Source organism: Cervus canadensis, chromosome 26 (genome assembly GCF_019320065.1).
Source record: "Cervus canadensis isolate Bull #8, Minnesota chromosome 26, ASM1932006v1, whole genome shotgun sequence".
Classification (NCBI taxonomy): domain Eukaryota; kingdom Metazoa; phylum Chordata; class Mammalia; order Artiodactyla; family Cervidae; genus Cervus; species Cervus canadensis.
Window position 1 is genome coordinate 46788338 of NC_057411.1, and position 144179 is coordinate 46932516.

Below are 144179 nucleotides of genomic sequence, written 5' to 3' on the forward strand. Positions count from 1 at the left end.
CCCTGGAGAAGGGCTCGGCAACCCGCTCCAGTATTCTTGCCTGGAGAATCTCCGTGGACAGAGGAGCCTGGCGGGCTACAGTCCACGGGGTCACAAAGAGTCGGACAGGACTGAGCGCCTAAGCACAGCACAGAGCTAATCATAGCCAAGAAAAGTAAGGCTCTGCCTCTACCGCCCCAGCTTCAGCCAACTTTGCTTTTGTTGTTGTTCAGTCGCTAAGTCACGTCCGACTCTTTGCAATCGCAGGGACTGCAGCCCACCAGGGGCCTGGGGAGCAGATGTGTCAGGGTCCCCACAGGCTACTATGCCAGGGCCCGTCCGTAAACCCGGAGGATGCGGTGATTCCAGCTCTCTGAGGCTAAGGGCGGTGCTGAGGGAGGCAGCTCTGCCCACAGTCTGCCCTGGGGGCTCTGGCTTAAGACACGGCTCCTGGTGGTACCCCAGCTTGAAACACAGCTCCCGGCCTGCTTGTGGGCTCTTGTGGAGATCCAGTGCCTTAGAGAGGATGGCCAGATATCATAGCACCCAAGAGTCCTCACCCTGCCCCGGTCCCATCCTAGGTTAAAGGTAGACTTGGGAGAATTCCCTGGCTTTCAGTGGGGAGGACTCTGCCCTTTCACTGGTTGGGCCTGGGTTCAATCCCTGGTTGGGGAACTAAGACCCCGCAAGACGGGCGCTATGGCCAAAAAAAGACAGAGAGTTGGAAAGACAAATAGATTTCTAGCTTTAAAAAAGAGGAAATGGAATATTACAGAGCATCAAGCCTGGTCCCGCAGATGAGTGCTCTTCACACAAGAAGGCTGAGGTCCCATGCTTGGGGATCCACTGTGTCTGCCTTGGTTAGCCCACGGCCAGCCTTTGACTGCCTGGACCCGGCTCCCTGGAAGCCCTGACGGCACCTGGGTGTGGTTTAGGGCGGGCTCATGGCAACTAAAAACTGATGGCATCCTGTGGATGACAGCAGCCACCAAGTGCCACGGCAGCCCTGGAAAGCCCGCGTCTGTGTGCCAGGGGAACGGAACGGCCGTCGGGATGTGGGACCTGCCTGGAGATCATCCGTCTTTCTCAGTGTGAACCACGACCCTTACAGCTCAAAGGGGAGCCTTGCCAGATCCTGGCAGATACACGGCCTCTGCCCTCTGCTGCCATCTGGTGGTGGCTTGTGGCCTCTAAGGCCTTTGATACTTGACCCCGTAACTGGAAATGCCTTCTGTGAGAGCGGTGGGTTTGGGCCAAAACACAGTAGCACGCGAGTCCGAGATGGGCCACCTTTCTGCACATCTGGATCACTTACGGCCATAGGTGCCGCGGCCCTCTCAGCAGGGGGCCCTGACGGTGGGTTGGTGACCCTGACACTCCTACAGCGGTTTCAGTTCCTTCCCCTGCTCAGCTGGTGTCATCAGAGGCAGAAGGGACTTTGAGCGCTGGGGCTGGAAAAGGCGGCTGGAGACAGTGCTGTCAGCACTGCGGCCTCCCTTGGAACCGGACCAGGTGGGCATCAGTGCAGGCGGTCCTCAGAGCGAGTGCATCCGGGGCCGCTCGCTCCAGCGCCCGCACCTCTGGGACTGGAAGCAGCGGGCAGGGGTCAGAAGGCAGACCTCCCAAATCTGCAGGACGGGGGCCTTAGTGCCCGTCTTGGCACCCAGTGTCCGTGGGCAAGCTACTCAGGGAGCATGCGCACTGCTGACTGGCTGCCTTCAGACCGGGGTGGGGAAAGGACAGTGGTGCAGAGCTTAGAGCTGAAATTAACCAAGATTAACCTTCCCTGGAGGCTCAGCTGGTAAAGAGTCTGCCTGCAATGCGGGAGACCTGGGTTTAGTCCCTGGGTTGAGAAGATCCCCTGGAGAAGGGAATGACAACCCATTCCACTATACTTGCCTGGAGAATTCCAAGGACAGAGCAGCCTGGTGGGCTACAGTCCATGGGGTCACAAAGAGTCTGACACGACTGAGTGACTAACACTGCTTCTACTACTAACCACAATGTACCAAGACTTCCCCTGGAATTTGCCAGCCTTCAGTAGACTCCATGCATGCCTGTGTGCTAAGTCGCTTCAGTCATGTCCGGCTCTTTGTGACCCTGTGGGCCGCAGACTTCCAGGCTCCTCTGTCCATGGGGTTCTCCAGGCAAGAATACTGGAGTGGGATGCCATTTCCTCCTCCAGAGATCTTCCCGACCCAGGGATCGAACCAGCGGCTCTTACATCTCTTGCAGCAGGAGGCAGGCTCTTTACCACTAACGCCACCTGGGAAGCCCTCAATAGGCTCCAGGGTTCTAAAATATTGGATACCACAGGAAAGCCCCAATGGGTCAGCTCTGAGTACTCTCTCGGGACTGGTTCCACCTTCTCCCTGTTCTCTTTCCACCCTTGTTGTTCAGTCGCTCAGTCGTGTTCACTCTTTGCGACCCCAGCGACTGCAGCACGCCAGGCTCCTCTGTCCTCCACTATCTCCTGGAGTTTGCTCAGATTCATGTCTGTTGAGTTAGTGATGCCTTCCAGCCATCTCATTCTACTACCTGGGCACCCACCAACAGTCTGCAGTTTGCACTGAGACTTCACCACATTTCTTGGACCAAAAACTATTTTTAAATCTGGGTTCCCAACCCTGGGCCAGGGACTGGCACCAGTCCAAGCCCTGTTAGGCACCAAGCCACACAGCAGGTGAGGGGGCAGGTGAAACCCTAACCATCCCCCACCCCCGTCCATGGAAAAATTGTTTTCCACAGAACTGGTCCCTGACGCCCAAAAGTTTGGGGACCGCTGTTCTAACTGAAGCAGGATATTCATCAGGGTGATTCGAAGCACTGTTTGGGCCAACTTTATGTAGTTTGGACTAATCTGGAAAGCCTGTTAAAATACACATTCCTGGACCTCATCCTTGGAGACTCTGATTGAGTGTATCTGAAGTGCGGGAAGAATGAGCCTCTTTGGGATTCCCATGTAGCTCAGCAGTAAAGAATTCACCTGCTGATGCGGGAGACAGTGGTTCCATCCCTAATCCAGGAAGATCAAACATGCCTTGGAGCAACTAAGCCCCTGGACAACCATTGAACCCGTTCGAGAGCCTGGGGGCCAGAAACACCGAGCCCACCTGCTTCAACTACTGAAGCCCAATTGCCTAGAGCCCATGCTCTGCAACAAGAAAAAACACGGCAGTGAGAGGCCATGACTGCAACATGTAGCCCTCCCTCTCTGCAAGTAGAGGAAGGCCCACGCAGCAGTGAAGACCCAGCGCGGCCAAAACGAAATTAAATTAAAGAGCTAACCTTTTGTGAGCTCCGCGGGTGATCCTTCTGTTTCTTGGGCCACACTTTGGGTAGGACTGATTTATACTGTGTTTCATCACTAGAGAACACGGGACAGCTAGCTGGTGGCTTTCATTTAAAATGCTGCGAGTATGTGGTCTGTGCCAAAACCCAGCCTAGCTTGAGACTTTATTGCTGAGTCCGATTTGTACTGCTCTCTGTAGGACAGAAAAATAAATCAAGAGACGAGTTGTGGGGGTAAGGAAAAACAACTTTATTTGGAAATCCCTTAAGACAGAGAAGATGGTGGACTCCTGTCCCAAAGAATCATTTTAACTGAGTTATAATTCAGACTCCTTTTATACTAAAAGGGGGGTGGGTGTGGCTGGTTTCTGCAGCCATTTGCTTTTCCACTTCTTTAAAACATTATTTTTATTTAAATATTAAATTTTTTTTTTTACAATGTTGTGCTGGTTTCTGCCAAAGATGCTGGGGTCCCTTATTCTTGCAGCAGTCCATGTAGGTCTGGTCATATAGGTGTTCCTATAACCCTCCCAGCAAGAAAAAGTTATCCTCTGTTTATCACTATATGAATGGCAGAGTGTACACCTCTTAAGGTCAGAGCCTTGAGAATGGGATGTCTTGGGTATTTCAGGCTATAGGCGACATTCTTTTACAAAATGAGCAGAGTCAGCATGACTAAGCGGAGGCAACAGAGCAGGAAGATCAGAGCTGAAGGGAGGATTCCATGAGCAGTCAGGTTTGTTCTTTGTAAGAATGTGCCTGTGCTGAGAGCCAGGAGCTGCGGAATCCGGGAGACCTGGGTCCTATGGGCTGGGCCATACTGGACAATCGCTCTGTAAGCTTCAGGCCACTGAGTTTATAATTAGAACTAAAACTGCTGACCTCACAGGGATGCAGTGAGGATTATGGAAGGGACAAGTGAAGGGTCCAGAGCCTTCATTGGAAACGGACTTGTTAAGTGTGAGGTAGATTTTTAATGTATATATTTTTTTAGAAATTTAACTGCAAGAAACCTCTCCTGACCCCCAATACCCTTGACTCCCACCCCAGCCTTCTGTGTCTCATATACTCATCAAGTGGGTCATCTTGGTTTCCACCGCTGAGACGGAGCTCCTAGGAGGCTCGACCTAGTCTGTCAGTTCACTCCTACCCCACCCAGGGTCTTGTACAGTGCTTGGGACGTGCAGATGGTCAACACATATATATAGTCTGCTAGCGCCAGCCTCCAAGAAGCTCAGTGTCAGAAGTGGAAACCAAGACGACCCATTTGATGAGTGTGTGTATATATATATATGTGTGTGTATAAATTGGGCTTCCCAGGTAACACTGGTGCTAAAGAATCCACCTGCCAATGCAGCAGATGCAAGAGATGCATGTTCCACCCCTGTGTCGGGAAGATCCTCTGGAAAAGGAAATGGCAACCCACTCCAGTATTCTTGCCTGGAAAATCTCATGGACAGAGAAGCCTTCAGGGCAACAGTTCATGGGGTCACAGTCAGACATGACTGAGCACACGCACCCGCGCGCACACACACACACACGTATATAAATCAGATGGAATGCATGTAGAAACTGTATTAATAACTCTCAGCCCAGGTTACACTTGAGAATTCCCTGGGATACATCTCAGAAATTCCGATTCAGTTAATCAGAGGCTGTGTACCCCAACCTTGGCCTTCCACCAGAATCACCAAAGTTTTAAACCCACATGCTGAAGCCTCACCTGTCGGCATCTCTTGGGGGAGGACCCAAGGACCAGCAGTTTTAAAAAGCTCTTTCCTCAGAGGAACCCAGTCAGTCAGAGGGGGGCTAGGCGTCACTGGGTCAGACGCAGAGGCAATTGATTGACACAAGCAGTGGGTTAGTCACGTGCTCTTAGGTACAGACTTTACTAACATTTTTCACTTCCTGCCATTCTCGATGTTGGTGATGCGCCTTAATTTGTGTGTGTCCGGTACAGCTGGCTTTTGTGTTCACATCTCTCTCTCTTTGGCCATTTGTTACTGATGTTGGGTGACCGTGCAAGTTGAATAATATCCTCTCCTCCCCACCTTTTAAAAATACTTTTGTTGATTTACTTTTTCGGCCGTGCTGGGTCTTCACTGCTGCCTAGACTTCTCTCTAGCTGGGGCGAGCGGGGGCTGCTCTCTAGGTGTGGTGCCCAGGTCTCTCACTGCAGAGGCTTCTCTTGCTGCGGAGCATGGGCTCTAGGGCGAGCGATCTTCAGTAGTTTCAGCACACGCATTCAGCAGTTGCAGCTCCCAGGCTCGAGAGCGCAGGCTCAGCAGTAGTTTACTCAGGGGATTAGCTGCTCGATGGCATGGGGAGGAATCTACCCAGACCACGGATCCCACCCGGGTCTCCAGCATTGGCGGATGGATCCCTCACAACCGAGCGACTGGGCAGCCCCTCCCGCCCTCCCCCCCCCCACCCCCCAACTTATGTCCACTGGTCTCAGCGAATGCTTGAAAATAGGCTGTTTGCAGATGTGGGCAAACGAAGATGAAGTTGTTCTTGCCTAGGAAGGGCCCTGATCCGACGACCAACGTCCTTAGGAGGTGAGACACACCAAGGGAAGCTCCAGCAGAAGACAGAGGCCGGGGCAAGCTCTTCCTCGGGCTTCCTGGGAGGAGCCAGCTCTGCTGACGTGTGGGTTTCAGACTTCCGGCCTCCGCTAAAGTGGAGAACGCGTTGCTCTAAGTCAACCGGTTTGTGTGATGTGTTACAGCGCCCTAAGAGAATAATAGAGACTTCATTGACATCTGTTGTTTGGGTCTATTTTTCAATGAAACGATTAGAGTCATAATTGTGAAATCATTCTTTTATTGTTCACACACACATCTGCTATTGATACTCATTGAACTTTCTCTAACAAGGGGTCCAAGCTCCCATTCGATGAAATGTACCAAAATTCCTGTATTGTTCCAAAGGATTAGTGGGAATTAATGAATGTGCTGCATATTTAAACTTTCATGGAAGGCTCAGATGATAAAAGCACAATTTGTAAAAAAAAAAAAGACACCCGTTCTTTCCTCTCTTTGGCCACTGGGCACACATTCCCTGTGATCTCACTGGACTCTGTGAACGCCTGGAGGGAGGTTACTTTCCCAACATTTGGAATCGCTGCAGGTCAAGAACTGGTCAAGTTGGATCTGTTTACAAACTCTGCTCAAATTGTCTGAGTGCCTTGTTCTACACGAGAACGGGTATTAGCATGTCTCATACTGTAACAAAAAAAAAATACACCAAAAACAGCATGTTATCATTAAGAGGAATTTACATTATGGATTACAAAGACAACTTACTGGTTCTAAAAGTTATAGAACAATTTGTTACAGCTACAAAGAAAGTTAAAAGGTATATTTACATTTCCTTCCCATTAAAAAAAACCCAGAGAAATAAACCAGTTTTATCTATTAATAAATTTAACATAGACAATTTTCATTCATTCCACAAGGATTTCTTCAGTATTCACCCTGTGCCAGCTCCTATTTTAAGAGGCAACACCCTTTATATTTATTTGGGCATATCTGTTGCAGTTATGTAATTTTAATATTATTAATTCAGTTTTAAAAGTTCATCCTCTAATAATAAAGCCCTTCCCAGTCTCATCTTGGGAAATATGGTTTAAAAAAAAGGCTTACGTTTTCATGGGTACAGTTTGAACCATGGGTACAGTTTGAACCCTGGGTATAGTTTGAACCCTGGGTTTACTTTGAACCCTATCAAATACAAAAAAAGGGAGACAATTACAATTACAGCTGGACAGTTGCACCCCCCCGACACACACATGTTTTTACTTTAATACAAATGCTGCCAAGCAAGTTCAGGAGAAACAGGTGTTGAGAAGGAGGCGAGCAGAGTCAGAAGGAACACAGTTTGCTACAAGTTCACCAGGCGGAGAGTGAAGGGGGAGCACGGGTCAGAATGAGAAGCAGTGACAACAGTTACAAAGTAAAGTGCCAAGTCCCCGAGACAGAGGAACTGCAAAGAAGAAATAAGAAGGCTGATTAAGACAGCTGAGACGAGTAAGCAGGAGGAAAGACAGTGAAAATAAGTGTAAGAAAATCTTTACAAAGGAAACATCTGATTAGGGGTGATCCCGCCACTTTAAAAAGCAATCGAGTTCAACCTCATCAGAGCCCTTTTTTAACAAGTGCTTGGAGGGTGGCGCCGCAGCCTCTTACTTGCGCACCGGCTCATCCTCATACACGTCTTCAGAATACATTCGACGGAGGTACTTAGCCAGCTTCACGGCAAAAATGAGAGCAGGAAGTAAAAGCACGGTCGCTTTTCCTATGCCAAACCAAAACAGATTCTGGGGCGGTGGGAGAGAAAAAGGAAATCACGAGGATTAGATGCTTGAAGATGGGAAATGGAAAACAACACTGATTTGGGGCAGGGGGGGTGGATTTAATTTCGCATTTTTTTTAATGAATTCTAATTTCATGAACTTCAGATAAGCCAACTACCGGCTGAAGGGCTAATCTGTTATTCTAGTTCATTCCGTCTTTCTGAAAACATGGAATTGATCCTCTTCTATTTATTTTTACAAATGAGGCACAGAGGCAGAAAGTGGTGAAGCGCGATTAAGCACCTAGGGCCCCAAAACAACTGGGAAGGGCCCTCCTCGATGGCTCCCCCTTGCGGCCAGCCACAGAGGCACGGACAGTGTGCAGACCGGAGCCCCAGTCCGGGTCCGAGCTGTTCTGATGCGATGGTGGCTCCTGAAACTTTCTGACTTTGCATCTGAACAGTGCGATGATAGATAGCATCTCTCCCCCAAGACATTATTGTGTGAGGAAAACAGATACGATGATTTTGTGCACAGGAGGCTCCCAACAAACGTTCAGTGATGAATTGAACTGATCTTTAACAACGGTCACAGGCTGGATTCAATCCTGTTCTAAGAAGCAACATTAGAGTAGTTTTTAAAAGATAGCTGCTGAGACTTCCCTGGTGGGACTCAGGCTCTGGGCTCCCAGTGCAGGAGGCGCAGGTTCGGTGCCTGATCCGGGGCCTAGATCCCACTAGATGCCTCAGTTAACAGCTGCAACTAAAGATCTCGCATGCTGTGAAGAAGACCCAGCACAGCTAAAGAAATAAATATTTAAAAAGAAAAAAAGCAACTTATGGCTCTGCAAAAAAAAAAAGATAGCTGCTGATATTCCTAAGTCACATGTCCAGTAGTTAAGAATCTGCCTTCCACTGCAGGGGGCCTGGGTTTCATCCCTGGTCAGGGAACCAAGATTCCACATGATGCATGGTGCGGCCAAAAAAAAACCGTTTTCTTCATGGGGGTCGCCTGACTTCTGTAAATAAAGTTCTACCAAGGAATGAAGATAGGCAGTGAGGACGTTGAATTTTCCAGCCTATTAGTATCACAACAAATTCATCTTCAATTTATAGATCCTAGGTCTTGAATTCTACCACTGTAACAGACCCAAGCAGAAGCCTATTATTCTCCTTTTAAAAAATTTTTATTTTTTAATTTTTCTTTACTATTACCATTATTTGGCTGCCTAGCATGCAGGATCTTAGGTCCACGGCCAGGCATTGAAACCGTGGCCATTGCATCAGGAACAGAGTCTCTTTCTATTGGACCTCCTGGAGATCCAGAAACCTGTTTTCTGTTATAGTATGAACTATCATCTGGAGAACGCAAAAGATGGTGAGTTCATTGTGTCTTCCTTCGAAAGATGAAACTCTTACCAGAGGGTCGACGATGTAGCTGCACAGAAAGACGTTAACAGCCGAGTCCAGTGCAGTGGCCGCCGGTTTGCAGGCCGCAATTTGCTGGGTGATCTATGGACGTGAGAGACACAGGCAAACTTTGATGGGGCCACACCCACACAATCCCATACAACGTTCAGCTCTGGGTCTCCAGGCCCCCTGGATAAGGAACTGAGAGCTGATTCTATGGATGAATTCTACAACACATGAAAGCATGTACTCGAAAACAAGACCCCAAGTCTCTCTGAGCCTCAGTTTTCAGCTCCCTCATCTGTTATTTGCTTATTCCCCAAGTCGTGTCTGACTCTTTGAGACGCCGTGGACTATGGACCACCAGGCTCCTCTGTCCATGAGAATTCCCAGGGAAGAATACTGGTGTGGGTTGCCACTTCCTCCTCCAGGGGATGTTTCTGACCCAGGGATCGAACCCGTGTCTCCTGCATTGGCAGGTGGATTCTTTACCACTGAGCCACCAAGGAATCCTCCAGGAAAAAAGGAGAAAGGGGCGGCAGAGGATGAGATGGTTAAATAGCATCACCAACTCAAGGGAAAATGAATTTGAGCAAACTCCAGGAGACAGTGAAGGACAGAGGAGTCTGGTGTGCTGCAGTCCTTGGGGTCCCAAAGAGTCAGACACAACTGAGCAGCTGAAACACAACGCTTGTCATTCGGAACAGTCAGACCCAGCCGGGTAGCCTCTGGAGAGAATTAACGTACGTACACGTGGCCAGCACAATGACTCAGTCTGAATTTCTTACCTGACCCCTTGGTAATCTGACAAAGTATGTGGGAAGAAAATGGAAAGTTAAGTAATGAATACATGTACATTTTACAACAAGGGTTGGCCAACTTTTTCTACAAAGGGCCGGAATGTAAATATTTTAGGCTTTGCAGGCTAGGCTGAGACATATCTGTTGCTCCACTCTGCCATGGTGGGGTGAAAACCACCACAGATGAACAAATGGGTGTGGCGGTGTGCCAAGAAAACTTGATTTACAAAACGGGCAGGACCTGTGGACCCAGTCTGAGAAGACAGAAAATAAGGTACTCATTACTGAGGTTAGAGCAAACACGTTTAATGAACCACAGACAGATGCCCCAAACCCATCAAGTTAAGGCGACTATATTCATTCACTCAAAAACTCTGGAGGAAGCACAGGAAGCTATTACACAGCTCCTCAGGGCAGGGGCGTGTCTTATTTCCTTTGCTTTACTGGTTGACTCACCTCCCCCTTATCGTCCACCTTCACATGACAAGGCAACTCAGGTCATTAATAACCTTATGTTTCTCCTAGCTCAAACAAATCTATATACTCTCTTTATAGGCTTTTTCAAAGTGAGTTTTATAAAAACTGGGGGAAGGGTGCACATGGGCTAGTGGAACAACATAGAAAGTCCAGAAGTAATCCCACCCACTTAAGGGTGAATGAGTCTATGACAAAGGAGGCCAGAATACACAATGGAGAAAAGACAAGCCCTTCAACTAGTGGTGCTGAGAAAACTGGACAGCTAGGTCTAAGAGAATGAAAGTAGAACATTCTCTAACAACATATACAGAAGTAAACTCAAAATGGATTAACGACCCAACTGTAAGACTGGATAGTATGAAAATACCTAGAGGAAAACTTAGGCAGAACACTCTGACATAAATCACGGCAATATTTTTTGGATCCATTTCCTTAGACTCTGAGGCTGAGAGTAATGTAAACAAAAGCAAAAATAAACAAATGAGACCTAATTAAACTTAAAAGCTTTTGCACCACAAAGGAAACCATAAACAAAATGAAAAGACAACCTATGGAATAGGAGGAAATACTTGCAAGTGATGTGACCAACAGTGGCTTAACTTCCAAAATAAGTTTGCACTGCTCAATACAAAAACAAACAAACAAACAAAAAAACCAAACAACCCAATCAAAAAATAGGCAGAACACATAAATAGACACTTTCCCCAAAAAGATATACAGATAGACAACAGGCATATGAAAAGACGCTGAACATTTCTCATTAGTAGAGAAAGGCAAATCAAGACTACAAATGTGCTATTAACTCTCACCAGTCAGAATGGCCATTTTCAACAAGTCTACATATAGTAAGTGCTGGAGAGGGTGTGGGGCAAAGGGAACCCTCCCTGGACTGTTGCTGGGAATGGAAATGGCGCAGCCACCATGGAGAACAGTGTGGAGGTCCCTAAAACACTAGAAGTAGAGCTACCATCTGATCCAGCGGCCCCACTCCTGGACATGTATGTGGAAAAGACGGAACCTGGAGTTTGAAAAAACTGCAGCACCCCCATGTTTGCAGGAGCACTGTGGACGCCAGCCACGACGTGGAAACAACTTCGTCCTCGAGGTACTGCGTGCGACCGACATGTGGTCCCTTGTCCAGTGAGGAGACGCACGGAGGCGATGGTGAAGGCAGTGCCGACCCGAGCCCCCCACCTACCCTGGGTGTGCTGGGCGGTCCAGTACCAGAGACCCCAAGGCCTTCAGCTCTGGGGGCGAGGGGTGGGGGGCAGCGGAGAAGCTGGGCTTTGGAGGAGAGGCGGGCACCCGGTCTAGAAGGTGGGGCCCGGGAGAAGAGGAGATGTGACACACCCAGAGCATCGTGTAGAGAGAGAGGTGAACGTTTCCCGGAATCGGATTGAGGCTGGAATGCGGGGTGAGTCAAGAGAGCAGGAGGAGGGCGCTCCGACAGTGAAGGCCTGGGAGCAGAGCCGGAAGAGCTCCTGCCTGCTCAGGGCGGCCTGTCTCCCCGCCTCACTAGACTTCCCGGGGTCCCTCCTGGCCAGCTGCCCCTCCCCCAGGGACTCAGCTCTAAGCCCACCCCCAGTGGAAGAGTCCTTAGTGGGGACCGGCCCAGAGCCCCAGGTGACAAAAGGCACTTGTGAGATGCTGAGTTCTCCACTGGCCGTGTGCTGGGAGCAATGTGCGCCACTGGAAACTTCATTCTGTTCCTCGACATCTCTCTTTCAACCGACTCCTGGAGACCCAGCTTTGTGGACTGACTTTTGCCCCCCACGTGTTCCCAGAGTAAAATCCTAGCTCCCTGTACCTCTGAATGCGACTGTATTTGGAGATGGGGTCTTGAAAGAGGCAATTCAGTTACAGTGAGGTCGCTAAGATGGCCCTGATCCAGCAGGACCGCTCTTCATATTAAATAAAAGAAGAAGAAATTGGGACACAGGCTCATGCAGAGGGGATACTCCATGGAAACACAGGAGAAGCCACGGAGAGGCCTCAGAAGAAACTAACCTGCCCACACTTTGAACCTGGACTTCCAGCCTCCAGAATCTTGAGAAAATAAAACTCCTGTAGTCTAAGCACCGAATCCACAAATAAACCCATGACGTGTTAATCGCAGGTTCAGTGCTGCCCGGGGCGTGGACAAACCACAGCTGCAAATGGCCCCTACAGTAAGGAGCTTGTGGTTCAGCAGGGGAGACACAGTGGAGGAGGCCAGAATTCCTAGAGCAAGCAGCAGAGGGAGCCGGGGTGGGGGCGGGGTAGGACGCGGGGGTCAGCCGTCCGTGACGGCGGACCCGGGAAGACACCCAGGGTGGGCAGCACTTGTGTGACTTCTTATGGTTTCCTCTACCCGTGGGCCCTAGGTGCAAGGTTTACCTATCCCCTGTCTAATTTCTGAATCCTGGTATTACCCTAGAAAATGACATGTCCCCAGACATGGAACCCCGCATTCCAGCCGCAATCCGAATCCGGGAAACGTTCACCCTTAGGTCCATCAAAGACACGCCACTTACGGCCATCTTGACCCACTGCAGGTAACGTTCAAAGTAGCTTATTATCTTACTCCCGAACTGCTTACTTTCCTGGAAAGACATTAAAGAGCAACAAGGCTGTTAAAATGACTCCACCACTCTAGAGAAGCATGGGGCTATGGTTGCACACCCCCCTACTGGTATAACAACTTACTTCAATGACAACTTTGGCCAGCTGGCTGGTGAGAAAGTACTGGGTGGAATTCAAAAAGAAAATGATGTTGGATACTCTGTCCTGCAAAATACAGCAACGGGCGACACGGTGTCAAGAGACACAGGGGTTTCACCAGACAGTTTGTATATCGATGCAAATACAGTTCACGCAGCCCCTGAGCACCATGACTTGCCAGTGAAGACTGTACTGGCAGTTCATGGTTAGTGATCCCCTCCCGGCTTTGGCTTCCCAGGGCAGGGGTATACGGCCCCACTCCGTGATGAACCTGGCTGTGTGAAACTTGTTTTGGCAGATGAAATGCGGTTGGGCTTGCCCCGTGCTGGTTTCCAGTGAGAATGAAAATTTGTGGGCCACAGGCACTATGTTTGGAGGCTGTTTGTGAAGCTGCAGTATCTCTGTAAAAGTGACCCACGGGCCGCCTACACTTGCATTGCACACGTCCACACACGGCTTTCCGTTGACTAGACAACAGTGTGCCAGGATGCAGTCTGCATTTGCAGAAGTCTTTTAGAAAGGGGAGGACAGGGAAACTCAGTCTGGTGTTTAAAATGGGTGGATAACTAAGACTTGATTTTACTTAAAATAACTGCAAAACCCAACACCTCTGAAAGTCTGCATGTACTTTTGTAACAAGACCCCAAGACAGAGAAAGAAAACACATCCTTACCCTCAATCTGCTGGTCCTGTGATGAAGTCCCTTCATTTGCTGGTGCATGATGCTCTGGTGAACAGACACAGGTCATATTTCCCGGTAAGTGAAACTCGAAGATCACATGATCTTTGTGTCCACCCCCCTGCACCCCCACGCCAAGTCAGCCATCAAATCTGACCTTACTCTGTGATAGTTTCATTCAAGAAAAAAACACCAGACACGGGGAATGATATGCACCTCACGTATCTGGGTGTAAGAAAACCTGAAGAAGAAAATCAGAATACATCTTCTGGGCAGTTACTCACGTGTGACAGAGCCACACGACCCTTCTGAGGTGAGTTGTTCAGAGTAAAACCTGCCCCACAACAGTGGCTTCATTTGCCTGGTTTAGACGAGCGGTTGGCAAACTTTATCAGTTCAGGGCCACATAAGAAGTATTTTCGACTTTGGGGACCACACTCTGTCCGAATCTCTCCACTCTGCCCTTGGAGCCGGGAGCAACCACAGAGCATCTCTGAATAGGACCAGCCTGGCTCTGCTCCGGGAGAGCCTTGCTTCTAACAAACAGGAGGCAGGAGGGGCATTCCCTAGAAGTCCCGTGGTTCCGACTCCGCGCTTGCACTGCTGGGGACCTGGCTTCAATCCCTCACTGGGGAAATAAGATCCCAAAAGCCACAGGCCATGGCCAAAATTAATCAATTAATCAAATACAAAACAAGCAGCAGGCTGGGGGGCATCCAGGGGCTACAGTTTGCAAAGCCCTGGTTAAGGTCATGGGTCATATCTATAGAACAACTTGCCTAACTGTAGGTCAGCACAACTCTGCAAAGGCCAAGGAGGCCTGTGTCTACTTGAAGGAAAGCATGTCCAAAGGGACATGTCCAAACCAACTTAAAATGTTAACAAATTTGTGCAGCACATAAAGGATAGCACAAAGAGAACTGTGATGAGCCCAAACACAAATGAAGAAAATTCTAGAGGACTTTGTGAATTAGAAAGTCAAGTGGGAACATGAAGAAAGAGAAGTCTACAAGCAATAAATGCTGGAAAGGGTGTGGAGAAAAGGGAACCCTCTTACACTGTTGGTGGGAATGCAAACTAGTGCAGCCGCTATGGAGAACAGTGTGGCGATTCCTTAAAAAACTGGAACTAGAACTGCCATATGACCCAGCAATCCCACTCCTGGGCATACACACCAAGGAAACCAGATCTGAAAGAGACACGTGTACCCCAATGTTCATCGCAGCACTGTTTATAATAGCCAGGACATGGAAGCAACCTAAATGCCCATCAGCAGACGAATGGATAAGAAAGCTGTGGTACATATACACCATGGAATATTACTCAGCCATTAAAAAGAATTCATTTGAATCAGTTCTAATGAGATGGATGAAACTGGAGCCCATTATACAGAGTGAAGTAAGCCAAAAAGATAAAGACCAATACAGTATACTAATGCATATATATGGAATTTAAAAAGATGGTAATGATAACCCTATATGCAAAACAGAAAAAGAGACACAGATGTACAGAACAGACTTTTGGATTCTGTGGGAGAAGGCGAGGGTAGGATGTTCTGAGAGAATAGCATTGAAACAAGTATACTATCAAGGGTGAAACAGATCACCAGCCTAGGTTGGATGCATAGACAAGTGCTCAGGGCTGGTGCACTGGGAAGACCCAGAGAGATGGGATGGAGAGGGAGGTGGGAGGGGGGATCGGGATGGGGAACACATGTAAATCCATGGCTGATTCATGTCAATGTATGGCAAAAACCACTACAATATTGTAAAGTAATTAGCCTCCAACTAATAAAAATAAATGAAAAATAATAATAATGAAAAAATATATAAATAAAATTAAATCCCACAAAAAAAAAAAAAAACTAGTTCTAGAAGATTCTAAAGTTGGCGTCAAGCCAACAAATAAGCTTCTTCAAAGCTGAGCAGGCTGACTCTGGAAGCTGGTTCCCCTGACAACTGCATACATGACCCCCCGCCCCAAGCACACATCAAGCATAATAATAATGGCTCCTGTTTGCAGAGTCCCTCTGGGGTGTCAGATCCTTCATCTCCAAGAGCCAGGTAACAGTGAGGCAAGGACCCCTCCTCCTGCTTTTAAACAAGAAAAACTAAAGCTACCAGTCTCGGGAGAGACAGAAGCAAGAGTTGAAATCAGGTTGACATGACTCAAGAGCTTATGTTCCTTCTCTGCTTCCTTTCTGGCATTTAAGAAAGAAGCCAGAGGGTAGTGAGAATAAAAAGAAAGGAAGGAATTGAGAGAGAAAGACTGACAGATATACACAACCGTGTGTAAAATAGATGGCCAGTGTGTGAAATAGATAGCTCCCTGCTGCATAGACAGGGAGCTCAGCGCAGTGTTCTGTGATGACCGAGACGGGTGGGATGGAGTGGGTGGGCGGAGCGCTCAAGAGGGAGGGGACATACGTATACAGACGGCTGCCTCACCTTGCTGTAGAGCATAAGCTAACACAATGCTCTAAACCGACTATTGTTGTTGGTGTTTGGTCGCTAAGTCATGTCTGACACTTTTGCAACCCCATGGATTGCAGCCCTCCAGGCTTCTCTGTCCATGGGATTTCAGAGGCAAGAATACTGGAATAGGCTGCCACTTCCTTCTCCTGGAGACCTTCCCAACCCAGGGGTGGGACACACGTCTCCCGTATTGGCAGGCAGATTCTTTACCTCCGAGCCACCAGGGAAGCCCAAAGCAATGATGCCCCAATTTTTAAAAAACTAATTATTCAAAAAAAAAAAAAAAAAAGAAGAGAAAAGTTGAGAAAGTCGGATGGAAGAGAGGAGGGAAGACGTGAGGAACAGGGAGCAGAGCTACGTGCAGACAGAAAGGACATCACATTGCCATCAGGGATGTCACGGCAAGGTGTGAACAGAGAGGCTGATAAAGCAGGTAAGACCGAGTCTAGCACTCTACCACCTGCATGGCTTAGGGGAGCCTTTTAAGGCCATGAAAAATGAGAGCAAAACGGATGGAGGCAACTGCGCATCTAAGCTGCTCATACACAGATAGGAGAAGGTAGAAAAGGAGGCGTGAACACTGAAAACAAGTCCTCTTCAAAGCCCAGCCACTATCGTTTCTTTTAAAAAGAGCTCCGCTTCTTAGCCTGAGGTTAACTGAATTTGACCTGCGTGTGAGACACAAACGTTATCACTGGGCTGGGCGAAACGGACTTTGCACAGGCCACAGTGAAAGAGCAAAAGGTGTAGCTTCTCACCATTGAATTCTGCAAAGGGACTACTTGGTTCTGATGGATATTTCTTAAGGTATCTACGTGATCCTTCAAGCTGGTTTTCAAGTTTCCTGGGGGCTACAAAGAAAAGACAGTAAATAAACATTAGTACCTCCTTCCAGACTCTGGAGCAGTCTCTCTAGTCACCACCAGACACATGGATAAAGCCCTTCTTATATGATGATGGGCTTGGAGGGATGGTCCTGAGATGCCCGTAGTCCATAGCGTGGACAAGAGTCGGACATGACTGGGGCATTGAGCACTGCCTCCCGAGTCCAGGGTCCTGACCGCCATGCTCTGCTGCTTCAGGAAAGAGACCAGTTGCAGCCATTTGTCACCAACCAGCAGAAGAGCTGGTGATGGGGAAGCTTAAAGGGTTTGAGGTGCTCTTTGCCCTTCCATATCCGCTCATCCTTGGAGCCGTAAAGCACCAAGTGGGATCTCGCTCCCACGTCCAAGTTACCATTCCTTACACTGCAAAAACATGCGTGCACTGGTGCTGGGCAGTGGAGGCGCGATGGCATGAAAGCAGACCAGTGCTAAAGCGGTGGAGCTGGGGACGGCCTTGGAACGCCGCTCTGGGAAACTTCACAAGCTCACGGACTGTCGGACCACATGGCAGTGGCCGCTGGTGGCAGCTTCTCAACAGGCACGGAGGCGCATTTTTATACCAGGGACACCTGCGGCGCCAGGAACCTCTTCCTGGATCCTCTAAGAATGCTACTGACCTTCGCCCTCTACAGCAAGGACAGCCTTGAACAGGATCGTCTCTACTCACCAGCTGGTTGGCTTTTCTTTGGAGATTGTCTGCAAATGACATAAGATTTACTCTCGTGGGACTTCCCTCGGTCTACAAAAGAGGTGTAGAAAACTGATATGGAGATGGGATTTTTAAACCTTAACCTGTAACATGCAGAAGGAAATGGCAACCCACTCCATTACTCTTGCCTGGAAAAATCCCAAGGACAGAGAAGCCTGGCGGGCTACAGTCCATGGGGTCACAAAGAGTCAGACACGACTTAATGACTAAACAACAACAACCTGTAACAAGCAACAGAGTGAACGTGGGTCCATAAACACAAGGTAAGGCTAGACACCCCTGCATTGTTCACACATACAAAACAGCATAATTTGCTTTCAACCATACAGAGAAAGAAAGTACCTGCTGTAATGGACATGAATCTCGAAAAACTTAGGCTACATGAAATGGACCAGTGAAGGTCATCAGACAAAAAAAGGGCACCCCGCTCATATGAAATATCCAGAATAGGTAAATTCATAGAAGCCAGGGGCTGGAGTGGGAGACGGGGAACAATTACTTACTGGGAGTGGAGCTTTCTGTTGAAGGTGATGAACACACATTAGAACTAGTTAGAGATGGTAGTCGTGTAACATTGCAATTATACTAAATGCTAGTGAATTATTCAGTTGGTAATAAAAGAATTAATTAATGTTGTGCAAATCTCATCTCAGTTAATGAAAAACAAAAACAAAAAACAAACAAAAAAAAACATGCAAAGGATCACCCAGGAACACGCAGGTCATACCGCGTTTATGTAGGCAGCATAGTCTATTTTGCCTATTCCCGAAGAGCTGATATCCATAAGGGTTTTCCTTCCTGTTTTATCCAGCAGTTCTATATCGTTAATTCTTAAATCCATATTTTCCAAATTACTATTTATGTCTCCAGTATGCTGCAGTTAAAAAAAAAAAAAAAAAGATTAGTAAGTTCACTCGTCTCCAAAAATGTCCCTGATTTAATGCTTTAAAGGAGCAATAAAATTACTCAGGCCAAAAATAAACACACCTGCACCTGACTGACATGTCTTCCTCGTTTTCTTGTCTTCCCTCCCAGCCCTTCCCCAACTCCCAGCCTTCTTCGCTGGGCCCCAGGCCAAGCACCATGTGAGGACCTGGGATGCAAAGCAAAAGCCTGCTACATCCCCACCCTCCAAAGACCTCAAAGTGAAGAGGCGGTACTGTGATAAAGGCACATGAACTGCATCAGGACACGACCCTTGCAAGGCAGGGGGCTGGGGAGGGCTTCCGAGAGGAGGTGGCTTCTGAGAAAGCCTTGACAAACAGAGATGCCAAAAGGGGCCTGGGGGCTGCTTTCCAAGGGAAGGAGGTGGTCTGCCCTGGACTGGCTAGTGAAAACACTCCAGATCACGGGCATGCGGCTGGTGACTGTGGGGTCTTGTGTGTCCAAGGCACCGCTCATCATTGAGAAATGGCATCATGAGTGAGCAGAGGCCATCCCTTTGGGACCTGGCTGCAAAATAGTATTATATTTATGAGTGCATGCAAGATATGTCTAGAGAAGAGAATACAAAATTTGTACACAGCTTTCAAATAAGCCTCTTGACCTCTGAAGACCCTCAGGCCATCTTGACCTCATGGTGCCCCTTTGGTGATGCCTCCGTACAGGAGCAGTGGGGCTTGGGGAACCACCTCTTTTTTGACTTTCCTGATATCTGCTTCTATGTTGGAAGCCCAGAAGGCACCAGCTTCCTTAGCTTCTTTCCTACACAGCAGAGAAAGCCAGCAGGCCTCTAGGCATGAGGGAGTGGGCACCACCTAGCTAAGGACACCAGAGGCCTGGGCCGCCGGAGCCCCCGGCCCCTTCCCCAGCCAGTGCACTCCGCAGGGGCCTCTCCTCGGTGTCTGAAGGTTCCAGACTCGGCTGGGGGCCGGGGTGAAGGAGGAAAAGTAGTCATCCACTCAGTCCCTTTCCATCCCTGCTGCCAAGCTGTGTCTTGCCAAGGGCCCATCTAGGAGCCCTGGGGTCCCCCCACCATTCACACGGAGTAAGGACCCTGTGGGCCACTGTTCTTGTCCCTCATCAGCGATGTGACAGAAAAGGGTGGCTGGTCTGCGAGAGTCAATGCCCTGGGAAGCAAGTAGGGTTTGTGCCTCCAGGGACTCCGACATTCAGCAAGCTAAACTCTTTCCCCATGAAGGGTCTGCGGGGAGAACCCTGGAGATGCTTTTGTTCCATTCAGAGGAGAAACTCATGTCTCAGAAAGTCAGCTGGTCAGGGGTGACACCAAGGTCTTGGAATTAAATAGACGTGAGGGTTGCACAGCCTTGCAAATGTACTAAAATCACTTCAAATCGGCTCATTTTATCTAATGTGGAATCCACCTCAAAAGAGAAAACGGGGACCACTGAATTTGGTAAAGAAATATGTCGATTTCCTGACTGGTCCTAATTACTCACCTCTGTTGGAGAAGGAAATGGCAACCCACTCCAGTACTCTTGCCTGAAAAATCCCACGGATGGAGGAGCCTGGTGGGCTATAGTCCATGAGGTCGCAAAGAGTCAGACACGACTGAGCGACTTCACTTTCTTTCTTACTATAGTTCCTTTTAGAGAAGGAAATGGCAACCCACTCCAGTGCTCTTGCCGGGAGAATCCCATGGACAGAGGGGCCTGGTGGGCTACAGTCTATGGGGTTGCAAAGAGTTGGACACAACTAAGCAACTAACACACACATACACACGCACACACTCACCTTTGTAATGTTGAGCTCTTCACTGACATTGTAGATGTGGTCGAGCTTAAGTGTTGCATAAAGGCCTTTATTTTCTTTGCAGTCACTGAGGGAAGAAACAGAGAAATCAGGATGCAAAAGGGCAGTTGTGGCTACCTCTGTCCGCTTCGAAGGATGGAGAAAAAGGTCAAACGTTCATCTTTGTTTAATCTGTGAATATGAACATGACATGGCAGCTGGGTGTCAATGCAATAAGCTGCCACCAGTGTCCCCAGGAATCCCCCGGGGGGCCCACCATTCCTGACGCCTTTCTCTCTTCTCCTTAATGTCCCACGTTTGGAACAGATACAAGGTGAAAGGTGAAAGTGAAGTCACTCAGTCATGTCTGACTCTGCCACTTCATGGACTATAGCCCACCGGGCTTCTCTGTCCATGGGATTTTCCAGGCAAGAGTACTGGAGTGGGCTGCCATTGCCTTCTCCAGGGGATCTTCCCAACCCAGGGATCAAACCCAGGTCTCCCGCATTGCAGGCAGACGCCTTACTCTCTGAGCGACCAGGGAAGCCCACAAGAGGACAGGTAAATACTACAGCCTAGTGCTCCAAGTGACAACAAAGTTTACAAATTGGGAAGACACAAACTCTAACCCGAAAAGAACAACACACATCAGAGAGATGCGTGTTACCAAGCGTTATCCTTATTAAAAGATTTAATAAATATTTAGTAGAAGATTCTATCGGGCTTCCGTGGTGGCTCAGTGGTAAAGAATCCACCTGCCAATGCAGGAGACATGGGTCCGATCCCTGATCTGGGAGGATTCAACATGCCATGGGCCAACTAAGCCCATGAGCCACAACTATTGAACCTGTGCTCCAGAGCTTGGGAGCCACAGCTACTGAGCCCTCGTGCCCTAGAGCCTGTGTTCTGCAACAAGAGAAGCCACTGCAATGAGACGCTCGTGCAAGGCAGCTAGAGTATACCCCTGCTCACCACAGCTATAGAAAGGCCTGCTCACCAACTAAGAACCAGCACAGCCAAAAGTAAATATATATATATAAAACTTTATCCACTGACTTCCTGGCAGTCCAATGGCTAAGACTCTGCACTCCCAATGCAAGGGTCCTGGGTTTGATCCCTGGTCAGGGAACTAGATATCACATGAAGCAACTAACAGTTTATGTGCTACAATTACAAATCCTGTGGGCTGCAATTAAGGGCCCAGTGAAGCCAAATAAATAAATAAATTTGTTGTTAGTCAGTTGCTAAGTCATGTCCCACTCACTGCCAACCCATGAACTGCAGCCCACCAGGCTCCCCTGTACTTCACTATCTCCTGGGTTTGCTCACATTCATGTCCATTGAGCTGGTGACGCTATGTAAACATCTCATTATCTGTCACCCCCTTCTCCTCCTGCCTTCAATCTTTCCCAGCATCAGGGTCTTTTCCAATGAGTCGGCTCTTTATATCAAGTGGCCAAAGTATTGGAGCTTCAGCTTCAGTGTCAGTTCTTCTAATAAATATTCAGGGTTGATTTCCTTTTGGATTAACTGGTTTGATCTCCCTGCTGTCCAAGGGACTCTCAGGAGTCTTCTCCAGCACCTCAATTCGAAAGCATCATTTCTTTCATGCTTAAACTTATGATCCAACTCTCACATCCATACATGATTATTGGAAAAACCACAGCTTTGGCTAAACAGACATGTCATGTCTCTGCTTTTTAATACGGTATCTAGGTGTGTCATAGAATTCCTTTCAAAGAGTAAGCGTCTTTTAGTATCATGGCTGCAGTCACCATCTGCAGTGATTTTGGAGCCCAAGACAGTAAAACCTGTCACTGCTTCCACTTTTCCCCCATGTACGTGCCATGAAGTGATGGACTGGATGCTATGATCTTAGTTTTTTGAATGCTGAGTCTCAAGCCAGCTTTTTCACTCTCCTCTTTCACCTTCATCAAGAGGCTCCTTAGTTCCTCCTTACTCTCTGCTATTAGAGTGGTATCATCTGCATATCTGAGGTTGTTAAATATTTAAAAAAATACTCTATCAAGCCCCCTCCTGACCATCTCCCTCCACATTTCCAGGGTTGAGCTCTACCTACTAAATCTAAGGTTGGACTAAGGGTAGGAGACAGGGACGGGCTGACAAACATCCACTTTGGCTGTAAACCTAACTTGGCCTCACCTCTCCTAACTTCTCTGAAACGTGGCAAATGCCTTCTCCAGCGAGCTCAGCAGGGTGGCCACACCCTTGCACATCCTTGCCACCCAGATGACCTCGTCCTGGGTGCTGCTTCCTTCTGCAGAGTCCTCGAGGGACGCCTGGGAGAAGAACTTCCCAGAATTCTGGGAGGGGTGACGCTCCTCTGCGGGGAACCCCAGGCAGGCTGGCGTTGGTGATACACTGACCACCAGAGGAAGGAACAGGGAGTTCAGCCGGAGACAGAATCCCAAAGAGCTGGCACATGACGCTGAGAAGCTTGGCTTCCTTCTCTCAAGCCTGGTGAGGGTTTCATTCATTGCATTCATTGGAGGGCACAGAGACTCCAATGGACTGAAAGTGTCTTCCTAAAACACTGTTTGAGAAGGCTCCTATGACCCTCTGGGCAAAGCAGAAGACCACAAGTGACCAGCAAGTCTGCCATGGGGGCCGCGTGCCAGGAGGATGGACCCCTGTGCTATTTACTCTCTGTCTAGTTCCCTGGAAGTGAGGGTAGCTGGTGATACTCAGCTGACTATGATCATCCTACTGAAGCGACAGGAAGTGGACCACGTGGTCACAGAGGCCCTGGGATTGGAGCCGGGCCTGGGGCCCAGGCGGCCTGATTCACAGCCTGGTCCTCAGGCTACACCACTATCAGCCCCTGAGAGACTCGACCTGATAAGAGATGTTTGCATATGGAGGGCTGGGGAAGTCTTTCCGGCTTCTGCAAGACCTAACTCAAAATTTTTTTTTTAAATTAATTAATTTATTTATTTATTTTTGTCATACATCGATATGAATCAGCCATAGATTTACACGTATTCCCCATCCCGATCCCCTCTCCCACCTCCCTCTCCACCCGATTCCTCTGGGTCTTCCCAGTGCACCAGGCCCGAGCACTTGTCTCATGCATCCCACCTGGGCTGGTGATCTGTTTCACCATAGATAATATACATGCTGTTCTTTTCACAACATCCCACCCTCACCTTCTCCCACAGAGTTCAAAAGTCTGTTCTGTACTTCTGTGTCTCTTTTTCTGTTTTGCATATAGGGTTATCGTTACCATCTTTCTAAATTCCATATATATGTGTTAGTATGCTGTAATGTTCTTTCTCTTTCTGGCTTACTTCACTCTGTATGATGGGCTCCAGTTTCATCTATCTCATTAAGAACTGGTTCAAATGAATTTTTTAACGGCTGAGTAATATTCCATGGTGTATATGTACCACAGCTTCCTTATCCATTCATCTGCTGATGGGCATCTAGGTTGCTTCCATGTCTGCTATTATAAACAGTGCTGTGATGAACATTGGGGTGCACGTGTTCTTTCAGATCTGGTTTTCCTCAGTGTGTATGCCCAGAAGTGGGATTGCTGGGTCATATGGCAGTTCTATTTCCAGTTTTTTAAGAAATCTCCACACTGTTTTCCATAGCGGCTGTACTAGTTTGCATTCCCACCAACAGTGTAAGAGGGTTCCCTTTTCTCCACACCCTCTCCAGCATTTATTGCTTGTAGACTTTTGGATAGCAGCCATCCTGACTGGCGTGTAATGGTACCTCATTGTGGTTTTGATTTGCATTTCTCTAACCGTGTTCATGGATTGGAAGAATCAATATTGTCAAAATGGCTATTCTACCTAAAGCAATCTATAGATTCAATGCAATCCCTATCAAGTTACCAACGGTATTTTTCACAGAACTAGACCAAAGAATTTCACAATTTGTATGGAAATACAAAAAACCTCGAATAGCCAAAGTAATCTTGAGAAAGAAGAATGGAACTGGAGGAATCAACCTGCCTGACTTCAGACTCTACTACAAAGCCTAACTCAAATTTTATGCTAACTAAAACAGATTGCTTGTGGCCTGTCAAAGAGACATTTGTAGGTCAGCTTACATACAATGAAATTATGAAAGAAAAGGGTGCACTGACCAGGAGAATGTACCCATCAAAATAAAGATTAAATGTTTCCCTCCCTGGGACATCAATGCTGGTCCTTCCTTGGTGATAAGACTGCCCTTCAGGTGCCAAGGCCATGCTGACTCACCGTATATACACTGAACAGTTTTGTTTTTTGAAATCTTTAATGCATGTACCCCTGACTTTAATGTTACTTGTCCTGACAGGATATAAAACTGTGCCCAAAGACAGTTTTTGGAACAACTCCTCAGAGCTGTCTGAGAGGCTGTCTCCCTGGCTAGAGTCCTCAGTTTGGCTCACATAAAACTCTTTCCTATTCCTATTAAAGACTGCATATTTCTGTTCTTTGCTTTTTTTCTGCTGTCCCACAAGGCTTGTGGGATCTTAGTTCCTGAGCAAAGGATGAACCTGGGCTCTGGCAGTGGAAGGATTAAGTCCTAACCACTGGACCTCCAGGGAAATCCCATGCTTATCATTTCCACTGACAGACTCATCCAGTGAACTCTAAATTGTTATACAGCGTTTACCTGGGGTCAGGGTGGTTCTCAAACAAGAGTTTTCCCAGGGTCCCATGAATGTATTTTAGGGTCACCTCTACCAATGAGAAGGAAATGGCAACCCACTCCAGTGTTCTTGCCTGGAGAATCCTGTGGACGGAGGAGCCTGGTGGGCTGTGCTGTCCATGGGGTCGCAGAGTCGGACACAACTGAAGTGACTTAGCACGCATGCATGCGTTGGAGAAGGCAATGGCAACCCACTCCAGTGTTCTTGCCTGGAGAATCCCAGGGACACAGGAGCATGGTGGGCTGCCGTCTATGGGGTCGCACAGAATCGGACACAACTGAAGCGACTTAGCAGCAGCAGCTACCAATGAGTTTTAGTGATAAAGACAGAGTGACCTGGGATGCACCATCCTAAGTCCTAGAGGGTTTTCCGGGGAAGAATGCCTTTTTGGTCTTACTGCTGAGACCAGAGACTGGCTTACGTCTGAAATTGGAAAGTTGACCATTCAAATGAAAGACATGCTGAGAGCAAAATTCTCACTGTAAAATCACAACATTCTAAGTAGCAAAAAAAATGCATAATGCAATTATTCATACCTGTAAACTTGTTCAAAAGTGAGATTAATATCTGGTTTGTTAAGTACTAAGCCAGAGAGATAGTATTCCCAATCCTCATTTAGTAAATATGGAGTGTCCAAAATCTAGAAGAAATTTAAAGACAGTTTTACACTAACATACATGCATATAATTAAATGAATATTCTGTTAAACATATAATGTTTGGGATATTTTTATTTATATCATGATTTACTTCATGATTTTCAACTTTAAACTAGAAAATAAAAGTGTGATTGGAATAGACAGATCACTGGGTAGAAACCACAGGAATTATTAAAAGTATGTTTTTGAGAGGAACATTTAAGCAAAATAAAGATTAGACATGGCTGAAGAATAATTTGATTCGGAATATCTAACAGAAAGCCATGAAGCAGTAGACTCAGCTCTTCACTCTTTCGCCCTAGACAAATGGAGTTAAATCAGGCACATTCTTCAGCTTCATATTATGTAATTTTAAGATGGGCTAATGAGTACATGGGAGAAGGCAATGGCACCCCACTCCAGTACTCTTGCCTGGAAAATCCCATGGACCGAGGAGCCTGGTAGGCTGCAGTCCATGGGGTCGCTAAGAGTCAGACACGACTGAGCGACTTCACTTTCACTTTTCACTTTCATGCATTGGAGAAGGAAATGGCAACCCACTCCAGTGTTCTTGCCTGGAGAATCCCAGGGACGGAGGAGCCTGGTGGGCTGCCGTCTATGGGGTCGCACAGAGTCGGACACGACTGAAGCGACTTAGCAGCAGCAATGAGTACATGACTGTATACATACTTGAGTGTAAATGGGAAATACCCTCATTTTTCAAAATATTCTCCTCTACTTTTAAAGAATTCCTTTTTAACAACTTAACGTAGAATAAAAGATGATGAAGTTGGGCTTGATGCATTAATTTTTTTATCAAGAGGCCACACGGAGATCGTGTGACAAACTGATGCTCCCAACTGAATTTTCCTGAACCAAGTGAGAAATTAAAAAACCTCCACAACAACTGGTTTATCTTAGGAGTCCCTCACCTGATTTTATAACATATATGAGGTAGACAAATAGGTACAATGAAACAGGAAAGTGGAAACACATTTTTAAAATCAGAATAGGGAGAAAAACACTGGGAAGTCAAAATGAGAAGACAGACCTGTAGATCAAAACGTCTTCGTTAGTTAATGAAGCTAAACTTGGATATGGTGCCCTAAAACCTGAAGTAGTTGGCTGCAGAGGGAGAAAGTGAAGTTCAAATTTAATTCCCAACTACCTCATCAGATTTCCACCAGGGACAACCCTCCACCACGAGGTGCGCCATTCAGCAGTCCCCTTCACGTCAACGTTTTTTGAAGATTTATTTATTGGCTGCATCCGGTCTTATTGCAGCATGTGGACTCTCTAGGCGTGGCTTGCGGGCTCATCACGAAGGCTTAGTTGCCCACGGGCGGTGGGATGTTAGTTCCTCCACCAGGGATCGAACCTGAGTCCCCTGCATTGCCAGGTGGATTCTTAGCCACTGGAACACCAGGGAAGCAGGGAAGTCCCCTCTTTCATTGCAAATTTAGGGCCCTTCCACCATCTGTGTGGACAACTGTTATCTGGGAAGTTCTTTGAAACATCAGAAACCTCTTGAGGTATGGTAGGAACCTGGAAAATTTATCCTCTGATAATCCACATTTGGGAACTACTTCTGAGAAGAACTGTATTCTCCCCGAATATGACAACCAGCGTTGATGAGTAAGCCTTAACTCCTGGGACCGATTTCACTGACATTAAAAAAAGAATACAGTTGACCTTTCAACAAGGGTTTGACCTGCAAGGATTCACTTATACGTGAATTTTTTTCAGCACTAAATAATACAGTGCCACGTGGTCTGAGGTTGGTAGAATCCGAGGAAGGGTATATGGAGCAACCATGTGGAGAGAAGGCTGAATATAAGTTGAATGCCCAGAGGATCGTCACCCCCAATACCCTGGTGTTCAAGGGTCACCTGTACGGCCGTATTTTTTTTTTTTTTTGCTCTGACAGATGGAATCTCAACCTACTGAATACAAATCAGGTGCTCACCTTTTTACTCTTGAAGAAACCCACTAGGTTTGGGGGGAGCATAAAAGCTTTGGCTCAAGCCCTGTGTAATGGACACACAATCCATATTTACCTGGAAGAACTTCTTGTTTCTGTAAGGCTCACAGACCAGATTTTCCAAATTTCCACCAGTGACAAAAGTCAGCACCACGATGGTCATGACTATCCAAGAAAAGAAGAAACTGAATCCAACCCCACTGGAAACACAAACAAACAAACAGGAAAAAAAAAAAAGTTAATTCTACAGGCAGTTATTCACTATTACCAGAACTTACTCATTCTACCTATTCCACGTATAAAATGACCTGGGACGTCAGCTTTCGGCAGGTTAACCCGGGTTCAGCCTACCCAGGGATGCAGACAGGAAGTGCAAGGAACACCTTAAGGGGATACTGGGCCCTGGGCCCCTGGCCTGCCTGCAGCCCAGCACCGCGGCGCAGATGTGGACCTGGGGTCACCTGAGGGAGCCAAGGCTGTCCAGTGAGTAAGGAGGCTGTAAGTTAGTGTCCCTGGAAAATGCTGATAGGACAGCTGATAGGACAGAAATCCTATCAGCAAACAAAGGACGCTGTAGCCATTGGCCGTCCCATTACACCCGCCCCAACGGTGAGCCCTGCGGGGCTCAGCATAGAAACAGGATGCCCACCCCCCCCCCATCTAGCCATCACCCGCTGCAGCCACCCCGAAAGGCCGCCCCCTGAGGAGACTCAGGAGGACAAAGCATAGGACCCGGGCCCCCGGATAGCTGAGGTGCTCGTTGCAGGAATGTCAGTGAGCCCAGACCATGTGGCTTTCTTTTTTTTTTTTTTTAAGAGATGAATCTGTAGACATGCCGCCTGCATTGTAATTTTATTTTTAATCTGTAGAATGTTGTGCTAGTTTCAGATGTACCACAGCAAAGTAAATCAGTTGTACCTATACATAGGTCCACTGTCTTTTTTTTTAGATTCTTCTCCCATATAGGCCATTACAGAAGACTGAGTCGAGTTCCCTGTGCTATACAGCAGGTCTTATTAATTATCTATTTTATATACCCTAGGGTGTGTGTCTATCCCAATCTCCCAGTTTATCCCACCACGCTTTACTCCCTGGTAACCATACGTTTGTTTAGTCCATTCGTGACTCTATTGCTGTTTTACAAATAAAAGTTCATTTGTACCCTGTTTTGTTAGATTCCACATAGGAGCAACATCACATAACATACTGAGTGAAGTAACTCAGACCCAGAGAGACCAATCCCACGTGGTTTTCTTTAATTAGCACTAATCTTCTGAGGCTCTGAGGGCCAGGTCTTTGTCGGAAAAACTCCTCTGTATCCTGGCTCCTCCCTCACTTCTTCAGAGCAGTTCCCTCAGAGCGACTTGAGGCTGTGTCCTGGCCTTCAGTCCTCAGTTTTGTCCACCAACTACAACAGAATTCCCAGCTTTTAGGGGGTACGTTTTTTTTTTTCCCCCTCAGTTGACAGCAGGAAATGTACTCTGGGGTGTCTGAAAGCGGCAGATGTATTCAGATATTCAGAGGGATGCCGACAGAGAAGTGCTGTGAGGGAAAGCCCAAGATGGTGGGCAGGGGCATCCAGCGGGGAAGCCTGGAGGATCCCGGGAGGGAAGGCCAGTGAAGGTCTTTAAGCACGGGAGGAACATGCCCCGACTTCCCTCTGCAAAAACAAGCCCTCTTGGCCGCGTGTGAAGGGTGGATGGACAGGTGCCCACAGTGGAGGCTGTCAGGGAGCTGGCTGTTTCTGGCCCCGGATGGGGACCTGTTGCAGCTGGGAGTGGTGGAGTGGAATCAAGGGTGAAAGAGGGCTGAGCCGGGAGGAAGACACGGGAGGATATGGTGAAGCTCATGCGCTGGCGATGAGGGAAGGGAATAGAAAGGATGCACCAGGGCCCGTCAGCAGCAAGGACAGAGCAGGGGAGAAGATGGACTTTTACAAGGTCCTGTTTTCCGGGAGATGTGGCGGAGGAGATGCTGTGCAGATGCAGTCTGGGGTTTGGAGCACAGAGGCCTGGGGTACAGACCTACTTTAGGGAGTCAGTGGCTTAGAAATGATGACTGATCCTTGGGGCGGCGGGGGAAGGCACAGGCAAGCCTAGGACTGACTGGGCCTGGGGGCACCTCACCATTTGAGCAAGAAGTGGTGGAAAGACAGTCAGCAACGGGGACCAAGGTGGAGGCTCAGGAGGATGGGAAGGAAACCAGGAGGGTGTGAGGTCACTGGGAGTTAAGGAGTGTTTGCAGAAGGAGGGACAGCTGTTCTGTCGCTGCTGTGACATTCGAGGAGGACTCAGAGAAGTCCACTGGGCTGGAGACGCAGAGGTCACTGCTGATCTGACAGTGACAGGCGAGGAATCACGGTGGCTCGGGCTGGGCAGGAGGCGGGACACCAGGAAACGGGCAGCAGACGCAGGTCTTTATTTCAAGACGTCTGTGCAGAGAGGGGCGTTAGAGGGAAGGATGGGGTGTCTGCAGGGGTATTGTTCTCATTTCTAAAGAGGGGAGAGCCCCGTGTTGTGGCCAATAGACGTTCACCACTGTACCCCACTCAGCCCCTACAATGCTCCCCAGAGCCTCCGAAGACACAGGATCACAGAGAAGCCAGGACTCCTCCTTTCAGATCTTTTCACTCGGATCCTCCTGGGAGGCAAGGACTCTTGCTTGGTTGTTAGAGACACCATGCTCTCTACTGGACAGCATCAACCACTTTCAAAGAGCAGGTGGTGTTTTGGTTTGAAGTTGAACTAAACATACTCTTTCTCATTTCTACAAGCAAGTCAGTGATTAGAAGGAAGAAACAGCATTCTAGCTTGATGAGTCCATCCAGTTGTTGACCAGATGTCTCAAAAGATGCAGCATTCTGCCAAGCATAGCAAAGTATGCCATGCTGAGGGGTGGGCTTCGATGGGACAAAAAAAAAATTGCAGAAGCCCTCAGGGTGCAGGCCACCCAGAATGCATCTGACAGCAATTGATAGCTACCAGCCTTTCCCCTACTGCTGAGATGGGTCCTATGGCTCCCAAGTCATAGGTTTACATGTGACTCTAACATTTAGAGATTCCTTAACCTGAGACATGAGTATTACATCCAAACTGAAGTGGCTCTCAGCCTCCCATCAGTTTGCTCATGACTCTGTTTTATTTTAATTTTTTGAAGCTAGATATCACATTTTTTTGCTTTCATTTCCACCAAAAAGTAGAATAGACTTTTATGAAAGCTGGACCTTTTCAGAGCAATTTATTTCCTTCCTTCAATAATTAAAAAAATGTATCAACAACATGTAAATCCACCATGAAAATACTGATAAAATAGCCAAGTGATAGGACTATTAAATTTTGAACATTAAATTAATCTTCTGTCTATAGCTATGGACATTTAAACAAAAGGCCGGGCAAATACATTCTTCCTTGCCAGCTTAATTCCTGAAATTTAGGCATGTGAGCAAGAAGGCTTTTCCATGGGTGGAACTCTGTCCAGCTTTGTCCAATTCTGGCAGACTCCCATGTCATTAGCTTTTAAGGTTATTTTTAAAACTTCACTTAAAAAAAAAAAACAACTCACAAATGAACCTAATGGAAAGACTCACAGATGTAGAGAAAGACTGGAGCTTGCTCGGGGAGGGGGTAGGGCAGGGAGAGTGATGGGCTGGGAGTTTGGGGTCAGCGGATACAAATTATGCCATTTAGGATGGATAAACAACAAGGTCCTACTGTATACACAGGGAACTATTATTTAATATCTTGGTGATGGTTTATAGGAATAAATAAAATAGGAATAAATAAAAAGGAATGTACACATGTGAGTCACTTCACTGTACAGCAGAAATTAACACACATGGTAAATCAACTATGCTTCAGTAAAACAAAAACTCATGTGCCTGTATTCATGTGAATAAAGGCTTGTATTACAGTGAAGCTTGAAGCTTTATGGAAATGGCCTCAACTTTAGAGTCACAGTTCATAAGTAGCCAGATTATTATAGTGACCCAAAGTTTAAAAAAGCAAATTAATGCATGTCACTATAGACACAAGTAAAGAAATGGCTGTGGTTTTGGTTCCCTATGACCCAAAATACTTCTTCTAAATCTTAACCCTCCCCTGGATCCTCATCACCACCACCCCCAACTCATTCCCAGGAGTTTTGGAAAAGAGAATATCACACAGCTTCCTCTCTGGGGAAGCACTCCAAGCTTTTACCCCTGGTCACTGGTTTACATTTCTGGCTCCACCTCCACTTCCATCCAGCACATACCCCCTCTGCTTTGTTATAACCTAGTAAACGGTTTTCTTTACAAAAATAGGAACTTGGATACGAATCTAACTGAAACAGGGATAACTGCTCCAGTCTGCGTCACATTGAACACTTGCTGGTACCTCGTATCTGATCCCATCACTAATACAGGCTACCTGTCTAACTCCCAAGGGTGCTGGCTCCACAATCCCTGTTCTAAATCGAGTCTCTAGAGCTTCAGAGTGAACAGTGTCTGATATCAGGTCAATCTTCAGAAAGTATCGAATAGTATGGGTTGGTAGATAGATTGACAGACAGACAGACAGATAGATGCTGTTGTTTTTTAGTTGCTAAGGCGTGTCTGAGTCTTTTCGACCCCGTGGACTGTAGCCCGACAGGCTCCTCTGCTCATGGAACGTCCCGGGTAAGAATACTGGAGTGGGTTGCCATTTTCTTCTCCAGCGGATCTCCCCAACCCAGGGATCAAACCTGCGTCTCCTGCTTTGGCAGGCGGATTCTTTACCATTGAGCCACCAGGGAAGCTCAGAGAGATAGACAGATACGGGGGAAAATAATGAGAATTAAGAAAGCAAACTTGGAAATAACTTCCTGATAGCTGCTTTAAGGAGGAGCCTACTATACTCACATAGATATACTTATAAACATGCATTTTAAGCTTGTCTCTCAAAGTGTCACTGACCTAGAGTTTCCTTGATTTTTATGCTTAATGGAATTTCCCAAACCAATGAAAGCATAATCACATCAGGTCTCCCCGGTCGGTCACAGGAACCCAGAGTGTTTGGCCCGGAGGCCACCGGGTCCCTGTCATACCATGGTCCCCACCCTGTGTTTCCACCCTTCACAGACCAAGGAAGGGCCGGGACTCACACCATGAGGAGGACGCCCCCGGTGTTCGAGACGCAGCCTCGGTTGGTTGGGGTGGCATTCTGGTCATAGCCCAACGTGCCACACAGCAAGCCCAGGAGGTAAAAAATCAAGATGAGGGTCAGCAAGCAGCAGATGGTCAAGCAAACGAGCCACCTGGTGGAGCAAACACAGAGCAGGCACACGTGAGTGGTGACGTCATCACAACACAGGCGTGCTGGACCCGGGCTGGAGGGGTCCACGTTACCCTTGGCAATCAAACATCAGAGTCCTGCTAATTCCTCAGAGGGAGAGCGTGCTGTGAAAAGACCCCTTTCCAGCCCGAGTCCTCCAACCCAACCAAATCAACATTTATCCTGGTTTCAAAGAGCTCTCAAAGGTCATGGGATTATCGCTTCTTTTCCTTCACTTTAATTCATGGGGCCCAGAAGCAGGGTTGACTCAGCCTCTCCGAGGCAACTGACAACCATGCCCCTTAAGGCTTTTCAGTTCTCTGAAGGTTCCGGATGCTACAAGTGTGGATAATCAGGGTGTTAGAGAAAAGGGTAAGTGATGGTTGGAACGCTGCGTATTCAGATAGTTATTGAGGGTGGACCCAGGACAAGCCAAGCTTAACACTGATTTACTTCCCCCACCAAACACAACCATGCCCCTTAAGGCTTTTCAGTTCTCTCAAGGTTCCCGAGGCTGCAAGTGCTTATTACAAGGAGGATGAGATTCAGACAAATCGTGATAGACAACAGATAAGAAGTTGGGACTGGTTCCCCTGGTCTTTTATCTAAAATGTTTTGTGATTTGAGGAATACGAGGGACGGGGGTGGGGAGTAACCTGTGTTCCTTGCTGAGGCAGGTACCTTCTACTTGACGAGTGCACTGACTCTTTTAGAAATTTTCACATCAAGTGAGAACAGTGCATGCTCAGTCGTATCCAACTCTTTGTGACCCCATGGACTGTAGCCTGCCAGACTCCTCTGCCCATGGGATTCTCCAGGCAAAGATACTGGAGAGGGGTGCCATTTCCTACTCTATGGGATCTTCCTGACCCAGGTATCCAACCCGAGTTTCCTGCATCTCCTACAATGGCAAGCCGATTCTTTACCACTAGCATCACCTGGGAAGCCCTTAGAATTTTAGGCCCATGCCAAATCAAATGCCTGCAGAATGGGGGTCTCAGTGTTATGGGAGGTCTTGTGAGACACTTGAGGATAAGGGATCCTCAGTTAGGTATTGCTGGCATTCCTTGAACGTACAGCAACCCAGGAGCGTTCAAGGGTAGAAATACTTCCCAATCTTTAAAACGCTAAAAAACAGAGTATGTACTCTGTGACCAAAGCTGTCACTGCAGTTTTTCATTCAATTAAGAATAAACTCAATCATTATTAATAATGGGCTTCCTAGGTGGCACTAGCAGTAAAGAACCCGCATGTCAATGCAGGAGACCTAAGAGAAGAGGGTTCAATCTCTGGGTTGGGAAGATCCCCTGGAGGAGGGCATGGCACCCCACTCCAGTGTTCCTGCCTGAAGAATCCCAAGGACAGCCACCTGCACCTACTCTGTGACATTTTGTCCAGATCCTGAGGATACCAATTTAAATAAGCCATGGAACCTGGCCTTAGGGATCTTTTACTGTTAATACATGCCTCATCTGCTTCATTAAAATTTCTTTTTAAAATAAGCTTATCGTCTCAGGGTGCAGGAGGAGGAAGGAAAGGGAGCTGGTATGTAGACAGATCATTGCACCAATCCTCCCATCTGTACCACTCTGACTTCTAATGCGATTTCAGGTCCATTGGGAAAGGGTCTGTCTTATGTTTGTTCAAGAAGGTATTGGTGTCTCAGATGGTAAAGCGTCTGCCTACAATGCGGGAGACCCAGGTTCAATCCCTGGGTTGGGAAGATCCCCTGGAGAAGGAAATGGCAACCCACTCCAGTATTCATGCCTGGAAAATCCCATGGATAGAGGAGCCTGGTGGGCTGTAGCACATGGGGTCGCAAAGAGTCGGACATGACTGAGTGACTTCACTTTCTTTTGTTTGTTCTGACGCCTGCTGGGGTGGCCAAGCCGCATGGTGGGAAAAGGCTGGCTGAGACACAGCGGTGAGTGAGGGCACAGTCAGGTGGGGGTTGAGAGCCTGCCTTTGCCATGCTGTCCTCAGTCTCGAGTAAGTCACTTCACGTCCCCGAGTCTCAACAAAACAGGGTTATAAACGCAACACAACCTGAGGGGTTTCTGTGAGATGCCACATGGACGGCTCGTGGTGGGCACACCTCGACTCTTCCCTGAAGGCTAGCAAGTACTGTTACTGTCTCACTATTTATCCTGTGCTCCTGCATAATAAATAACACAAGTAGGGATGGTGGTCTCTGCAATCTCCTGGGTTTGGACGGCTGGAAGAGTTCAGTAGTGGTCGTGAGGCTGAGCCTTTCAGAGAAGAGATCCCGTCTTCCTTCTCATGTGATCCTGGAGATCCCGTGAGTCTCTCCTGTCCTGTCCTCCCCTGAGCTCTCGTCTAAGATATATGCCCACCAGCATCTCCCAGGACCACAGCCTATCCTTAGTGTTTTTCTAAAGGACAAACAGCAGGGATCCACAGCAGCTTCAGACAATCCACTGGTTTCAAGGATGCTCTTTTCCGTAAGAACCAACCGCTATGGATTTATTTTATATATGCATAAAGAGAAAAATATTATCTGAATGCTCATTCTAATTTCTTTTAAATTGTAAAATCTTGTTACATACTTTAGATAATTATAACCAAGACTCTGGAAGCCATAAAAATTGCAAATAATTGACTATTTGGCTCAAGAGCTTCCAGTCTTCAATTTATATATATATATATATATATACACACACACACATACACACACATACATATATACACACACGTATGTAATGCTTCATGAATTTTCATGTCATCCTTTCACAGTGGCCATGCTAGTTTTCTTAGCAGAGTTTCAATTTTAGTATACGTGCTGCTGAAGTGAACACTTCAAGTTTTTAAATGAACTTAAACTAGGGTGAACACACATCCCCTTATGGCCTCTTTGTACAATTTGCTGTCTTAAGATTACCCCGGTTACATCGTCAGATTTTCACCCCCCTCCCCAGCAAGTTCCACGCTCCTAGTGGCACAGCTCAGAGAGGGCACTGACCTGTATGAATTGCATTTTTCCACAGTGGGTAAATAGTGGAGGATATAATCTTCAGAGTTATTAATGTAACGGACGAAATTCGACAGTGTCTTCTGAATAGGAATCTTTGTGCTTACATTTTTTACATCAGATTGAATGGAATTCAAGGTCTTTTTAAACTCTGAAAACAAAGATGCCTCAGTTATGCATTTTCATAGAGAAGACAAGGCACTTAGTTTTGGAACTCAAGCTTGAACCACTTTTAGTTCTTCCCATGTTATGCAGATGTTTAAAATATGAGAAGATTCTACAACAAGCATGAATGCAGCCAAGTCTACTGAAAAGCAATTGTTTAACAAAAGAGCAAGCTATGAGAACTGACTTAAATGACATGGTGTGAAATCAAGCCAGAGTTTTCTTCTACTTATTTCACTAAAAAAAGAAAAGTAAAATGGACCAAGTGACTAAACTGTACTGTGTGCCTACAATAGACAAGGCATTTTTATAAATGTTAACTCATTTCTCATTCCCACTTCACTAACAGGGATGCTGGACTCATAGGGGTTAAATCACTTGACCATATGTCTGTTTTTCAGAAAGTACTAGAAATGGGATTAAAACCTCAGATTCACCTACCTGTAAAGCTTCTGTTAAGTGATTTTGCAAAAAAAAAAAAAAAAAGCTATTTAATAATATAAGAATCCCTCCATCTACAAAACAGCACTGAGGAACACAGTAATTCTCCAGGAACAATTTTTTGAACACGTGACCTCAGGTGACATTTTTGTTAAAATTGTTCAGTCAAACTGAATCTTGCTGAAGTCTACCTGTGTCTCCTACATGCAAAAAGCAGTACTATTTCCATCGGTCAGTTTCTATTAGCATGTATCCTCATCTCTCAGGGAGGTGATGTTGCAGCTTTCTGGAATGTGTGTGATCATCAGGGCAGGTCCTGGGATCAAAGTCAGCAGGTGGGGACCATCACCACTCACTAAGACCTGAAGGGGGCCTCATCCACAGTGATTCTTGACGCGGGGACATCCCAGAAACATACTCATCGGTCAAGGTCTGCTGATTCTAAAGGGCAGATGATACACGTCTCTGCGGCAGCGGAACCAAGACTGGCGGGTCTCAGGATGCGATCCAGGGCTCCCGGTGAACTTCCGGGAGCTGGGAGCACCGTCCGAAAGGAAATGACGTCACACTGGTGGGGGGTTTTTGTTTTTGTTTTTTTTTGGAAATTGTGCGGTTCACCTCCGTGTGAATCCTCAGGAACTCCGAAGAGTCACAGTGGGTGGACATCTCCTCCACATGACTCATGCCCAGAGACCCAGGACCGTCCACCTGGAGACTCTGTAGGTCTCTTTTTTAAATTAATTAATGTGTTTATTTTTGGTCGTCTTGGGTCTTCGTTGCTTTGCACGGGCTTCCTCCAGTTGAACGGGGGCTACTCTTCACTGAAGTCTGCGGGCTTCTCGTCACGGTGGCGTCTCTTGTTGCAGAGCAATGGCACACAGGCTTCAGTAGCTGCAGCACTGAGGCTCAGTAATTGTGGCTCGCGAGCCCCAGAGCACTCTGGTTTTGGGGCTCTTGCAGGACCAGGACTCGAACCCACGTCCCCGATACTGGCAGGCTGATTGTTATCCACTATGCCGCCAGGGAAGTCCTCCAGGGCTCTTTATTCACCCTGAAATTTCTGGGGGTTGGTACACGTGTCATATAGATACCCTCTCCCCTAAGCGCAGTTTCCTCGTCTCCGAATCGGGCCCCTTCCGCTTCTCCGGCTGTGTTCCTCCCCACATTCCGCAGCCTTGGTGACTGTACGCAGCTGCCGCCCTCTCGGCAAATACCTTCTTCCGGCTTCAGTTCAGAGGTTGCTTCCTGAAGCCTTCCGCTATTCTCTCCGGCCGCTGGATCCCTTGCACTCACCTCACCAGGTTCCCAGAGGGTGATAAAAGCCAGCTGAAGGGTTCATGCCCAGCTGTAGGGTACACGGGGGTCATGTCTCCCTCACCTCCCATCCCCAGAACCCAGCAGCAGCAGGCACATAGCAGGCGCTAAGGGTGATTTGTTTGGGAAGGACATGAAAACCCTTACTTGTCTTCAGCCTGGGGGGCAGGGTCGGGGGCGGGGTGGGGGGACGCTCGCTCAGACTCAAGAAAACTCTGGCTCGTGTTCAGGTGATGGCCGTGTGTATACCCGGCCTCGCGCATGCAAAGTGCACGCCTTGCTTGGCCAGACTTACAAGGGAGGGCGGCACATGTTGGCAGAGGAAGTCCAGGAAGAACAAACAAAGAGAGTAAACACAGAGATTAGTAAGCAAGTGGCTCTCAGATGTACAGCGCAGGTTATCCCTCAGAGGCTGGCACAGGAAAGCCAGAACTGTCTTGAATAGGTCAGTATTTTAAAGCAGAATCTTAAACAGACGGGAAACCACAGAACATCCAAAGCACTATGTAGTAGGAGAAAATTCTTTTTACTCAAAGTCTTAATGGGTTGAAGGAACAGTATTGGGGTGGGGGGCGGAAATCAAATACCTCCAACACAACATTTTAAAACCAGCAACAGGTTTTTCCTGGTGGCTCAGCTGGGAAAGAACCTGCCTGCAATGAGGGAGACCTGGGTTCAATCCCTGGGTTGGGAAGATCCCCTGGAGTAACGGAAAGGCTACCCACTCCAATGTTCTGGCCTGGAGAATTCCCTGGATAGTGTAGTCCACGGGGTTGCAAAGAGTCGGACACAACGGAGCGACTTTCACTTCACCATCAACAGATAAAAAGAAGCAGTAAGAAGATGATTTAAAGAAAAGAGAGGAGATAGCCTTACACAGCTTCAGAGATGTGTCCCCTTAGCAAACAGCCCAGGGGACTCCACACTCTTGCACAAAGAATTGTTTATACTGTGTTCTTTCTCTGTACCTTCACCCTGGGTACGACCACCTGAATTCACTGTGACTTGGTCGCTTGAGATCAGTGGGATTCTCTTGACATCACTTCTGCCTCTCCAAAAGCCTAAGCACCTTAAGACCCTACAGCAGCATGACATCAGCCTCCCTAGAGAAGCATGACGTCAGCCTCAGAAGCAGACCGATGTTTTCCTAAAGAGACAAAATAAGTCCCTAGACAGAGTGTTCCTTTAAAAAATCAATTTTAAGCTCTTTTAGGAGATAAATTTACAGTGAAAACAACCCAAGTGTGACCTTCCAGATCGTAAGCTATGCCTGTTGTTGGTTCTTATCGCACCTGCCAGGTTATCATCACAGTCTGACCCTCAGCCCTGCAGCTTCCAGCCACAGGAGGATGTTAATCTGTGTTTAATAGGAGTATTATTTTTTAATTGATATCATTTGGTGAAGGTAACATTATTGAAATATTCATTATTTAGTTTTGTAGTTTGGGATTTTAGTGAGGAATTTTTTAAAGAGGGAAAAAGAACAATTCTTAATAATGCAGTTCTTTGTGCTAACCAGCCAACTCTTAACAAGGAGACACACAGTTACTTCTAACGGGCAGTCTCACCTGATATGAAGTCCCTGGTTTGATTTTTCACTTCCCCAGGTATGTCAGAAAGAGAGTCATTGGCCTAAAGAAGGTTCAAATAAAATCATTATACAGAGTAAGTAGAAGAGCATTTCATAGTATTCATGTTCAGCTTAGAATGGAACAGAGAAGCAAAACTCAAATGTAACCTTCATCTTAAGGCTGAAATTATCATGACATGGTCATTAAAAGTCTAAAAATAAATATTCCCCTTTAGAGAGGACTTGCTTTAAATTGTATCCATGGAAGATCACATTAAAAGTTTTTAATTTTCAGTTCATGTTAAACGTTTCCATGTATTTAACCCAGTGTTTCTCAGTTAGGAACAACTTTGTTCCCTAGGAGATATCTGGCAATGTCTGGAGATGTTCTGGTTATCACAACTGATAATGTCCTTGCCATTGGCGGGCATCAGCCAGGGATGCTAATAAATACTTGACAGTGTGTAGGACCAGTCAAAGTGCCCCGAGGTTAAGAAACTGATCTATACAATGTTCCACGTGTAGCTATTAAGTGAAACTCTAAAAACAGAATCTTATTTTCCAAAGCAATTGCATGATAACATTGGAGATCTAGTCTCAGGGAGAATAGTAAGGTCCTAAAACACAACTTAGAAAGAATACAAACTATAGTGAGGCTCAAATGAAACTTAAAGCAGCCATGCCAAGCTCTGTCACTCTCGGGCTAAATCCATGAAAGGACAATGTCATTATTTCCAAGCAACTTACCTAAAGAGCCAGATTTCTGTATAGAAGGGGTTTAATTTGTGTTTCTTAACTGTCTGCTGGTGTATTTAGACATCTGTTAGGGAACACTGTAGTGATTACAACCTCTTATGAACTGAATGTCTGTCTCCCTGGAATGTATATGTTGAAATCTTGACCCCCAAAGTGATGGAACTTGGAGATGGGGTCTTTGGGACGTGATTATCTCATGAGGGTGGAGCCTCCATGAACGGGATTAGTGCCCTGTTAAACGGGCATTAGTGCCCAGAGAGCTCCCTCTACTTGGTGAGGATACAATGTGAAAATGCCTGTCTGCAACCTGGAAGAGGTCTCCCTCATCTGAACCCAACCGGGCTGGTAACCTGATCTTTGACTTTCAGCCACAAGAACTGGTCAGAAACACATTTCCACTGTTTATAAACCACCTGGTCTATGATGTTCTCTTATAGAAGTCCAGGCTTCTCAGGTGGCTCAGTAGTAAAGAACCCACCTGCCAATGCAGGAAACATAAGAGACATGGGTTCCATTCCTGGGTCAGGAAGATCCCCAGGAGAAGGAAATGGCAACTCCAGTATTCCTGTCTGGGACATCCCTAGGACAGAGGAGCCTGGCATGCTGCAGTCCATGGGGTGGGAAAAAGTCAGACATGACTTAGTGACTCAACAACAACGATCTAAGTTACAAACTTTATAAGATTTATGGTGACAACAAGTTCCCACTTTAGCTTAGCAACATTGATGTCATAAAAAGGAAGTTCATGACTTGTGTTTCCTCAAAAGCAGCTAAGCCACCCAGCACACTGGTACTTGTAGTGGCTTTGGTACGCCTGACCCCTCTACATTTATCTGTGTTTGGACTTGGGGAGGTCAACCATCACAAGAGGTTTAACGTCTAGAAAAGGATTTACAGATCTTCTGATTCCGTTCCTTCATTTAACAAACAAGATGACGTCAGAGTTCAGAGACCGAGAGTTTCTAACGACTTGTCTAAGGGGACACTTTCTTCGTTAGCACACATGGCTGAGTGTCTGATAGACAGCTGATGACTTCTTTTATGTCCACGCTTAAAAGATGGAGTTGAGAATAAAGCTACAGCTGATGACTTCTTTTATGTCCACGCTTAAAAGATGGAGTTGAGAATAAAGCTATTCTCTCCCTCTTCAGCTCTTGGGGAAATTCCAGTATTCTGGACCAAGGTGGTTGCTGTCTTTTTTTAGGGTTTAAAGTCTTGTGGGACAACAAAGGCAGGAAAGCAATAGTCACTGTGATGAGGAACTTAACAAAGAATATTTGTGATGCTCTGAGAGTGTATTAAAAAGGGTTCTGATCTGGTGAAGATGCCCAGGAAAGGCCTCATTAAGAAGGTGAAATACAAAACTTCAGGTAGCTACTGGTAGCCCAAGAAGCCCAAGAAAAAAAGAGAAAGTGCCAGGCAGAGCACACAGCCTGCACATGAGCAGAAGTGGGGAGAGGCACCGCGTGGCTGACTCCCCGGCAGAGCGGGAGAGCGCCTCGTGTGAGAACCAGCCCAGGGTCCGCCCTGACACCCAGGCGGTCCTGGAGGATGATATCCATCACCCTTCTTGGCAGCTCGGCTCCAGAATGTCTCTGCTTTTTCGCTGTTACCTAGTTCCTTGTGCACTACTCTACTCTTGAAAATAATCTAGAATAAGCTACTGTGTTTGGTTTTGTGTTTTTTTTTTTTTCTCCAAAGACCATACCTTTTGGACCAGGCTGGACAAATCTGTTTGAAGCAGTCCATCAAGCTGAGCAATGTGTCCATCCAAAGATGGGAGCTGAAATTTTATAAAACAAAGTATAAGGCCAGGTGGTTACCCCGCACCCCCAATTCTTTGTCATAATCAAGGGATCTTCTTAAATCCAACTCCTGAGACATCTACATTATAAAGGGTGTGATCTACGTTTCCTCTGAACAGAAGCACATCGTTGGAAGAAAACCATTGGCTCAGAATGGACTCCACAAGTGTTGATTTTACATGTTTGGAGGTCTCCCATAGCAGTCAGCTAAAAGTGAGGGCAAGAAATTTAACACAGATTGAATACGTGTGACGTCACATGTGATTGAATACAGGGACTGAATATTGTTGAATACAGTTGTAGACAGCTTCTTAAAAAATAGCCTTATAAAGAGAATCCCTGGTGGGTTTGTGGTGAAGAATCTACCTGCCAATGCAGGAGATGTGAGCTTGATCCTGGGTCAGGAAGACACCCTGTAGAAGGAAATGGCAACCCACTCCAGTATTCTTGCCTGGGAAATCCCATGGAGAGGAGCCTGGCAGGCTACAGTCAATGGGGTTGCAAGAGGTGGATATGACTTAGCAGTGAAACCACAACAGTCTTCAAAAATGTCTGTGTCACCAAAAAAAGACTGAGAAACTGTTCCAGGTTAAAGGAACTAAAGACAAATGACAACTAAAGACAATGTGTACTCCAGACCAGACCTTGAACTGGGAAAAGAGAAATCAATTTTAAAGCGCATTTTTTTTTTTAGAAAAATCAGCAAATTTTGAATATAAACACTGGATTAGATGGTGGTATTGGATCAGTATTATGTTACCTTAATTTTGGTAGTCATAATCATTAGTAAAATTAGGAAACACATCAAAATATTTAAGGGTAAAAAAGCATTATGTCTACATCTTTCCTATACATGACTGAGAAAAGAACAGAATGCGAAGTATTGTACCCATATAGATGACAGTGTAAACAGATGATAGATACATAGATAAATGGATAAAATGGTAAGATTAAACAAATGGAACAAAGTGTTGACAACTGTTGAGTCTAGGTAAAAAAATGTAGACAGGGAAACTTGTACCATTGTTGCAAATTCTCTGCATGCTTTTTAAAGCACATCACAATTAAAAGTTTCTCCCAAAAGGACTCAATGTCAAAGAATTTAGATGCAAGTATACGTCCTACGTATTGCTGTTTGATGACAACAGAAGTTACTGCAGGAGATCCGACACAGATGTTGAGTGTGAAGTGTCTGAATAAAACTGATTCACGAAATGTGAGAGTGAGAAAAACCTAACTACATGAAAACACTGTTTTACGTAAGTGTGACATGTACACATCACTGGGCTTCCCCAGGGCTCAGTGCTACAGGTCCACCTGTCAACGCAGGAGATGCGTGTTCGATCCCTGGGACAAGACGATCCCCTGGAGGAGGAAATGGCAACCCACTCCAGTGTTCTTGTCTGGAGAATCCCATGGACAGAGGAGCCTGGTGGGCCACAGTCCATGGGGTCACAAAGAGTCAGGCAAGACTTAATGACTGAGCACACACACAGGTACATATCACTATCATGAAACATTAAAAATATAAGTACTCGTGATTATTTTATCTACATCCCAGAACTCCATATTTTCAAGTGGTTCCAAACCCTTTCTTTTTCTAATCTTCTTCTTGGGATTGTGAGATATTACCTTACATTTTGGTATCTGTGGTTAACACACTAGGCCTCTCATTTAAAAGCAAATTTTAATTTTTAAAGGTCTGCAAAAAAGGCATTCAGCTTCCTTTTTCATTTTTAAAGCTGAATTCATCACAAATACATTAGTCCCAATACAGAGAGGGAAGGGGGGAGAGGCAATAGCAGGATTGGGAATGAAGAGGTACAAAGTACTGTGGATAAAATGAGTTAAAGGATTCACTGTACCACACAGGGGATATGCCAATATTTTAAAAAACATACACTGAAATTGTCAAAATAAAATAAACAGAGACAGAAGAATGGTGGGGGAGCCGAATTCATTGTGAGGGTGGCGGTGCGTGCTGTCGTTTCTGGCTCTTGGTGACCCTACAGACTGCAGCCCACCAGGCTCCTCTGTCCACGGGACTCTCCAGGCAGGAACACTGCAGTGGGTTGCCGTGCCCTCCTCCAGGGGGTCTCCCCCACCCCGGGATCGAACCTGCGGCTCTTGGGTCCCCCACATCGGCAGGTGGATTCTTGACCACTGGCGCCACCTTGGCAGCTCGTTCATCCTGATAAGTTTCAAGCAACAAACGGCGGAGAACTCTCAGGGAGCATTTCCCATCCTCCATTCTCTCCAGCTGCAGCCATTCCGACGTGCTGGCCACCTAACCAGGAAGGCCGACCGAGACCCCCCCGACCCCCGGCCACCGGGCCCCTGGCGGCTGAGCCAGGCTGAACCCTCCCGGCCGTCCCACTGACACCGCCCTGGAGCAGGACTGCCCTCTCGTCACCTGATCAAAATTGGCGCTGCCATCCAGGACGTTCAGAGACTGCCTGATGCTGGCGCACGTGGTCGCCGTTACAGGAAAGGAGCACTGGGGATCCGTGAGTGTTTGCTCCATGCTCGTTTTCATGTCTCTCAGGCTGGTGCGAAGATGTGCAGACGACTGCTTCATGTCCGTTAAGACAGTGTTCACTCGGGCAAGGGTAGCTCTATTAGTTTTCATGTCTGTTAGGAATACAGCCTGCTTCAGGATAGAGGACCCGCTGGGCTGACCAGTGGGGGAAAAAAGTCCCTTCCCATCTACAAAAGGACCTTAAAGGAGCTTGAGATCAACTTGCAAAAATGACACTGCAAGGCACCCAGGAGAGCCCGCTGTGATGGGCAGACTGACAGGGGAATCCACGGCTACTGTGGCCCCGTCTGCCTCTGCCAGCGACTCCAGCCAGCTCAGTTCCCCCAGCTGAGGGCTCTTTCAGACACACAGGGGCGAATATCAACCTAGGGATGGGACTGGGACTCATGGGCGCAGCATTAAGTGGCTGGCGTTGGAGCAGCAGCCACAAGAAAAGGTGTCCCCACCCTAGCCTTGCCCAGCCTTGAGGAGTTTAGCCCAGACACCGCCAATCCCGGGTAGTCTTAATCCACAGAAAACCTGATGACACCCAGACAGATCTTAGCGATGGATATTCAAAGAGCTGGAAGTAGACACAGCAAGAGATCACAGATTTGGTCCCTTAAAAGCCGAATCTAAAAAGACACGATACAAATGAACTGGCTGACAAAACAGAAACAGACTCACAGACGTAGAGAATGAATCTATGGCTGCAGAGCGGGGGGACGGAGGAGAAGGAAGTGGCAACCCACTCCAGCATTCTTGCCTAGAGAATCCTGTGGACAGAGGAGCCTGGTGGGCTGCTGTCCATGGGGTCGCGCAGAGTCGGACACGACTGAGGCGACTTAGCAGCAGCAGCAGCAGCAGCAGGGGGGAAGGGTGGAGGAAAGGGACACTCAGGTACATGTAGGTGGGATGGACAGGTACACACTGCGATGTTTAAAACGGATGACTAACAAGGACCTACTGCGTAGCACAGGGAACTCTGCTCAAAGTTACGTGGCAGCGTGGATGGGAGTGGGGTTTGGAGGAGAGCCGATACATGTGTATGTATGGTGGAGTCCCTCTGTGGTGCACCTGAAACTATCACACATTGTTAATGGGCTATATCCCAAGATAAAGTAAAAAGTTTAATTTAAAAATAAATAAATAAATAAAAGGAAAATGTTAAAAAAAAAAAGAGAGAGAGAGAAAAGATTCCAGATTTAGATTCAGACAGTCTACGTACAGATTTCAACACAGATCCTCTCTGTGTAACCTGAAGCAGATACCTGAATATTCTTCAGCAACATCCTCATCTGAAAAATGTTAAGACCACCACAAGGTTTATCACAAAATGTGGGGATCAGAATGATCACATTGAAATCCCTCAAGGGCAGCAAGTCCGCCTCTTTTATTTTAGAAGCCTCCAGAGCCTAGGCCACATTCTTATCCTCGGCAATCCCTATAGATTGTTTGCTCTCTGATTTCTCTGGTGCTCGGGAATCGATATGCATGACTAGGCAGGTAGCAAAATATAACTCTTTTCTCCAGCGACTTAAAGTCACAGCATAAGAGATGTGAAATTTAGAGGACACTGCTTTTTGTCTTCTGGGCTCGCAAAACAGATGGTGGAGTATCAGGTCACGACAGGGTGTTACTAGGAAAAGTGTGATGTGAAAGTTGCTCAGTCGTGTCCGACTGTTTGCGAGCCCATGGACTATACAGTCCACAGAATTCTCCAGGCCAGAATACTGGAGTGGGTAGCCTTTCCCTTCAGGGGATCTTCCCAAACCAGGGATTGAACCCAGGTCTCCCGCATTGCAGGCAGACTCTTTACCAGCTGAGCCACAAGGGAAGCCCAGGAAAAGTGTGAATGCCCTTAAAAGCTGGTTCCCCCAATTGTCTCTGGCAACCACATAAAACTTGGTTCTAAAACCACACACACAAACACACACACTTTAATGCTTTTGTGTTGCGGTCTCATCCCAGTTCTTCTAGCTACCTTCCAGGACTGGATCAAAATTTAAGACAAAAGACTGTCTGAAGCAGACCCCAAGATTTTCTATTCCGATAAGGTGAGATCCCCATTTGGGATGAAGAGGCAGACAATTCAATCCTGAAAGCCTCCCCAGGTCTTAGAGTAAGTCACCAGACCTAGGCTGGGGTGCCACCTTGGATGACATGGGCAATGCCATCTCCAAAGTGTAAACCTGTTGAAGCAACATCTAGAATCAGAGACTCTCCTCGTAACCAAGAGATGACTCAACCAACCTCCTAATTTGCAGATGAGCAAACAAGGTCCCGAGAGGTGAAAGAGTTTGCTGGAGATGCTATAACAAGGTAGTAAAAGAACTACTACCTTAACAGTAATTTGAGATAATAATAGAGACTTCATCAAAGAGTCACTCTGAGCCTCAGACTCTCGTCTTTTCCACCTACCTCCCAGGTTTAGCAGCAAAGCATGGAGCTGGTACCCAGCTCACATTAGAGGCTCAGTAAGTATCTGCCATGGGGGAGCAAGAACACGGTTGCAACTAGAAACACACAAGGGAGTGCAAAAGAACGTCCCCAAACGTGACTCCCACCACACCACACACCTCACATTTTAATGCTCTGTGGTTTTCCTCCCACAGCCCTTTCCACTTTGACTTCAGGATGAGTCATTTTAAGGCAAGAAAGGAACAAAAACGACGACAAAGAATGACGGATGATAAAATGAGTTGAAGGTCCGGAAAACCTGAGTCCATTTAGGGACCATGTGTAGACGTCCTGGCTTATGGGTGGCTATACTGTCATGTCCCAAGAATGACTTAGAAATAAGTCAAAGGCTTCAAAGCATTTCATAAAACATCTACTGGGTTATAACTCTGGGAGTCATTCCAAGCCTACCGAGATCACACATATTATGTATCGGAAGTCAGGGGAAAGATATTTTAGATTCTCAATTTTAACTAATTAACATTTTACCAGCTCATAGCACACTTCCTTTATAGGTTCTGGCCTGCAGCTCAAACATGATTTGCAGAAATCCATTTGCAGGTTTCTGCTTTCTCCAAAGGCCAACAGGTACATGAGGCTGCAAAGAATTTTTAGCAAAAAACTTGGTGAAGCAGTTTCCTAAGTACTGGCAACACCAGAGGCTAACATTTAACCATACAGGCTGGTTTTAAGAAATATATAAAATTACAATAATACAGGAAGCGCTGAAAAGAAAAATAATGTCTGTTTTAATTGATTTCAATCCAGCTAGGATTGTAAGGCAAATGTTAAACACTGGGCAAACCAAGAGGCTGACTCACTGGAAAAGACCCTGAGGCTGGGAAAGATGGAGGGTGGGAGGAGAAGGGGGCAACGGAGGATGAGATAGTTAGCACCACCGACTCAACGGACATGAGTCTGAGCAAGTTTTGGGAGCTGGTGATGGACAGGGAAGCCTGGGGTGCTGCAGTCCATGGAGTCGCAGAGTCAGACACGACTGAGCTAGTGAAAAACAATGACGAGGCAAAAAGTAAAGTATGTGTCAACCACACTGCATCATTCGCACACTTTTGCACAGTGCTTATGTTCACATAACTCTGGAGCTGGAGGAGACCTTGGCAGACCAACACTCCAGTGAACAGGCTCAAGAGGGATCTGGGGCACAGAGGTGCCTGGCATCACCTTGTGGTCACACCAGCTTTTTTTTTTTTCCAATATCTATCTATTTATGTGGCTGTGCCGGGTCTTAGGTGCAGCACACAGCATTCTTAGCTGCAGTCTGTAGGATCCAGATCCTGATCAAGGATCAGTGAACCCACTGGGAAGTGCCACATTTGATGTTATAATGAGCAGGCCCAGAGGATCCGCTGGATGCTGCAGGCAGTGGACAGGGAAGGTTGTTACATGTCTACTGGACACAAGGGAAGAAGTCGCAAGGTGAAGCAGCAAGGAGCCACTGGGCCCCCATCCTTCCTCCTAGTTCTGTTCCTGCCAGCTAAGTAACATATTCTGCTAAGATGTAGGACTGGGCGGGGGAGGGGGTGCTGGGTGGCAGCTACAGAGGGAAACTTCTCTGGGGAAAAGTCTGGGCTTCATTTTCCTTCCTGTGGCCGAGATGCTCAAACAGCAAGCGACCAAGACATCACGGAAAACTTGTTATTCAATTCTATGACAACCCTGGGCTCCTTGTCTCAGATATAACCTGGTTACCTGGACAAACTGAGCTGAAATCGGCGGTTCGTAAACTGTGGTCTGTGCATAGAATTCAAAGGGATTTGTGAGCTTGGAAGAAAAAAAAAAACCATACCAGACCAAACTCCCATCCTATTTCCACTAGTCCCCAGTTACACTTTCAGCCTCTAATTTCTCTCATGAATATAGATGGTGAATCTCCATCAGTGCCTTGACTGTCCCTGAAGAAGGCAGAAATATTTTCATTTCATATTCAGTATTGTAATATCAAGTCTACTCATCACTACTTTAAAGGATGGTATTTATGAGACCCTCTGCTACATACTATTAGTTAATGAGCTTAATCAACAAACACAGGTTACTCCACTGCAAACCCACTTTTTTAACACTCTGATACCCCAGCCTGACACTCTACTTATGGAGGGTGTCACTTGATTGTTGTTGTTCAGTCGCTCCGTTGTGTCTCTTCGTGACCCCATGGACTGCAGCACGCCAGTCTTCCCTGTCCCGCACTATCTCTCAGAGTTTGCTCAAACTCACGTCCATCGAGTCAGTGATGCGATCCAACCATCTCAACCTCTGCCACCCCCTTCTCCTGCCCTCAATCTTTCCCAGCATCAAGGTCTTTTCCATTTTATAACTAATGCCATTTAACTTTCAATAAAAGATGATAACACGCGGTTTTGGGGCCACGTCTTGGCCATGATCACAAAGAGCTCATTCATAAGTGTGATTGCTGGAGGAAAGAGAGGTTACGCTCAGTTGTAAGAACATGTACTAATTAACAGGAATGAGAGGTTACACTCCTTGGACAGTGAGCTCTTTATCTAAAACACTCTGATCTCATTTTTGAGCATTTTTTTCTTTCACTCATCATTTTTTGGCTCCATAGCAGGCCCTCTTACAGTTGTTAAAGATTACCATATTTCCTTGATTCACCGGCTCCTTTTACTTTCTTTTTTACACTTTAATTTTCATGAAATGAGGATGTATGTTTAATCAATAGTGCATTTAATGTGATACTTTCCTCTTTTCCCCCCAAAAAGATATGTATTAATCCAGTGGTCTATACAATATCTGCTGCCTTAAAATAAAGGAGTATTATAGTCTGATAAGGAAGCACAAATAGCACAGAATATATTGACTAGGAAATCAGAAGCTTTTAGTTCTCCTTGCTTATGTGTTGAAGCCTGGAGAGGAAACTAATGGTTGTCCACTGTATTAGTTATCTATTGCTGCAGGCAATATTATTCCAAAAGCCAGCAGTTCAAAGCTACAGAGATTTATTATCTCGCACAGTATGTGAGAGTCAAAAACCTGGGATTGGCTTAGCTGAATGGCTGGGCTCAGGATCTCCTGGGTCTTACAGTCAAGCCGGCAGCTGGGACTGCATCCATCTGAGGACTGACCGGGGCTGGTCCATCAGCTCCCTCAGTCAATGACCTGGTTGGCGGGCGGCCTCAGTTCCTTACTGTCTGGGGAAGGAAGGGGTCATCCTCAATCCATCTCCTTCCCTCACAATTATGGTTCATGGATAGAACCAAGATTAAGCATTAAATGAAGATCTATTTCCACTAGTTTAAGCAGATTCATTGTGAAATGCAGGACAACCCGTATACCCCAACAATACCTCAGGAAGGACAAAAGCAAGAAACCTTTTTTTGTTGTTGTTTTCTTTTTTCCTCCTCCATTCACCTTCCTTTATTCAGATACCACTGAGCCTCTGCTGTGATTGGTGATGATTTAATCATAGGGGTAAGATTCATTCTAACTGATCTAAAGATCAGTTCAGTTCAGTCACTCTGTCATGTCTGACTCTTTGTGACCCCATGGACTGCAGAATGCCAGGCTTCCCTGTCCATCACCAACTCCCGGAGTTTACTCAAACACATGTCCATAGAGTCGGTGATGCCATCCAACCATATCATCCTCTGTCATCCCCTTCTCCTCCTGCCCTCAATCTTTCCCAGCACCATGGTCTTTTCAAATGAGTCAGTTCTTCGCATAAGGTGGCCAAAGTATTGGAGTTTCAGCTTCAGTATCAGACCTTCCAGTGAATATTGAGGACTTATTTCCTTTAGGATGGACTGGTTGGTTCTTCTTTCAGTCCAAGGGACTCTCAAGAGGCTTCTCCAACACCACAGTTCAAAAGCATCACTTCTTCAGTGCTTAGCTTTCTTTAGATATTCTAAAGGTAGGCCTTGCTGTTTTAAACTTCAATCCTTAAAAGGGTTAAATACACAGACTAGGAACCCAGTTGTCTCTGGACAGAGGTAATATAGGGCTTCCCTGGTGGCTCAGATGGTAAAGAATCCGCCTGCAAGGTAGGAGACCTGGGTTCAGTCCCTGGGTTGGGAAGATCCCCTGGAGAAGGGAATGGCAACCCACTCGTTTCTAACCTGGAGAATTCCATGAACAGAGCAGACTGGTGGGCTATAGTCCATAGGGTCACAAAGAGCCAGACACAACTGAGTGACTAAGACACACACAGAGTTTATAGATAGATAGATAGACAGACATTAGACGAAGAACCAAGTGACTAACACACACAGAGTTATGTATGTGTGTTATGTATGTATGTATGCACACATATATATGTATGCATATATATATTAGATGAAGAAGGTTCTGTGGCATTTCGTGCAGATGAATCACATGCAGCACAGGGTCTGGAGGAGAACAACACCTTCAGGGACTCACATCAGAATGAACACTGGGATTCACGGCTGGAATGGAAAGTAGGGTGCTGGCAGAGGAGACTGGAAAGATAGTGGGGCCAGGTGTGGAAGGAAGGGAGGGAGGAAGGGAGGAAGGGAGGGAGGAAGGGAGGAAGGGAGGGAGGGAGGGAGGGAGGGAGGGAGGTTGGGAAGCTGAGTTGTCCCAGTGGAGGCGGGACAGGTGGACGCCGTCTGGGTCCCGGGGCCGCACCGCTTACCTTCTGCCAAGGCCTTGATGTCCTTCAGCACAGGGAGCACTTTGGGTTTGAGACGCTCATAAATGCTGCCTCCCAGCAACAAGTTAATATCTAAATCCCAAGAAGCATAAGGAAGGTTGAGGATGGACTCTTTCTCTCTTTGCCTCTGACCTCTAGGTCCCAGGGCAGGGTCCCGTGGCCTGGTTTAGTCTCTTCCACCACAAAAATCCCACTTTGTACCCCACAGCCCACTTGGGCAGAGACTGTCACGTGGCAATTTCTCTGCACACGTCAACGCGCCCCGCGGAAGACTTAGCAAAGACTTGGTGTTTCTTCGCCCCGGGTCCCTGTGTGCCTTCTCAACTTAATCCCTGGCTGCCCGCATCCCACCCCCATCTCCAGCTGGACCAGGGTCACTGAATCCCGGCTTGAGCGACACTTGGAGCCGGATCCCTTCTTTGACGTTGGCTGCCTTGTAGGACTCATAGCCACATCCCTGGCCTCTACCAATGAATGGGACCCGATCAGGACATCGAAACTGCCTCCAGGCGTTACTGGATGTCTTGAGGGCAAAAGAGCCCCTGGCTGCTAACAGCTGAGCGCTCGGGGAACAGCACTGCCCGCCCCTCTGTTCCAGAAGCCACAGCTCCTCGGGGTCCTGCTCTGGCTTTAGCAGCAGACTTGACAGAGACCCACTTCTCCTCTCACGAGGGGAGTGAAGCAGAAGTGCCGTGGCTGCAGGAAGCAACAGCGTTTTCACAATAAACACGCGGTTTTAGTGTCTGAGTCACCAACGATGCACTGTCAGTAACACCAGGGAATTACAGTTCTGTTTCTCCCATGTGTTGACATAGAAATTGCAGAAACGGCATACTTCGTTTCTTGGTCTGTTTTATGGGAGATGACCACAGCATCTTCGAGCCAAGACAAACAACCAAATTTGAGGCAACGTTCAATGTTACTCACTATCCAGATCGTCAAATGCTTTCTCCTTAGTGCGGGTATACTGCTCCAGTATATAGTCAATTTGCTTTAAAAAGAAAAAAAAAAGGTTACATGAAACTTCCTCTTGAGGTCCCAAGCCACAATAAAAAGAGATTTAACATCTGAAAATTAGGCAGGACTCCCAGGTGGCTCAGTGGTAAAGAATCCACCTGCCAAGGCAAGAGATGAGGGTTCGATCCCTGAGATGGGAAGATCCCCTGGAGAAGGAAATAACAACCCACTCCAGTATCCTTGCCTGGGAAATCCCATGGACAGAGAAGCCTGGCAGGCTACAGTCCATGAGTTCACAAAGAGTCGGACACAACTGAGCAATGAGAACACACACACAAACAAATATTAGCAAATCAGTGTTTATAAAACAGGTTTCATTACCAGAGCAATTTCAAGCAAACAATGTGGAGTCAATTATATTGCCAAGAAGAAAGGACAGTGACACCAGAGATATTGTTTTTTAAAGAAATCATGAGATCTTTAAAATGGTTAAGAACTTCTATAATAAGTATTATGTTATACCTTAATAAAGACAAAAAATAAAGTGAAATGAAATAAGAGCATGCATGCTAAGTCGCTTCAGTCATGTCTGACTCTGTGCAACCCCATAGACGGCAGCCCACTAGGCTCTTCTGTCCACAGGATTCTCCAGGCAAGAATACTGGAGTGGGTTGCCATTTCCTTCTCCAGAAATAAGAGCACTAATTCTGAAATGAGACTTTGTACTCTTGGGGAAAAAAAAAAAAAAAAGATCACTTACTAGCCCTTTATTCCTTTATCTGCAAAATTAAAAGACAACGCCTGGATTTCAGCAGGTTCAAATGTGATTCCAAACATACAAGCAACTCCAAAAGGCCTCAGACACAACGCGTCGGGGGAAATACAGGTTGTGGTCCTTACCCCTGGCACCGCATTCAGGAGAGTTCTCAGGTCGTTGAAGTTACTGTCTGACAATTTCCGAGTCTCTTCCACGTGAGTCCTCATGTACTGATTTGCCGCAAAACCATAGATGATACCGATGCTGCAGGAAAGGGGATGGAGAAGGGGACACATTCACTGTGCGAGCCGTGGCCGGGGGACCAGACACAGAACAGCCCGCAGCCGGGAGGAGGGAGATGGTCTTCCTGAAGAGCCCCGCCCCGTCACAAGCCCCGCCCCTCCCGAGCCCCGCCCCGTCGCAAGCCCCGCCCCTCCACTGCCGCAGCCTCCCTGCCTCCAACCCGTAACCCACCCACCACCACGTGTGGACCCCAGAACAGGACTCGGTCCTCTCAGAGAAGACACATCCAACTCAAGACACATTGTTCTGAATATGAGTCAGTTCCAGTGAGGTGAATGAACCTACAGCCTGTTACACAGGGTGGAGTAAATCAAAAAGAGAAAAACAAATATCATATATTAACATATATATGGAATCTAGAAGAATGATACTGATGAACCTATTTGCAGGGCAGAAATAGAGACTCAGACACAGAGAACAGACTTATGGACACAGCGGGGGAAGGGGAGGGTGGGACGAATTGAGAGAGCAGTGTGGAAACACATACATTACATTATGGAAAACACACAGCTAATGGGAAGTTGCTGTATGATGCAAGGAGCTCAGCCTGGTTCTCCGAGACAATTGAGAGGCAGGATGGGGTGGGAGGTAGGAGGAAAGTTCAAGAGGGAGGGGACATGTGTATCTTATGGCTGATTCATGTTGATTATGGCAGAAACCAACACAATATTGTAAAGCAACTGTCCTCTGAGTAAAAGTAAATACATTTTAAAAGATACATCATTCTGTTAAGGATGACTCTCATAAATGGAACAATGTTGAGAGAACAGAAGTTACACAGGTTATAAGGCAGGGTGTGGAATACAGTCCCACTTCTTTGCAGATGCGAATGTATGTATGCAGACTCTGTGAAGCACATGTGCATGCACATGCACAAACATACACACACATATACACACATGTACCACATACATACCACTGCTTCCCTCAAGAAGACTATCAGGAAAAATACTAAAATCATAAGATTGCTTTGGGCTTTCCCATGCTTTTGACTAATCTAGTTTGTTAGCTACTACATTGTCCAGGTTGAAAATAAACATGAATTACTTTAGCATTAAAATGTTATATGAGAAGCTGCACATAACAGGGTACATCTTATGTCATTCCATTTTATGCGGAGTACAAAATCAAACAAAATGATGAAGCTAAAAGTCAGTAGTTATATTTGGGGGAGGGGTGGATAATGACGTAATCAAGTGTGTTGACTTCATGGGAACTCATACATGTGTGCTTATGATATGAACACTTTTCTCCATGTAAGATGTACTTCAATAGAGTTTCAAAAACACTGCATGAGGGACTTCCCTGGTGGTTCAATGGTTAAGAGTCCATCTTGCAGTGTAGGGGACACGAGTTCGATTCCTGGTCAGGGAACTAAGATCCCACACGCCACACAGCAGCTAAACCCGTCTGCCTCAACTACTGAGCCTGACCATCACAACTGGTGGCAAACAACAAATAAATAATAAGTAAATAAATATTTTTACACACACACTACATGAAAGACATCTGGCATGAAAGCTGCTTTACATGAAAATAAAAACCGTATTTTTTGAGCCACCCGAAAGGTCTACATTTTATTTTATACATACTTATATATGTCTTAAATTTTATATATATGCCTCCCTTTTATGCATTTATCATTCTAAGGTCTCTTGATGTTGACTAACAATCTCTTGACAAATTAATTTGACCAACTGGTTTGTTTTTGTGTCAAAGCTTTTAAACATTAAAACGTTACATTTAAAACTGCAAATCCCCAAGGCCCTGTTGGATTTAACCACTAGGTGGCAGCAAGAAGTTACATAAACATAATACAGACTACAGAAGTTAACAAAATTAGTTTGTAATGGACTGTTAGTTTGTAAACATAGAATAGAAGGTGTGACTATGTTTCTAAAAGAAAGTTTTGCAAATAATATGCAAACTTTGGGCAAAAATATGATTCAGAATATGAACACTTCTTCTTCACCAAAAGCAGCATCTTAAGAATTATATATTAATATTTTAACAAGTAGGGTGGCCAGCTGTCTTTTTTGCACCAAGTCTCAAGTGTTCCCAGGACACCTCTCAGTCCTGCATAAATGAGTAATCATTTATCCCATTTTGGTTATGAGTCATTCCAAGAAGTAAGGCTGGTCTGGTTACCAAAGGAGGAGGGGGGTGGTAAATTAGGAGGTTGGGATTAACATATACACACTACCATATATAAAATAAATCACCAACAAGGTCCTAAGGACCTGCTATATAACACAGGGAATTATGCTTAGTATTTTGTAATAACCTATCTATGGTTTTTTCCAGTGGTCATGTATGGATGTGAGAGTTGGACTGTGAAGAAAGCTGAGTGCTGAAGAATTGATGCTTTTGAACTGTGGTGTTGGAGAAGACTCTTTGAGAGTCCCTTGGACTGCAAGGAGATCCAACCAGTCCATCCTAAAGGAGATCAGTCCTGGGTGTTCACTGGAAGGAATGATGCTGAGGCTGAAACTCCAATACTTTGGCCACCTCAAGCGAAGAGTTGACTCATTGGAAAAGACCCTGATGCTGGGAGGGATTGGGGGCAGGAGGAGAAGGGGATGACAGAGGATGAGATGGTTGGATGGCATCACCGACTCTATAGACATGTGTTTGAGTAAACTCCGGGAGCTGGTGATGGACAGGGAGGCCTGGCATGCTGCGATTCATGGGGTCACAAAGAGTTGGACATGACTGAGTTACTGAACTGAACTGATATGGGAAAAGAATCTAAATATATATATGTGTGTGTGTGTGTGTGTGTATAAATATATATTGGAGAAGAGAATGGCTACCCACTCCAGTATTCCTGCCTGGAGAATTCTATGGACAGAGGAGTCTGGCGGGCTACAGCCTATGGGGTTGCAAAGAGTCTGACATGACTAAGCAACTTTCATATATATATACACACACATATTCACACACACATACATATGTGTATATATACTTATATCTATATATAAGTATACAGAGAAGGCAATGGCAACCCACTACAGTACTCTTGCTTGGAAAATCCCATGGACGGAGGAGCCTGGTGGGCTGCAGTCCATGTGGTCGCTAAGAGCTGGACATGACTAAGCGACTTCACTTTCACTTTTCACTTTCACGCATTGGAGAAGGAAATGGCAACCCACTCCAGTGTTCTTGCCTGGAGAATCCCAGGGACCGGGGAGCCTGGTGGGCTGCCATCTATGGGGTCACACAAGGTTGGACATGACTGAAGCGACTTAGCGGCAGCAGCAGCATATATAATTATATGTATGTATATATATACATACATATATGTACGTGTATGTATAATTGAGTCACTCTGCTGTATGTACACCTGAAGTGAACACGATACTGTAAATCAACTATACTTCAATTAAAAAATTAAAATTTTCAAAACAACAAATACTTTCCCATAGCAATATTACACAGATGTGTAGTATTGTGCAATCTTTCCACACTAACCCCCAACAGTCTATAAGAGAATGCTGAAACTATTTCTTGTGGTTAACAAGTGCAGCAGACCGAGTTCGAGCAGGAACAGGAGACTCGGGTCTGGTCCCACAACTGCCAACAACACACACTGTGGGAGCCTGAGAAAGTCCTTTGCTCATGTGAGCGTCCGTTGGTATCCCAAAACTATAAAAGCCACTAGACCTGTGCTTCTGAGACAAAGGAGGGTGGTACTGGGTGTCCATGAGGGCTCCAGGATTTTACATTTGCAGTCATGCTGACGATAATCTTTAAAAATGAAATTAACAATAGTCTCTGGCACTTGGAGGACCACCTTAGAATCCACTTTTGCCTGTCTTAAGTTTGCATTAGTATTTATGAGGCTGAAATTATACCAGAGCAATAATGCTCAGTCGCTCAGGCATGTCTGACTCTTTGCGACCCCATGGACTGGGGCCCCCCAGGCTCCTCTGTCCATGGAATTTTCCAGGTGAGAATACTGGAGTGGGTTGCAAGAGCAATAATGGCTATTATTAATAAATGATATATTCATACAAAATAAGGCCAAACAGCCCAAAACAGCAACTTTGAAGTAATGTCAACAGAAGAAAAAAAAAAAAGTTGAATTACAGTAATATTCCTGCAGCTTTTCTTACCACACCAAATTTCCACCACTCTATATGGTAAGTCAGGATCACCACCTGATACCTCTGCCCACCAGAGGAGTTCACAAAGGGAGGCCCTTGCTCTTCCCCATCACATCCAAGTTATTTGTCATTCATCATTCTCCTGACCCATTTTTCATATAAGTCAAAGTGCACTTGGGAAACAAGCAGCAAGTTCAAGTCCAGGCTGGATGATCTGCAACACCCAACATCCCATTCGGTCAGTTTAATGGCTCAGTCGTGTCCGACTCTTTGCAACCCCATGGACTGCAGCACGCCAGGCTTCCCTGTCCATCACCAACTCCTGGAGCTTGCTCAAACTCATGTCCGAGTCAGTGATGCCATCCAACCATCTCATCCTCTGTCATCCCCTTCTCCTCCTGCCCTCAATCTTTCCCAGCATCAGGGTCTTTTCCAGTGAATCAGTTCTTCCCATCAGGTGACCAAAGTATTGGAATTTCAGCTTCAGCATCAGTCCTTCCAATGAATATTCAGGACTGATTTCCTTTAGGATGGACTGCTTTGAACCTTCCGTTGGATGGTTACAAACTAACAGTTTTGTTGTTAACTTTTCCCTGAATCCCCTGGATAGGAGAACGCCTTGCCTTGAACTCCCAGAAGGCTCACCCTGAAGTTCTGACGGGTTTGTCTCACTTCATACTCTCTTTTGCCTTATTTCCACCTGTGCTGAACTGCCCTAAAAAGAGGTGGGAACTGCTTCTTGGTCAACCTTGGGTAATGCAGGGTCTTGTGTCCAAGGTGGGTGCTTGGTGCAGATGGATTTAAGGACTGGGCTTTGTTTCATCTGGTCCATTTAGAAGATTAGCCATAGGTTCAGAGTGTCCCAGGCAGAAACCATCCCTTTAGTGAATAAATGCCTTCACTCCAAACATAAATCAGGAAACATGGCATTGCAAAAAAAACAGCTGACTTTCAATGCAACATATTTAAAGACACATTTCTGTTACTCAGTTATGAATCTAATTAAAATGAAAGCCATGGATCATTTTTCAAAAACTGTACTAAACAGAATTCTGGGATAGAATTCAGCCAACTTTCAAAGCTGATTTTCATAATCACAACTCACTGCAAATTTTATACTTAAATTAAAGATGACAAATTCAAATGCCTATGCAGGCAGGCAGAAAGCATGAAGGGCAAACTGTGTGGGCTGGACTGGGAGAGCTGGGAGATCAGAGGTGGTGATGGCAGAGATTCTCTGTGCCTCTGGTAAGTGCTGCCTTGATGCAAGAAGACCAGAGTTGCCAGATCTTCCAATTATTCACAAAAATCTGGGAATCTAAATAAAATTTCCTATTTAAAAAAAATTTCCCATTTTTAAATACTACCAGCAAACCAAAGAAAAAAATCTGAATACTACACAAACCAATTGTATAACTCTTATTCAAATAGAAATAGAGAATTAAGAGGGCTTCCCTGGTAGCTCAGCTGGTAAAGAATCCGCCTGCAAAGTGGGAGACCCACTGGAGAAGGGATAGGCTACCCACTCCTGTATTCTTGGGCTTCCCTGGTGGCTCAGATGCTAAAGAATCTGCCTGCAATGCAGGAGATCCAGGTTTGATCCCTGGGCAAACCACTCCAGTATTCTTGCCTGGAGAGCCCCCTTGGACAGAGGGACCTGGCAGGCTACAGTCCATGGGGTCACAGAGAGTTGGACATGATGAGTGACTAAGCACAGCACAGCAGAGCAATAAGGGGGCTTCCCTGGTGGCTCGGTGGTAAGGAAACTGCCTGCCAAAGTGAGAGAGGAGAGTTACATCCCTGGGTCAGGAAGATCCCCTGGAGAAGGAAATGGCAACTGACCCCAGTCTCCCTGCCTGGAAAATCCCATGGACAGAGGAGCCTGGAGGGCTACAGTATATGGGGTCTCAAAAGAGTTGGACACAACTTAGGAATAAACAACAAGAGAATTTAAAAGTTACATTTGGGGGAGGGGGGCGGGCGGGCGGCTGTTGGTTCAGACATTCCTTATTATTCAATGTCCTTTTAGGTGAAAAAAAAAAAAAAAAAAATCACATGAATTAATATTTTGGTTTTTTTTTTTTAATGACCAGCAGTCAACTATCGGGCTTCCTTAGTGGCTCAGGTGGTAAAGAATCTGCCTGCAATGCAGGAGACCCGGGTTTGATCCCTGGGTCAGGAAGAACCCCTGGAAAATAGAGTGGCAACCCACTCCAGTATTCTTGCCTGGGGAATTAAATTCCATGTACAGATGAGCCTGGTGGCTACAATCCATGGGGTGGCAGAGTCAGACATGACTTGAGTGACTAACACTTTCACTTTCAATCAACTCTTGGGATTTAATGATAATGAGGAAGATTCACCTCACATAAAAAGGGAATAAGATTTCAATCAAATGATAGCCAAATGACTATCAGTTCTCTGGCACTGACACAAAAAAAGCCTTTAAGCTATCAAACCACATACTTTTATGTTGTACAACAAAATCTCTTGAAGTTTTTAGCAGAAGATGGGCATTTATTTTATGATATATAACATGACACTTTCTATATTTTACATGGACACACTACTTTTCCCTCATACACACTTAAAAGTAAATGCTTAAAAGTTTTTAGAGTTTCTAAACCTTTAAGATGGGTAGCAATTTTTTTCTACCAATTCCTACTGACAATGAAGTTCGCCAATAAGAGCCAAATAAATGCTTTAAGTTTGTAACTGACCTCTTACTTTTTAAAGATACCTTTTCAATTTCAGCTTCAATTTTAAATAACTAGCCCTCTCATTAAAAAGTCTCATGATTTTCCAGGCATGCTTGCTCGATTTCTTTTCTAGAAGTTTGTGGCCTCCAAACCCGGAATTGACATCACATCCTAAGACCAACAACAAAAATGAACTTTGAAAAGAGCCACCTTCCTGAAAATGACGGATTCAGTTTTCACCCCAGTACCTGGCAAAAGCTGACTGGTACGCTCGGCAACAACTGCATGCTGGAGAAAGAAAGGCACAGCTGTCCCTTTTGTTGTTGCTTACAACCTTTTTGAAATTCTGAAAAATTCAGTGATGATAAATGCAAAGGAAAGAAAGGAGAGAAAACCTGTTTTTTTTCTGGAGCGAGACACATCTGCTTAGAGTCTACCGTAAGACGGGGTGATGTAATCTACTGCTGATCGTCAAACAGACTTACGTAAACATACATCAGGGTCTGTGGAATTCGAACATTCCACAGCTGCCTTGGGAAAAGCTCAAAAGGAGAAAGAACACGACCACATACATTCCACATATACCAGGGGATCTTTCTCCTTGACACCTATACTTTTCTCAATTAGAAAGAAAAGATTTTAAAAAATTTTGCAAAATAGGATGTATTAACAAAAAAAACCGAGACACTTAAAAACCAACTTCTTTTTGAATGTAACACTTAGTATAGAACCACAAAATGGGACTGAACCTGATAAAGGGCAAATGGACTGCTCTGGGCTCCTGAAAGGACTTATTAAAAAAATCACATACAAAGATTAAATATCAGTAATATTCAATCTCTGCTGAGGTCTTTGGAAGCATATGCTAACACCTCTTTTTCTCTCTCCTTCTGCCTTCTGATTTTGTGGACACTCACTCTCCTCTTATTTTATCTAATATTCTGATTTTACGGACATAGTTCCTCCTCCTTTTTTTCTAGTCATAGTATAGATATTTCTGTTTTCCTCTGGTTTTTAATCTTCTTGGCTAGTTTTGTTTACTTGCAAACATTTAAAACAACTCATGATGTTGAAGAAAATACAAACAAGTAGATATTCTAAAAGGATGACTTAAAGTCACTATTTAAATTTTTTAAATTCAAAGTAAAGAAGTTTAAATTTCTAGTCTGAATTTAAGGTAAACAAAACAATTTTAATACTCCTCTTATTTAGACCTATCTATAATTTGTATATAAATTCAATGTATTATGTGAAATAAATTAATTTAAAATGTGTCACAGCCTCAAAGAGTAGATTAACTCTGGTTTAATTATATTGAATTTAAAATTATGATATTAAATTATACGTTTTACTTGAGTGGGCAAAATATCTTCACTGAATATACAGAAGATTATAGAATCACAGACGTATTTTTTAAAATGATTTTCTAAACTAAAATATACTCAAGAGAGAAAAAAAACCTCATCTAAATTTGTTTGATAAGTCTGAGTCCTCAAGAATAAAAAAATTTATGTAGCACTCATTTTATGTAAAATGAAAGCCAAGCTTATTGCTGACACTGAAGCTGTAACATTTATATATCTTTACATAACATGTATCTACATGAAGTGAAAACTATTAAGTAATCATGCTAACAAGAAGCCCCTCGGACAAGTATTTTCAAAAGACACTTTGTCACCTGAACCTCATCTTTGATGTCCCGGGGTGTGTAGAGAGGAAGAGGGACCACAGTTCAAGACTCTGGATGAATGAAGGATGTAAGCTTCAGGCTTCAAGGAAATGCACAGGCTCTGACTTGTCTTGGGCGGTCACTGACGTTCCTCTGGTAGCTACTCCCCCAGCTGTAGGGTCTGTACATTCCTGAAAACACTTCAAACACCAAGCAGAGAGCCTGGGGACATCTGGAATCACCATCGCCCCAGCCTTAAGCTGCCTTTCAGAGTTCAGTGGGCGAAAGCAGCCAGATTCAAATTACAAACCAAGAGACAGAGGCACACAGGGAAACAGGAAAGAGAGAGCGGACCCACAGCCCTGCCTTGCGGACAAAACACACACACAAACTCCCTGGTGGTCAAACCAAGCTGCGCGAAATCAGCTGGGGAACTCTTAGTTCCCCAAAGAGTACCTCTCTCCGTGCCTCTACTGATGCCCACACTTAAAGAACTTTTCTTCTTTGGTTTGTAGCCAGAATTTCTGAGCTTTAAATTGTTCTATTTAATGTCTGTTTTCTGCTTAAATTCCCCAATATCAGTTCTTTAGCGAAACTTGAAAAATCTTTCTCACGGCTATCAAGCAACTGTGATGCTTGCAGACACATCAAGGAGGATGTGACTCTCCACTCCTCACTATCTCTGGGACTCCTTGAAGCTCAGCATCACTCATGTCCCAGGCACTTTATTTCTGGATATGACACGCTTATTGAATGGATGAAGGAATGTGGAGAGACGCCCAAATATCACCACCAGGGTGCCAAGATCATGAAGCACACTCCTTTTGAAGGAATCTGATTTGGACTCAAGAAATCCCATGGACAGAGGAGCCTGGAGCTCTACAATCCATGGGGTCACAAAAGAGTCGGACACAAATTTGTGACTACACAACAATTGTCCTCAGCTTAAAAGCAGTGTCCTGATTCGTCAGTCCACTGAAGACTTCTGGCAGCAGCAGGGGCTGCCGGAGAAACATCCTAAGTCATGAAGTGTGCTCCAGGCTTCAAGAGAGCGTTCCATATCATTTCCAAAAGGAAGAACACCGACAGAACCAGAAATAGGCAAATTCTATAACTGGGTAATGCATCACTAGGGTATAGGCACCTGCCTCCAGATTGCCATGCAAAACACTGAAGGAAATGTTTAGAGAACATGGCACACTATAGGAGCTAGATCATTATTTTTTTTTATTTATTGAATTTTATTTTATTTTTGGCCACACTGCATGCACAGCATGTGGGATCTTAAGTTCCCTGACCAGGGATCGAACCCACAACCCCTTCATTGGAAGCACGGAGTCTTAACCACTGGACAACCCGAGAAGTCCCTGAAGGAGCTAGATTTCTAGATTTATATATGTGTTACTTATTTTTCACTCAGTAATAGTCTTGATGCTATGTTTAATTAAACGGGTACAGCTGTTTCGCAATGTCGTGTAAGTTTCTGCCATACAGTGAAGTGACTCAGCCACAGGTACACACGTCTCCCGTCCCTCCTGGGCCTCCCTCCCACACTGCACACCCATCCCAACGCTCTCGGCCGTCACAGAGCCCCGAGCTGGGGTCTCTGGGCTGTGCAGCTCATTTCCACTCTCTGCTTTACACGCTGCGGTGCACACACGCCAATCTCAACCCCCCGGTTTGTCCCAAGCCCTACCCCATGCCCACACACTCATTCCCTACTCTGAGTCACAGTTGTGAAGATCATTCTCTCAAGAACCTGTGACTGCAAGCGTAATTATCGTTTTCAATGGGGAGAGAGGTATAGTGAACAGATTCTTTCTCACAGTAAGAATCTACATTGAACAAACTTAAAAAAAAAAAAGGAAGACAGGGTTCCAGGATAATTGTAAAAATCAAGAAAACTGGCTATATGATTAGGAAGCTAATTCCGTCCAACAATATTCTAAATCTCCCAATTCAAGGACGCTACCCATCTGTAGAGTGCAGGGAATTATACTCAATATTTTGTAATAATGTTTAAAAGAAAAGAATCTGAAAAGGAATATATGTGTGTATATATATATAAATATATATATATATACACACATAGGTACATATAACTGAATCATTGTGCTATACATCTGAAAGTAACATACTGTAAATCAACTGATCTTCAATTTAAAAAAACAAAACAGAACAACTTTTTTAAAAAAGACCCCTTGGGACATAAAGACCAGCTAGTAAATACTTGCTCTGCCGTCCTGCATGGTCCCTGTCTCGAGAGAGCTATTTAAGAGGAAGGAGGTGCTGTCCTGAAAGGCGAATGCTTTCTGCAGGCCCAGACTTTATTCAGATGTCTTCAAAATGAAAAAAATACCACGAGGTTGGCTTATCACCTAAACTAGAGCAGTCCAATGACACTGCCAACTTCTGTTTATAGTGAGGCTTGGGACAAGCATCTTTGTTCTCTTTTCTGGTTTTCTTTTTTTTTTTTTCTTTTTCCTGTTTCTGTATTCTCTTGTGGTTCAAGCTCATGTGCTTAACAGGTAAACACAAGTATTGCTCATCAGCCTCAGACCCACTCAGCTGTTGTCCAAGGTTCTACTTGCCTCATGAACACACAGATCACCAGGAGGGAGACTGTAAAATACTTCTTGAGGAAGGGACCATTTTTCTTCTGACGCTGGTGCATTTCTCCACCACACTTGTTACAGCAACGACACAGACAAAAGAAAAATCCCACCAGAGGCATCAGAATAATAAACAGCAATCCCAGGGCAGCACAGATAATAACCCCGATCTCATAGTAGATAATCTGCAAGTCAAACAAAAGAAACAGCAAAGACTGTGATACCAGTTACACAGAGAACATTCCACAGTGTAAACATTTCATGCTTTTCAACCTATTTGCCATCATGGCTTAAAGCCTCAGGGGTATGTGTGTGTGCGCGTATGTGTCCACTTTGAAGATCCTTCCTGAAACAAAGGATGCAGAGATTTCAGTTGTCAGAATATGGGATCAAGCAGTTGCTACCTTCTTTCAGTCAGTCGGTTCAGTCGCTCAGTCATGTCCGACTCTTTGCAACCCCATGGACTGCAGCATGCCAGGCTTCCCTGTCCATCACCAACTCCTGGAGCCTACGTAAACTCATGTCCATTGAGTCGATGATGCCATCCAACCATCTCATCCTCTGTCAGTTCCCTTCTCCTCCTGCCTTCAATCTTTCCCAGCATCAGGGTCTTTTCAAATGAGTCAGTTCTTCTCACTGAATCCAGTGAGTCAGTTCTGGAAAAGACCTTCTTTCAACTTCCAGGAAAATATCCAAATGCAAAGTCAAGCTGCAAATTGTTTAATTTCAACCCCAAAGAGTCGGATATGACTGAGAGATTAATTCTTCCACTTTCACTTTCAAAGGTACTTTGTTTTCAAATGGCATGATAAATTTTGCCAGAACTCCTTGCATGATGAATAAGCCCCGGTGGCTCGGCCGTAAAGAATCTGCCTGCAATGCGGGAGATGCAGGAGACACAGCTTCAGTCCCTGGGTGGGAAGGCCAATCCCCTGGAGGGGGAATTGGCAACTCACTCCAAGATTCTTGTTGGGAAGAGTCCCGTGGACAGACGGGCCTGGCAAGGCTACCGTCCATGGGCTCGCAGAGCCAGACACAACTGAGCGACTAAACACACACACATACCAAGGGTGTTTTTCACCAGAAAGACAGAACCAGCAGTAGTTATTCAGGATTCACAGTAGTTTGGATAGGATCAATTAATGACAAATTCATCATTGTAGAAGAACCTGGAATATACCTAAATTTAAGGGAAAAAGTCTCAGTCTTTCCAAATCAAACATGATAGTTTCCTCACCCAGGTACTGAGAATAAAAATACATACCTTGTAAGGTCATCATGAACATTGTAGATCATATGCAATTAGTGATAAGGTGCCAAGGAAAGTACCTGGCACAAGCAGACGGTCCATACGTGCCCCTTTCAGGCCGGTGGGATGGGGCTCAGCAGCCTTCATCTCATAAATCTCTAGGTTCCTAACGAGCCCAATTTCTAGACACAATCACATGACCAAAACCTGTTTTCATAAACAGAGCTGGCTTTATTCCAGCCTAGTAACATTAACGCACCAGGAGGATAAAACTTGTTCTCGTTCCAGTCCCTGCAGGCTAGTACTCACCGACATAAAGGAAGACATTGTGAAAGAATGCAGAAAAGCTACAGGTTGGCGGTTTGAACTACGGAGCAGCGAGAGAGCAAGACAGTCTGAAGCCAAGCGGAGCAAAGGAAAACGAAACCCATGTCTTGTTCCTACAAGTAAATGTGATGTCCTTGTGAGACAGCACTGAACTTGGGAGTCTGAGAACCTGCTCTGAATCCCGGCAGAGGAGGCTTTTAATTCTCTAAAGCAGGAAATGTTACATTAGGGTTAACGTCGTTAGCAGATTGAGAGGGACAGATAATTAAATGAGCTAATGTGTAAACAACTAGCAAAGTGCCCAGCACACAGCAAACGTTCAATCAATATTAGCTAACTCTGTGGGCAAATGCTTATTATGAGCATTGAACTAGGTGTACACGGCACTTGAATATTACCTAATTCCATATAATTAGGTATCCTTTATCCTATAAGCTTAAAAGGATACAAAGGAAAAATAGTGCATTTTTGATGCATTCATCAAACATACTCCTTAAAATAAACCAGACACCACGGCCATGAAGAGTCATTACTTGCTGGTCTGTAACCCTCCCTTGACGATTCACATCACTGGCCACTTGAAAAACCAGCTCTAGACACACCGAACTCTTACTTATTCTGCTACCATTTCTCAGCAAGTATTCTAAATTGTAACTATTTTTAAAAATTGTTACTACTTCTAAAGGAATTCCTTCTGAATCCTAGGAGACAGAGAACCCCAAATCCAGGAGAGAAGGTGTATTGAAATGTTTTACATGCACTATCTTTAGTTCCAGATAAGAACTTTATATTTTGTATATAAGCTTTCCAATGAAGTGAAGTGAAGCGAAAGTCACTCAGTGGTATCCGACTCTTTGTGACCCCATGGACTGTAGCCCACCAGGCTCCTCTGTCTTTGGGATTCTCCAGGGAAGAATACTGGAGTGGGTATTCTTCTCCAGGGGATCTTCTCCAGAGGATCTTCCCAACCCAGGAATCGAACCCGGCATTGTAGGCGGATTCTTTACCATCTGAGTCACGAGGGAGGACTAAATACTGGGTTGAACAGTATCTGGAACAAGATATGTCATTTCCAGAGTTCACACGTCTAGACTGAAGTCTGGCCAAGATCTGGCAAGGACCTAAATATTGTCCTGATACACCAAGATCTCCGGACAGCTTTGTGGGTTGTGTTGAAGAGAAGATTGAAATTTTAATCTTGCCAAGATGGTTTCTTATTCTTTCCTGGAGTACTAGAGCTGAAAGAGAGGATGAAGACAATGGCAGAAACAAAAATGAAACAACTTAAAAACCATCAGTGGAGAGGACAGGGAACTGGGAATTCTGGCAAAAGCGTCACAGCGGGCTTTACACAGAGCAACGTCAAACAGCAAGCAAGGGCGTTACCTTCAGAGTCAAGACTACGTTTTCTGGCTGAGGAGGGCAGAGCCGTCGCAGAGTTTGTGCAAGCACGGGCAGCATGCATCAAGAAAACAGAAAACGTTACTGGAGCGATTAACCGCCACTGAGAATATCAACGTCCCGCACGGAGAGAATCAAGAGAGAGAAGGAGCATTTATGAGAAAAATAGCGTTTCGGGGAAGAGTCGAGTTCTAGGGCCCCCACTTGAATTTACAGCTGGGTTTCTTGAAAGGCTCCTCATCAGTGTGCTAATCAGTTACAGACCGGGAATTAGAGGGAAAGTTACAAATGCTTAACACACTAACCACGTGGTCCCCATAGAACAGAGTCCAGGGCTGCCTAAACCCCAGAACCCAAGGCTCCACCTTCCAGGTGTCCTTTCTGAAATGACAATCCGATGATGTCATTCTCTTGCTTAGCAGCATGCCACGGGGTCCCACCAGGTTTAATTCAAACTCTTCCACGGGGGCCTATCTTACTTACTCCTGGCTTCCTGGCCCCCTTCTTGGCCACTCGAGTCCCTGGAAAGCCCGTGCTCTCTCCCTTCCTCACTTGGAGCTCCCCCCGCTTGAACATTATTCCCATCACTCTTCTCCTGAGGACACTCAAGTCTGAGTGTGGATGTTGCTTCCTCCAGGAAGTCTGTCCTGATGACCACGTCTGGGTTGGCTGTACATTCTTCCTTCGTGCTGCCGTGGAGTACTACACCTGCCCTTTCAAGGAACTACAGCCCTTCCGTCGCGTGGAGTGATGGCTCCAATGTGACCTGCAGCCCAGGAGGGTGAGGACCGTGACCGTCACACTCACCGTCTCTCCCAGGTGCTCGGCCCGGGACCTGTCTTATGAGAGGTGCTGGATCACAATCAGACAAGCTAATGGAGAGAACAGAGAAGGAGCAACATCGCCTAAGACCAACAATCCCTAAACAGTGGTCCAGAGACGGGGGATTGTCAGCGACAGGCAAGGACCGATCCACGGCAAAGTAATGAGCTTCCCATGATGAGAAATCTGCTCAAGTTATGAGACTGTCCCTCGTTTTTTTTAAAAAAGAGGGAGGCAGTTTGTGTATGAAGCGGGGACAGAGTCATTGTTACACTTCTGCAAACACGGAGGCTGGGTTGCAAACATCACAAACCCATCTGGATTGATGACCTGACATTTACAAAGTGACGAATCAGTATCCCAGGACAGTTAGCTCCGGCGAGGTTGGGACTGAGGCCTTAGCAATCAGTCCCAAGCCCTGCACCTGACCCCAGAGGAAGCTTCAAGACCAGTTCAGTGCAGTCGCTCAGTCGTGTCCAATTCTTTGCGACCCCTTGGGCTGCAACACACCAGGCTTCCCTGTCTATCACCAACTCCCAGAGCTTGCTGAAACTCATCAAGTTGGTGATGCCATCCAACCATCTCATCCAAGACAGTGAGGCGTAGTAACTGAAGGATGAAAAGAATGAGGAGGATCCAGCCCAGCTGAGTCTAGAGGAGCGTCAATCAAGAGGCTGGAGTGGAGCTGAACCAAGGCCACACGAAAACCGCTTCAGGAAGTCATCGCAAGGAGACTCGAAGTCCTGCCGACACTGATGCTCAGAATATAAAAGATGGCAGGTGGGAGGGGGGCAAGAGACTGGGGAGAACATCCCCTGAAAAGTTTTAGAGGTGTGGGTGACACTTATGCATCATCAGTGCGAGGTGATCCTAAGTCACCACCTAAATTATCTGATGCCGTGCATTCCTTGAAGACAGGAAGCTTGTCCTTTAACTGAGCAGGCACCGCTCTGATGAGCTAGGCTGAGAGGTTCTCCCTGCAGAAACCCCAAGTGAGCAGTGAGACAAGTGATGCTGCACTGTTTCCCTTGTTTACAGCCAGCCAGCAGGTGGAGAGTCTGTGGAGGGGCTGGCCCACACCCCCTGGTCCCCAGGGGAAATGTATTCTTCCACATCAGGGTTGCTTTGCATAGCTCATTTTGCATCACAAGCCCAGGGCTTGGCTCACGCCCTGCGTGCCAAAAGCTCAGGACGGAATGGATGAATGCATTTAATTGCGACCTAAACACCTCTGCTGCGGGTAGTCTACTCCTGTGAACACTAAGAGTTACTATTTGCAAAGCACGTTCTCGGGTGCCGGCCATGGAGCCCGTACTATGCAAATGCTAGCAAACATTTGGGAGTGAGTTTCAAAAGGGAGGGGATTTACGTATACCTATGGCTGATTCATGTTGAGGTTTGACAGAAAACAGCAAAATTCTGTAAAGCAATTATCCTTCAATAAAAATAAATTCATTAAATAAAGAATAAAAACCTAAACACAAGTAAAGAAAAAAAAAAAGAGGGTTATTCAAGTTGTTTCTCAGATTTCTATAGCTTCATCTGTCTGGTCCTCAGATTTCCTCACGGCTCCATAACTCCAAACTGTCTTCCGATCCAGGTCTTCCACTTCTGCCTGACCATTTCTTGCCGGGGGAATTGCACACAGTAATCTTTCATGGTTTCATAGGTAAAAGGTGCAGCTCAGGGGCTCTCACCCTCTGTGCTCACAGCTCAAGATACTCGAATGGAAGCCACTCTTCCCAATGAGTCACCTTAGGATGCCACTGTAAAGTCCCTTACACGCCAGCACCACTCTGGGGGCTTTCTTGATTTCCTCAAGTGCCAGTAAACTTTCCATCCTCAGCACGTTCACCGCCCTGGATCTGAACTTCTCATGGCGTATGTATCCCTCTCCATCTTGTCTTCCAGGTGTCTACTGCACCAGTCAGCTAGGGCTGCTATAACCAAATACCAGGGCTGGGTGGCTTGAAGAACAGAAATTTATTTTCTCATAGTTCTGGAGGCTGGAAAGTCTAAAGTCAAGGTGTGGGCGGGGTTAGTTTCTTATAATGCCGCTCTCCTTGGCTTGCAGATGGCCATCTTCTTCCTGTCTCCACAGAGACTTTGCGTCCTAATCTCTTAGAAGGAGACCAGTCAGACTAGATTAACACCCACCTGAATGACCCCATTTTGACTTAATCATCCCTTTAAAGACCTTACCTCTAAATACAATCCCATTCTGAGCCACAGGGGATTAGCACTTCAGCGTATGAGTTTTGGACACAATTCAGCTCACAATGTCCAAGCATACACAAGTCTAACCCCACGACCTCCTTTTCACCAACTGCAAATTCTTGGAGTAAAGACATTACTTTCACATGCTTGTCCTCCTATTATGCATTGCTTCTAGTGTGCACTCTGTAAATACTCATTAAGTGAATACATTAAACAAAGGGAGAAAAAGTGCTTTAAAAAAATCTCTGGAGGAGAACGAGACCACAGATCTTCAAGTACTACTTTGCATGTTCAGCTGAGGTGGAAGGAAGAGGCAGTTCCATGGGAAGGAGTCATATTTCCATCCAGAGTCAAGGCTACCCCTTGGAACACAAGTTCTACACCTATTGACAGCTTCCAAATTCCCAAGGGATGAAGTTCCCTGAAAGAGCCCGTCTAGAAATCACCAACTCAGCTGCCCCAGCTACTGTGGGCTCACCAGGAGATGAAACGAGTTCAGGACATGGACAGCTGAAGGACTCCCAAGGGCCGTTCAGCTGGACAGAGGGTCCCTGTGTGACTGCGTATACACCCAGTGGGCATGGCCAGCATAGAGGATGCTGTGGAGTCCACCCGAGTCCCGAGACCTTTAGCCATCTCCGTGTGCCTCCCCAGACTTCTTACTGCTGGTACTCGTGCTCGAAGGCATCTTCCAGAACCGTGGAAGGTCAGAGTGCTCAGGGATTAATACCGGCCCCTGCCCCGAGCGGCCCTTAGGGTGCCTCTTCAGTCTCCGGGCAGGGAGCGCGCAGCCCCCGCCCCTTCCGGTGGGCTAGTCCACCGGGTCCAGGGCAGCTGCTCTACGGGACGGACCTCTGTCGCCCCCTGTGGTGGGTGGTGGAATGACACACCCCCTGTAGGCTGCCCTCCCTCCAGTTTCACCTCCCACTCCCCAGCCAGGGTTCCCGGAACTTCCCAAATAAGCGACTCGCCCTGAAGTCCTTGACTCAGGCTCTGCTTCAGGACAGCATTTACCTGACTAAGGCCAATTAGAAAGCTCCCCTCCCAAGGCGCCCTGACCTCCTGGGTGTCTTTGTTTAACCAAATCCTTCTCCCTGGATAACTGGGCAACGTGACCCAGTTCCACGCTTAGGGTAGGAGTCCATTCATTCACAAGGGCCCAGTTCTGTCTCCTTTCTCCACCCCAGCAGTGTTTATCTATTTGTAAAGATGCCTGAGGTGGAGAGGAAATCAGGAACGAGGGGGCCCCCAAGTCTACAGGAACTCCAGGTCTAATATCAAGCCAACCACAGAGGACTCGTCCAGGGATGGTGGCAGCCAACGTCAGCTCATACTCAACAGGCTGCTCAGAGTCACCTCAGGGTCCAAGGCCCTAGACCCCCAGGCCTGGCCCAGATGAAGCTCGGCCGCTCACCCCCTCCCATGCCTCTGCAGGGCTAACAGGCACTCCGGCTGGGCTGCTAATTGCATGCAAATTTTTAACATAAATATGAGAGCAACAGTCATTTTATTCTGCCCAGGGAGGCAGGCAGACACGGGGCATCATGTCTGGAAGATATAAATGAAGCCAGTGGAACTGAAGAATAAAGATGCTTTCTGAGGTATTAGGGCAGGCTGCAGGCACCAGGGAGTAAATGGCTCATTTCCTTTTATACACATAAACGGCCATGAAATGAGGCTTTCCTCTGGGCTTTTACATTCAGTTTTGCCTTGACTGTCATTTTACTGCAAATTGAGAATGTGCAGCCATTGTTCCCACTGTCAGGCAAGGAGGGCTAACTGCCCTCCTGGGGCAGGGCCCTCACACCCACCGGGGACACGTTCATTCACATCTGTCATGCTGGCCATTAAATAAATAAAAGTCCTGCTGGTCCCTTTGATTGTTGTCTTGACAACCACCTTCATACCAGGAAAGGTTGGAATGGGCAGTCTGACCCTGCAGGACTAATAGCTTGACAACCAGATTCAACTAATCTTTATTATCCTAACATTCATGGCAACAAACATTTGCCTGTTTGTTTTACTGGCAACTGGCATTCATCATAAGCCAGAATCGAAAGAACACATTTGTCTCTTGAAGGAAGTTAATCTCGTGGATGCAAACGGTGAATTCACAGCACCCTAACCCTAACGCTAACCTTGGAGTTAAGCAGAGACGTGAAGGTGCCTGGGTACTTTCTGACAATACTGGCCGCTCACCTGAGCGGGGCCTTCCAGGCCCTGCCTTGCCCTGGCCCCAGCTCACCCGGCCTTCCTCTCCCCTCATTCACTGGCTCCATCTGTGGGCTTCCTCCTCTCACACCCGCAGCCTGGGCCCCCCCAAAGCCACCTCCCACCCACTCCAGCCCTTCTCAGCTTTACCAGAGTCACCTCCTCGTGGAAGCACTCTGGTCAGAATTCACTCTTTCTCCTCTACACGTGTGCATGCATGTGTTACAAGTATGCATCCCTGCTTCTAGGGATGTTCAAACCACTCCATTTGTTAGAGGTCTCCTCCCTTGCTTAAAAAAAAAAAATAGCGTAAGACTTCATTAAAGGAACTTTTAGATTTTCAATAAAATACAGCTTAAAAGGTGCATATTTCTGTAAATGCCACCTTTGAAATTTCTGTAGTTCAAATGGGATTTAAAAGGTGTTTCAATATTCCATAAAACTTCTAAGTCAAAATATTAGCTAAATTCACAGATAACTGGTTATTTAAAATTAACTTTCAAGTCAGCCATTATTTTGCTCATACTCATTTTCTGATAACAAAGACATCAATCCAAAATTACCTTATCATACTCCTTTGAGGGGTCAAACTTCTTCTGTATAATATTTCTTAAAATATCTGGGGGGAAAAAAGCCACAAAACAATAGCAAGATTACTTTTTCAGTAAAAATATAAAAAGGTTATTTAGAAAATATGTGCTCACAAATTATTGAACTGCGACATAGTATACTTTTATTTCTCTTTCTTAAAGTAGGTAAATAATTGAGCTAATGAGGCTCTAATCAATCAAAGAATGGAGGGCAGATATTTTTGACCTAAAGTTTTGCTAGTTGGCAGAACTGGAGGGTTGCCATTTTTAAGAGTTTTCAGCTTTTCACAAGACGCCTTCATATTTACCAACAAACTACATGCACCTACTTAATACTCACTGATAAAATGTTACACTGAAGTCACCAATTCTTTTTTGTCAATAAATCAAGTTTAATTATTTCTTTTTAAATTTCCAATCTGGCCACACCCATATGTTGACTCTGGTTGCTCAGTCATACAAACTGCAAGAGCTGAGCAACAGAAACCATATGGTCCTCAAAGCCTCAAATCTTTACTGCCTTGCCCTTCACAAAACAAGTCTGCCAACCCTTGTCTATATGAACACGTTGACAGGACACTGAATTGCAAGGTTTAAAGTTTTAATGTGACCGGAGTGCTTGAATTTTGCCGGTTAATTTATGTAATCCAAATTGGACAGACAGCAACCAGCCTTAGGAAAGAATGAAGATCTAAACTGTAAATGTGATTTTCTGTTTTTAGTTGGAAAATGCAGTAACAGTTGCACGCAGGTTAGTGACATCAGATTTCCTTAGTGAACTGTGACTCCATGTATCCCTAGAGGTTTTTGTCCCACAGCCCATGAAACTGCGAATTCTTACTTGGAAACACAGATGTAATTTAGTCTTTAATAATCCCACATTTACATGATATTTTACAAATCAAAGGAATTTACAATTAACCTAATCCAAGAGCTCTTTTATTAAGATTTTTTTTTTTTTTTGATGTGGACCATTTCTAGTCTTTATTGAATTTGTTACAATATTGCTTCTGTTTATATGTTGTGGTTTTTTTGGCCCAGAGGTATGTTGGATCTTAGCTCCCTGGCCAGGGATCGAACCCACACCTCAGTCTCAACCATTGGACCTCCAGGGAAGTCCACTACCAAGAGCTCTCAGCATGAAATGTCCCTCCCCACCTCCAAGCAGTGCATGAAAATCCGGAAACAGTAAGCAAAGTTGGATGTTTCTGGACATGATCATTTGGGGCATTTAAAAACGCTCATGTAGGTCTGGAGCTACGTTGTATCCCGATCCACCCATCTAGTAATGACATAGCGCGGCAGACGGCAGGTGGCTCAGTGGTAAAGAATCCACCTGCCAATGCAGGAGAAGTGGGTTCCATCCCTCGGTTGGGAAGATTCCCTGGAGGAGGAAATGGCAACCCACTCCAGGATTCCTGCCTGGAAAATTCCATGGACACAGGAGCCTGGCGGGCTGCAGTGCACGGGGTCACAAAAAGTCGGACACGACTGAGTGGCTGAGCACCCACGATGCGCTGATAGGGAGGATGATGTCTAAAATCTGTGACCCCAGCCCAGGTCTCCCTTCCTCTGGTGGGGGCCCATCCCACACTGCCCACTGTCTCCTGCCCCAAGAGTGAGCATCTGGGATGTTCTGGGTCCTGCACGATCACTTCCAAAGTGCACTAACAGGGGGGCAAAGGCAACCCCAGGGTGAAGCCTGTTTTAAACCAAAGATGTTCAAATGTACAGGCCAGGAAACAAAGCAAGTCACGTGCCCACAGGACATGTGAGGGTTTTCCTTCTGGAAAACCGCTTCCCAGATGCGTGGAGCAGACACATGTGATGCAGGAACAGGGATTTTCAGGCTGGCAGGGGCCCGGGGAACCCTAGAGCTTCTCCAAGGTCCCACAGGGGCAACCCGGGGCCAGAAGGCCACAGGTATCCTCCTGCCTTGGACCAATCTCTCTGCTTTGCCTGCACACACCTGACAAGTATTGCTCAAGCAGAGGCCTCACTCTGTTGTGCTGGCCAAAAACCCGTCTCAAGACTCTGAGCACAGACATCTCTGTTCCTGTGGTTTAAAGCAGCACCATGTTACAGAAACACGCCAAGAGCCACGTAGGTAATTTCAGATTTCCGAGGAGCTCCATTTAAAAAGGTAATTAATTTAAGATTAATTTTAGGGACTTCCCAGGCAATCCAGTGGTTAAGACTCCACACGTCCAATGCAGGGACTGAGGTTTGATCCCTGGTTGGGGAACTAAGATCTCACATGCCTGGCAGTCCAGTCCCCTAAAAAATTTCTACCATGTCAAGGTTATACAAATATTTTTAAACATTTTTTAAGATTAACTTTAATATTTTACTTACTCCAAGTATATGCAAAACAGTATCACTTCAATGTTGTTGCTGTTCAGTTGCTAAGCTGTGTCCGACTCTTTGAGACCCCGTGGACTGCAGCATGCCAGGCTTCCCTGAGTTTGCCCAAACTCATGTCCTCTGAGTTAGTGATGCCATCCAACCATCTCACTCTCTGTCACTCCCTTCTCCTCTTGCCCTCAATCTTTCCCAGCATCAGGGTCTTTTCAATATGGTAACAATATAAATATGAATCTGGAGGGGCTTTCCAGCTGTTTCAGAGATAAAGAACCCGCCTGCCAATGCAGGAGACCCGGGTTTGATCCCTGGGTCAGGAAGACCCCCCCTGAAGGAGGAAATAGCAACCCACTCCAATATTCTTGCTCAGAAAATTCCACGGACAGAGGAAACTGCTGAGTTACAGTCCACGGGGTTGCAAAAGAGTTGGACACGACTGAGTGGCTGAGCACACACAAATATGAATGAGCTCTTTTACAGTCTTATTTTCATACCAGGAGTTCAGAAGCTAGAGCGGATCCCTTCGGTTCAGTTCAGTCGCTCAGTCGTGTCCGATTCTTTGCGACCCCATGGACTGCAGCATGCCAGGCTTTCCTGTCCATCACCAACTCCCGGAGTTTACTCACACTCATGTCCATTGAGTCAGTGATGCCATCCAACCATCTCATCGTCATCCCCTTCTCCTGCGTTCAATCTGACCTCCTTTAGGATGGACTGGTTGGATCTCCTTGCAGGCCAAGGGACCCTCAAGAGTCCTTGGATCCCTTCAGTGCATTGCGATTCAGACAAGCTACAGTTCAAGTGCTTTGTGGCCACACGCGGTGAGGGACTTCTGCCCTGGACAGCACAGGCCCAGAGGTGGCGGGACCCCTGCTTACCTTCACCCTGGGGTTCACCCTCTCCCAGCAAAGTCCCAAGGCCTCTATTCCCTTTCTTATCGTCCCATCCTTCTCAGTGTCCCTAGCCACAAGCACACAGAATGAGCATCCTTCACGCTCAGGACCACAATATCCACGCTCCCCTCAGCTTCCCTGTGTATATCTCTAATTAAGTGGCTCTTCATCAGGGTAAGCGAACATGAGAACTGCCTGCCCAACGTGACGCAAGCATCTTTCCTTGACAGGCCAGGGACCGATCTTCTGTGGCTCTTAACTCCTCCAGAAGCCTGGAAGCCTCCAGGCAAAGAAACTCTATCTCAGAACTAATAGCTTCATTGCTGGTGAGAACTCTGAATCCGCTACCATCCATCTCAGATAACACGTGCGAGAACTGGGGCCCCACCCCCACCCCCCCCGGGTGGTCCCCAAGCGTCACACTCACTCTACTGCACCCGGTCCTTTTGTCTTTGTCTTTCCTGACCGGCCTGTGAAAGGCTTCTGGTGCAAACCACCTCAAGCCTCCGGATCGCCTGTGTCCTCACACGGGAGGAGGTCACAGAGAGGACGTGACTGAGGTTGGCCTGGGAGCTGGGCCCAGGCACTCAGAGGCTCCCCCATCTCTGCTCACAACGTCCTTTCTGCCCACCCAGTCCACACTAGGAGCCGGTTCAAGGACGCGGCCTGCAGAGGGTAATGTGAGCTGAGACCATCTGGATGGTGTGCACCACAGCACCCAGTCGACCCCCACATTAACTTGGAAGACTCAGGTTGGGTGGGGGAATGCAGAGATCTGCTCATCTTTCAGCCCCTCAAGACAGGCCTCGAAAGTAAGTTTTCCTCCTTCTCAAACCTGCTACTGACCCATCACGGGGACCTCTTAAGCCTCTCCTTGCTCTCGAGTTTCAGATGTCACCTGGGTCCTCCGGCCCCCATGCTGCAAGGCTGTGACCCAACCCAGCAGCAAGTCCCAGGGCTCCAAAACCATCTGTGGGGTGGATGCCGCCCAAACACAATACTTCTTCACCAGAAAGAGTGTTGCTTCCACCCCGCAGGTCCGATGGGACCCCTGAATCTGTGACCAGCTCCCCGTATCGCCTGCTGAGTATTAGCCGTTAGCAGGCGGGCGGCACAGAGCCCCGAAGAACACGCAAACCGAGACCTCGGTCTAGGCGGGGCGCTCACTGCAGACTGCCCACCATGACCGACACCAGCTCTGATGCTTCCCAAATGGACCGTGAAGGGAAGTGAGGAGAAAGTCGCTCAGTCGTGTCCAACTCTGCGACCCCATGGATTGTAGCTGCCCAGGTTGGGTTCGATCCCTGGGTTGCGAAAACCCCCTGGAGAAGGGAAAGGCTACCCACTCCAGTATGCTGGCCTGGAGAATTCCATGCACTACAGTCCCTGGGGTCGCAAAGAGTCAGACAGGACTGAGCGACTTTCCCTTCACTTCACCTCATGGTCCATTTGGAAAGCATCAGAGCTGGTGTCGGTCATGGTGGACCGTCTAAATGGACAGTCTCGCCTAACACTCCCCACCGTGTTTACATGCTTCTCAGCTCTTGGGAAGGCAGGCACAGCTCAAAGCAAGCTATAAAATGATCCATACCATAAGGGCAGCAGGTTCCATTTGCTGCAAGAATCCTCCTGACTTAAACCTGACCCACTCTTCAGGTCACTCAGCACTCAAACCACCGTATGAAGTGCCTACAGGGTGCCAGGTGCTCTGATCATGATAGAAGGGAATCAGACTCCTTGCTTGAGAAACCACTGTATTGACCCGCCCTCCATGAGGCGTCAGTGTGGACAATAGTGACCTCCCTGCCCCTCCAGAGCTGAGGATCTACTGAGATGGGACCCGAAAGGCTCTGAGCACAGGACTGGACCATTCCAGGAGGCAAGTGAGATCTCCCTGCCCTGGACTCAGAGGGCGGTCTGGTCACCTTTCTTCCTGCCCTGGATTCATTTCTTACTGTCTTTCCATGCTCTTTTCCATAACATAGTAGTTGCGTCTGAAGATACAGCAGTGTGAAGGAAATATATAAACGTGGATAAGGAAGTTACTTTCATGGTAGAAGACTGTTTCTCAGAATCCAACTCCATGGGTCTTCCTGGGTAGACCGGCAGCCTCTCTGTGCTCAGCTCCCAGACCTTACAATGTCTTCTCAACTGGGGATTTACTTTAAACTTCATGTGATGATGGAAATTAAGAAATGCAGCAGCCGGACGTCTTGGTGGTTCAGTGGTTAAGACTCGGTGATACTAAAGCAGGGGGCAGGGTTTGATCCTTGGTCAGGGAACTAAGATCCCACATGCCGTGTGGCCTAGCCAAAAAAAATTAACAACTAAAAAACTACAGTATAGAAAGTCTTGAAAATAACAAGAGAAAATGCTTATTATATACGGAAACAAGACTATTACAAATAATGTAACTTCCCAGAAGAAACTATGGAGGCTAGAGGACAGTGTAATGAATGACGGGATTCATAGATCTGAAAAAACACAAACAAAAGTTGTCAACCAAGAATTCTAGATGCAGCCAAATATCCATTAAAATAATAATAATAATAATAAAACAATTGTGGTAGCAAGAGCAAGAACAATCCCTTGGTTATACTACCAAGTTACAAAGTGGGTGGGTTTTGTTTTTGGCTCCTTATGTGTGCGTCTGTATATGTGTGATTTCTCCATGAGTTTTTTGATGTTTGAAGCTACACAAGCCATGTAAAATAAAAAAGTACCTCGTGCAGGCTCTGTCTATGACAGATCCATCTACCTTAGCTTAGACAACACTCATCTTGACAAGTAGCTCAGTAGTTCAGTCGCTCAGTCGTGTCCGACTCTTTGCAACCTCATGAACCTCAGCACGACAGGCCTCCCTGTGGGATGAGTTGGTCCATCACCAACTCCCGGAGTCTACCCAAACCCATGTCCATTGAGTTGGTGATGCCATCCAACCATCTCATCCTCTGTCATCCCCTTCTCCTCCTGCTCTCAATCTTTCCCAGCATCAGGGTCTTTTCAAATGAGTCAGCTCTTCTCATCAGGGCGCCAAAGTTTTGGAGTTTCAGCTTCAGCATCAGTCCTTCCAATGAACACCCAGGACTGATTTCCTTTAGGATGGACTGGTTGAATCTCCTTGCAGTCCAAGGGACTCTCAAGAGTCTTCTCCAACACCACAGTTCAAAAGCATCAATTCTTCGCTGCTCAGCTTTCTTTATGGTCCAACTCTCATGTCCATACATGACCACTGGAAAATCCATAGCTTTGACAGGATGGACCTTTGTCAGCAAAGTGATGTCTCTGGTTTTTAATATGCTGCCTAGGTTGGTCATAGCTTTTCTTCCAAGGAGCAAGCATCTTCTAATTTCATGACTGCATTCACCATCTGCAGTGATTTTGGAGCCCAAGAAAATAAAGTCTGTCACTGTTTCCATTGTTTCCCCAGCTATTTGCCCTGAAGTGATGGGACCGGATGCCATTCATGGTGTTCTCGAGACAAGAATACTGAAGTGGTTTGCCGTTCCCTTCTCCAGTGGACCACGTTTGTCAGAACTCTCCACCATGACCCGTTGGCCATCTTGGGTGGCCCTACACAGCACGGCTCCTAGTTTCACTGAGTTAGACAAGACTGCGGTCCGTGTGTGGTCCACGGGTGTGGTCCACGGGTGTGGAGGAGCTTGGGGCCTTTTGTCCTGAGCAGAGATTAGCACAGGGCTCGGTATGTGGCATCAATATAGTGACGTGGGACTGTGGGCGTCTGTCCTTCACGCTCATGCCACTCTGCCCTGAAAATGGGAGGACCTTGCTTATTCAGTTCTTCAGTGACTGGAATTGGGAGAGGACTAGACTTTTCTCCAGCTACATATTACCTCCTCACACCCAGCCTCAAACACTGGAGATAGCGACCTATGTCAGTCAGGTTCTCCAAAGAAACAGAACCAGGAAGAGGTGAGATGATAGAGACAGAGATAAAAAGACAGAGGAGAAGAGAGAGATGGAGATAGAAATGAAGAGATGAAGTGACAGAGATAGAGAGATGAGATAGAGAACTACATAGAGCTAGAGACAGAAATAAAAGGAGAGACGGAGGGGGAGGGAGAGAGAGAAGGTGAGAGACTGATCTTAAGGACGCGTGGGCACGAGCCAGTCTGAAATCTCAGGGCAGGCTGGGAACTCAGCCAGCGGCGGACATCACAGTCTTGAAGCTGAGTCCCTCCTTCCTGTGGAAATCTGGCTTTGCTCTGAAGACTTTTCAGCTGATTGCATGAGGGTCACCCACATTATGGAGGGGAGTCCCCTAGACGAAGTCATCTTCCTGTAGGTGTGAACCACATCTACAAAACACCTTCCCAGCAATGCTTAGATTAGCATTTCACCAAATCACTGGGTACCACTTCCTGGCCACGTGGACACAGAAGACCAACCACGACTTGGCCATGCCAGCTGTGCTCCCCAAGGAATGGTTACGCCCCATGGGTGTGCTGGAGCAGAGCGTATCTGAGCAGCCCTGTCACCCTCAGCAGTGGCAACTCCTGACAACCTGAGCCCCCAGCCAGGTCATCGGGTCCCTTTAGGCAAGGACGGGGGACCAAAGGTCATCTCTGAGGACAACTGATCTGAATGATGGAACAAAGAATGCTGAGTTGACTTAGGTTTGGTGTGCGCTGAACTAAAAAGGCAGACAAACAATTGTATCTTGAAAAGACTTCCTTCAAAAACCTCAGAACTAAATTGGTTGGTCAGTTGCAAGGTTAAGTGTCACTTCTTTGACAAAGGTTCTTAAGCAAGCCCATATTCCAGCAGCCTGATTAGTTGAAACGTGTTCGCTGTTCTTTGACATCGGGATGAACGTGACCTGCCCACTCCTCAGTTCACACCTTCGTCTGGCTGCTCTGGATGTCAATTTGGGGACCCAAATGATGCCACTGCCTCCGGTCCTGGAGCTCACCATATTCCTTCTGGAGTGTCCACAGTGAGTCTGTCTGAACTTAACACTTAAAGAAGAATGCATTTCAACAACCCCTTCAGGCAGCCACAGTCCTGTACCTTTCAGTTTCACAGAGCACTTCCTTCTGCAGTTCACCTCCTCCATCAACACACCTAAATCCTTTGGTTTGTGGTTCATAAAGGGATTGATGATTCAGATATTTGAAAGCCAAGCTGCCTTTACTGGAACTTATCAAAGGTAGTCCCCGTGTCTCCAGGTATGTCACCAAGTATCCCAGAGGGCAAACCCCTTTTCCCATATTTAATACAATCTGAATCAACCCTTGGTGTGGTTTCCCTTCATTTCGACAGTTCTCAAATTGACTGGAGCTGCTTCCCTGCAGAAGGACGCATGCGCTTGCACCAGGATTCACATTGGCACTAGCTCGCTCTTCCAGAAAAGAGCCCAGGCAAATGCTACACAGGACACAATTCTCGAGAAAACCTCCGGGACCAGTCTGGCCCTTGACTTTCCCCGGCACTAGCTCACACCCATCCATGCTGGGGATTCTATTTCTCTGCTACCACGTACAGCCAGGTCTGCGACTGGGGCAGGCTAGCCCTTCAATCATTTCAAGTGCCTTAGAGGAGGCAGGCTCTTTCATTGCACAGGAGCAGGGGGACTTGTGGGGTCTCTGGAACTTGGAATCCCTGACAAAGATGCCACTGGAATAAGGGCTCAAAGCACAGTGGCCTCCCTGATCACGGGACGGGACTAGGAGGGGGCCACTGGGCCTGAGACAAAGACGGACCAGCAGCTGTGTTGCATTTACCACCGCTGGTAAATCCAGGACAGGGGAGGCAGGGAACATGGCTAAGATACCTGTGGAGTCCAGAGTATGTGGTCATTCCCTCACTAAGACATTCCTGGAAAGCACACTTTGGTCTGCTCTCCGTTTGAGGAGTGTTGGCCTTGAGGATGTTTGAATCACATCTTTTGTCTGCGCCAAGTTCCCCATGACTGCACAGACACTCCTGTGAGCGTGTGAATCAAAATCCCATTTTGCTCCCTCGTGTGACAATAGAAGGCTCAGCTATGGACCACGGCCCCCCATGGATACAGAGTGAGACCAGGAGCAGAGCGAAGCAGGAAGAATTTTTCCTGTGTATACTCTGAACTCCCTTGAATTTTTAAGAGAGTATCTTAAAATTTTTAAACAAAGCTATTTATTGTATAATAATGAAACAATATGAAAGACATCCTCTTTCACCTCTTTTCCAGCCCTCCTCTCCCCAAAAATCTATAAAAGGACAGAGTTCGTGACACTATCAAGCTAAAAAATTCTAGTTCCTATAAATATAACCAGATTTGACAGTTTCTTGTGTAGGAGATGTGATCTGGAGTCATTGTTACAGTATGTCAGCATGTAGTATTTGTCATTTTAAAAAACAAACAAAAAAACCTTGCGATTTCCCTGGTGGTTCAGTGGTTAAGGCTCTGCACTTCCAATGCAGGGTGCATGGGTTTGATTCCTGGTTGGGGAACTCAGATCCCACACGCTGCATGGCATGGCCCAAACAAACAAGAAAAAACCTGAAAAGAAATGAAGCGAAAATCTGCAAAATTTCAGATGTTTCCCAACACATAATCATTGGAGAGGTAATAATCAAGTGTTCAAGATCTAGAAAAGCCCAGTTTTGTCCCAACAAGCATGTGGTCCAGGCAAACCACACTCTTCCAGCGTTTTGTTAATAACACACCAGCAGCGCTCTTTTTGTGGTTTTGTCTCCATTCACTCAGCTTGCGTCAGCTGAGCTGTACAATCTCCGAGAGTCTCTCACGTTTGTCCCCAAACTGCTTTCTATCAGTTGTCCTTGTTGATGTAATCTCATAACTTAATTAAACATTATATAAGCAGATAAAACATGACAACAAGAAACAAAAGTTGTTTATACAGATTCTAAATTGGATGTTTTTTAAAACTCAATAAAAAGGGGTTATTTTGCAAAAGAAAAGGTCTGTTGAATGCACTGTGGGAGCAGCCGCTCTGAAAGCCCTGATGAAAGGGAAAGTGTTAGTTGCTCAGTCCCATCTGACTCTGTGTGACCCCATGGACTCTAGCCCATCAGGCTCTTCTGTCCTCAGGATTTCCCAGGCAAGAATACTGAAGTGGGTTGCCATTCCCTACTCCAGGGGACATTCCTGACCCAGGGATCAAACTCGGGTCTCCATTCAGGAGAATTCTTTACCATCTGAGCCACCAGAGAAGTCCAAAAGTCTTGATAGAAAAACAATAAGAATCTAGGGGGAAAAAAAAATCAGTGCTCAGTTGACACCACAGATTCTTATTAATGGCATAAAACCTGAATTAGAAGCCACAAGAGCTGTGTTGCTGGGAAATTCCTACCCAGAGACTTACACTCCTCTGACATTAGGATGACACTCCCCTGACATTCACAACAAACTGTGGAAAATTCTTAAAGAGATGATAATACCAGACCACCTTATCTGCCTCCTGAGAAATCTATATGCAGGTCAAGAAGCAACAGTTAGAACTGGACATGGAACAATGGACTGGTTCCAAATTGGGAAAGGAGTACCTCAAGGCTGTATACTGTCACCCTGGTTATTTAACTAATATGCAAAGTACACCATGTGAAATGCCAGGCTGGATGAAGCACAAGCTGGAATCAAGATTGCCGGGAGAAATATCAATGACCTTAGATATGCAGATGACACCACCCTTATGGCATAAAGCGAAGAAGAACTAAAGAGTCTCTTGATAAAAGTGAAAGAGGAGAGTGAATAAGCTGGCTTAAAACTCAACATTCAGAAAACTAAGATCATGGAATCTGGTCCCATAACCTCACAGCAAATAGATGGGGAAATAGTAGAAACAGTGACAGACTTTATTTTCTTGGGCTCCAAAATCACTGCAAATGGTGACTGCAGCCATGAAATTAAAAGACGTTTGCTCCTTAGAAGAAAAGCTATGACCAACCTAGACAGCATATTAAAAAGCAGAGATGTTACTTTGATGACAAAGGTCCATCTAGTCAAAGCTATGGATTTTCCAGTACTCATGTATGGATATGAGAGTTGGACCATCAAGAAATCTGAGCAGTGAAGAACTGATGCTTTTGAACTGTGGTGTTGGAGAAGACTCTTGAGAGTTCCTTGGACTGAAAGGAAATCCAACCAGTCAATCCTAAAGGAAATCAATCCTGAATATTCATTGGAAGGACTGATGCTGAAGCTGAAACTCCAATACTCTGGCCACCTGATGCGAAGAACTGACTCACTGGAAAAGACCCTAATATTGAGAAAGACTGAAGGCAGGAGGAGAAGGGGATGACAGAGGATGAGATGGTTGGATGGCATCACCAACTCGATGGACATTAAGTTTGAGTAAGCTGCAGTAGTTCGTAATGGACAGGGAAGCCTGGCGTGATGCAGTCCATGGGGTCACAAAGAGTTGGACACGACTGAATGACTGAACTGAACTGAACTGACATTCAGATTGTTCAGTGGAAAATGAGGACTCAGGAATCTACAAACTAGTGCCACCACCTAGAATGGAGAACTTGTCAGACAACAGGTGACATTATTGCTTTTCCTGGATGCATTGGAGAGCTGAGACTGCAAAGCAATCTATTCCAGTGAACACCACACTGCTGAGATGAGACACGGGACACACTAGCTATTTCCCCTTTCGTGGTCAAACAGAAAGAAACCCTTGCAAGTGTTCACAATGCCTTAAAGCCTGAGTGTGGACTAGCATGTCCCCTTGGGCTACCTGAAAGCCCAGAATCCATGGAGGGGCTTGTATTTGCTGGAAGCCTCCACAGGGTGATTATGAAAGATACTGGGGCAGGGCAGCTACCCAGAGGAAGTCCCCTTGGTGGCAAGTGGGCAGGAGGTGGTGAGCTGACACACACAAAGTCCATATATTTCCCTGGACATTCCTTACAGACAAGGCAACATCTCAGAGCCCAAGGCCAAGGCCAAGGCCACGCTCCACTGCTTCTTCCAGGGTGGAAGGAGAAGCAAAACCCAACTGATCATGGAAAAGAGGATGGAAACCCTCCTGCCTGTAGGACACAGGGAAAGACCAATTGCTGGTGGGGAGGGCAGGGTGGAAGCAAGACTCCTTTGCTCCCAGGAAGGAAGGCACTCTTAGGGCAGAAGGCTTGCATCTTCCCAACACCAGGGCAGATGCATGGCTACCACAGGCAGAAGGCCTAGGAACGCCGAGAAAGCCCCACTCCCACCCCCCAGGCCCAGGGGCACAGGCCTGGCTAAGCCTGAAGTGGCCCAGGGTGACACTGCCTCCCACCATGAGGCAGCAGCAAGTGACAAGCGCCTCCACCAGGGCGGAAGGAGCCGGAGCACCGGGGGGGCTGTGGGAGAGCAGGGGCCGACCAGTGATGAGGGCGGAGCGGGAACACTGCAGACAGCCCTCCTGCACACACACACCAGGCCCCCACTGTACACAGGGGAACTGTGCGCTCCACTGCGGGGGGAATTGAAAGCCTGAGTGTGGTGTGGTGAAGTCGCTACATCAACAAACTGACTCAGCCCAGCTCACGAGCTCACCGGAAGGACTCACCGTCCCACACGAACAGCCTGACAGGAGAGGAGACATGTCCGGTTCACCCCAGTTTCTACAATTCTACACAGTGTCCAGCATTCAGGAAAAAATTACAAGACACACGTGAAAGAAAGAAAAATATATGACCCATCATCAAGAGAGTATCAGATCCAGAGACAATCCAGATGTTAGAGAACCTTCAGACAGGAACTTCCAAAAAAAAAAAAAAGGAAGAAAAAGGACTGTTGAGGGGATTTACATTTATAAATCAAGGTAAAATAAAAAGCCTAAGAAAAGTATGTACAATTTTTCGGATACTCCAAATTTACCAACTTTAACCAATCAACTACCAGTCATAGTTATGTTGAATAAGAGGACTCTACTCTCCTTAAATTAATCCTAATTTTTTTTTTTTACTATAAATCAATCAGCGGCTATTCTCTAAGAATTATGATTTGTTCTGCTCTGTCCAAGTTTGCAAACTGTGGGCCCCTACATCTATATTCTTTCTCAGCGTCCTTTAGAGGAAATGGAGGGGAAGATAGTGTTATGTGAGTCACTCGGTCCTGTCCAACTCTTTGTGACCCCATGGACTGTAGCCTGCCAGGCTCCTCTGTCCATGGAATTCTCCAGGCAAGAATACTGGAGTGGGTTGCCATTCCCTTCTCCAGGGGATCTTCCTGACCCAGGCCTCCTGCATCGAAGGCAGATTCTCTGCCATCTAAGCCACCAGGGAATTCATGGGGCCCTGTGAATCACCACTGAGCCATGTGCTTTAGGCAGCATGGCAGAGCAAGAAGAGTATGCGGTTTAGAACCAGTCATAACTGGCTTCAATTTCTGCCTTCACTACTCAGAAGCCATGTGACCGGTTAGAATATGGATCAAATTACAGAAACTCTCTGGGCCTCAATTTCTCCACCTGTAAAATGAAGAGAAAGCAACTGCTACTTAGAAGCTTATCAGGATGACATAAGATGGCCATCACACACAATCCTCCCAGCAATCTGGTAGGGGAAGTGGGGCCATTCTGATTCCCCACTGAGGACCCCGAGGCTCAGAAGGCTGATCAACATACGGCATGGATCGCTTGGTTCATAAATGGTGGGGCAGGAATTCAGACTCAGGAACATCTTAATGCTGAAGCCCACGCCCCTTCCAGTACACAGCCCTGCGTGGTTCAGATTCCAGGTCCAGCCTTGCCACCTGTGGGCAAGTAAGGTGACTTAGGCCATTATCTGAATTCTCTGCGCTTCCATTTCTTCATATGGACAATGAGTTAATAAGACCTACCTGGCAGGATGATCCCAAGTGATGTAAATTATATGTGGTGTGTAAAGCGCCTAGAAGGGTAGCTGACATCATAATTAATGCCTCCAAATCGTGCTGTTGATGGTGGGGTGATGGAGGCGGTGGTGCTGGTAGCTGAAGCGGTAGTTTATGAAAAGACAGGTCTTTGGGTTTTTTGGTTCAAGATAAATATTGGCAAAATATCCATTAGTGGCAGATTAACAGGATAAGACTGTGGTCTTAGTCCGGTCCTCCATTTACTTGCTCTATCATACTCATTTAAGTCCCTTACCCTCTTAGGTTTGAGTTTTCCTATAGGTATAATGACATAATTAGACTACACTCACAAAAATATTTGATAGGTAGATGGAAAGATATACTATGTTCACAGATTGGAAGAATCAGTATTACTAAAATGTCCATACTACCTAAAGGCAATCTATAGATTCAGTGCAATCCCTATCCAAATACCAACAGCATTTTTCACAGAACTAGGACAGATAACTCTAAAATTTGTATGGGAACACAAAGACCCTGAATAATCAAAGCAGTCTTGAGAAAAAAAGAACAGAGTTGAAGGTATCATATGCCTTGACTTCAGACTATGTCACAAAGCTACAGTAGTCAAAACAATATGATTCTGGCCTAAAAACAGACACATAGATCATATAGAGAGCCCAGAAATAAACTCATGCACTGTGGTCAACTAATCTATAACAAAGGAGGCAAGAATATATAATGAAGAAAAGAGAGTATCTTCAATAAGTGGTGCAGGGAAAATTGGACAGCTACATGTAAAAGAATGAAACTAGAACATTTTCTCATACCTTATGCAAAAATAAACTCAAAGTGGATTAAAGACCTAAATGTAAGACTGGAAACCATAAAACTCCAAAAAGAAAACATAGGCAGAACACTCTTTGACATAATCATGGCCATACTTGTTTTTGATCTGTCTCCTAAAACAGAAGGAATAAAAGCAAAAATAAACATTTGGGACCTAATTAAACTTAAAAGCTTTTGGATAAGAAAGGAAACCACAGACAAAAAATGAAAAGAAAACCTACTGATTGGGAGAAAGTATTTGCAAATGATAAGACTGATAAGGGGTTAATAACTAAACAGCTGATACAACTTAATATTTTAAAAAAAATCCAACTAAATAATATGCCAACAATCACAAGAAAAGATGCTCACCATAAACAAACATCAGAGGAATGCAAATCAAAACTACAATGAGGAACTTCCCTGGTGGTACAGGGGATAAGACTCTGCCTGCCAATGCAGGGGACAGAGGTTTGATCCCTGGTCCAGGAAGATTCCACATGCCGTGAATCAAACGAGTCCACATGCCTCAACTACTAAAGTCAGAGCCCCCAGAGCCTGTGCTCCACAAGGAGAGAAGCCCCCGCAATAAGAAGCCTGCACACCGCAGGGGAGAGTAGTCTCTGCTCACTGCAACTAGAGAAAACCCACGTGCAGCAACAAAGGCCCAGCACAGCCAAAAATAAATCAAACAAAAACAAATTTTAAAAAACACACAGTGAGATATCGCCTCACACGTGTCAGAACGGCTCTCACCAAAGAGCACAAAATAACAAGTGCTGGCAAGGACGTGGAGAAAAGAGAACTCTCGTACGCTGTTGGTGGGAATATAAACTTGTGCAGCTGTTAAAGAAAACACTGTGGAGGTTCCTCAGAAAACCAAAAACAGAACTACCATATGATCTAGCAATCTCATTTCTGGGTGGATATCTGAAGGAAATGAGAATGCTAATTCAAAAAGATGCATGCACTCCCATATTCACAACAGTAATATTTACAGTGGCCAAGACATGGAAGCAACCTAGGTGTCCTCCAACAGACGAATGGATCAAGAACATGTGGTATATGCACAATGGAGTGCTACTCAGCCACAGAAAAAGAAGGAAATGTTGCCATTTGCAACAACATGGATGAATCTGGAGGGTCTCATGCTTAGTGAAATAAGTCAGAGAAAAACCAATACCATATATTACTGCTTACATAGTCCATCTAAGAAAAATAAAACAAACTAATGAATGGAACAAAACATAAACTCACAGATCCAGAGAACAAACTAGTGGTTGCCAATGGAGAGAAGGTAGAGGGCAGAAAGTAGAGGATTAAGATTGGAGTAGGGGATTAAGAGGTACAAACTACTACGTGTAAAATAAAAAAGCTGCAAGGATATACTGTACATCACAGGGAATACAGCCAAAACTTTATAATAACTTAAAATGAAGTAAAATCTGTAAAAATTTTGAACCACTGTGTTGTACACTTGAAACTAATGTAACACTGTCAACCAATGATACCTCAATAAAGAGATGGATCTTAAAAAAAAAATTTTAGTAAGCACAAATATGTCCCAGACCCTATACTAGTGCTAAGGCTTCAGCAATGAAAAGATATAATCCTGTGGTTAATGGGCTCGCAGTCTACCAGGAAGACAGATAACAAGACAGAAGGTAGGTGTGCTATGTGGGACAATGAGGTCGTACAAGATTCAACGTCTGCAGGCTAAGCAGAGGACCTCTGGGGAGGAGGGAGAAACAGGGCAGGAGATAACTGACCTGTGTCTTAACGGAGGAGGAGAAACACAGTAAGTTAAAGGAAGGAGCTCCAAGCAGAAGGAACAAAGCTGGGGCCCAGCTCCTGAGCCTAGTTTGGTGGTCTGGCCTTTTACACAGTCCTCCAGTCACTCCTCGTGGCAGAGATGAGAGTTAGAAACTCAGAATGAGGCTGGGATTAGCAAGAGCCTGGTGGTCCCCAAAGTCAACGTCCTAAACTCCATTACCAACACAACACTGCTTATTTGTTTTGAACCTCTCCTACCTAATGAAAAGAAGAGAATGAAATGCCCAAAGCCCACCTTCTTTCGATTTAAACACAATACAAGCCAACTTCTGTTGGGTCTGTAGCTGTGCCTGTCTGTTAGCTATGGGATGGAAACTCTGCCAGCAGCATGGAAACGAGAAAGAATGCTCCATGAGAGCTGAGTCTAAGCACCCTTGGGCCCCTGCTGAGAATTCACAGGCTAGAGGAGGCCTCCCCAGCAACTGATGGAGCCTGTGGACCTTCCACCCCTATCGTTTCAACATTCGTACATGGACACACACATTCCCTACACTCATAAAGAATCCAAGTTCCGAGCTCTGTTCCAGCCACTCCGAATCACCCGAGTCCTTGGGAAGTACTAGACTGTGCAGTTCCCCCGCACCTGAGATGTGGCACCAGAATGCTTCTGATGCAGCAGAAAGCCCACTAGTGACTGGCAAAGAAATGGTAGAGCACTCCCGTCTACAACTACCATGGTGATGATTTCTACAGGCAGGTGTAATCCAAGGATGCTAAAAGCGCTCAGCAAATGAGTGCTGGGGAGCAGGATAGGCTATGGAGAATCTAGAAGAGAAACCACCTCAACCAAATCAAACTTCATTTCACCAATAATGGGACCAACTGACATCAATAACCTCCTGACATGATGCCACCCCTGACAAAATATTTCATTTGAATCTAATCATGAGACATTGATTAAATTCAAATATAAAAGGACATCTGGGGAGGAGGACGGCTTAGGTTTTTCCAAAAAAAGAGTGTATTATATAAAGGAAAAAAGTCCCAGAGAACTGTTTTAGATTAAAGGAGACTATATCTATACAGGTGAAGCAGGATTTTAGACTGAGTATTGGATCTAGGGAATTAAAAAATATAACATTATGGGAAATTCTGAGAAATGTAAATATGAACTGTACATTAGATAAAAGTGTTACAATAATGTTAAATGCCCTGAGTGTTGTACTTGCATGTGGTTGGAGAGAGACTTATTCTTTTTTTTTTTTTAACTTTTTATTTTGTATTGGGGTATAGCCAATTAACAATATTGTGATAGTTTCAGGTGGACAGCAAAGGGACTCAGCCATACATATACATGTATCCATTCTCCCCAAAACTCCCCTCCCATCCAGGCCACCACACAACATTGAGCAGAGTTCCATGTGCTATACAGTAGGTCCTTGTCAGTATCCATTTTAAACATAGCAGTGTGTACATGTCCATCCCAAACTCCCCAAGTACCTCTTCCACACAATCCCCACTCCCCCAACAACCAGAAGTTCATGAGAGAGACTTATTCTTATGAGACACATGATGAAGTATATAGTGGTGTGACAAACTGTGAACAACTGATGAATCTAGGTAAAGAATATACAGATATCCATCTGTACTGCTTTTGTAAAATTTCTAAAGATGAGAAATATTCCAAACAAAACTTTGGAAGGAAAAAATCTCTTGGCTCTCTTCCCATCTACCCCTGCAACCATTTTCCAAATTATTTTGTTTATAAAGGGATTTGGAAAATTCCTTTTCCAAATTATTTCCCATACCAGTTAGCCCATTAACTTAGTTTTCTGTTTATCAAGCTCAAAACTTTTGGACTCAGCTTTGGAAAGTCACAATGCTTAATGGGGTCTTCCTTCCTTGTTGGGATTCTAACTCAAGGGAATAAAGGAATCAGTTAAAAGGTAACTGGGAAAATGTGGATATCAAAGGGAAATGAGAACTAATAGTAAAAAATTAGCATTCTCATTAATTTTGCTAAGTTGGTAATGGCACTATGGATAGTAAGAAATGTCCATATTCTTTATAAATGCATATGGAAGTGGAAAAAAGAATTAAAAAGGAAGATGGATGAAACAAAAAGGACAAAATCAGGTAATTTTTTCATCTGGGCCATTGGCATGTAGGAATTCATTGTATTATTCTTTCCAGTTTGGGGTAGGTTTGAAAATTTTCATTACCAACAATTTGTGAGAAATCTTACTGCTCTCTCACTCCATCATTCAATTCAGATCTTCCTCATATGTAACCTACTTTTAATGAACTCACCTACTGATTATTCCCTGAGACTCTCATCTCTTCTAACTCCACTCCATCCTATACAATGTTGTCAAACTAATTAGCCTACAACCCTGTTGGAAGAAAAGTGATGACCAACCTAGACGGCATATTAAAAAGCAGAGACATTACTTTGCCAACAAAGGTCCATCTAGTCAAAGCTATGGTTTTTCCAGTGGTCATGTATGGATGTGAGAGTTGGACCATAAAGAAAGCTGAGCATTGAAGAATTGATGCTTTTGAACTTTGGTGTTGGAGAAGACTCTTGAGAGTCCCTTGGACTGCAAGGAGATCCAACCAGTCCATCCTAAAGGAAATCAATCCTGAATATTCATTGGAGGGACTGATGCTGAAGCTAAAACTCAAATACTTTGGCCACCTGATGCGAAGAGCTGACTCATTGGAAAAGACCCTGATGCTGGGAAAGACTGAAGACAGGAGGAGAAGGGGATGACAGAGGATGAGATGGTTGGATGGCATCACCGACTCAATGGACATGAGTTTCAGTAAACTCCAGGAGTTGGTGATGGACAGGGAGGCCTGATGTGCTACAGTCCACGGGGTTGCAAAGAGTCAGACATGACTGAGCAACTTGACTGAACTGAACAACCCGTTTTGCGTGGCCTCTACCACTTCTCTTCCAAGCTGCCTAGGTCCGAACATGCTGTCCTGGCCTAGTCAGCACCGGTGCTCCCTTCCACTCTTAAAATGTTCTAGCTTGGATGATAAATTGAATGGTCACTGTTAACCAGGTGATCCTGATTCCAGGATCTGATATGTAATGCTATGTGAACTTGGCCATCTATTTAATGTCCCTGACCTCAATTTTCTCATCTGTAATACGGAGGCAATAACACCCATCATTAAAAAGTAATACATGAAAAGCTCTGAACAAGATGCCCAGCACATATTACACAATCAATAGACAGTTGCTGTAATTATGTCACCCTATAAATAAAGACTTCTCCAATCCAGCCAGATCTCTTTCTTTTCCCCCAAACAAAACATGCCTTATTCAAGACCCCTCTGAGGTTGGTGATTCTATTCCTCCATCTATCTCCTTCTATACCCTTCAAAGTTAAAATCTGAGGCTCTCAGCTGACTTCTCCTGTCATCAAATACCTACAGCTCATCACTCACATGTGGCACTGAATGACCGGCTTACATGTCTCCCAGACTATTTATTCTCTGTAAATGCAGCTTGCCTCCTCAACCGGAGACTGCTGGAGTAGGAAATGTTCTCTCTCCCACGTAAATCTCATAATCACTAAACCAGTGTTACCATCTGTGGCAAGGGCTCAGTAAAACTTGCATGCCCTAAACAAGACACCAAAATCAGATCTAAGAAACTAACTTCATCAAAGCAAGAATGTTTTCCTTGAAAAAAAAAATCTAGAAACAATCATGGCACTATTCTTAAGCAGTTTTGCTATTTTGTTTTAAAACAATCCTCCTCCTATACTATTGGTGGGAAAGTAAATACATACAATCACTAAAGGAGAACAGAATGGGGGTTCCTTAAAAAACTAAAAATACGACTGCCACATCATCCAGTAATCCCACTTCTGAGTATATATCCAGAGAAAACCATAATTTGAAAAGATACAGGCAACGTTCGTTGCAGCACTATTTACAATAGCCCAGACAAGGAAGCAACTTAAATGTCCATCAACAGAGGAATAGATAAAGATGTGGTACATATATAGAATGGAATATTACTCAACCATGAAAAAGAATGAAATAATACCATTTGCTGCAACATGGGTAGATCTAGAGATTATCATATTAACTGAAGTCAGACAGAGAAAGACAAATATCATATGATATCACTGATACGTGAATTCTAAAAAAAAAATTATACAGATAACTTATTTATAAAACAGAAGCAGACTCAGACTTTAGAAACAGACTTATAGTTACCAAAAGGGAACCACAGGGGGAAGGGATGGATTAAGGATTCGGGATTCACACGCACATCCTCCTGTACCCAAAACAGATAGTCAACAAGGACCTATGTACAGCACAGGGGACTCTATTCAATATTCTGTGACAAGCTATATGGAAAAAGAGTCTGAAAAAGAATGGGTATGTGTATCACTGAATCACACCTGAAACTAACACAACATTATAACTGAACTATATTCCAATTTAAATAAAAATTAAATTAAAAAAAATAAGAAATAATTTGAAAAAGGAAAAAGAAAATCCTGCATGACTTTCCAAAAGGGGTGGGGTTGAGAAATCAAAGACTTCTTAAAGTGAAAGTCACTCAGTCGTGTCCGACTCTTTGCAACCCCATGGACTATACAGTCGATGGAATTCTCTAGGCCAGAATACTGGAATGGGTAGCCGTTCCCTTCTCCAAGGGAACTTCCCAACCCAGGAATCAAACCTAGGGATCGAACCCAGGTCTCCTGCATTGCAGGCCGATTCTTTACCAGTTGAGCCACTAGAGAAGCCCTCTGACAACTAAAACAGAATCCCAAATCACCATTACTCTTGAACCTTAAAATCCAGGTCATTTCAGTGGTACATTAAACAGCAAACAAAATCTGATTTCTCTCCAGCTCTAAGTCCTTAATTCAGTCTGGTTTTTAAATGCACAACCTGTTTTTTTTTTGTCTCATTTATCATAAGAAAAAAATGATTAGACCTTCAAGCACAGTCAGTTCTAGATAATCTATATACACAGGAGACCAGTGGGTAAATGGTTTGAAACCAGATGATCTAAATTAAATGTCTTTTTGTTTTTCCTCTAAGGTCACAACTTTAGGTTCACATTGTACATGGGAACAAAAGGTGGTTTTAGATACAACAATAATCAAAAAAAATCTTTGCCTAGGGAAAAAATCTGGAAAACTGTCTTTGTTCTTTGGGTGGAGAACGGACTCTTTTAAAAATGTCTGTTTCTGTGCATTTTGTATATGAACATATTCTGTCTGTAAAATGGGTACAAATAAAGGTATGTCAGTTGCGCTTGCCAACAATGACATGGCCAAAAATGATAAACGACTCACGCTGTCAACAAAAGCATCTTCGGTCAACAAAAGCTCCTGCTACACCTCGAGTACCAGGAACCCAGCTTGCAACAATGAGCAGACGCTGCCTCCCTCCCAGCCAACCACTCCCTCATCATCTCTCCTGACTCCCTGTCCTGCCAGCTCGCGTTTGGCTGGATGGTCTAAAACGAGCAAGCTCCCTGTCTCTCTGGGCCTTAGTGTTTTCATCTACAAAATGCAACAGTGAAACTGGATGACTATTTCTGACCCGCTGGTTGCCCCTAAATAAGTTCCCCAAAACCAATGGCCCAATGCCAACTGACAATCAAGAAATGGGGCAAAGGGTGTCTGCATAAGGACCTGCTGGCACGGAATCAGTACTTAAAAGACTGACTCTGGGACACAACCCGGCAGAAGGCACTTCACAGACAAACCCCTCGAAAAGGAAACAAACAGGTGGGAAGATAATCAACCTTCCCAGTGATCAGAAACATATATTAACGTAATGAGATACAATTAATTCCATCTTAAAAATGTCTAACACATTACTGGTGGTGGCATCAACCATTTCAGGGCCTTCTGGTGAATTGATAGTTCTTTCCAAAACTAGCTTTTTATTGTTAACTCTAGGGAAAACAATTCTAAATGCCTGAATAAGTCTAGCAAAAAAATTGGAAATAAAAGTATGGAGGGATAAGTTATTTCCCGTGTGATTCCACCCATTTTCTCCATGAAGTACGAGGTCCCTGTCTGGTGGAGGAGGGTTCAGGGTAGAAATCTGAGAGAGAGAAGAGAAAGTATGCAAATAAGAAGGGAATTTACTCCATGTCTGGACTGCCGGGGGTGTGCTGTGTTTGGAGGTCCGATTTAAAGCAAGTCCTGTAGACACAGTCGCAATGTTTCCTAGAAGCAGTGAGTTGCTCTGACACGGACATGGAAGGTGGAGTAACCAGAAAGTGGGGCGACCAGATTTGAGATTTTGCCAGAAGAGAATCGAGATGGATGAGAAGAGGAAGGGGATGGTGATGATGGTCATGAAGGCATGACACGTGCAAAGCCACCACTGACAGGAAGGAACGTGGAAAGCTTCTGGTTACTAACAGGCCAGCGGGGGCAGGGCAGGGTGGGGAGGTGTACAAGAGCTTATCCACAGGTGCAAACACAAAAAACATTTAAGGAGCACTTGCTGTGTACTTTCCGGGGACGCTCTTCTGGGCTCGGGGGACACAGTATGGAAGAGGTGAGCCCAAGAGACCCACCCTTCAAGATGCCAGTCAGCAAGATAAGAGATGTTTAGTAGAACACCAATATATGTACCAGACAGAAAGATGAAGCAAAATAAGGACTGGGGACAGGGGTATTCCATTAGGGAGTGTGGCCAGAGATGGAGATGACATCTGAGCAAAGACCAAGTGATGTGAGAAGCAAGCCATGCAGAAGAAAGGACCACGAAAAGAGAACAGTCAGAGGCCAAGGGTCCATGGCAAGACATCGTGGGGTATGTTCCGGGAAGATGGGGGAGGCAGCTGGTGCGAACTGTTATGGTCCTTTGGAGGCTACTGTGTACCCCCTCCCCACTCTCTCTGAGCTGAAGCATCCGCACTGGTTCAGGTGATGGGCAGCCTCGGAGAGGGAGAACCGCCCGGACAGAGAAGCGCACAGATCTGATACACATGCTCACAGTGGAACTCATGGATTTACCTGCAAGCAAGCGGGCTCTTTACGGAGATGGGTTTGTTCTGTTATCACAACGTAACACTCGGGAAGCATGTGTTTCTAAAGTCAGCTGTTAATTTAGGAATAGATGTTCATCTCGACTCTGCTTTATTGCTATTGCACTAAATTCCAGTTATATTTGGAATGACTCCTTAAAGAAAGGCAGTTCCTTGCAAAGCAGGCTTTCCGAGTATTCCGTCATTTAATAGCACGGTAGCCTTGCAGCGTTAAGCGCACATGTCACAATCAATCGCCCTTCCAGAAGCCTGCTGTCCAAAGCTCATTAGCCTGAGCTTCTAGGTCAGCCAACCTCCACAAGGATATTAGCACCCACACAACCTCCTCCTCTCTGGGATACAAGGCTATTTACTGTCAGTCAGGTTGGGAGACAGCCTTCATCTCCGTCAACAAACACGTCATACTGAGTCAGTGACACCGTCAATTACATTATTAAAATATTAAATATTTTCAAATAATTGGACAAAGACTTACAGATTCCTGCAATACAAGCTAAACAAATGTCAAACACAAAGAAATTAGGTCACCCCCACCTTTTGGTCCACAGCGCTGACTCCAAAGTTTCCTCCCAGAGAATTACCAAACAGAAGCCCGTCTCTCTTTCAAGCTGCTTCCTGTGAACGGGTCACCCCTCTCTTGGAAGGGCTGCAGAGACTTCTCTCACCTAAGCCACCGCCCTGGGGGTCTTCTCCATCCTTTCTCTTCTAGTTTTAAAATTATTCTGGCTGTTTTTTTAAAATCCCACTCAAGAAGAACTTGGCTTTTAGGATTTTATTGTTTAATTTTTTAAATTAATTTTCATACAATTTTCAAAGGCTCTGTTCCATATACGGTTATGACAAAATACTGGCCATGTTCCCTGTGTTGCACAATGCAGGGCTGAGCCCGTCGTGCACCTAATAGGCTGGCCCTCCCACTCCCCCACCGCCTTACAGCCCCTCCCCGCTCTCCCCACCGGTAACTAATTTATTCTCTGACTCTGTAAGTTTGCTTCTGTTTCGTGATATTCACTAGTTTGTTGAGTCTTTTTTTTAGATTCCACATATAAGTGATGTCATACATTATTTGCCTTTCTCTGTCTGAGTTACTGCACTTACATGATGCCCTCCAGGTCCATCCATGTGGTTGAAAATGACAAAATTCCCTTTTTTTTAATGGCTAAGTGATATTCCACTGTGTGTATGTGTGTGTGTGTGTGTGTGTGTGTATACCACCATCTTCTTTATCCATTCATCTGTTGATGAAGGGTCTCCAACATGCCAGACACTGTTAGCATCAGTAACTTTGTAACCTAAGACAGCAAACTATTAAAAGGCAGTGTTAAACGTGCAATAGTAAAAGTGCATAAAATACAAAGACACCGAAATAATACAAACCAAATGACGAGAGGAGCGTGACCAGATTTCCAGAATAGGTATCACATGAAGCCAGCTTTAAAGAAACAGAAGGAGTTTGCCAGAAGGCCAGTGGAGGGAAGGAGGCAACAGAATGAGGTATCTGATCTCCAGGGGGAGAGGTCCTCGGGTCAAGCAGGAAGTGTAGGAAACAAAAAACAGGTAGAAAAGGAATTACTCATCAAAGTCCCTTAAATCTTGTCTCAAGCAAGCAGTGAGTTTTTCTTTAAAGCACTGATGCAGGAGGTAGCTCCATACTATATAATGCAACTGAACCACTGTAGGAAGAAACATTCGCACTGCTTAAGTTACTTCTCTGTCTTTTTCTTACTCTTCAACACATAAAGCTGAATCTTCATGAATTCAAGGCGTGGACGATGTGCGTGTACAAACGTACGGTGGAGATTCTGGAACTAAACCCCACTTTGCAGCTGATCAGACAACCCAAACATCAATCGCCGCCCTCAGAGAACACGGCTGTGTGTCAGCCATCACCATGAAGTCACACCCCTGCCCGTGGTCCTCTGCAAACGCCAGCTCACTCGTGTAGATGGTTAGCTAGAGCTGTTGTAACAAAGCACTGCAGTGGGGGCTTCCCTGGGGGTCTAGTGGTTACGAATCCACCTGCTGGTGCAGGGCACATGGATTTACTCCCTGGCCTGGGAAGATCCCACATGCCAGGAGGCAACTGAGCCTGTGCTCCACAACAGGAAAAGCCACCTCGACGACGAGAAACCCATGCACCAGAATTAGAGAGCAGCCCCTGCTCGCCACAGCTAGAGACAGCCCGCGTGCAGAAACAAAGATAAATTTGTTGTACCTTTGTATCTTTATCCAGTGCAGCCAAAAATAAATTTTAAAATAGTGTTTTAGAAAAGGGCCACAATAGAGTGGCTTAACCAGCAGAAATTTACTGCCCCCTGCTTCTGGAAGTCTGAAATCAGGGTGTCAAGGCTCTCCCTCCGAAGGTGCTCAGGGCGGACCTGCTCCAGATCTCACCTGGGTCTGGTACTTCTTTGCCTGAGGCAGCGTGACCGCAGTCTTCACGTGGCATCCTCCCCGGGTCTGAATCTGTCTCCAGCTTTCCCCTTTCACAAGGACACTGGTCCCAGGGGATTTTTAGCCCATGCTACTCCAGGAGAACCCTACCCCCAAACAAGGTCACATTCTGGGGTACTGGGGGTCAGGACCTCAATGGACAAACTGTGGGAGGAACAATCCAACCCATAACCCTGGGTTTGCTTTCAAGTTTCTTTCTGCCTCTCCGTATATAATAAGTAATTAGATATTAAACAAATGTGTGATTACAACATTACACAAACTGAAGAAATATGAACAGAAAAAGAATGAGCTTTGAAAACGAAGTCTAATGTTCTATAAAGACTTAGTAAAGGCCAGTTCAATGGATGAAATATATGTGAGTAAACTGTAAAAGTCTGGGGAGGAAAATCCAGGCTGAAAATTGAGAGCTCTGAACTTTGTTTTGCTCCACTTCAAAGAAATCAAAACAAAGAACCAAAAATTATGGAGGATGCATCGTGGATGCTGTTTATATCGAAGACACTAATTGATGTTAAACTGTTAGCAATTAACTCATAATTGTAAAATGTAAGCCTTGGCCCTACATCAAAAGATTGGTGAATGAACGTTTTAGGTTCCTTGCTTTCAAAGAGTTTTTATTTTAAGCAACATGAAGGACAAGAAGAGATATCTACCATAAAATGTTGAGTGAACAATTCAAGTTTTGGAATATATAAAGAAATCTATGTTTTTCTGGAGTTCCAATGTACTTGAGAGCCTGTTTACAAACCATTTTGAAAGGACTGGATGTGTTATGAATGAATGAATATAGATGGTGACCATCCGTGCTGCTAACATCACCAAAAGGAGAGATAACCAGATGTCAACACTATCTATAAACTGTTATTTCTCTCAAAACAAATCTGCATCTGAGCTCTGCAGGTCTTAGTTTATACGAGACACAGATGACAGAGAAACATGTAAAGAACACCATGAAGATGGAATCGGCAAAACTCAGCCCGTGGGAAATACTACTGCAACAGTAACTAAGTTCTTCAACAAATAAATTGCAAGGGGGAAAAAGACACGGCGGGGCATCGTGTAAGGTAAAAACAGACTGCAGTGTGCTGGCATCACTGGGATCCCAGTTCAAACAAAGGGTTCTAAAAATTGCATTTATGAGACAATCAAGAAATCTGAACATTTCCCGAATATTTTATCATACCAAAGATCTCCTGCTAACTTTATACACTATAATAGCATGATGTCTTTATTTTTAAAGAGTTACACTGAAATATTTATAGAGGAAATGATAGAAAAACTGGAATTTGTTGCCAAATGAAGGGGGTGAGTACGAGGATTGGGTAGACGCAGAAATAAGACTGGTTGGTCATGGGCTGAATTGCAGAATCTAGGGTGATGGGTGATGAGAGCCTTTCTACTCGCACATGTATTTGAAATTCTCCATATTTTTTTTTTTTTAATTAAGGATTGGGTTGGTATACTCACTGTGGAAAACTGTTTGGTAGCATTAGTAAAGGTGAAAACAATGTTTACCACATGGCCCAGCAATTCATTCATAAGTGAATTCATCCCAATTCATATATATTATGTGAATATATCACCACAAAAGACACATACAAGAATCTTCACTGCAGCACTATGTATTGAGGCCCTGCTATGGACTGAGTCACCCCAAATTCACAGACCGAATCCCTAACCCTCAGTATGCAGGAGTTTGGAAGTGAGGTCTGTGGGAGGTGATCTGTTTAGACGCAGTCACGAGGATGGGCTCGTGGGGGGATTAATGTCCTTGCAAGAAAAGGAAAAGACCAGGGACTTCCCTGGTGGTCCTACGGCTAAGACTCCGAGCTCTCAGTTCAGGGGGCTCAGGTTCGCTCCCTGGCTGGGGAACCACACGCCGTAACAAAGAGTCCGCCTGCCACAACTAGAAAACGATCCTGCCTGCCACAATGAACATAGACGATCCCACATGCCGCGACCAAGACCTGGTGCAGCCAAATAAATTTATAAAAAAAGAAAAAGAGGGACAGACCAGAACCTTCTCTCTCTCCACCAAATGAGGACACAGCAAGGAGGCTGATGCTGCCGCCAGATCACTTCAGTCGTGTCTCTTTGTGACCCCTGATTTAGCAGGTGGAGGGATGGGTTTCAAACTCCCAGGTCAGGCTGATGTTTTTGGTCCAAAGGCCACACCTCAAGTAGCACTGAGCTAGGACACCAGTGTCCACGTGAACATGACAATCTCCAGGAACAGCCTCAGTGGGCAGTGCACACCCCACCCCACCCCCACGGCCTCCTTCCAGCAGCTCGGGCTGGGGTGACAGGTTTACTGAGCGATGCCCATCTTCCATCGTCTATCAAACCCCGTGCAGGCACGTCAGCCAACATTCCAGAGCGGGTCTGCCATCTGCCCACAAGCTCCTCCCCAAGCTAGGAGCCTGACAACCTCCCAGATACGCAGGGCTCTGGGCTCCCTGCTCTCCGGGCCCCGTCCTACCAGCCCCTGTCTCATCTTGCATCATTCCGGCCTCTCTGCTTGTGGACCAGGAATGCTCGACTCTGCTCTCTGAGCTCCTCCACACCCACACAGCGCAGCTCAAATGCTATTCCTCCAGGAAGTCTTCTACGATGGCCCACCAGCACGAGTCCCTCCTCCGGAAGTCGTGGGCACTGCTCAGCAGGGACCAGACTTCCAGCCTTGCAGCTGAGTGCTGAGGCAGAGGCTGCTGGCTCAACGTCAGTCTTCTGAGAGCAGGGAGCCCAGGTGGCACCATCTCTCCAAAGGGCACCCGGTGCCTAGCTCACTGCAGATTTGTTGTTGTTCAGTCACTCAGCCATGTCCGACTCTTTGCAAACCCATGGACAGCAGTATGCCAGGCCTCCCTGTCCATCACCATCTCCCAGAGCTTGCTCAAACTCACGTCCATTGAGTCGGTGATGCCATCCAACCATCTCCTCCTCTGTCGTCCCCTCTCCTCCTGCCCTCAATCTTTCCCAGCATCAGGGTCTTTTCCAATGAGTCATGCATACCCAAGGTCACACAGCTCGTCGACACAGGAGCCAGAATTCAAATCCAGGCAGTGGTTCCAGAGTGCAGACTCATCACCACCACTCAAATGTCAGGCTCAGGACTTCCCTGGCGGTCCAGGGGTTAAGACTCCACACTTTCAATGCAGGAGTTGCAGGTTCGATCCCTGATCCGGGAGCCAAAACCCCCATATGCTGTGCGATGTGGCCAAAAAAGCAACAACGACAAAACCTGTTAGGCTCATTTCTGAATCTAGACTGCAGCCCAGCAGAGGGTACACGACAGGCCTGCCTGGGGCCACCCTCCTGTAACATCCCTCTGCTTCTGCCCCAGCACTTCCAGATCACGGTGGACAGCTGCTTCTCTAGGTATCTATCTTAGAACTTCTCTCCCACTCAGTAGACAAGCGATGTCTCCCACCGCGTGGGTCTCATCCCACAGCTGCTGGGGCGGGAGGGCCTCTCTTTATTGACATTTGTATTTAATCGATGGCTCAGATGGTAAAGAATCCACCTGCAATGCAGGAGACCCGAGTGTGCTCCTGGGTCGGGAAGATATCCTGGCGGAGGGCATGGCAACCCACTCCAGTATTCTTGCCTGGAGAATCCCATGGACGGAGGAGCCTGGGGGGCTACAGTCCATGGGACTGCAAAGAGCTGGACACGACTGAGTGGCTAACACTATGTGATTAATCTCTTATTTCCTGCGTGTACCTGAAGGCCTCAAAGAGGACATCACTGCTGGAGGCCAGGAAGCTCATCATCTCACATCTTCCACGGGACTGGCACACACTTCGCGGACAAGCTTATGGGAAGACAGTCAACAAGACTTGCTTTTCAAGTCCACAGTATGAAAGCTGTACTAAGAGGCCCACCAGATGGATTAGCAGAGTGCCCGTTACACACCCTCTCCAGACCCGCTTCCTTCAGGAAGCCCATGGAGGAGATTCACGCTCACAGTGCCCTGGGTCAAACCCTGGCATGGTCCCCGAGCCATCAGAGTGTGTGACCTTGCAGCTGTCCTTTAACCTCCCTCCCTGGGTCTCCCTTTCCTTATCGGCTAAACATAAGCGGCAACTATGACCCTGGACATTCAACCCAGCCGTCCTGGCTCTGCCACTGGCTCGTTGTGAAACTCTGGTCAACTAGCTAGCTTTCAGGACCTCAGCGTCCTCTTCTGAATAAATGGGGTTAATAGTCCTCAGCTCACAGAGTTGCTGAGCTGTTCAAATCCCCAGAAGCAGGCCCGTTGTGGCTGTTGGCTGTTGTCACTGTTAGGATGCAAAGAGATGGTAGACGGCCCAGCAGTCAGTAACACCGGGGAGACAGGTTCGATTCATGTCATCCTTTCCCTCCACGACCTTATTTACGGCTGGGCGGGTTGCCAACACGCATCCACGTGATCTGAAGGAGACAATGCTGGCCCCGTCTGATAAAGGGGAAACACGCAGATGCTGGATATAATACAGCGCCCTGATTCTAGGTGGACGTTGGCACAGACACACCTATTGGGCCATCTGCCCGACCACTCCTTTCCTGAAAACCAGCTTCCCTGCCTGTGATGCCTCGGGGCTGTGCTGGCTCTCAGCACCAGGCCCACGTGCGGTGTGACTGTGGGCATGGGTACCCCCATGGGCCCGTGGCTGGCGACTGACCCCAGGCAGCACCGGGATTGAGACTTAAAAAGAGACAGAAAGACAGAGAAGGCCCACGGATTCTCTAGGAAGCTGGCCTGAGACCGATGAGGCTGGCAGCCTGGAATTGCCACCATGAGGACTGCAGGATGGGGGAACCCAGAGGAAGGAAGGAAGAGGCCATGGGCAGGGAGGAGCCCAGAAGGGGGGCGGGCAGAGTCTGTGCTGACCGATCCCCTCCTCAACCCCTCAAGTGTCACGAAGTAACCCGGAGTTCTGATGATTAAACCCCCTTTGAAAAAAATATTTTTAACTGAAGTATTTATTACAGATTTACAATGCTGTGTTAGTTTCTGGTGGACAGCGAAGTGATCCGGAATACACAGATATAAAGACATATATATATATATTCTTTTTCATGTTCTTTCCATCTTGGTTTATTACGAGATACTGAACACAACTCCGAGTTATGCAGTAAGACGCTGTTGCTGATAAAGACCTTTTTGGACCGCCTTTGCGAATAGGTTTCTGTCACCTGCAACAGACAGACTCGCGGCGCTCAGTCTGATGGCACCAAAGTCCTCAGACGCCAAGCTCGGCTCCTCCCGCTGCCCCACTTCTACCACTCACCCCAATCCAGCCCACACCACGCCTCCCGGGAGCAAATCAGATCAGCCTCAGACGCTGCGAGAAGTCGGTCGTGCGTGCACGTGTGCTCAGTCGTCAGTCCTGTCTGACGCTTTGCGACCCCATGGACTGTAGCCCACCAGGCTCCTCTGTCCATGGGGATTCTCCAGGCAAGAATACTGGAGTGGTTGCCATGCCCTCCTCCAGGGGACCTTCCCAACCCAGGGATCGAACCCGAGTCTCTTATGTCTCCTGCATTGGCAAGCGGTTTCTTTCCCATGAGCGCCACCTGGGAAAGGCCTAGAAATAGGTCAACCATCCTCAACACTAATCTAAAGATATACCAAAACAGAGTAGAGAATAATTCTAGAAAATTTCTACGAAAATAAAAGCAGAGGAAGGCTTTTGGTTTGCTCCATTAGAAAGGCTCTGACATGGGTCATGATTTCTGCCAAGATCATCACAGGCACAGGAAACTGGAAAAGGCACCGCTCACCATCCACACCAGATCATCTCCTGCAGAGCCCGCTCTCAGTGGGCAAGTCACTGCTTTTCATAGTGACTCACAATCAGTTTAAAAGCACTATTATTAAAATAAGAGGGAGGGACTTCCCTGGAGTTACGGTGGTTGTAATTCCGCGCTTCCAGTGCAGAGGGTGTGGGTTCAGTCTCTGGCTGGTGATCTAAGATCTAGTGTGCGGCATAGCTTGGCCAAAACAAAATAAAATGGAAATAAATTACCCACCAGGAAAGCTATAGAATACAGGAGAAGTAACCAGTCCTGGAGACAGTGGGTTCTCAATCTGCCACTGGCTACTTGTATGCTTTGAACCTGTAATCTCACCCTGACCTAGTTTTCCAATCTGTAAAAGGGGCTGTAAGAAATAGAAATAAGATCACCATCCACCTGTCAAAGTTGGTGGGAGATTCAAACAAGCTGATGTGGTGCACAGTATGCCTCACGGCAGACCCTGGAGACAGCGGGGGGAAAAAAAAAACAGAGAAAAACAAGCACCCGTGAGATGCAGACACTCTGTGGGAGCAGACACTACTTAGTAAACCAGAGCTGCGTCCAAGTCCTGGCTTCTAGACCAGCTCTGCTGCTGCGGGGCTTGCTGGGGAGACACAGCGCAACCAACTTCAAAAGTAACAGAACTGCTTCTCATAAGGCATCTCCACGGAGAATGTTCCTAAGGAAACATCAGCAGGAACATTTTAAAGATCCCTCCTGGAGACAGCTTTTCTTTTCTGTATTCTTCCCAAAAACAATTCTGGCAACAAGTTTGGTCAATGCTTCCTTGCAAATAACAATATGAAAGTAAATGTGTTAGTCACTGAGTCATGTCCCACTCTTTGCAACCCTGTGGACTATAGCCTGCCAGGCTCCTCTATCCACGGAATTCTCCAGGCAAGAATACTAGAGTGAGTTGCCATTCCCTTCTCCAAGAGATCTTTCCCACTCAGGGACTGAACCTGGTCTCTCTCATCGTGGGCAGATACTTGACCGTCTGAGCCACCAGAGAAGCCCTAAATAATAATATGATGAAGGTTTTTCTCTGCGCCTTTCAGGTATGATTTTAAACACAGGCTTTACATGCATCATCTCATTTAAGTCTCACAGACAAAAGCTATAGAGTCACACTACATTTATGAGAACAGAGGCTCTGAAAATTGTCAGCCCAACAGGCAACAGTCAAGACCTAAGACTTAAACCAAATCCCCTGGACATAAATGAAACCTGCCTCAGTTTGCCCCGTCACCTGCCCACGTTAGTTCATCATTACCACCCTCCGGGCCATGGCAGGAGCCTCACCCTCCCTGTGAGCTATCCTACCAGCTGCAGCCGGATTCTTTTCCCAAAACCCAAGTCCACTTCGAGGCTGGTTCACAGCACTCGGCAAGTGCACCACAGAAGGCGTGGCTTTCAACAACACTTGCCAAATGAATGCAACCTTTGCTTACGCTGCCTTAGCTTCCTTCCTGCCCCCTACAAAGCTCCCCAGGCTGCCAGTCAGGGTCCTCTAGCTGTAGCTCCCCAGCCTTGGCCAACTTACCCCATGAATGCACACCTCGTGGGTCCACCATGAACTGCTGCCTCCTCCACTCTCTGGACACGCCGTTTTCTCTGCCTGGCACACTCTTTCCCCATCTCCCCAGCCCCCCAGCCCCCACATACACATTCTGCCATCAACACCCTTTCTAGGTTAATAAACGGACTAACAATTCCTCCCTAATGTAAGTCATCACTCACTTCTTAATGAGCCAAGCCCAGGACACTACATCTCTCCTGCAGCTTCAGATCAGGGCAGAGTTTATGAAATACCCAGACCAAGTTCTAGAGCACACTCTGCCGAGCTGTATGCCTACCTGTCTTCCTGGTCTAATCTAAGCTAATCTCTTCTTCAAAGCAGGAACAGGCCTGTGTCTCAAGCCCCAGCGGAACAGGAACTCTCCATCGTGTATTCACCAAGATACAGCCTGGGCTTCTCTTTGCCGTTGTTCAGTCGCTCAGTTGTGTCCGACTCTTTGTGACCCCATGGACTGCAGCACGCCGAGTTTTCCTGTCCTTCACCATCTTCTGGAATTTGCTCAAACTCATGTCCATTGAGTCAGTGATGCCATCCAACCGTCTCCTCCTCTGTCGTCCCCTTCTCCTCCTGCCTTCAGTCTTTCCCAGCATCAGGTTCTTTTCCAAAGAGTTGGTTCTTCCCATCAGGTGGCCAAAGTATTGGAGCTTCAGCTTCAGCATCAGTCCTTCCAGTGAATATTCAGGGTTGATTTTCTTTAGGATTGACTGGTTTGATCTCCTTGCAGTCCAAAGGACTCTCAAAAGTCTTCTCCAGCACCACAGTTTGAAAGTATCAATTCCTTGGTGCTCAGCCTTCTTTATGGTCCAAATTTCACATCCATACATGACTACTGGAAAAACCATAGCCTTGACTATATGGATTTTTGTCGGCAAAATAATGTGCTTCTCTTTAGAGAGTTCCAAATGCAAAATTGGGTATTCCATTTTGGCTGGACACAGGATGCAAATGTGGAAAACTCCCCAGGTTCTATGGCACGAGAAGAGGGAGCCGGGTTCCAGGGCCCTCCCTTCCTCTTCTGCCCCGGCACTGGGATTGTGCCCCCAGAACACTTCTGCTCTCTCACATGAAAGAACAGACCTATGGGATATGATCCTCTGTGAAGATGTTACTCCACAGAGGACTCATCCTGAAGTTAACTGTTTTGATTAATGTATAAAGTTAGTTAATACATAAAAATCTACCTCTCTCTTATGAAGATGTCACTCTTTGTTCTGGGGCTCATGAAATGCACTCACCCCAAAGATCACTGCAACACTATTCACATCAGACAAGACAGGAAAGCAAGCTAAGGGTTCATCAAAAGACGAATGGACACCGAGGATGTGGTGCATATATACAACGGAGTATTACTCAGCCATAAAAAAGGATGGACTAATGCCACTTGCCGTGACATGGATGGACCTGGAAATGAGTGAAATGAGACAGAGCCAGACAAACATCACAGGATATCATTTACACGTGGAGTCTAAAATCAAAAAACACAGATGAACTTCTTTACAAAACAGGAATAGACTCACAGAACCAGAAAACAAACTTATGGTTACCAAGGGGAAGGGGAGGGGAGGGATGAATTGGGAGGATGGGACTGACATAGTCACACTACTGTGTATAAAACAGATAACCAGCAAAGACCTACTTATAGCACAGGGAACTAGGGCAAAGAATCTGAAAAGAATACATATATAAATATATGTACACACACACACACACACACACACACACACACACACACAAAACTGAACCAATGTGATGAAAGCCTGAAGCTAACACACACTGTAAACCGACGATACTTCAATTATTTTTTAAAAAGTCATGTGAAAAGGGGGGAAAAAACCCCAGAAAACCATGATTGTGCTCTAGTGTCCTTTATTATGCAAAGCACCTAATGAGCACTTTGAAGCTACTATGAAAGTCAGTAACTGAGTGGAAGAGCGTAAGTAAGGAAGTGGTGGAAGAAAGCCGACACTTGCAAGCATCAGCTGCTAAGTTCAGTATTATATCCTCCAAGCTGCCTGACAAGCTTTTTGAAAAGGGCAGTGTTGGTCTGCTCTGGTCTACTTCTGGGAATTTCTTTCTCCAAAGTAGCAAGTATTGATGAAGGTCAAAGGACAAGGAAGGCTAACACCCTAGGATTACACTGGGATTTAAATTCCACACTAATCATGTTGTTGGAGATAAAAAAAAAAAAAAACCCTAGAAGGCAATGGAAGTAAGACACCTTTTAACCTGATCATTCGAATGAAGACCTTTAAAAATATTGTTTTCCCTAGTGAAACTAGTGTGAGGAAGTCTTCCTATGAAACCCAGAGGGAGGAAAATAAACATATGGAAAGAGATTACAGGATTAACTGATTACATGATCTGCCTTAGAATGACACAAGGAGGCTTCACAGTCTTTTTAAAGAAGTCATTGCAGATTCATATCAAACAACTGAATTCTAGGTTTTCTACATAAACAAGAAGCCCAGACTACATTCACTAATCGGCATCTGTGCTTGCTTGCCTTTGTGCTCAGTCATGTCTGACTCTCTGTGACCCCCTGGACTGTAGCCCACCAGGCTCCTCTGTTCATGGGAGAATGCAAGAATACTGGAGTGGGTTGCTGTTTCCTTCTCCCGGGGATCTTCTCAACCCAGGGATCAGACCCGGGCCTCCTGCACTTTCAGGTGCGTTCTTTACCACGGAGCCACCAGGTATTTACTGCTCAAAAAGTCTGTTCAGGTTTCTGCATAAGGTGTTACAGAAAAACTCCAACAAACTTTTTTGGCCAACCGTGTATTTATTCAATTATATTTACATCAAGTCTAAAGATAATGAAGAGATACCTATTGAGAAGCGTGAACTTGTGTTCAGTATGAATAAATAAACTCAGTGTGTCTTCTGCTTCTGTCCTTTGGCCTTCCAGATTGAGTCTTTTAGGCAGTGACGTAAGCAGTAAGCAGTGCTTGCCCAGGACACTCTTCTATGACACAAGGGCTCCGAGTGATTTACTTCACTGAATCGAAATTTAAACTAACAAAAATTTGAGAACTACACTTCAGACTGTTTCAACTGCTTAACCTGACATAAATACATGTAAAAAGTTCTATGTAAATGTATATTAAGAAGATCTATAAACTGCCCATAATATAAACAGGTGCTAAGGTTTGCTAAATACATTCTCTCTCCTCCTCTCTCTCTCTCACAAATAATCTTCTTATGAACAATGGCTGACCATCTTAGGAAGATGATCAAGACTACCACAAATTTTATAACACTTAATAATCAATGATAGTAGGCAAATCTTCATAGTTAAAAGAACAAGCCTAAGCTAGATCTAACATTAAACCAATAAAAATTTAGACTGCCAAACCCTAATAGCAGACACTTCCCATAGACCACTTACATTTTCATAATCCCGTTCCTGAAAACACATACCCCGAAGACTTCCCAGGACAGATTAGCCCCAGTGCTAAGGCCAGACAGTGGCACATACACAGAGCAACTGCACGATGCCAGCCAAGTTCCCTCCTGTCCTCAGACTCAGACTCATAGAACTGAAGCAAACAAGTTACCCAGGTAACAGGTTTGTTTCACCTGACCTAGCCTGAAGCACTGTCAAAACCACGTATCGTAGTGGGTGGAGGAGAGTTAAACTTCTAACGTTCAATGTCCATGAGCGGTCATTATTGACTTCTCATTTGATGGCAGGGAATTCGCACTTTTAGCCTACCTTTTACCTTTGGTAGGAATTTGAGGATAATTCCATTCTCTAACCAACACAAAGAAGGAGGGGATGGAGGATAAAGAATTGGAAGAACAACATGGCAACACATTTCAGTTTCATTTTCTTATCATCACGTTCCTGACAACCTATTTCATTTGATTTTCTTAACTTCCATCTAAATGCTTTCTGTTCCTGTGCCAATCACTCACTCAGAATCTCACACTTGACCACAGAGAATACATCCTCCTCCTATCATGCTGTCATTAACAACACTAATGAGTGTGTGCCCGGGAGCGGTGTTTGGGGACAAATTCTATCTTTTTCCAGCCACGGGACTTACCTTCAGGGAAAGCATTGGGCTGCACAACGTGAACAAACAGGCGCACGATGTGAAAGAAGAAGCCAGCGGGACCAGGGTCGTAGGAGTCGCTGGTCTGATAGGAGGTTGAAGGCAACTGGAACTCCAAATCAGCAGGACGGTACCCGGGTGATGACGGCTTCTCTGACACGGTGTCCTCACAGAGGCCCAGCAGCAGGAGGAAGCTGAGGAGGAGGACCATGGCTAGTAAGATGCCCTGAACATGAGGTGGTACTGGGGGCCACCCACGTCAGGGGTTCTGGAAGCCTTAGGGACGGCAGGAGCGCGTTCCTGTGCAGAAGAAGCGTCCTGAAGTTGAGTCTGCGGTGTCCTCAGTTTCCTGGCCGGGCTGGCATGCAGCGAAGGGCAGCAGAGAACCTTCTCTGGCAGGCAGGGGAGGGGGACTCAGTCCATCAAAGCAGCATCCCTGGCAGGGAGAGAAGAGACGGGGAGTCACTAATGCCTGCAGCCTGCCCGCACCCGCAGCTCGCCTGGTGGAGAGGATGCAGGCTTTAGAGCAAGCGCTCAGCCTAATCCGCTGCTGGGGAAGAAACACAGAGCCTGCTCCAAGCGTGGGGGCAGGAAAGCTAGAAGGTCCCCGGCCAAGAGCCAGACCCAGGAACGCCAGGCAGTGGAGTGACTGTGCGGTCTCAGAAGCTAACACTTAACCGCATCTGAAAACGTTCTACACGCCCACAGGTAGGAACTCACTTAAGGCATTATCCCATTTCGCAGATGAGGAAACTGACTCAGAGAATCTCAGTGATTTGCCCGAAGCCACCGCTGACTAATGGTGGGCCAGAACTCACACCCAGTAGGTGGCTTTCAGAGCCCAAGCCTGGACTGTCCCAACTCCAAGACACCCTCCCTGCGGAGCCCGCCATCTCAGAGAGGCAGAGCCCCCCAGCAATAGATAAGATGCTCATTTTTCCTCCAGTTTTGGGCTGTTCTCCCCATCTCTGCAAATGTCTTACTTTGCCTTTCATTTTACTAATGTGCTCCGTGATCTGGCTCCGTGGTAAAGAATCCGCCTTCAATGCAGGAGACACGGGTGGGGAAGATCCCCTGGGGGAGGCAATGGCAACCCACTCCAGTATTCTTGCTGGGAAATCCCACGGACAGAGGAGCCTGGCGGGCTACAGTCCGTGGGGTCACAAAGAGTCAGGAAACTAAACAACAAACAGCAACAACCGCATTCCTGGAGACGTGTTTTACTCCGTCTCTTATCTCACTAATATGCTCACTGATCTAACTTTATCTCCTCTTCACTCCCCTCAACCCAAACTGGAAGAGCGTGGCCTCAAGGGCAGGGACCAAGCTCTTTAAGGTGGGGTGACGCTGGTTTCTGTCTTTTTAACACGCTCACCAGGTCGCCCGGGTGGGAGTCCCCGTGTCAAGTCACCCCATGGGCGACTCGGGGTCCAGGCGATGAGAGACTGAGCAGAGGGAGACCCCCGCCCTCCCCCGGGAACGGGGAGAAAGATCAGGAACCGAAATCAGCTCCCAACCCAGCGTCCGGGGGGCGGCGTGGACCCCGTCCTCCTGGAGTTGCTCTCCCCAGAGCTGAGCACAGTGCAGGCACACAGACAGGGCTGAGTGTGAGCCGCGGAACAGAAACTACATCATCTGAACCAAGAGCTCGGCTTGTGCCAGGCATTGGGCGAGAGGACTCGAAACAGAACTTCCCAGGGCAACCGCTGCTCTGCCTGTCCTTTTCCTCCGGGAGCAGGAACACCCTGACTTTATTTTGTGTATTACACTCACTAACTTTCAAAATAAGGATGGGGTTCTCCAGAAACCCATAGGGATTCCCTGGTGGTTCAGACGGTAAAGCATCTGCCCTCAATGCAGGAGACCCAGGTTCGATCCTTGGGTCAGGAAGACCCCCTGGAGAAGGGAATGGCGACCCATCCCAGTATTCTTGCCTAGAAAATTCCATGGATGGAGAAGCCTGGTGAGCTACAGTCCATGGGGTCGCAAAGAGTCGGACTGAGTGACTTCACGTGCTTTCCCTTTCTCCAGGAACACACGCAAGATGTGGGAGAGGGACCACCAAGAGATGGACACATTTGTACAAGAGGCCAGAGGACCCACGATCTGTATTCCACCAAGTCAAAGAAAGCCCAGACCAGAGGCAGGAGGTGATGAGCTACCTGAGAGAAGATGTTCATTCACATCGGGTGCCCTTAGAACCGCCTCATCTTCTAAGCCCCGCCCACTGCAGTCCCGTCTGCACAGACCTGCCAGTGGAGGGACCCTCGACTCTCCCCTTCTCAAACCACGGGCTGCCCGGCTCCCCAGCGGTGCCCAGTGCCACCCTTACGGACCCCCGCCTCCGGGTCCACCTCACCCACGGACACAGACACACTGGGACCCTGCCAGGGCTTCTAAAGGACGATCCCTGCCAACAACCTGTGCTCGGGCTCGGAAGCACTTGAGCCTTTCACGGTCTCCACCACGAATCAGCGCCCTGCTCGGTCCCCGAATCTCTCCCAGAGAGAACAGATAAGAAGGAGGAGACACAGCAAGTCAGCCTCTGCCCAGCCCGTCTGCAGCTCTGCGGGGCTGAACGGGGCAGGAGGGAGAGACGACGGAGGGGCGTGTGGTTATCCAGGTAGGACCACGCTGCTGCGGGCGGGCGGGCGGGCATGCACGCACATCACACACAATCCGGGCACGCACACTGACACACAGTTCACACAGACACAGCACACATGGAACACACTCCACAGGCGGGCATGCACGCACATCACACACACGGCTCAGGCACGCACACTGACACACAGCTCACACAGACACAGCACACACGGAACACCCCAGGTGCATACACTCCACAGGCAGACGTGCACACACATCACACACACTGCTCACACAGACACAGCACACACGGAACACCCCAGGTGCATACACTCCACAGGCGGACGTGCACACACATCACACACACTGCTCACACAGACACAGCACACACGGAACACCCCAGGTGCATACACTCCACAGGCGGACGTGCACACACATCACACACAATCCGGGCACGCACACTGACACACAGCTCACACAGAGACAACACACTCGGAACACCCCAGGTGCATACACTCCACAGGCGGACGTGCACATGCACACACGTCTTGTTTTCTGCTAAAGGACACACAGAAGCACAGCAGCTGGAAGGATTAAAGACTCAGCTGCTAAGAAAGGCTGATTTCCTGGTGATGCCACCAAGGCCCTGCTGGGGACAGAGGGAAACGCAGTGAGGGGAGACGGCAGGAGGCCCACGGGAGACCTGTGAATAAACAGGCTCCAGCCATCCTCGATGAAGAGCAGGCTGGAGAGATCCCTCAGGAAAGGCGAAGATGGGGCGTCCACTGGGTTAGGGCAGCACCCGAGCAGCGCATGCGTCCTGCTCCCGAGTGGAGGTCCCTCTTAACTTCTGGAGCCACTTTTAAGAACATATCGAAACCTCATTACTTACAAAACACCAGACTACAGATAAAAGTCAAGGTGACAAAGAAGCTTTTGTCTCAGTTAGAATTGCTGTGCTTTCAAGGTCTGGGTACTTTGGTACACTCAGTAGCAAGAGCCCCTGAGAGCCATCAGGGAACTGCCAGCACAAACCCCAGGATGGCTCCAGACCCAAGAGCCAAATCAGCGTAAAACTGGGTCTTTTGTTTCAAATGAGATTATCAGACTGCATTTCTGGAGATGTGGCCCATTAATCTGCATGTTTAGCACCCTCCCCTGGTGACTGATGCTTAGACAACGAAGGCTTGAGAACCAGCACTGTTCCTGACTAAGCCATACCTCTTTCCAAAGACACCTCCATCCTCCCAAACACAACTGCAGAACAACAGACTTGAAGCAAAACCTAGCTGAACATCTTTCTTTGATTGCACTGAGCGGACCAAGCCCAGCAGCTTTGTGGGGCCCCTGACTCCCCATCTTGGTGCCGTTGGAGCCTGGCACATACTAGGCACTCAGTAAGGATGTGTGCATGCTAAGTCACTAAGTCCTGTCCGACGCTCTGGGACCCGATAGACTGTAGCCTGCCAGACTCCTCTGTCCATGGGGTTTTCAGCCAATCAGACGCTCACTCCTGGGCTTGTGCATGAGACACAGGGCAGCAGAGGCAGTTTCTGCTTCAATGATGGCAACATGCGAGCAGCCACAGTCAGAGCCTCATGGCAGCCACGGCCGTACCCCAACAGGAATCCTGCTGTAAGCCCCAAGTCCACTCCTCTGGGCTCCCAAGCCTGGCTGGCCAGCCAGCCTTTCGGTCCCATCACTAGCTCACCCCAGTATCCAGTCTCTTTTCTGCTAAAATTATGCAGAATTGCTTTCAGTCATTTGTAACCATGCATCCTGACCTTGAACTAATCTCAGTGTGAACTCTTGATCCCTACAAACGGACTTCCTTCATACTGCGAATGGTCCCAACAAACCAATATTTGCCTTATTATTTTCTACCTGTCCTTTGATGCACTTTGCTTCACCACACTAGACACACAGGAATAGTCCAGCATGGAACTCATAAAGTGAAAGTTAAAGTCACTCAGTTGTGTCCCACTCTGCGACCCCATGGACTATGCAGTCCATGGAATTCTCCAGCCCAGAATACTGGAGTGGGTAGCCTTTCCCTTCTCCAGGGGATCTTCCCAACCCAGGGATTGAACCCAGGTCTCCCGCATTGCAGGTGGATTCTTTAGGAGCTGAGTCACAAGGGAAGCCCAGGAATACTGAAGTGGGTAGCTTATCCCTTCTCCAGCAGATCTTCCCGACCCAGGAATCAAAGCAGGGTCTCCTGCATTGCAGGCAGATTCTTTACCAACTGAGCCATCAGGGAAGCCTGGAACTCGTAAGAAAGTTCATTTTAAAAATGGGATACATTAAGAAAACTAAATTAAAAGGCACTGTAGCAGGGAACAGAGGGCCCCGGCTTTTACGAGGAGGAAGTCTCTAGTCCCACTGACGACCTGAGCACAGCAGTTGTTTGCAGTCCCCCCAGCGGTTCTCATTGCTGTCTGCAATGCGGGGTTTTGAACGGCGTGGGAGAGTTGGCGGTGGAATTCAGGTGCAGGGCCTGGCCGCACTCACACCTGGCAGTCCACAGAGGGTTCGGACCGCCCCTGCCTGCCAAGAGCAACAGCCTCAGCTCCGCCGCGGCCGCCGCTGACAGAGGAAACTCACAAATGAAGGAGAAGATCCAAAGTCCTAAGTTCACACATGTTGAATAATAGGAAGTTGCCTATATTCAAGTCTTTCGAAAAGTGTCATCCGGCTCAAGCAACCCAGGAACAGCCAGCAGTTGAGTCTCCGGGGTCGGGGGTGGGGGTGTCTCTGTTGGGGTGCGGGAGGGGACGTTCCAGGATCCCAATCACACACCTGCTGAAATTAACCAAGCTCAGCCGCCTTTCTCCGGAACCCGGGAAAAGCGTCCTCCAAGCCCCGGGGCAGGAGCGAGTTTCAGCAGCTGCCGCGGGCTACAAGGCAAAACCTGTTGCTACTCCAGCTGGCGGTGCCTATCGTCCCCGCCTTTCCCTACCACCCTCCGCCGGCCCGGGGCCCCCTCCTGCCCGCGCGCCCCCGGCGCCAGGAGCCTTTCCAGGGCTGCTGGACAAAGGATGCGCGGCCGGGCGGGCGGGCGCGCGAAGCCCGGAGACTCCAGGAATCCTTCACCACCGGGGGGAAGGGGATGGGGGTGCCCGAGTAACTTGGCCGCCGCTGGCGCAGGCTGGAGTGGACTGGGGTCGCGGGTGAGAAAGGGGTCAAGACCGGTGCGCCCCGGGCTCCCGCGATCCGATCCGCCGCCGCTCTCGGCGAGGACTTGGAGAAACTGACCTCCGGCCCCCGACTCCCCCGCACCGCGAAGCTCTTCGTCTGTCCACGCTTCCCTTTGTTATCCTCCCGGACGCCTTACCGGCCAGGGTGCGCCTCCAACACCCCGTTCTCCGTCCGGCAATCGCTGAAGGTCCCTGCGCTGCGCGCCCAGAGCGGACCGAGCAATGCTTCAAGCCAGGGGTGACTGCGCCCGCACGTGGGCAGGGCGACAAGGCCGCCCGCCCACGGCACCCCCAGAGCCCCACGTGTGCCAGTCGGCTGCACTCCGTACTCCTTTCAGCAAATCAGAGGAAGGGGACCCCTCTCCATACCCAGCCGTGGGGAGTCAATGCCCCACACCCCTCGCTCCACTACCCCCACCCTCCGCCGGGGACTCCCCGCACCGACCAGCAGTTCCCAAGCCCCAGACCCGCCTCCCTGGTCCGCCCCCCTCTCAGAGAGCGAGCTGGTGGCCAGGGGTCCGAGTCGCGCTCGCGCCCCCATCTCTGGCTCGCACCCCACAGCCGCCGGCTTCTCTCCGCTGCGTGGAAAGACCCACCACGCAGCCCGCAAAGTTGGCGCGCGTCAGCGCCCTGCCCCGAACTCCCGAGAGGTCCACCTCGCCCTGCAGCCCCTCGGGCTCCCCCGCCGCTCTCCGGGCTGGCATCACCTGCCGCGGGCCGGGGAGAGAGCGCCGCGGGCTGGGAGAGGGGGATACAGAGTGTGCCCCTCCCCCCCATTTCCCGCCCCCCTAGCTTTCTGGGCGGGGGGCGCTCACCCCCGGGGTTGGGGCCCCAGACGCCTTCCTGGCTCCGAAGGGGCTACTCACCGCGCGCCCGGTCCAGCTCTCCTTCGGGTCGAGCCGCCGCCGCCGCCTCCGCCCCCCACCCAACCCCGCTCTTTCCTCGCCTCACCCCACCCCCCCGCCCGGCCCGCTCCGCCCCGGCTCATAAATCATTTATGAGTCGGCTTCGGGGACCACCGGGCTGGCTTCCGGAGAGGCGGCCCCGCAGCCCCGCGCGTCTGCCAGACAGACCCTGGGACAGGGCGGGTCTGGAAAGGCGCCGGCCTTGGAGGCGCGCCGGCGAGGCCCGGGGCAGGGGGTGCCGTGGGACCTGTTGCAGACCGCCCACCCCCCTCGCCCGGCGCTCACGGGCGGGGACTTGAGGATGCGGCCCCCGGAACGCGCCGCTTCCTGAAACATACTCACCCGCGGCGGGAGGGCCGAGCGCGCGGCCCGGGGCCCAGGTGGGGACCTGCTGGGGGTTCTGCACGCACGCGCGCCCGGTTGGACCCGCTGAGCAGCTTCGCCTACATGCCCCGGGGCACCCCCGGAGACCCAGCTTCTGCCATTTCCAGTGGCGAGAGCGGGGCTCCGGCAAGCACGCCCTTCTCCCAGCACCCACGCCTCCTCAAGGCAGGCTGAGCGTCTGTTTGAACACCGCTACTCTTCTGAAACTTCTCTCTCTGGTTCCCACTCAGACCTGCCTCGGTTGACTCCCGCTGCCGCGTTAGACGATTTTATTGCCAGATTCCAAGACTTTTCTTTTTTTTTTTAGTTTACCCAAATAAAACCAAACTCAAATCCTTTGGTTCCTCGGCGTGCACTAACCGTGATGCTAGTGGCTGGGGCTAGAACACCCACAGAGAGCCACCCTTGCTCCCATAAACGTACACAGGCAGCCGCTATAGGTCCAAGCACTCGGAGCTTTCATCCCTCCTTTCATTTGCTGGGAGTTACCTGCCATCCCCACTGGCTGAGGGGCACGAAGCTCCCGCCGAGAGCAACCAGCCCCCCTCTTCCAACTGCGCTCACGGGAGGTTCACCTCACTCCTCACTCACTACTTCCTATCTCGAGTGGAGAGTACTCCCTGGTGGGAAAAATAAGACTTATGGAAGAAAAGCACCTTCCGGACAGTGTTGGGAACACAGTAGGTGTTTCATGTTTGTGATAAAGATGGATTGATGGATGCATGGAAGGATGGACAGACCGACAATTGAATGATGGACAGGAAGGTTGACTTAATAGTTCTTTCACTTACCCCAGAATCTAGCAGAAAACAGGCGCTCAAAACAGTATTATTTGTTTGACAACTATTAAGTCAAAAAAAAAAAGAAAGAAAAGGGCTTCCCTGGTGGCTAAGCTGGGAAAGAATCCATCAGAAACTCGGGAGACCTGGGTTCGATCCCTGGGCTGGGAAGATCCCCTGGAGAAGGGAAAGGCTACCCACTCCAGTATTCTGGCCTGGAGAATTCCATGGACTGTGTAGTCCCCGGGGTCACAAAGAGTCAGACACACTGAGCGACTTTCACTTTCACTTAACTTTTAAACTGATCTTGGGGCTTCCCTGGTGGTTCAGTAGCTAAGACTCCACTCTCTGAATGCAGCGGCCAGGTTCAATCCCTGGTCAGAGGACTACATCCCACAGCCCACAGCCAAGAGTTCCCAGGCTGCACATGAGATCCTGCATGCCACAGCAAAGGTCAAAGATCCAAGACCCTGGGCAGCCAAGCCATTTTTTTAAATGCAAGAAAATAAAAAGTTTAAACTGTGCTTGACTGTGCGTATTTCTAGGATATTTCCTAGCTCAGGAAACTTCTGAAACCTGTACTATCGGCATGGAGAGGTTAGGTGGTTCAGTTCAGTTCAGTCGCTCAGTCATGTCCGACTCTTTGCGACCCCATGAATCGCAGCACACCAGGCCTCCCTGTCCAGCACCAACTCCCGGAGTCTACTCAAACTCATGCCCATCGAGTCAGTGATGCCATCCAGCCATCTCATCCTCTGTCATCCCCTTCTCCTCCTGCCCTCAGTCTTTCCCAGCATCAGGGTCTTTTCCAATGAGTCAATTCTTCGCATGAGGTGGACAAAGTACTGGAGTTTCAGCTTCAGCATCAGTCCTTCCAATGAACACCCAGGACTGATCTTCTTTAGGATGGACTGGTTGGATCTCCTTGCAGTCCAAGGGACTCTCAAGAGTCTTCCCCAACACCACAGTTCAAAAGCATCAATTTTTCGGCGCTCAGCTTTCTTCACAGTCCAACTCGCACATTCATACATGACCACTGGAAAAACCATAGCGTTGACCAGACAGACCTTTGTTTGACCCTGACACATCTAATAGCTGCTCCAGGTCTCTGCTGAAACACCTCCAGAGGCCCCCACACTTCCACTCAAAGGCAGCCCTCTCTGAGTGGGGCCCAGAGGTGAGCTCACCCCTCCCAGAAGCAACCAGTTCTCCTGCCTCGAATTTGGACTCTATTCCTTTTTATCCCTGTGACTTTGGCTGCTTCATCTCATTGAGCCTGTTTCCTCATCTGCAAAGTAAAAATAATTATGCCTCAGGAGGCTCTTTTTTACCCTTAATAACAATGATAGTAATAATAATAACAATAGTAGCAATGTCTGACTCTGAAACCCCATGGACTGTAGTCCATCAGACTCCTCTGTCCATGGGATTTCCCAGGCAAAAATACTGAAGTGGGTAGCCATTCCCTTCTCCAGGGGTCTTCCCAATGCAGGGATCGAGGCTGAGTTGCCTGCATTGCAGGCAGATTCCTCACCACTGAGCCATCAGGAATGTCAATAATGTTGATAGCTAAAACTTACATAATGTTTACTACAAATGAAGCAGTAGGCTGAGAGCTTTACGTGCATTATTTCATGTAGTCTTACCAATAACAACAGTAATCTATTATCTCCATCTTAAAGATAAGCCTAAAAGAGTTTCAGTAATTTGCCCAAGGTCACAGAGCTAGTAAGTGAAGCACTGAATTTGAACCCAGAGTGGCCTCCAGAGCCCATGATTATCCTAAAACACCAAAAACACCCCAAAGATGACAGGAAACCCTCTGTGCTTGTACTCTCCCAGCAGACAATGTTCTTGTTCAGTCGCTCAGTCATGTCCACCAACTCTTTGTGACCCCATGGACTGCAGCACGCCAGGCTGTCCGTCACTCTCTCTCTAAATTTGCTCAAACCCATGGCCATTGAGTCACTGATGCCATCCAACCATCTCATCCTCTGCCGTCCCCTTCTCCTCCCACCTTCAATCTTTCCCAGCATCGGGGTTTTTTTCAATGAGACAGCTCTTCACATCAGGTGACCAAAGTATTGGAGTTTCCTCTTCAGCATCAGTCCTTCCAGTGAATATTCAGGACTGATTTCCCTTAGGATTGACTAGTTGGATCTCCTTGCTGTCCAAGGGACCCTCAAGAGTCTTCTCCAACACCACAGTTCAAAAGCATCAATTCTTCTATGCTCAGCTTTCTTTATGGTCCAACTCTCACATCCATACATGACCACTGGAAAAACCATAGCCTTGACTGGATGGACCTTTGTCGCAAGAGCAATGTCTCTGCTTTTTAATACACTATCTAGGTTTGTCATACCTTTTCTTCCAAGGAGCAAGCATCTTTTAATTTCATGGCTGCAGTCACCATCTACAGTGATTTTGGAGCCCAAGAAAATAAAGTCGGTCACCATTTCTATTGTTTTCCCATCTGTTTGCCATGAAGTGATGGGGCTGTAAGCCACAACCTTCATTTTTTAAATGTTGAGTTTTAAGCCAGCTTAAATATAGATTAATAATAGATTCTTAAATAAAATAGATCTATTCTATGCAATAGATTTAATGTAGATTCTTAAAGAAGAGTAAAATACTCTTCTTTCACCTTCATCAAGATAACAGGAAATCCTCTGGGCCTGTACTCTCCCAACACATAGTGTGGATTCAGAGGGTCCAGCCACTGGTCTTCCTGCAGACACTGAGGGCTTCAACTGTTTTTATCCATTTCATACCCCTCAACACCTACTCTACCTGGACCATTGCAGGCGTTTAATAAATGAATGAATAAATAGTAAAAACAGAAAAATATTAAGATGTGTTCTGAGCAGCTTTAGGCAGACAGCGACAGTACCTAATGATTTGTTCTGTTGAACTTAGCTTAGAGTTCTAATCCAACAGTCTCATTATTCAGCACAACTGATTTTCTTTTTTTTTTTAAATAGAGGTCTAGCTGGATTACAATATTGCATTAGTTACGGATGTACAGCACAGAGTTTTGTTTTGTTTTGTTTTTTGCAGATTATATTCCATTACAGGCTGCTACCAGATATTGGATATAATTCCCTGTGCTATATAGTAAATCCTTGTTGCTTATCTATTTTATGTATAGTAGTTTGTACCTGTTAATCTCATATTCCTAACTTGTCCCTCCTCACCCCCTCCTCTTTGGTAATCATAAGTTTGTTTTCTATGTGAGTCTCTTTCTGTTTTGTATATAGATTCATTTGTATTAATTTTTAGATTCCACACATTAGTGATACCGTATAGCATTTGTCTTTCTCTGCCTGACCTATTTCTCTATGTATAATATCTCTGAGTCCATCCATCTTGCTGCAAATGGCAATACTTCATTCTTTTTTATCGCTGAATAATATATGGGATATATATATACACACACATATGGGAGATATATATATCTGGGAGATATATACACACACATGGGAGACATATATATATAAATATATATATATTACATATATATATATATATATAACATTTTCTTAAAGCAGTCATCTGTTGATGGGCACTTGGGTTCTTTCTATGTCTCCACTATGGTAAATAACTGCTGCTATGAACACTGGGGTGCATATACCCTTTTAAATTAGTTTTCAATTTTTCCAGATATGTACTCAGGAGTGAATCATATGGTACCTTTAACTTTTTCAGGACCCTCCACACTATTCTCTTTAGTGGCTGCACCAGTTTATATTCCCAGCAACAGTGTAGGAGGGTTCCCTTTTTTCCACACCCTCTCCACCATTTACTATTTGTAGACTTTTTGATGATGGCCACTCTGATGGGTGTGAGGTGAATACCTTTTGATTTAGTGCAACTGAATTTCTACATCATCTGTTACAGGCAAGGCTGGAGAAGGTGATGCTGTTCCCATACGCACACTGAGTCATTAGATGCAAACATTAGGTCTCCCTTTCTGAAATCACTCCTCAATTTTCCTGCCCAGATGAAATTTAAACACGAGACAACTGGTCGCCCTTGAAAGAGCTAGAAGAGCCATTCAGATTCAGTCATGAACAACTAGTGTGGTCCCTAGTAAGTCACGTAAACCCCTGTGCTTCACATTCCTCATTGGTCAACAGCAGTACTCAATGACCATAGAAGGCTAGAGGCCACCATCTTGGACAGTGAAGACAGGACATTTCCAATATCACAGACAGGCCTGTTGGACAGTGCTGCGTTAGAGTGAACCATAATAAAGGGAAAATTACAACAGGAATGCAATAACAAACTCAAGTTTCAAGAAAAGTTATCAGGGTTATGTAACATTAGAAATGAAGTGTTGACTGACACCAGTTATTGTCAGTATACAACCCCTGGTCATTCAACAATCCTTGATCTTTGGCAAGATGTTCCTTATGAAGAACTGAATATTTTCTTCTGGGTCTAAGACTAAAACAAAATAGGTTAGTGAATATATTATTCTAATTAATCTGACAATTTCTATGAATAATTATGTTCCAAAAAATTTTGTTTGTATGACTTGAACAAATATGGCAGCATATGACTCTATAGAAAAATAAATCCATATCATCTCAACATCTACTGACTTATCTTCTTAAGACTAAAATTTCTGTAAAGACCATCGGGGAAAGAGAGAGACAGACAGAGACAGAAAGAGGAAGAGAGTAATTGTTCTTAATAGAAATTTCACTAGTTTTGAAGGGAATGGCTTCATGCAAGGCAGGGTTCCCTCATAAATGTTTTACCTCATGATTTCCTGTTAATCTTGCTTTTTTCCACTTGCCTCTGGGCTTAGATTCCAAAAAACTAGCATTGTTGGTGTTTAATAACCAAAAGTCAGAAATACATTCTTGAACTTTGAGAACCTTCAGCTAAGGCTTGGAACTCATCCATCAAGCCCATTGCATGATGGTTCAAAGATGGAGAGGAAAAACTTCAATCCAGTTTGGAGCAAAAGGAGGAAAGAGGGAGAAGGGGCCAGGCCAAAGATAGTGCCTCCAAGCCTGGATTCCAAACACGAAACCTTAGAAAACTCAGTCACAATTTAACGGGGCAGGTGTGGGGTAGTTTTATATTTTATGTGCTGAATCTGTCTTTTCGTAGCCGTTTGGAATAAATGCCTCATCTCCAGGGCTGGCTTTCCCTCTGACATCATTTTTAACATGTACTAACTCAGATGGGGAGTCATAATTTGCCTTTAGTAACCATATGGGAAACAGGAGAACAGTGAAAGGTGAGAGAATTATAAAGTGTTAGGATACTCACTCTCATTTTCTTGAGGAAGGCAAGGTTCTTTCCAGCCAAATGCTATTGAGAGGTTGCAGAAGGAGGGAGGCAGGAAAATTCCACAATTTCTGATTCTGTAGTTTTCAGTTTTTATCATAGCCCCAAAAAGATTCACCCAGGAACTTTTAATTTACGCAACACAAAACTTATATCTAGGACTTCCCTGGTGGTCCAGAGGTTCAGAATGCACTTGCCAATGCAGGGAACATGGGTTTGATCCCTGGTCCAGAAAGATTACACATGCTGCAGGGCATCTAAGCCCGTGTGCCACAACTACTGAGTCAGTGAGCAACATCTACTGAAGCCCATGTGCCCTAGAGCCTGTGCTCTGCAAAAAGAGAAGCCACTGCAGCGAGAAGCCTGCACACTGCAAGTACAGAGTGGGGTGCGAACCACTCACCACAACTAGAAAAACCCTTGCGCATCAACGAAGACACAATGAATACAGCAAAACAACCAAAAACCAGAAAAACAAAAAGAACTTACATTTAGGCACACACTGTTTTGCCCATCTGGGAAAAATTACTATTATTACTTTCCTCTAAAGAACTATTAATTTGCATTGTCTTCATCATCATCTGAAAGTGCTTATTAAGCATCTATTAATATTATTCATTCCTACATTCATTCATTCAGTAATATCTACTCAGCACCTGAAACCTAGCAGGATCCTGCAGCGCCCTCCTACATAACCATACAGTGAAGAATCTGTCTGCAATGTGGGAGACCCAGGTTTGATCCCTGGGTCAGGAAGATGTCCTAGGAGAAGGAAATGGCAACCCATGTCAGTATTCTTGCCTGAAGAATTTCATGGACAGAGGAGCCTGGTGGGCTACAGTCCACGGGGTCACAAAGAGTTGGACACAACTGAGCGACTAACACTTTCACACTTTATGGCTCAGGTAATGTTTCAACAGTGAGGAAGACCTGATGGCTACTTGGAATCATGTGATCAAAACAATCATTTCTGAAAATAGAAGATTACCCCCCTCCCCAGCATGTAGCCCCTTCTTCTTTTCCCTATTCCAACTCTGAGCAAAACCTGGGGAGTTGGGAGTTGGTTCTTTGGGACATGAGTCCACCTTCTCCCCAGGACTGCAGGCTTCCTCAACAAATCTGTCTTTCCTTTCATCCAACATTCACCACTCAGCATTGGATTCTTCTTTTTTAGGAGATTCTTTTCTTAAAATTTTATTTATTTATTTTTCTTTTTTGGCTCTGCTGGGTCTTTGTTGCTGCAAGGGCTTTTCTCTAGTTTCAGAGAACAGGGGCTACTCTCTAGTTGTGGTGTGTAGGCTTCTCACTGCTGCGGCTTCTTTGTAGAGCATGGGCTCCAGGGCATATGAGCTTCAGCAGTTGCAGCATGCAAGCTCAGTAATTACAGAATACCGCCTTAGTTGCCCCGCAGCATGTGGAATCCTCCCAGACCAGAGATTAACCCATGTTGCCTGTTTTGGTAAGCAGATCTTCACCCACTGTACTGCTGGGAAAATCCTAGATTCTTGAGCAAAAAGCTGCTGAATCTGGGTTCAGTAACATGGTTCCTCATTAGTAGCTGGAGATTCTAGTTACTCTGACCCAGCATATACCTACAAAAAGTGTCACCCTGTGTCAGGGACAGTTGTGGGGGAGTTTTATATTTCACATGCTGAATCTGTCTCCAGTAATTGTTTCAAAACTTATGAAAAAAGTCATTTATCAGACCTTGTCTTTTCCTCTTATTTCCTAGCATATTTCCTTCATTGTGAGACTTTCTAAAAAAGCATTCTCTGCAAAATTCTCCTCTGCTTCATACTTGGCTACCTAAGCTATCATCAGATATTTATTTTAAACCGACTACACGTCTTGCTACTTGAAACACTATTTACTTCTGCCCAAGCAATTAAAGTGTTAAATTATAGTCCCAATCAGCTACCATGCCAGAGTGAGAAGCTGAGGTGTGTTTTGTAGGGAAAGCCTTGGAGGTGGAGGCTGAACAGACCTGGGAATGCGCTCCAGCTCTGCTACTCTATTCCTTCACTCACTCACTCATTCATTCACTCACTTGCTCTTAATGAATGTTGATTCAGCCCTTGCTGTGGACAAGACCCAGCAAAGACATAGGGCAGAGAATAAAACAGAGGACGCCCCTGGCCTCCCAGGGCCAAACGTCTCATAGGGAGGGCACGACATGCTGAGAGCATGACCCAGCAAAGACATGGGGCAGAGAATAAAACAAAGGACACCCCTGGCCTCCCAGGGCCAAACCTCTCATAAAGGGGAGCATGACATATACTACGAACCAACAAGGCAACAAGCATGTTCACATATACTCTTCAGTAAGTACTTGACCTCTCTGAATTTCAGTTTCCTTGCCAAGAAATAAAGGTTTTACAAAGATTAAATGAGATGATGAGTGCAACATACCTGGCACACAGCAGGCAATGAACAGAGGCAGTTATTCTGCTCCTGTTAGTTCTCTGTCAAACTTTCTTTCACCCCTACTCCTGAAAGTTATTTTCAACTTCTAGTAGGGTAGGGCTCTTGGTGGAGAAGGAAATGGCAACACACTCCAGTATTCTTGCTTGGAGAATCCTGTGGACAGAGGAGCCTGGAGGGCTGCTGTCCATAGGGTTGCACAGAGTCGGACACGACTGAAGCGACTTAGCGTGCCTGCATGCACTGGAGAAGGAAATGGCAACTCACTCCAGTGTTCTTGCCTGGAGAATCCCAGGGACAGATGAGCCTGGTGGGCTGCCGTCTAAGGGGTTGCACAGAGACTGACATGACTAAAGTGACTAGCAGCAGCAGCAGCCGGGCTCTTGGATCCACAAGCAAAATATTTATCCCACACATATTAACATAATGTTTACCCCACAAATATTAACATCCTAAGGATTTGTAAGGCTCCAAGCCAGAGAGGCTAAAGGAGCTGGATATAGTCTGATCTCTGCTGTGCAAAAGAAATTGTCCAAGACTCAGAAATGGGTCAAGGAGATGAGCGGGTATCTTTTCAGTGGAGTGAGGCATGTGATCTAAAGGGAATTACTTCTGGGAATTACTGGATCCTACAGAGGCGTGTATTTGATTGTAGTTCTATTGACTAGGTTATATCACAACTCTGTAAGGGTTCTGTTCTGTCTGTTCAGTCAGTCAGTCATGTCTGACTCTTTGCAACCCCATGGAGTGCAGCAAGCCAGGCTTCCTTGTCCTTGACCATTTCCTGGAGTTTGCTCAAACTCATGTCCGTTGAGTTGGTGATGCCATCAAAGGTCCTTGTAGTCAAAGTTATGGTTTTTCTAGCAGTCATGTATGGATGTGAGATTTGGACCATAAAGAAGGCTGAATGCTGAAGAATTGATACTTTCAAATTGTGCTGGAGAAGACTCTTGAGAGTCCGTTGGACTGCAAGGAGATCAAATCAGTCCATTCTAAAGGAAATCAACCCTGAACATTCATTGGAAGGACTGATACTGAAGCTGAAGTTCCAACACTTCAGCCACCTTATGTGAAGAACTGATTCCTTGGAAGACCCTGATGCTGGGCAAGGGTGATGGCAAAAGGAGATGGGGTCAGCAGAGGATGAGACAGACAGCATCCTGAGAAAACTCTGGGAGACAGTGGGAGGAACTGGAAACTCTGGAAGGACACGTGGGAGCCTGGCTTGCTGCAGTCTGTTGGCTTACAAAGAGTCAAACATGACTTAGTGAGTGACCTACAACGTAAGTTCATCAAGAAGACAAAAGTAGTGATGAGACAGAAATTCACATTTTAAGGCAAGGCAAGAAAAATTTAAATATAAAGCTTTTTTAATTTTTTTTCCTGCCCTTTGGCCTCCTCCCTCCCCTCTGGCATGCATCAGAACCTGCATTAAGTTTTAACCAGACTTGCTCAACCATGAAGATCTATTTTTCTCCTACTGGCTCCAGGCAAGTAATTCCTTAGAAGATAACAATCCTGCCTCAAACCTATAAGGGGTCAGGAAGACCCACTCTCACCTTGTACATGCAAAGATCTTCAGTGAACTTTATTCACAATGCCAACATATAATTTCCCATAGAGATAGTGACTGCTGTCAACAGACTGGTCAGATGACCTGGGGAGATACTGGACTGCACCAGATGGAAGTTTACACTTAAATATTTACTTATGCCTTCATAACAAGGCTTCCTAGGCAGCTCAATAGTAAAGAATCTCCAACGCAGGAGAAATAAGACATGTGGGTTTGGTCCCATTACCCCAGTCCAAGCTCACTCTGCTCATCACACAACAGGCCAATAAATCTGAGACAAGGTGTTGAGAAAACTAAGGGGCTTTATTTGGGAGCCAGTTGACCAAGAAGATGGCAGGCTAGCACCTCAAAATAACCATCTTGTAGGGCCTGGATGCCAGGTTTTGTTTTTTTTTTAAGGGATTAGATTTAGGGGGAGGTGAGGGGTCGCAAAGAGTCAGACACGACTGAGCGACTGAACTGACTGACTGAGGCAACAAGATAAAAAGACTATATAGTCCTTACACATGTCCCCTACAATGGCAAGTCTCAGGCAGGGGGATGTGCTGGTTTCGCTTCCTTACAGTCCTTCACAGGTGGGCAGCACAGGTTATCTCCCTGAGGCAGGCCATTATGTACACGGACAATAACGAAAGTAGCAAGATGAAGGTTAAAGTCACAGAAGCAGATCCAGTATAAATTCAAAAATAACCTTTCCCGATTACAATCCCTGGGTCAGGAAGATCCCCTGGAGGCAGGCATGGCAACCCACTCCAGTATGATTGCCTGGGAAATCCCATGGACAGAGGAGCCTGGCGGGCTACAGTCCCTGGAATTGCAAAGAGTCAGACACGACTGAGCACTCATGCAACACGCCGTTATTAGTGTCACCGGCTATACTCCTTGTATTCTGCCCATTTTATGAGATTATTGCTTCTTGCGCTATGTGTAACCCTCAGATAAAATTAATGATCATAAGGTGACTTGAAACGATTGGCCAAATGTAGAGTTCTATAAGATGAACTCTTACAGAGTTCTAGGTATGGGAAGAAGCAACAAGAGGGAACCATTTCCTGGACCATAACAGACCAGTGAGGCAGGCAGTTCAGAGGCTTTTGCTTATTGTTCTAGCTTGAGTCTGGCGCCTTAGACCACTCGGCCATCCTGATGGCCCTTGCTTATTGTTAACAAGGTTCAGTCCAGTGATAGCGCACTGAGTGGCCTGTCAACAAAATCCTTGCCTGACCTGCGTATGAGGACTCCCAGCACCATGGGACAAATTGGTCATCAAATGCATCCCAAACCTTGGTTGAAGTTAGGACCGAAAGGGAAGTGATTATAAAATAAAGAAAGTTGCCTGTCACCCAGTCCATAACAATCAAGCCATTAGCTGCTGCAGTAACTGACCTGACCTGCAGTACATCCGCTGGCATTCAGGACAAAGATCAGAATAAGGTGCTCTGTGTTCTGGGAAAACTAGGCCTTCCTGTAGTTAATATACTTTCAAGAGGAGTGGTTTATGAACCTGGATTCTTGCATGTCTCCATTCTTAGAGAAGTCCGAACACCATTCATTAAGATGATTATCCCTCGAGGCCAGCAGCAACCTTCTATGAGATGTGTGATTCACTGCACAAACTCCTTTCAACAAAGTCACGTATATAGTGGGTGGCCACCCCCTTCATCTCTTTGGAGTAGTCCTCAGAGTTCTCTGAGAGACTGACTTCTCCTGGGTTATGATCCTTGGTTTGCTGTTTGTAAGATTTTCCATTTCTTTCTTAGATTGACTACTGATTAATTTTTTTCCTTGACATCAAGTAACAGCAAGAGTGTGGGGAGATGGGTGATTATTTCCATGGGACAGTTTGCTGGCTGCTGCCATTTGTTGACCATCTACTGTCTGTCTGTCCAAGCATCGAGCAAAATGCTTTCCTTTATTTAATTACACCCTCCTGTGAGGGCAATGTTATCCCCATTTTCCAGAGAAGGAAACTGAGGCTCACAACCTCAGGCTGTACTATCTTTTCCAACAGTAAGAACAGCATGCGTGCTAAGTCGCTTCAGTCGTGTCTAACTCTTATGACCCTTTAAGCTGTTGTCTGCCAGGCTCCTCTGTCCAGGGGATTTCCCAGGCAAGAATATTGCAGTGGGGTGCCACGCCCTCCTCCAGGGGATCTTCCTGACCCAGGGATTGAATCCATGTCTCTTATGTCTCCGGCATTGGCAGGCGGTTCTTTACCACAAGGACCACCTCAGCAGCCCAACCATTTATTAAGGTAACCATGACTCTCAATATTTCATTTACTATTTAAGATGATCCTAGGAAGCAGGTATTATACAAGCAAACTAAACAAAAAATTTCGAGGCAGCCGCTATGTGCCAGGAAGTGCTTGGTGGCAGGAATACAGCAGGTGACAGTTCTTGCCTTTCTAGAGTGTTTCATCCCGGAGGGAAAGTGGACCTGAACAGATATGTAAATGGGGTGATTTGTTTCAAAATCCCACCTTCTGCCTTCCAGCTGGAATTTCGTACCAGGGGAACACACAGCAGCCTTCAGACTGGAAGCAAAGACCCAAAACTTTTCTGTTTCTTATTTGCAGCAAAAAGGCTCCAGCCTCCTATACCTTCCCTTAGTTCCAAAGGACAAATCCAAACAGTTACAAAGGGGAGTGAGGGAATGCAGAAACAAAGGAAAGGCAGTCAAGAAACAATGGCACAGAAGTAGAACAGGGACCTGGCTCTTCCTGAAAGGGTATCCAGAACAATCTGATATGTATCTCTGAGTTCTTCTATAGGAGCCCAGGTGGGGAATGGTAACTTCAGGCTGAGCACAAGCTGATAGACCCCTTCTGGCTGGAATCGGGAGGCTGATGACTGAGATTCCTGGAACACCACCCGGTAGCCTCAACACCAACCAATCAGAGGAAGGTCACACACCCTACAGCCCTCCCTCCAAATTCTGCTTATAAAAACTCTTCCCCCAAAACCATCAAGGAGTTCAGGCTACTCCAAGCATGAGCTGCCCACTCTCCTTCCTTGGCCCTTGCAATAAACCTTTTTCTGCTCCAAATTCTGATGTTTCAGTATGTTTGGCTTCACCGTGCTTCAGGGACTGAACTTGGGTTTGATAACACTCAGGTTCAGTCAGTGATATTATATGGCTAGACTGCAAAGTACCTAGAACATACAATTTGGAGAAAATGAGGAGTGAGAGATGAGTCTAGAGCAGGGGGCTGGGAGGGTCAGGCTATGAAGGGGCTCATACATCAACCATGCTAAGGCACTTGGACCACTCTGCAGGCAACAGAAGAGCCATCAGTGTTATAAAGTGGGGGAATGAAGGGATGACACTAGTTTTTGGTAGATCATTCCAGAAGGAGAGCTGGGGACCAGGAGGGTGTGTAGAGTGGGAGAGAGGAGCCTGACCAGAGGCCACCCAGGGTGGGGGCTGAGACACTAGCTCATGGGGGCCTTGGTGTCCTAATCAGGATTCTGGCTTTTTCCTCTCTGTTGAAGGGCTCTGGCCTTTGGAATATCCATGAGATTTAACCACTCCTTGTGTTGTTTTGTCCCAACTGCTGGCAAGAAGAGCAATTATTATCTGTAGCTAATGTCTGTTGGCCTCATCATCCTAGGACTACAAAAAGTCTCATTTACGCTTATGTCCCAGTGAGGAGTCTCCACACCCTGCCCCCTCTACCTACGTAGGCAGAAAATTAGATGCCTTTTAAAGTACCAATGAAGTATTTTGGGGAGTCCTCAGAGGTCTCTGGCTTCTCAGGTGGTGCAGTGGTAAAGAACCTGCCTGCCAATGCAAGAGACTCAAGAGATGCGGATTCCATCCCTGCGTTGGGAAGATCCCCTGAAGGCAACCCATTCCGGCATTCTGGCCTGGAAAATTCCATGGACAGAGAAGCCTGGCGGGATCTATGGTCCATGAGGTCACAAAGAGTTGGACACGACTGAGCACACGCGCGCACACACTAAAGGTGTCTGCTGTCTGCCGCCCCCCACCACTCAGAACCTGACACATCCTCAGCTGCTGCTCTAACACCCACGACAACAGAACCCCCTGGGGAAACCCATCTCCCGCCTTGGCGGGCGGAGCTCATCACAGGACGCCAACACCCTTGCCACCGTCACCTCCAGATTGCTACAAGGTCTGCAAAACGTGGAGCTCCAAGGGTACCACTCCAACCAGGGGCTATGGCCTCATCCCCAAATCTGGGCCATAATTTGGAAGGCTAAAAGACTCCCCAGAGAGCGTCCAGGGAAATGATTCTCAAGGCTAGCTCAGGAGTCCCCAACCTCTGGGATCTGATGCCTGATGATCTGAAGCGGAGCTGATGTAATAATAATAGATATAAAGTGCACAATAAATGCAATGCACTTGAATTATCCCCAAAGCCCCCACCCCTCATCCCCAGTCCATGGGAAAAAACTGTCTCCCATGAAATGGCTCCCTGGTGCCACAAAGGTTGGGGACCATGGTTCTAGCCCCCCATTACTGAGGGTCGGTCCGAGGGGTTCCCCCACTAAAACCCAAGGGGACCCAAATAAATCTGGATCTTTTTGCCCCTTCAGGCCCCCCTTCACAAGCTTTGGCTTCCCAGGCACCCCGCACCGCTCCCCCCAACTATGAAGTGTTAGTCGCTCAGTCGTGTCTGACTCTTTGTGACCCCACGGACTGGGGCTCGCAAGGCTCCTCTGTCCATGGGATTCTCCAGGCAAGAATATTGGAGCGGGTTGCCATTCCCCCACCCTTCACTTTACTCGCCTCCCAAATGCCCCAGCGGTGCCTGCAGCCAGTGTCCCCAGGGTCGGCAAAGATGCCTCATACCACCCTCTTCCACACACCAAGGCTCAGATCTCCCCACCTCCCTTCTTTGCAGAAACTCACGTGGTCCTTGACGCTGGCAGTGGGAGCCACGCAGGATTCAGGAGACTAGCTAGGTGGTCGCTGGAAGATGGGACAGAGGGTTCCAGATCCTCAGCTCAGGTATCTTTGCTTCAAGGCCCTGGTGGGAGAAGAGAGAACACTGGAGAAGCCCTGCTTCCCGAAGGAGAGGAGGGTCGGGGCTGGAGAGGTGTGGGCATCGAGCTTTGCAAAACAAAAGGCACCAGCAGATTGTGTGCTAATACCTGATAAAAGCCCATTTACTCCTCTGTTACCAGAAGCCTTTTCTCAAAGAGCTTCCGCTCTGAGTGTGGTTTTCTAACTCTGGGGCAGGGAGCCCTAGAGTTTGCACAGGACAGGGTCCAGGTCCAACTCCTATTTCAAGGGGAGCACACGCCCAGGTGTCAGTTACATATGTCGGGTTACTAAATAAGATCTTCATTTAAGAAAAAAGCATCTATCTTTTATCCCGCTTCAACATTTAGAATCGGCCTAGGGAAAGCCCTGAAGTGGGCATTCCCTAGGGGTCCAGTGGTGAGGATTCTGGACTTTCACTGCTGGGTGTGCCAGTTTGATACCTGGTTGGGGAACCAATCCTGCAAGATACACGGCAAGGCCAAAAAATAAATTAAAAAAAAGAAAGAAAGAAAAGTCCAGAACTTGACAAGTTGTCAAGCAGCACACAGATAAGAAGGATGTGACGGTAACTGCCACTTGTCCACCAGTGTCCATCTCTCTATCTTGTTTCACTCACAGAGACCTCAGAGAAGCAGTTACCCACGCCTCCTCCAGAAAAGATCGCATTTCCCAGCCTTCCTCGGAGCTAGGTGTGCCCCGCTTCACTAAATTATGGTCAAGCAGAATGAAGCCAGAGTGGAGGAGGCAGTTCTCGGAAATGTCCTTAGAAGACGTATTAAGGAGGGTTCTCCAGAGAAACAGACCTGAACAGGAGATCTATACGGATATTTATTACTACAGATTGGCTCACATGACTTTGGAGGCTGAGCAGTTCCTCAATCTCCCCACAGCAAGCTGGAGCCCCAGGGAAGTCGGTGGTATAATTCAGTCTGAGTCTGAATGCCTGAGAACCAGGGAAGCTGATAAAGTAAATCCCAGTCCACAGAGAGGGGAGATGAAATGAAATGTCCCAGCTCAAGCAGGAAAAAAGAAAAGGGGGAAATCTCTTCTTACTCAACTTTTTGTTCTAGTTAAACCCTCAATAGGTTGGACAATGCCCTACCTCATTGGGGAGGGTGATCTAATTCACTAAAGCTACTCATTCAAATGCTAATCCTATCAGGAAACACTCTCACAAAGACACCCAGAAACAGTGTTTAAACTGGGCACCTGTGGCCAGTCAGGGAGACACATAAAATGAACCACCACAAAGGGAGATGGTTTTCTTTATCACTTCCTCCTACCTGCTGGACAGAATTTGATTGATGGCTGGAGCTCCAACAGCCATCTTGGGCCATGAGTTCACCTTGAGACTGGAAGCCACATACAGCAGACATGAAAGGAACAGTGGGGTATAACTCCCGCCCACACCCCTTCCTCCCACCACTGTGATTATGAGTGGCAAACATCTCCATAACATTTATGCTATAGTTATTTTCATTTTTTTCTATTACTTATAACCAAACATCTTCATAACTAAATGCCAATGTATCACATTCCATGAAAAGTGGTGGGTCCTGTGGGGGCTTTTTTATTTGTCATTCATTGCTGCCTTTATTAGTAGAGTGTATTTGCTCTCACATTCTCATTTCAACCACTGACTTTTCACTCAGGAAACGTCTGACTGTAGCTGCTGCCCACTTAATACAGCAAGAGGTTTGGAGGAGGGAGGATAAACTCCAAATTTAAGGCAGAACAAACCACTTCCTCCATCATTCATTTGTTCATTTTCATCAACCAAAATGCTGACTGACTCTTTTCCAGGGGTTATGCAGTATCTCACTGAATTGTCACCAGCAACACCATGAGGGAGGCATCATCCCCATGTTCCAGGTGAGGAAACTGAGGTCCTGAGAAGTAAGGAGATGGCAGAGGGATGATCAGCCTGCCTCCCTTGATTCCACAGTAATTATTTTTCAAAATCATCAGACATATTTTCATTTGACTAGTGGGAACTTGATTGCACAGACTTAATCCAACAAGTCAGAGAATGAAATAGGGTGAAGTGTTCAGTTTCCAGGTGATAAGAGGCTGGGGTCAGGCAGTTAACCACTATCCACGGAGTGCCCGGTGTGTGCCACGCACTATTTTTAGAGTGGGTTGTCACTGATGTGGGGTTTACAGGGCACCTTCCCTCTGAAGTGTGAGCATCTCCGTTTCTGTGCAGAACCCACATCGCCCTGGCACACTCTCATTGTTCAGATGGAAAAATACCAGCCAGGGGTACTGGGAGCTGAGTCTGGTTCCACGTGTACCAACTGCCAGCTGCGTGCCTTCAGAGAGGCTGGTTAACCGCTCTGGTCTTCTGTCTCTTCTTCCGGGGCCTTCAGGGTTTCCCCCCCAGCCTCTCTGCTCATGCTCTTTTCAAGTGTTCCTTAATTCAGACTTGGTCAAAGCTCATCGGGCAGTGCCATTTAGAGTTTTCCAAGAATTACACTCTTCGTGGAAACGCAGGAACCTTCCGTTAGGCCCCCCGAATAATTCACATATAAATATTAAGCTTCAGCTGCAGTTTCCTTTTGTAAAAGAGAGAAGACGTTTGAGGAGGAACTGCAGTTATAGTTGAAGTAGTTCCTGGAATCTTGTTTTCACTTTCTCTTTGATCTTTTTCTTTTAGGAACCTCCTCTGGGAAGGAGCTCCATCGTAATGTGTTTCAAAAGTACACTTGGTAATAAGAAGCTGGGGTTCTTGATTACACTAACAAAGAGACAGAACCAGAGTCCCAAGTCGGTCTTGGAGCTGTGATTCTACAGCTCAGAATAAGGCCAGGAATAAGTATACTTAAGAAGCACCCACAGACTTCCCAGGTGGTCCAGTGGTTAAGAATCCACCTGCCAATGCAGGAGATGTGCGTTTGATCCCTGGTCTGGGAAGATTCCACATGCCCCAGGGCAACTAAGCCCGTGTGCCCCAACTACTGAGCCCCTGAGCGCTAAAGCCTGTGTTCCACATCAAAGCTAGCCCTTGCTCCCTGCAACTAGAGAAAGCCTGCATACAGCGACACAGAGCCAGCACACCCAAGAATAAATAAATGAGAAGCACTCAGTTCCTGGGCTAAACTAAGATGGGAGTGCAAGTCCTGAGGTTACAAGGAAGTTGGAGTCAGAAGCTTGATTCCTGATCTTCCTGTGTATTAGCTGTGTCATCTTGGGCAAGTGTTTTACTGAACTCACAAAGTACTGATGAGCAGGGGTCCATATCATCTGCCAGATCATGGGCCCAGATGAAGGGCTGATGAGTGGAAAGTGAGAAAGGCGTGGGTGTCCCACAGCCTGGAGGGGAGATTACTGAAGGGCAGGGACACGGCCTTCCCGCCCCTCCCCCCTGCCCCCGAAGGTGAGCAATGCCACCAAAGTGGACGGTGTGGGGGTGCAAAATGACTTCCCTGAGAAAAGATAGCTCAGGACGTGAAAGATGACTAGGACTTGACCAGGTGAGCGGGTGGGCCGAGAGCACTGCAGGCATCAGGGCTAAATGCAGCAGAGCCGGGTGCCCACCTGCACTCCTGACTCAGACCTTTTGAGGAGTCAAGAAAGAAAACTAGAAAGCGACAGGGGAGCAGGGGGATTGAGATCAGAGGGGAAGGAGATCACGTGGTCTCACCTCCGCGCAGGCGCCCTAACTCTAAAGGCGAAGGGAAGTCATTCAAGGATGCCGGGCGCTCATGGAGCCATCAGATGCTGAAGGCCCTTCTCGGGCCCCCGAATCTTCATCAGTAAGTGAGGCGCTCCTGCCTTCTCTCTTTCCCACCACAGTGGTCTAATTCTCCGGCCAGGGGAGCGGGCTTTCACCCTGGAAGCCAGATCCTGTCCCAGCTTTGCTCAGAAGCCCCCAGTTGGTCGCCACCTCAACCCCGACTCAGAACAACTTGGAAAGTGCCCAGGGTGGCCTCTGATGACTGCCCCCCCGACATCCCCCAGCTCCAGCCTCCCTGTGACCCCCAGGCCCCAGCACACTGCCCTCAGGCTGTGCCCTGACTACGCCCTCCCCCTGGGGTCTCAGGCCCTCCCGAAGGCTCCCCTCGCTGCCCACCAACGCGGCTCTGATTTTCTCTGGGGCACCTGTCATCTCAGATATCTAGTTGTCTAGTTCTTTCCTGTCTACTCCTTCCAGTAGAAGGAGAGCTCCTGGGAACAGGGATCTGGGGTCTGCTTGCTGCCATCTGCCCTGGAGTCTGGCGCAGAGCGTCAGCCCACAGTATCTGAACAGTCCCTATCTTGCATGTTTGATAAGTTCGAATAATACTATTATTGCAAAGATAGCACTGAATTTAGTTGTTGGGTTGGTCAAAAAGTTTGTTCAGGTTTTTCCATAACATCTTATGAAAAAAACCGAGTGACTTATTAGGCCAACTCAGTACTTAGGAAGTGAAAGATGTTTGGACTCCCCTGTTTGTTTCTCCCCCAATCTCCCGTCTTCCAGGCTCCCAGGAAAAGTCCTTTCCAGGGCACCATTCACCCCGGGGACCCCACCGGCCCCTCTGCCCTGCCTGCTGGCCCCTAGCTGTCCCTGACTGACCTGCGGGGTCCCTGCCGCCCGCTGCTGGCTCAGCTGCGCCCCTGGAGGACACGGCGTGTGTCACGGTTGCACACACTGTGACCGAGGCTGGTCGGAGGCTGGCAGCTCCAGCCTTTGTCCCGCTGCCCCTGGACCCCGTGTGGTCAGGGCCTGGGTGTGGCCATCACCCCGGGCGACATCCAGTGCATGCCAGGGCATGTAATGAAGCTGGACCATTTGGCAGAGACAGATAAAGCAAAACCCTTCCTTGAGCCTTGACTGACGGCTTCTTTTCTTGTGACCCACACAGAAATAGACGGTTTCAACTGCGTGTCTTCGGCAGTGACCTGGGATCAGGGGCACACAGCCTGCTGACGCCCCTGCCCTCGTCCTACCATCCGCCTGCAAGATTCATGGAGATGGCGAGCAGTCTGCAGGGGGGAGGCCCAGGAATGTTCCGGAAAGGCTCTCTCCTCCTGCCTCTTGCTCACAACTCACAGGGAATTAAACAATAAGCAGGGTCTCATGAAAGCTGCTCTGAGAAGCAGTCACAACTGCCAAAGGATCTTTATTATTTCTTTTTATTTTTTTCCAATTTTATTTTTTTACTTTTTAAAACTTATTTTTAATTGGAGGACAACTGGTTTACAATGTTGTGTTGATTTCTGCCATACATCAACATGAATCAGCTGTAAGTATACATATGTCCCCTCAGTCTTGTACCTCCCTCCCACCCCACACTCCATCCCACCCCTCTAGGTTGTCACAGAGCCCTGGGCTGAGCTCCCTGCATCATAAAGCAAATTCCGGCCATCTATTTTACACATGGTAATGTATATATTTCAGTGTTACTCTCTCAATTCGATCTGCCCCACCCCACCTGTGTCCAAAGTCTGTTCTCTATGTCTGCATCTCTAGTCCTGCCCTGCAAATAGGGTCATCAGTACCACTTTTCTAGATTCCATGTATATGTGTTCATATATAATATCTGTTCTTCTCTTTTTTGCTTACTTCATTCTGCGTAAGGCTCTAGGTTCATCCAGCTCACTAGAACCGATTCAAATGCATTCCTGTTTATGCCAAGCGGTCTTTGAATCACCCTAGATCGGGGCATTGAACCTGAGGCTTCTGGTTAGCTGAAGGGTTTGGATCCCCTGGAGAAGGGAATGGCTACCCACTCCAGTATTCTGGCCTAGAGAATTCCATGGACTGTATAGTTCATGGGGTCGCAAAGAGTCGGACATGACTGAGCGACTTTCACTTTCACTTTGGACCTGGCCACAGAGCCTGTGTGCCAGGCAGTGTGGGTCTGTGCACAGAGGTTGCTTGATTCTTTCAGACTCTCAGCACAGACCTGTGCATGAGTCCATCTTGGAGAAGAGAAATAACACACCTGTGGTCACTGCGTGAACAGCAGCTCAGCCCTCAGGGCCTCCAAAGACCCATCGGCCAGGTCACCAGCACTGCTCGGAGCGAAACAGGGTAGATGAATAACAGCAAAGCCGGAGACAGTGAGAAGCAGGCTGAGAAAAAACCAAACAAAGCAAGAGGAGATCGACATGTTAGCCACGACTGTTTCTGGGAGCAATGGGACAAAAGTCTTTTTCTTTTAACTTATTTCTGTATCTTCCAGATTTTCTATTTTACAAACCTTTGTTTGAAAGCATGACCATTAAAAGAAGAAAACTCTTTGAAGGCAAAAAGAGATCCCATAGTATTGTCTGAACATACCTCCATCCAATCCCGCCTTTTCTAATTTTTTTAGGTTTGAAAGTTTTTCTATTGTTTGAGTTTATACGTGATACATTTTGGTAACCAGTTTTTCTAGGGAAAAAATGAGAGTTTAAGGATACGTTTAGTTTTCCCTCTGGAACTATTTAGTTTAAAGATTTCATGTAGTATAGTGTTAGTTGCTTAGTGGTGTCCAACTCTTTGGGACTCCATGGACTGTAGCCCATCAGGTTCCTCTGTCCATGGAATTCTCTAGGAAAGAATACCAGAGTGGGTAGCCATTCCCTTCTCCAGGGGATGGTCCTGACCCAGGGATCAAACCCGGGTCTACTGCATTGTAGGCAAATTCTTTACCATCTGAGCAACAAGGGAAGTCCACTTTAAAGGACAATTGACCAATATCTTCTATAAACATCAGAGTGCATTGTTTGGATTTTTTTTTTTATGGATAGTTTTTATTTCATTTACACAGTTGTAAAGTTTTATCTCTTTAGGGACTAAGCTGCATTCAGGGAGCTGAGTTTGCCCTGAGACACCATTTCAGGGCAACCCTCTTATTTGTCTATTCTTAGCTTCAGTGATGGTTTTAAAAATAAAATTTTAAATTGCAGCTTCAGCTGATGAGTCCAATGGGATAGCTACTGAACTTGGTAATTATAAGATTTCCTAGAATAAGTTTAATTGGCAAACAGATGCTTGCAATCAGCTGTTATTGTTGCAATAAATATCTCTCTTGCCTTTTCAAGCCCTGGGTAAAGCTACACTAATTGTTTTAGCTTCCAGAACAATGTTAGTTAAGCATCACACATTTATGGGGACTCATTGCAGCCAATTGTTTTGATTCAACTGGGACAGATGTCTGTGTAGCTCAGAGAAACTCCTCACACATACAAAAGACAATAAAAAGCTATTCTCATTCTTGTGGGAAAAGGTCACTTTTTTTACCCTTTGGTTGTTAGGATAAGGTTTACAAATCCATGCTTATTTATATCTAGCTACATCATCTTCTAGACTTTCACTCCGAATTGACAGGGATAAAAATAATTTGAATATAAGCCATTAAACTAAATATAAGCCATTTTGTCTCTAAGTATATATGTCTGACTTTAAACCCTTGTTCTGCTTCTTCCTAGCTGTGTGACCCTGGGTGGCTCACACAGCTTCTCTGATCCTTGTTTATAAAACAGGGATGGTAATGTACATGCCATAAGATGTATATCCTGTAAAATTGCTGTTTTTTGGAAGTAAGATTTTGGAAATTAAAGTATGTGATGGTGTGAAGCACCCAGAGCACATTTAAATTCATTTCCTTTGCCCACTCTGATTCTCAGAGAAGAATGTCAGTTTTATTCAATTAAGCAAACATTAATTGAGCACTCATTATATGCAAAATCCTGGAGATACCAACACTGCATTTGAGATTTTTAAGAAGTTCATCATCTTCTAAGGAGGACAGACCCCTGTTATGTTCTAAAAGTCTAATGAAAGTGCTCAGGGATCTGAGGGAAAGGAATATTAGTTTTGCCTGGTACAAAAAGGTTTTCACAGAAACATTTAAGAGCTTCAAGCTAGCCCCTGAAGGATGAGTAGTTCTGACCTAAAGAGAAGCAAATGTGGAAAATGGAAAAAGGAAGAGAACACAGTAAGAGACAAAAGCAAGAAGGAAGACAAGACAGTAAATGTGTGCAGTGTGGCCGAGGAACACTGAGGAGAACTGGGTCTCCTCGGAGGAGAGGACCAAGTACCAGAGAGAGAAAGATGGGAGACAGAGTCACCAAAGGCCTAGAAATACCTGTGGCTCATCCACATTGCCTCTGCCAGCGTCTGGCCCTTTAAGAGACCAGGCCCTTTAAGCCTGAGGTCCAGAAAGGCAAGTGCTGGCACTCCAGTGGAAGGTCAGTACACACCTATCACCTGTAATTATTTACTCAACAGACACTCACTGAGAATCTGCTACGTGCCAGGCCCTGTCTGAGACCCTTGAGAGGCAACAGGGAGCAACACACGGCTCCTGCCTTCATGGGATTCCATTTTCCCAGGGCAAAGTCACAGTGATCAGATACACAGATAAGTGTGCTGTAGAATAAACTCTGGGCTTCCCTGGTGGCTCAGACGGTAAAGAATCTGCCTGCCAATGCGGGAGACACAAGAGATGTGGGTTGGATCCCTGGTTTGGGAGATCCCCTGGAGGAGGCCATGGCTACTCACTCTAGTATTCTTGCCTGGAGAATCCCCATGGACAGAGGAGCCTTGTGGGCTATCGTCCACAGGGTCGCAAAGAGCTGGACACAACTGAGCGACTAAGCAACAGACAGAATGAAATTTGGGGAATAGAGCTGTGAAGTAAAAGTGTAGCGTATGGATGAGAGCTGTTTTCCAGGGGCGGTCAGAGATGTCTTTCGGAGATGATGCTTAACCAGCGACCCGAGTTATGTGAATAACTGTGGGAGAGGCTTCCGGGGAGAAGCGTGGCAGTGGCAAGGCCCTGATTCGGGCAGCTCCACGGGCTCGGGCAAGAGTCAGGAGCCTAGGTGTTCCCAGGGCAGTGCCAGGAAACAAGGTCAGAGATTTGAGGGTGCAGACGAAGCTTCCTAAACCCTAAGCTCTATAACATGCCCCCCAATCATGCTCTGACCTTCTGAGCTTGGTCTTCCCGGAATATGAACTTGGCTCTTGCAGGGCAAAGTCTCTTGACCCTCCGTGGGCTCCCTCTGCCCTCACACAAACCCCTGGCCCCAGTGACCCCCATGGAGCACAAGCCTAGACACTCGAGTTCGGAAAGGCAACATCTGCAGGGATGCGGTCACGTGGGTGGCTGTGCCTCCCCCGCACAGCCTCCTCATCCGCTTCTCACCCCGCTCCTCCCGCTGCCCGTAAGGATGGGGCGGGCCGTGGCGGGCTTGGCTCTGACACTCCCGTCTCCCCCGAGCGTCTCCCTGGTGTCATCACGCCCCCGCCGCTCCTCTCACTTTCTGACCTAACCCTGAACACAGGCCCTTCCATCAGTTTGCCCCAACCCTGAGCTGAGACCGGTCTGGACGGTTTCGCAGGATTTTATAGGAGGCTTAGGGACCCCGGGAGGGACGCTAATAGAGTAACTGACAACTGTCCCCGCCATGGCGGCTCTCAGAACCCTCCAGACCACCTGCAACTGCCTGTCTCGCTTGGCTCCGCCTCTTCCTGGGAAGCCCCCTGCCCCCGGGGTCGGGTCCCTTCAGAGGGGCCCTCAGAGAAGCAGGTAGCCAACTCCTCACCAGGTCAAGGCCCGCCTTCCACTCCACTTCCTGTCCCAGAATCCTCTTCTTCCGGCCTGATTGACACCAGCGTCGCTGTGGGAGACCCTCCCCGGCACCCAAGGGCTTGGAGCCCCAGCTTGATCACTCCTGAGTGAAACGGAGTCCGCCTAAGGCTGAGTTCACTCACGGAGTTACGATTAACCTCTCTATCCCAGACTTCATTTCCTTTCTTGTCCTTCCCAGGTCCCCTCGGGATTGAAACTGAACCTGTTAGTCCCTCAGTCGTGTCCAACTCTTTGCGATCCCATGGACTGTAGCCCGCCAGGCTCCTCTGTCCATGGAGATTCTCCAGGCAAGAATACAGGAGTGGGTTGCCATTTCCTCCTCCAGGGGATCTTCCCGACCCAGGGATCAAACCTGGGGTCTCCTGCATTGTGGGTAGATTCTTTACCGTCTGAGCCACCGGGGAAGCCCTCCTCAGGATTGAGGAGAGTCAAAGGAAAGAGGGAACTGAGACCATACAGGACCCCTCCAAGTCCCACCATCTCATTTGTAGAAAAAAAGGCCTGAGTCCCCATGCCTTCCCCAAGTTCCAAAGAGCAGACTCAAGCAGTTAAGGATTAGAACAGTAGTCACTGGTTGGTAGTCCAGTGACTCCTGGAGTCACACACAGTGTCTCCTGGAGACACACACAGGAATCTGGTGCACACCCTGAGTTGTTCTGTAAAAGCTAAGACCCCACCAGGTGGAGTGTGGTGACTGTGCAGAGCATAAGCTTGGAGACCCCAGGCTGGTGGTCTGATCACCATCATCTCAGAAGGGTGGTGACTGAGATCCCTGAACTGTGGCCCTGCTACCTCACCGCCGACCAATCAGAAGGAGGCCCACAGTCAGGCATCCTAGGACCCTCCCTTAACCCTGTCTCCAAAACCCTCACCTGCAAGCCATCCCAGATTCAGGTCTTTTGAGCCCGAGTCTCCCTGTTCTCCTCTTTTGATGTCCTGCAAGTCAACCCTGACTTTGCTGCCAACACCACTGTCAGAGTTTGGCTCTTGGTGAATCAAACATATGAACCCTCACTCGGTAACAAGAGTTTTGCCTCAGAGTGTCTTTTCAACTGCCATGATATGAACAGTTCAGTTGGTCAGTCATGTCCGACTCTTTGCGATCCCATGGAGTGCAGCACGCGCCAGGCCTCCCTCTCCATCACCAACTCCCGGAGTTTACTCAGACTCATGTCCATCGAGTCAGTGATGTCATCCAACCATCTCATCCTCTGTCATCTCCTTCTCCTCCCGCCTTCAGTCTTTCCCAGCATTAGGGTCTACATGGGTGGAATTCATCTCCCCAAATTCATGTTCAAGTTTGTACCCCTAATACCTCAAAATGTGACCTTCTCCAGAGACA

The 144179-nt window shown here is 46.7% G+C and overlaps 1 protein-coding gene and 1 non-coding gene across 11 annotated transcripts; both read right to left on the reverse strand.

Annotated features, from left to right (window-relative positions):
• Window positions 1-4830: 4830 nt before the first annotated feature.
• On the reverse strand, window positions 4831-118409 carry PROM1 (prominin 1). Of its 10 annotated transcripts, none has more exons than XM_043448277.1 (25): window positions 117759-118012; window positions 111101-111545; window positions 73516-73571; window positions 64705-64910; window positions 53480-53600; window positions 52550-52613; window positions 51605-51694; window positions 44413-44630; window positions 41903-41977; window positions 39437-39500; window positions 35940-36099; window positions 32790-32942; window positions 27748-27871; window positions 25590-25693; window positions 20391-20475; window positions 18424-18570; window positions 17655-17726; window positions 16862-16954; window positions 13624-13677; window positions 12936-13016; window positions 12764-12832; window positions 8983-9075; window positions 7458-7588; window positions 6915-6992; window positions 4831-6002 (listed from the first exon to the last, which is right to left on the reverse strand). In XM_043448277.1, exons 2-25 carry the CDS (start codon window positions 111318-111320, stop codon window positions 5993-5995), a joined length of 2568 nt encoding a protein of 855 aa, XP_043304212.1. In that variant the 5' UTR covers window positions 111321-111545; window positions 117759-118012; the 3' UTR covers window positions 4831-5992. The 10 variants fall into 10 exon arrangements, with proteins under 10 accessions (XP_043304212.1, XP_043304214.1, XP_043304208.1 ...); XM_043448273.1 differs by lacking the exons at window positions 4831-6002; window positions 117759-118012 and adding exons at window positions 6074-6494; window positions 118140-118409; XM_043448271.1 differs by lacking the exon at window positions 4831-6002 and adding an exon at window positions 6074-6494 and having other exon boundaries at window positions 117759-118011.
• Window positions 35669-35775, reverse strand: LOC122428553. Its single transcript, XR_006265769.1, has one exon. It is a non-coding gene; the product is annotated as a U6 spliceosomal RNA (small nuclear RNA).
• Window positions 118410-144179: the final 25770 nt, after the last annotated feature.

What these genes read in the sequence shown, in the direction of transcription:
- PROM1 (XM_043448273.1), bottom strand. Translation starts at nt 111,320, where the DNA reads ATGGTCCTCCTCCTCAGCTTCCTCCTGCTGCTGGGCCTCTGTGAGGAC. An exon ending in GAAAAATGCAATTCATACAG is followed by an intron (nt 32,943 to 35,939) that starts GTCAGTGCCCTC and finishes TTGCTCCACCAG; the next exon opens with GTGGCTCGTTTGCTTGACCA. An exon ending in TCCCTTTGCAGAATTCAATG is followed by an intron (nt 13,678 to 16,861) that starts GTGAGAAGCTAC and finishes TCTGTTCACCAG; the next exon opens with AGCATCATGCACCAGCAAAT.